The sequence below is a fragment of the Chenopodium album genome, chromosome 12 (assembly GCF_948465745.1).
Source record: "Chenopodium album chromosome 12, dcCheAlbu1.1, whole genome shotgun sequence".
Taxonomy (NCBI): Eukaryota; Viridiplantae; Streptophyta; class Magnoliopsida; order Caryophyllales; family Amaranthaceae; genus Chenopodium; species Chenopodium album.
Genome location: NC_137845.1, coordinates 669,491 through 793,896, shown reverse-complemented (window position 1 = coordinate 793,896; position 124,406 = coordinate 669,491). Strand labels below are relative to the sequence as shown.

Below are 124,406 nucleotides of genomic sequence, written 5' to 3'. Positions count from 1 at the left end.
CCAATGATGTAGCTTCGTCCGTATATATATATATACTTTATTTGTTCTTTAAATATTAAATTTTCTGATTTATTCTTTAAAGATCATTCCATCTGCATAAAATACAATCTTTAATGTATTACTTTGATCATTAATATATATTTATTGATATGCATTAATAAAAAATATAAAAAATTGATAAGTATTATAAAAACACAAATTGAAATTTAAAATAAAAAATAAAATGGGAAAGCTACATGTGACATAGGGATGTCAGTGGGACGGGTCAAGTAAGAGACTTGTCCCATCCCCACCCCATTGGGACGGGGGTAGATTTTAAGTTGTACCCGCCCTATCCCCGTCCCGCCCCATCCCCACCTCATACCCATATCTATATATCTTTAAAAACATAATTATATACATTTATACTATTTTATAAAATAATTTATAATTACGTGAAATAAAATATTAATTATAATACTTTATATTACACTTATATTATAAACAAAAACGTGTGTAATATTAAGAATGTTATTTTTTTTAAATAATTGTAATCCGTATTAATTATGTTGGATTGTGTATTTGAGAGGCGAATATTAGGTGGGTCTTGGGTGGGGATTAGGCGAGTCTTTGATGGGGATTAGGTGGGGGGGGGGGATATCCAAACGGGGGTGGGCGCGGGATGGTTTTAGAGTTGTACCCGCAGGGGCGGGGATGAAGATGAATTTTGAACCCGTCGCGAGGGATAAAAATGTTAGGTGGGGATGGGAAGGCCAACATTCACCTTGTCCTGCCGATTGATATCCCTAATGTGACATGATAGGCAATTGCTTGTGCACAACCTTATTTCAAATCAAAAAAAAATAAAAAAATGCAAGAATTTTAAAAAAGGTACGGTGAGAGTATTTGCTAACAGAATATAAAATAAGAATTTTCCCAGGTAGGTAAATATTTGGATCATAATATAGTTTAATTTAAGTGATGGAATTAGCATATATACTAAAGAAAACAAGCAAAAATTCATAAGCAAATTAATTGAATCAGAATCATACGTGTGGCAACTAAGCTATATCAATGTAAGATTAATTAAAAACCTCAAATTGTTAGATTTGTGACATTAGTAGAGGTAGGCAGAATGCTTCGATCTTCTATATATAGTAATCCACTCTTCTTAATGTTCTCATTTACTAGTCTAAGCAGGAAAAAAAGCGATAAATTGAATTTATTTTATATGAATGAAGACTCACCACTAAGTGATTAATTCCATTTAGTTACATATTCTTCTTTTAAATAATTATAGGTATTTAATTGATTAATGGTGGAATTACTTTATACTCCAAACTAAATTAGTGCCCATGCAATGTACGGATTTACCAGTAATATATCTTGGGATTTTTGTAATTTTTTTGTGAGTTTACAATATTCATAAGTTCAATTTAATTGACCTTTAATTATGCTAACAACTACTATAAAGACTCTAACAACCTAATATGAACATAAATTACCGAAATAATATGTATTTATTTTAAATTAATTACCTAAATAATAGCTACTATATATCTGTTTAAAATTAAATAGCATTTTTTTTCAAAAAAAATTAAATAGTATTTGAGCGGGAAATCTTTTAATAAAATAGCGTCACGTGTACAACTTTGAAAAAAGATGACATCAGCGGTTGCTACTTTAGTATTAATTATAGATTATAGATTATAGATTTATATTTATCAAGGTGGTATGCGTATGCTTATCTAATGATTGCTTAGCTTGATTGTATTGGTTGAATAATTAAGCAGATTCTATTGATAAACACTTCATAATTATTGCTATTTTTGTTTCAAGTTTAGCCTCTTCTGCTAAAGATCTTAGGGCCTTTAGTAGCTTCCGAATGTGAAGCAACTTCTAATCAAATTCTTCCTGTCTAGAGACATATTCTACTTTCATTCTTAAATATTCGCAACATCTTTTATCACAAATTTTTGTATACGGCTAGTCATTTCGTATGACCGTGTGGCCAACCACAATTTTTTTCTTTTTTTTTTTTTTTTTTTTTCCTCATTCCAACCCTAACCTCCACCACCTCCGCCGTCGTCTTCATCTTCACCTTCATTGTCGTAGAAATCGCCGGCCAAATCAACCCATATGTCGTAGAAATCGCTGGCCAAACCAACCTGAAATCGGTGACCTCCGATGTTGTCTTCGTCTTCACCTTCTTCGTCGCAGAATTGCGAGCCAAACCAACCCAGATCGCTGACGACCTCCGCTGTCATCTTTATCTTCGTCTTATTTGTCGCATAATAATGGAGGTCGAAACTTTTTGAGGTCATTTTTGGGAAATGAAAACCTTTTGTTTTCAATAATACGAAGTACAAGTATTAGAGATTACAGGAAGGAGTTGAAGAATTATAATGGGTTTGACTTGTATGGGTGTATTGATTTTGGCCAGATTACTTGTACAGTGTTATTGGTTTGGTATAGAGTTTTGGTGTGGGGTTACTCATAATACAAGTAATACCTACAAGTAACACCTAAAAAAAAATGAAAAAATTGTCAAAAATAATATAAATTTTAAGCGGTTCGCCAAACACAATTCAAACTTTTGATTATTTCTAAATAATACAAACTTTAGAGGGAATTTACTTTAAACGGGACATTTTACCTACTACCTAATTGACCGGTAATTTATTTTTTTTTATTTTTTTATTTTTTTTATAAAATCATTTAACAATCAATTAACACTTAATTAAAAATTAATTAATATTTAAACCATAATTAATTGATAATTAGGGAAAAAAAACCACTCAACCTCCTACCACCAGCCACTCCACCTCCCCACTACTAGATACTCCGTATTTCCCTCCCCTACTTCCATTCCTGGTGGCGCCAGACTAGCCCTGCCATCGTCAACCCAGCCGGCCCGACCTATCGTCGCCCTTGCCCTTACCCTCCCCCAAACCACCATCACCGGAACCCTAGGCCCACGATACCCCTCCCTCACCATCACCTTCTCCCTCTGCACGAAACCCCCTCCCTACCTACGAAAACCATCAAAAACCCATGATTGCTCCTTCGCCCACCCTCGAAAACCCGTGGGTTTTTGTAGGGAGGGAGGGGGATTTCGTGGGTTTTTGTGGTGGGTGGGAGTTAGGGAAGGGAGTGGGAGGGGTGGGGATGCCGAAAGTGGGGTCGCCGGCGCGGAGGAGGGGATTGAGGCGCCGACAAGGTGTCACCGGAGGGTAGGCGGCCACCGGGGAAAGGATGGGCTGGGAGAGGAATGGGTGGTTGGTGGGGAGGAGATTTTTTTCTTTAAAATAATAATAATAAAATTTAAATCTTTTAAAAATTAAAAATATTAAATAAAAAAAATAAAAATTCAAATTAAATTGTCAACCCAATTAAATAATGACACGTGTTCTATATACCTATAAATCAAGTCACTAATCAGTCATAACTTGTTTAAAGCGAATACCTCCAAAAGTTTGTATTATTTAAAAATAATCAAAAGTTTAACTTGTTTTTTGCAGACCGCTTAAAGTATGTATTATTTTTTGACAATTTTTCCAAAAAAATAATACAAGTAACTACTTGGAAAAATACAAGTAATCCCTGAAAAAGTACAAGTAACACCTGAAAAATAAAATACAAGTAACCCCTGAATAAGTAATCCATACAAGTAACCCCTGAAAAAAAAAATACAACCCCTAAAAAATACAAGTAACCCTGACAAAACCAGTAACCCCAACAGTTTGTTATATATGTGCGTGAATAGTAATCCCGTTATATGCGCGTCTAGGTCCGTTTTTTTGGTTGACTTGGCAGCAGGCCACATCACCAAAAAGGCGCTGCCTTTTTACATAATATTGGCCATGTATGGTAATTAGCTCGAGAGAAGGGCTTCATGCTTACAGCATGATTTTGGTCTAGGAAAAAAAAAATTGTTACGATTACAGGAATATATTACGAAGTATTGATGCATTAGGAGTCATCATGTTTTGTATTAGAAAGATTTATTTTATAGAAGTTGCAAGTGTTCAGGAATATGTTTCCAATATATCTTGATGTTATTCTCATGTACTTGTATAATTATTCTACACCATGATCAATAATATTTGTATGATTGTACTATATCAGTAATGTCACCAGATACTGTTCTTGTACTATATCAGTAATGTCCTCACTCTTTAAAGGTTTATTCCAGATTTTTGGCACCCTTGCCAAACAAGGATTATCATATTTTGCTTTTAATGTAGAAACAATTAAGAGGATATTAGAGATTCATTGCTAGTTAACAGGGGGGAGAAACGGCCTTAAGAAGTGGTTTATTTCTAAGTAGCTCTTCAAAGTGTTAATTAAAATAATTAGATCTCAAAGAAAATAGTCATATTGTTATCAGTTTAAATCTGAAAGCATTCAAATCCAATCCCAATTAGAAGCTAAATGCACCATTCAATTGGAAGCTTAATTGCATCAATCGGGAGATGCTGGTCTGGTACTCTACCACTTCTCAATCCGTCTTATTTAAAGAGAAAATGATATAGTAGCTAGTAAAAAGTGGGTTTTATATAGTTAGTCCCATGTCACATATGAAGTACAAAAGACACTAGCTAGCTCGGTCTAAGCGTGAAATCTATATTCACTTAAACTTATTAGATATGAATTGACATGATATACCCTAATTTCACCTTTTGACACTTGAATGGACTTGATCAATCGGAAATTTATTATTTAAGAAAAGGCAAAAACGCCTAAACTTACACTTGAAAATATTGTTGAAGTATTTACTTGAAATATTGTTGAAGTATTTACTTGAAATACTTATGTTTTTGTACATCATATCATCTTATGTCCATTTTTTTTTCAACAAAAAAAAAAAACACAAATGTAACCAAGCCAATTAACTAACCTACTCCCTAAATTTCACTATGAATATGAGTGGTTAACAAAATACTTACACAAATAATTACCCCTAAAGACCCTAGAGAAAGATGCTGGAACTATGGAAGATACCATAAGACACCAAGATTTTGAAACAATAATAATAAGGTACACTTTAAATTGCCAATTTTTCAAACCTATGTACACTAAAATCCCTGGCCCCACCACCTCCTCTTTTACAATTTTTTTTCCTACTTATTCTTTTTTTATTGTGTAAATTTGATTAATTTTAGCTTCCCCTTACCAGTATATATATAATGAGATCATTTCCCCCACCAATACCATCAAGACACCCATTCAAGAGACCTTACATATAATTGTCTCTTCCAAAATTAAACCCCATAATAATATTTCTTCTCTCTCTCTCTCTTTTTTTTTTCTCTAGAAAATGGCAAAGATGGATCCCCTCATCATTGGAAGAGTAGTTGGGGATGTCATAGACAATTTCAACCCAAGTGTGAGAATGTGTGTCACTTACAATAATAAGCAAGTTTACAATGGTCATGAATTCTTCCCTTCTTCTGTTACCCTTAAGCCTAGGGTTCAAGTTCTTGATGGTGACTTGAAATCATTTTTTACCTTGGTACATTTATAATTTCTATCTATACTTTTTACTTTAATTCGATCTCCCCCATCCCTTCAGTTTATAAAAGAAGATAACCTTAAGAAAAACGAAAAAAAAAAAACTCTTAAAAGCTACTTCATATAACTTAATGATGATACAAGAGTTATGTACCGAATACATAAAAGTCTAATATCAAAAAATATATATAAATATGAAGTATATTATACTTCATAAGAATTAGTTTAAGTGATAGTACTATTTTAAAAGTTTTTTCTTTGTTTCTAATATTTACTATAGTAAAGTTTTTACATTTGATCTTATATTATTGCATGATATCATCTACACACACATATTTCCACTCCAACTGGGGCTTATGTTCTCTTTTCTCTGATAGATTATGACAGATCCAGATGTTCCAGGACCTAGTGATCCTTACCTTAAAGAGCACCTTCACTGGTATACTCTTAATTTAAAATCCAAACCAAAGTTTAATATATTTATATGTTTATATTCATGTAAATGTAATTTTTAGAGTTATCTTTTATCAAGTAGAAACTTAATGGCTTACTCAAATTTATATGCCTGTGTTACAGGATAGTCACAGATATTCCAGGCACAACAGATGCTACTTTTGGTAAGCAAGCCCTCAACTTATATCATAATTAAGGGGACTTTGACCACTACTTTAAGATTAATTAAACAAACAAGTAAACTAATAATTTCATGGTATATACTTACTCCATTATATCATATGTGATAGGGAAAGAGATGGTGACCTATGAGTTGCCGAGGCCGAACATAGGCATCCACAGATTTGCGTTCATCTTGTTCAGGCAGAACCGTAGGGGTATTGTCGTCCCACCATGCAGTCGAGATCGATTCTGCACCAAAAAATTTGCTGAAGACAACCAACTTGGCCTTCCCGTTGCTGCTGTCTACTTCAATTGCCAAAGGGAAACCGCTGCTCGAAGGCGCTAGCTGAATAGTCATCTTTGGACATGAAGCCAGTGATATGATCTCGTATTCTAATGTACCAATTATGCAATAATTTGGTTAAAAATAAGATTGCTCTTTACTTGGTTAGGGGGAGGAGTGTAATGTTTATGATATGATATATGAGTGACCTAACTAGCTAGAAGAAGGAAGTGGTTTATGTTAGTTATTACCTTCTGGTTGCATGTTAGTTGATGTAGCTTTAATTTGTTTTATGCATGTGCTTGATATCTATGTGTACTAATTTCATATCGTATGATCTTTCCATATTAATACGAAGTATATACTCAGCAGTACTTGTGCTGTTTTGGAGCAAAATTATAAAATTAGATCTATTCATCATTAGACCTATCCATCAAATGCATCCAATTGGTCTCTTGATTATAAAATTGCCATGTTTTTTCACTTCTTATGACAATAAAAAAAAGAATTTTAGACCATGACAACAAAATGCTAAGACAACTGAAATCTTTGAAACCCTTAAACTATTCTTAGAAAAATAAAAGACAAACATTTCTTAGCAAATAGCGAAGCTTATATAACCTACTTTAATTCTAACAAGTATAGAAAAAACACCATTTAAATTCAAGTTTCCTGATAAAGCTCTTTCAAAACTTTACCATCAAATTAGTTGATTCCATGTACATTTATTCTTGATATATCCTACACCGTATATTACATAATAAACCTCCCTACAAATCACATATCTAGGACAAAAGATCAAAACGCACATTTTATGCTTAAGCACAATGTGACTAATAAACTAAACCAAAAAAATAACTTTAAGAGAGCTCATCAGCACAATTTGATTTTTCAGAGAAGGGAAAAAATTCGGGCAACACAAAAGTCTTTACCCAAAAAATATCACTTTACACCAATGACTAATATCCAAGATATGAGACCATATTTGACCTTCTATTTTTGCTATTTTTGGTTTTTAAAAGGAAATCTTTTTACCCATAACAGTTACTGTTACAATGTTACAATCATTTTCTATTCTCTTACAATCTTAATTCCCCCAAAGCTAATGTATAATTGGACCCACACTCTTACCTCAGTAAGACTACGTCAGGTAGACAATACACTAGCTTAGACCCCTCATTTGATTACTTCCTTAATCCTTGACTTTTCTCCATATTTTGCTGCCCTATTATTTATTTATTTTTTTTCTATTAATATCGGATTACGCTAAGCTACCATTAACTAAAGAGGGTCTCAGGGTTTAGGTAGGTCTAAAAGCATGCAATGGTACCTTCATTCCAACTATTAGAGATATCTTTTTTAATTATTCCAATCTACCAGCAACATAGTAAAAGTAAGCAAAAGTAAGAATGTATTCTTTCAACTTATATGATTTCTCTCTAACAAAATATGTTTAAATGAGACAAATTCAAGCAATATCAGTTATAATAAGTTCAAAAATGCTATGTTGAAATGTTAATCCGGATATGTGTTCTATTCCATGAATATTGCACATACACTTGTTCAGAAATGAAAGCCAAATAGTAAGCACTGCATAACACAATTATGCATAAGAAAAATTGAAATAACTCAAATATCCTTACACTAAAAGCAAAAGAAAACGCTCAATAAGCTAATAACATGACCCCTATCATGTAAACTTCGCAACAATAGTTAATATTTATTATGCATGACGTGTTGACATGGAAAAAAGAAATGATAAAGTAATTCAGAAGTAAATTCTAATACGAGAAAGCATATATTTAACAAAATAGATTTACTTAAAACTTCATTCTCTCCTCAGATTGTAGAATGTGACATATATTAAATCCAAGACAGCATATTTATTGCCCCCCAAAAAATTTCCTAGCTGTATTAATGACATGAGTGATAAATCTCATGTAACAGCACTGAATCATTCAAAAAAAAAAAATCTACTCATAGATGCATGGTTCCTGAATTTTCAAGATCCTTCATTCTTAACCAAGCCTATTTGAAATAAAAGCAACAAATTGACAGAACCCACATACATACCTGATAGGACAAATGATGAGCCAAGTACATACAGGAGAAGTAGTACAACTAAAACAGATTATTGACACAAATGGGGATCATCTTATAGTGGAAAAGATGAATGTGCTCCAGAACTATTGCACCACACTGAGGCTGCACGGCTGCAGTCGAGCATGAACCAATGATGTTCTCAAGAAATTACAAAAGCAACATATTTGTACATAGTTCAGATTTAAATGAAATCTTTTTTACATTTGTCTATTATACAAGTACTATTTATTATTATCTTTTTTGTTTTACTCCCTTTTCATTTTAAGTTCTACTCATTTTTACTTTATCCTAATTTTTCTCTTTTTTCTTGCACATATAACTTTTTACTGGAGTAGCAAATATTCCCTTCGTTCTTATTTTATCTATTCACTTTTCATTTTAGGCTCTATTCTTTTTTGATCTACTCACTTTTGCTTTTTCTCTTTTTTCTATTTTGATAAATTGTTTTTACACTCTTACCCTTTCGACCTCACATTTATTTCACCCTTACATGCTTATATTCACATTTTCCATAAAAAGGTAAGAATATAAAGGGATTACTAAGTTCGTATTAATCCTCTTTTCGTATTGTAAAGTTTTTCATTTAGGTTCAATCCTTACCTCTCTAACCCTTCCCCCCCCCCCCCCCCCCCCAAAAAAAAAAAAAAAAAAATAAAGGTTTATTTGCATCTCTACATGAACAAATGAGCTAAAGATAGCTTTGGATGGTTGGGTGTTCCTAGACTAGGGTTAAATAATGTTTTTTCTTCTTTTAATTCATTTTTTTTGAAATTCATGTACAAGGTATGTGAATTACATAATATTGGTGTAAATAGATAGGGGTAAATTTGGAATAATAACTTTTGAAATTGGGTCAGATCTCAAGGCTTGTTCTCTTCAGCTTAATTTCAGTTCAGTTTAGTACCTAATTTCCTTCTTTTTTAAACAATTCAGTTCTACTCAATTCAGTTTAGCTTCAATCAGTGAAGTAAATCAGAACATGCCCTCAAATAATCACTCCCTTAGCTCTATAATATTGCCCTAATTTCTTATATAGTTTGTCTCTTTAAGTATCCCTTATATCATCAATGGTCATGTGTGGCCTCAATTTACTCACATGCGCTACGTATATATTCTCTTCACCAAGGGACATAGTCTTAAAAGAAGATGTGTCTAACTGTCTACATGTAATTTGCTTTAAGAAAATACAGTAAACAATTCAGGTGTTTGGGTCTTGAATTTTTTTTGGTCTAGCTTAGGTTATTATCTTTATAATTTTATCTAGTTAGAAACCTTAGTTCATTAATTTTCTCACTTATCTAAAACACCCAACAAAATCTTACAAAAAATAATCATAATTAAAAAAAAAATAAGACAATCTTAGAGGGACGGATAAAGACTCTAATATAACACTACTTCCTCAGTAGTCCCCCCTTATTCATTGGAGGAGAGCAATCAACACCAAAGATCATAGTATGACCTTTCAAAACTTCAAGGGCTAAGTTTTTATGTGAAGTTCACATGTCCATTCATAATCCAAAAATTAAAAATTAGCATAAAGGTAACATAATAAACGAAAGAAGATTATGACAAAGGCAAAAAGGGACAATACAGAGTGAAGGAAACCTGGAGGAAAAAAAAAAGTAATAGAAGGTACAATTACAAGTTGAAAGCAGCTCAAGTATCCCCCAAAGATTTAGTGGGGAATAGTACCTGGAAATCACTACCATACATTCAAAAAATTTACTCCCAAATAATTGGCATTTCTAAACAGGCATCCCCATAATTTGATAAGGACAATATTGAATTTGTTATCCAAAACAAGCCAGTTAGAGTTCCCTAAATCCTGATTGTTGCACAATTCCAAGGCAACATTTAAATAATCATACCCCAAAACAACATTAACAACAACATTCGTCCAAAAGTGCTTGTTTTTTTTTTTCGAACTAAATTGCTTAAACCACTCTAAATGATTTACGTAGGACTTGTTTAACATTATTTTTAGTTTTCAATTTTCATTTTTTTGATTTTTTATTTTCAGTAAATTATTACGTATTTATTAACTACGGGCTTGTTTGGTACCTAATCTTTTCAAAACTTTCCCTATTCCCAAGGTTACAATTATTTTGACAAAATCATTCGTTTATCTTTACTAATCACCTCCTAAAAATACATGTTTAGAGGTTGTGTTGCAAATAGAAGAAAATAGAGGAAATATATTAATAAACACGTTTTACTAGTATTTTACATAACCTGTAATAAATATTACATTTTCACGGACGGACTCCAATCCCCAACCCTCAAATTTCTTGATATAGGGCCAAATCCTTGAAAAGTTGACAATCCCACCTACAAGTACCCTCATTTATTAAGATTTAAAGCTTACGCTTCTACGATCTAAAGTAACACTCTTATAAACTGAGCCAAACCTTAGTAATTTCACCAATAGATTAGTTAAAATTGTCTTGGTATTACCGATAATACATATACATCCCAAAGACAATCATGAATGATGTCAAGCCTGATTGGTTGTCAATCAACAAGACCAAGGGGCACATAAAATGCTGAGAATTAGACCTAATCGCTTAAAATTAAATAAGAATGACATAATGTTAAGTAATATAACTTACACATGCTATGAACTTATGTAGGAGATGACATGAGAATCTTTCACATTCGTATTAAATTTTTATGGTTGTACAGCCAAAACTACGTACTTGTTTAGTACGATATGTATAAACTTCAAAATCACTTATATAAAGGTGTACTAAAATCAATATTTGATGTGCATAAATCAATTTTCAACAAGTAACAAAATGTATAATCTGTCATCATACACGTTTTACATTCCACATATTTGCTGACTTATGCTTTCACATTCATCCATCCAAATAAATTTGAAAATTCTACAAAAAAAAAATAAAAATAAAAAACTAAAAATAAAAAAAAGAATTCTAACACGTGGAGGTAATGGACCACCAACCCCTCTTATCTGAGAGAGAGAAGACTTGAGAATGAGATTTTTCAAGAAACTGACCGATGGCCAACTGAGTTTAAACACAGGATATTTGACCGAAAGTTTATACCCGATGGTTTATAATCACCTTTTTAACGCACATTTTTCCAGGGACAAAACAGTACATCTAACAGGGGGAAGAATTTCTGACTACTGTACTGTACCATAGTACGAGCACATTTTTGACTCTGTTGGTTATAAAAGACAGACAAATAGGAAAGAAAAACAAAGTAGAATGACAGTAAATTAAGAGCATCATGTTCTCAAATAGGAGGAGGATTACCCCCAGTCCCCCACATATGGAAAAGTCGACATTTTAGAAGCCTTTGCAACTGTACAACTTGTAAACAAAAATGCACACTACGGAGTATTTGCTAAATGACTCCGTATTCAGTACTACTCCGTAACAAATATGCCTACTATTTGCTGAATGACTCCTATTTTTATCATGTTTAGGTGTTATTGTTTGATGTTACCTAATTCTGCTTTATTCTATTTTTAGCAAATAAATTTATCATCTTAACCTCTTGTCTTACTATATTCATCTCTTCTTTTTTTTGGTATATATCATTTCTTTTACTTTATCCTTTTTATCTTTTTTTTTTTTTCTCACATATATCCCTTTTTCACACTCTCTTCCTTAATAAACAACTTTGATCACCTCTCCTATAAACAATAGTCCGTAGTTTACAATAATTGAGTACATCAAATAACGGAAGGAATAGTTGAAGCAGCTAAAACACCCTTTTTCCGAGACTTTCAAATACAAACACAATTTACTAGTCAAAGGTGATACTGTAATCTTCCATGAGCTAAAACTAGAAACAAAGTCACAGACTTGAAAAAAACAGACAAAAATAGATCAATTTGCAACAATTGAATTTTCCAAACCTGACAAGAAAATCTCCAAAGCACAAAAGTTGCATGTCTTCTTTCAACCTTTTTACAAGGGAAGCATCATACTAATTGGCCGACCTCTACCTAGTTCAACACTTTACAGCAAGTGGTAACTACATAAACGAACTCTTTGGGCAAGCTTTAACAGCCCTTATTAGTTCAAATGACGAACTTTCTTCCACTTTGGTGTGTTTTATATGTCAAAATTAACTTTTATTAGACTAACTTATGTTGTCAAATAAAGAGGGTCTAGAATAAATAGTTAACAAAATGAACGAGGAGAAAATAGTACTCAAAGAAATTTCGATGTAGCATGATAATAATCACTAAATTGAAAACAAAATTCGGCGCAATCAAGGTGCACAATTATATTCTCCATTACATTTTCTAAGATAATACACACCACTCCCACACAAAGACATTTTTGGGTGGAAGGTTGGAGACTAGTAAATTTATGTCCGAAGAGAGAATTGTGTTTAGCTCAATGTGTTTGATGATTGTATATTCTGATTTTTCCAATTATGAAAATATATAATGAAAGATGGGATAACTAAGAGCTGAAGAATCCAAAGGGACAAAACTCTTAATCAGAAATAAAAGTAAACAATCCCTTAAAACATCCCATTAATTATGGATGTTAAGGGAGAGTTACAAAAGAAGAGGAAGTGAAAGAGTCGTTAGTAATTTGACTCATTTCCGCATCCGGTAGGCGAAACTGATATGTAATCTCAACTTTGCTTTCGCGTCTGGTCGGACGTGCCACCATGACAAATGATGAAAATCGACTTTACTCTCACACCCGGTCGGGCGGTCACTGCCGGTTGGGCGCCCGTACGTATAAAAAAATACTTGTTCTTGCGCCCGGTTGGGCGAGAGGTCAGCTACCTTTCCTCTCTTTACTCCAACAACTTACATTTCTAATTTTCGATCATACATATTACTACCTCCGTTACATATTATTTGCAACGATTTGATATAAAGTAGAGTTACATATTATTTGCAACGATTTGATATAAAGTAGAGAGGAAAAATATCTAATCGTTGCAAATAATATAAAACGGAGGTAGTATATAAATTGAACTTGAATAGATCTTGTTTGAACTTATTTAAACTAATTTGATTTCCAAAAAGGAGGGTCTAAAATGTAAAGGAATAACGCTTCAAGGTTGTGTTAGATTTAATGGAAAATACATTTCATAATAAATATTTTTAATAGAAAACAATTTTTAATAGAAAACATGATAGTAAAAAAATAAATAAATAAAAAATTCTCTTGTTTGTTTGATTATTGAAAAATACATGGAGAAAAGAAAACATGGAAGTATAGGGAAGGGGAAGGATAGAGAAGAGAATAGAGAAGCAAAAAGTATAGGAAAATGTGGCATATCTTGTTCAAAAGGAAAACGGAATTCCTCGTCTAAAAAGTAATATCCACCTATGACAAAATTACTTTCCACACCAAACAATACAAACACAGAAAAACAGAGAAATGGAGGAAAATCATTTTCATGGAAATTATTTTCAACCAAAACAGAGTCTAAAATAAAAAAAACACTTATCCCTAAGAGGTTGCATAAGATTAATAAATAATATGGAGTATAAATTAAACTATGTTCTAATTAGGGAAGACCACTAGAGTGCCCTTGGCATGACCCACCCTGACAAAGCCTAACCGCGGGTTACAGAGCTAACCTGACCAGTAACACAACCCAAACAACCACCATTTTTTTATGGGTTGATCGAAGGTCCCCATTTCGACCCATCCCTTCCGACACTCGACACAGCAGACCATGGCACACCAGACCCAACTAGCAACCTACCCAATATACCATAGCCCAGCCTAACACGGTGACCTAGCCTAGCCCAGACCAGCCCATCAAGCTATTTTGAACGTTCAAAATGCTAATAAATTACACACAGAAGAGTCAATTGTTAAGCATATACTCCGTATGTTTGATCCAATTCAATTATTCAACCACATTGCAACTACTAACATAAAGAGAAATTCAGAAGTTGACAATTATACATTGTTGTGAATGCTATCCCAGTAAACCCAGCATCCCCTCCCATTCCCCTTCCCCTTCCCCTTGGCAAGACACAGGGAGTAGGGACCACATAGCACACAGCACATGAATATCAAGTGATAGGAACATAATTTTTTTAAAGTTAGATAAGACAAGTAGCTTGAGATTCTTGACAGATTCTTCTATAGTACACTTCTAGCGTCATTCACAATTTGCAAATTGCAAATTGCAAATTGCAAATGCAAGTTGATATGAGTACCTCTCATAACATATTAACAGTCACCAACAAAGTACTTGAACTCATTTAATCCTGTCCATGCATAATCTTTCAGTTAGACCTTTACAATCTTTCGGCAAAAGCATGTGTTATATACTTCAAGATACCACCTAAAAAGAAGAGAATAAATACATGTACTATGGTAAGAATATCTATAATAATTTCCTTTAAAATAGGTGGAAAAGTGGAAAACCCCTATCAAGTTCTACTCTATCATCTATGAAGTACGGACTAATAAACTTAACCATAATGTTTATCACGAATTTTTCATAAATAATAGTGAATCTATCACAACTTTTGTATAAAGATACGCAATAGTTTTACTGACAATCCGTTAAATGAAAGAAGTATATTAATATTAACATCTAATTGAAAATTAGTTCTCTCATAGTTGAAACTCTGAATATTATTATACCTTTGGTGGTCCTTGAGAAGGCACTTTGATTAGTGTTTCCCAAACTTACAAAAAGTTATAAACAAAATTAAAGCTATAAGATATATTGGTATAGGAAATACAAGTCACTATATTACTTATATGTTAACTTCAAAAGTGTGTTTTAGTAGTATAAAAAAAATGCTTTTTATCAAAATAATATATGTGATTAGTAGTATAGAAGATCAGTTCCCACTTCTCACCTAGTAATTTAAAGGTCATAACTTCAAAAAGTGTGTTTTAGCAGAAACTATTGCTTGTTTCGAAGCAATTAAGTGGTGCTGGGAAGCGGGTTTCCAAGCATAATTATCAAAACGGATGCTAGTAAGTTGGTGGATATCCTACAAGGTAAGGGGTCACAAGAAAAAATAATACTTTGGACTATTAATGAAATAGGTAGGATTGGACAGAACTTCGAGTGGTGTATAATACGCAAAGAGAAGAGATCAATAAGCTGGCGAAAATGGCTGCTACAAGTTCTATAAGGTAAGGATTTCTTTAGTAATTTAGCTTAATTTATTTCTTTATCTGCTTTAGCGTGTGAAAAAAAAAAAAAAAAATCCTTCAAACTCACCGCTACAAAAATAAGGTTGTCCTAACTTCAACCTCCCTCTTCCCATTCTAAAGACTAGGATAGTACGTTGGGTCAAACCGTGCTAGTTCATAACTTGTTACTCCCTCCGTCCCATAATACTTGACACAGTTCTTACTTTCGCCTGTTCCAAAATACTTGACACGTTATCAAATATGGAATGGGACCACAAATTAAAAAAAAATATTTTTCTATACTCTATTTGGGACAACAAACCCCAAAACCCAATTAAATACGATATTTTCTCTCTCCTCACTACCCCCACCTTTTGTTTTCTTACAATATAAAATTACAAAAGAGAATCTTTATATAATAAAGAAATGTTTTAAATGAACCCACTTGTAATTTTCTTAAACTACATGTCGACCTCCACGTCACAAGTATTATGGGACGGAGGGAGTATATCATTAATATTACTCAGTATATGAATAAGAATAACTGAATAAGTGTAAAAATTGGACTTTAAATTTTTAATTATCTATTAGCAAAGTTACTACAAAGTTAATATTATGAAACATACATTGTGAGTTTGTGACTAATCTAACAAAACTTTATAAAATAATATTAATTAGCCCTTTACATAACAGCATAAAATCAAGTCAAAGTCAGGTATGTAAATTGAGCAAAAGTATACAATTATTCAGATACGAAAAGAGTATTTTAGCAAAATAAGCAACACATGTGAGTGATGTGACTATTATTTAAAATCTAAGTGGTAAAACATAAGAAGAGTTTGTTTACAAAAATAACTCTTTTCATAAACTAAATGAATTTAATACAGATCCTCTCATCTCCCACTCAAATGATAGGGGTTTGATTCCAAGGGGGAGGGTGTTTGAGGAAGGACTTAAAATGGGTGGAGCTACTACACTAAGATAAGCGTCATAATTGTTCAAAAGAAAAAATAAATAAAAAATTGACAATGATTGTTATACAAAGGATTAAACAATAGCTTATATGATCTCTTATTATAAGACTTCATCAATCATCATTAAACATAGGGTCCTTTATATTGCCTAATAATGATCATGCAATAATATTCCCTATGGTCTATGTCTATTATTGTACTAGACTAAGAGGTGATCAATACATGAGACTACTAGAGGGACTTCACATCCATAGAATTCTTATTCTTATTCTTATTCAAAGATAGGTTAATGAATTAAATCAAACTAGGAAATAAAATTTTACAATAGGAGTAGAAGCTATCGTTAGGGAGGAAATAAAGGAGCCCAAAAAACATCCAAAAAAGCCAAATCTTACTATTAAGAAATTCCTTATTTCAGCCATAAAATTCGCAATTTAGTATAGTTCTAACTTCATTTGGAGTTATTGGAAAGATTCATTGTACTACCAATATACTTTAAGCTGAAATTCAGGACAAAGCAAGGAAAGTGGCATGACTGCAAATATGTCCACTAAACCAATGTATACAGCACTACGGCAACAACACCGAAGGTTTCTAAATTCCCTGACCAACTAAACTCGAATTTATGCTATCAAAAAGTAAGCATTTCTTCCTCAACATGAAGCTACACTCAGTCCAACACTTTCACTTACATAATCATGATATTTTAAGTGATAATACACAATAAACAACACATAATTAGCGGCCAACTAAGACCATAGTCGCCATACTATATTGTTGTTCAAGTGGACAACAAAACCTACTCTTGTTTGGAATCAAAAGTTGTTTATCTCTTACAGTCTTACGCTATTCTAGGAAATTAAAAAAAAGTGTCACATTTTCTAGTAAGAATGATTTATTATTAGGTTTACTAGTATGTCACTACTATACCAACTGCCCGCTGTTCGAGTGATTTAGCACTGAATTGTGCGGTGAACTCTTGCCTATCTGGCAAAAGCGTCACCCTAAAGCAAAAAAGGTTCTTGGGAGCACGTTGCAACAATGGCAATTACAAGTGAACACTCTAATCTATTGGTAACAAATTGGGCACGAGGGTGTTTGGGACTTGTGACCACCCAGTTAGCCAAATCAAGCACAATGAGTTTATTGGGGTGTCTATGAAGTTGAGATGCCTAAATGCATGATCACTAAAGCAAAAGGCAATGGGTAGAAAAAACCTAATTAAAACAAAGTCGTTATGTGGTCACCGCCATTGGAATGTGAGAAAAGGTTAAGTAAAAATGTTGTGTCTCGAGTTGTAATCTGCAACATGAGAAATCTGCAACTTATGTTTCATAGGCTTATAATTCCAAAATCATCTACTTGAGGAAAAATAATAGCATAAAGACATTCTAAAAGCATAGCGGTTCAACATATAAGGATCCGTCCTACCAAAGTCATGTTGATCATGCGAATGTTTAAAATAAACTACACATCAAAGCCACAAATTCCAGGAAAGAAAAGCAAGCATAGTGAGATTCCTAGGAGATAAATAAATGATCTTCGTAGAGTATCGTCCACTCCTTTCCTTCTAAATACAAGATATCATAGAGTGCTAAAAAAAACATAATCTACCCATATCTGCCATAGTTTAAACACCTACTTGGAATGCCACTTTCAATTCTAAAAGTACTGGCTTAAAAATTTACTAAATAGGAACATATCAGCCAGAACCTTGACCAGCTTATTCCATGTTCCATCATATCAAACTGTTGTTTCTTTTACAACTTAGGAAGCAAAACTAACCACAGAGATCAGTTATTATAAACAAGATTTTTATACTTCAGTATTTTTGCAAAAGAAGAATGTTATACACTAACTTCCTTCATCTTCTTTAATCAATGAGGTTAAGGATAAGATAGTTCCTAATTATCCAATATCATTATCCTATGTATATATAATACTTAATTTGTTTTTTTTATTAGTTACAACCTCCGATGACTTTTATATGAAACTTTGGAATATTTTATATCTCATAAATAATACTTCAAAGTTGCATATAAAAGTAATCGGAGGTAGTACATCATTTTGACTAGACATGTTTTTGCTAACACATATTTTGACCATTAGTATCTTTAATTATGTTTTCATAAAAGGTTATTTTAAAAGAAAGTATATTCTGATAACATATATGGAGATAAACTCAGCAACACTTAACATAATGAAGTACTATCTGCCTATGATAGATGGGTAACCTTCATGACAACCAGTGCATGCAACATTGCTACACCGCGAACTTCTTTTTTTAAAATAAAAAATAAAACATAAAATAAAAATCGACCCTGGATCTCCTTCCCGGCCAACTTCAAATACAATATTTCTACATAGCAGTAAAGTAATCCTGAAAAGATTGGCAAGCACAAAAGCAGTACTATGTTTTACAAGCCCCTAAATCTAGCGCAAAGATAGCATTCTAGGCTACATTAGCCCTAATATTCTAATAAATCTAGACTACATTAATAAATCATGTTCTCCCTTCTTTCAAACACAAGAGGGTATTAATTTCGCACTGAATCAATCTAACCATGTTCTCTTATTATCTGTTCACATAACTAACCACATAGTGGGCCATGGCATCTCCAACTAATTATTGCCTAGAATACTCGTCTACTCGAAGCTTAAGAGGCCAAGTCATCGTCTAAACTATATCAGTGTTTATAAAATTCTTAATACGTTTATAAAAAATAAAATTAAAATCTCTACTCTGTTTTAAGCCTAAGAGTTCCAAGGCTAACTAAAAACCAGGTTTCATTCGCCAAAGTGTGTCACCTAACACAAAAAAATCTGGAAAAGATGCATTCCAAACTTTATTGATATGAACTCAAGATGTTAAGCACACAAAACTGATTTTAAATGAATGAAATGGCCTTAATTATCATTAAAGCCCACGTGTAAAACAAATCTAACAATCAGTTAAGCCCAAACTTCACTGACTTGACTCAGAGACCAAAACATATTCAGACTCACACTCTTAAAATTTATAATCTGTAATCAGAAGAGTATACACTAGAGTAGTAAAAGCTCAGCCTTCAAGTGTTCAACATCAATCCTAGTGTGTGGTAGCCATCAAGACCCACCCTAAAGTTTGAACATAGCCATCAATGATTCAATGTCTACAACATGGTGCTATGCTATGTCCTAGAGTGTCTCATTTATTCAACGCCATGCTAAATTCATACTCTTCGACTTTAATATTCTTATGATTTTGCACAATCCTGATAAGTGGTCACTCACATTGGTAATAGTCACTGAACTAACTACTTTTTTCATCTGAATTTGGTTGACAAATTACACTATAAACATGACTTTTAATTTCAGGTGAGGGAGTTCAACTATAAAAGAAATGGGTTCTTAAGAGTTAAGAATGAACTCTGATATCACACTACCTATCCTTAATAAGTGACTTGACTTCCTCAGTCCAGATTTCAAATTTCAGTCCTTTGAGACATCCAGTCAAAGTCTGAGATCAAAGAGTCTAGTTTACAAGCTCACACTAACATTCAACTAAAGCCAAAATATACCCTTGGTGAGCTTGACTAATTGATAATGCCAACTGAGGGTAAGAGGCTTAACTAAACTCATTAAAGGGTCCTTGTAACTAATAGAAGGAATAATTCTGCATATAATTATGAAAAGAATTAACAATATATGAATTTGAAGATTTTAAAAAAATTTCTTGTATACATTTATTTACTTTTTCAAAAAATGAGATGGAAGGGAACTTAGCAATCAATATACTCTGTCAAGCAAGCTTCACGTATTCTTCTCAATGTCACATGGCTCATCCTTTCGAAGCCAGAAGTTAACTAGAAGTGAATCAATTATGATCTACACACATGGTACAAAAATGACTATAAAATTACTCCTTCAAAAATTATTCAGCTCGCAAACAAGAAATAGGAAGCATCAATTACTACATTAAATAAAGGTATCAGTTTGGGCAAAGTACCTGGTTCACATCAGCAGCTACACAAGGCAGAAGCAGCAAGCCAGTTTCACCTAACACGCCTCCAAGCTGCTCCACCACAGCTGTTGCAATAAGCAAGGATCTCTATAACAAAACATATCACTTAAGAAATCAGCATACACCTAAGAAAAATGGATTATGGAAATAATCATCCACTTGCCTATCTTTACAATCAACAGAGTCTATACCCCTCCGCCAACTTTTTACATATACAATTAATAATTAATGTTAGAAAAAAAATTGATGTATGAGGAGCAAATAGTTAGAGAAATTCTTATAAAAATTTCTCCTAATCCAAGTACACCATAGAGATGGAAACCAATAAACAGTTAACAGCAAAGATATCAACCAACCTGACTGCAAACGAGCGTTAAAGCCCTTCTATTTGCTTGCTTCTCAAATACTGGTTTCCAGGAAGTTGATCCAACAGATAAACTTCTCACCAAGGAGGCATTAAACACTATAAAGCTCAGATGTATAAGTCTGCAGCAAGAAAATTAATTAACCTAATATTCAACAATTTAGCCTCGGGACAACAGAATAAGTATACACACATGAATGAGCCCTCAGTCAGAAAAGTGTCATGGAACAAATATAATGAAAGTTTAAGAGAACCAAATGCTAAGAGCATATGTACAAGGTTGAAACTTCGCAAAATTAATTAATATCCGTTGTTTGTAATTAAAGTAATTGCTAAAAAATTTACTAGTTCCATGCCCTCTAAATTGTTCAATTCCTGTTCAGATTGATTAAAATTCTTTGATAATATGTTAGATGGGTCATGGCCTACACAGAAACAATGTAGGATCATTGATAGGGGCCTGGATTCAGTGATAGACTATTAGATGGCTGAACAAATCCAAAAAAATGTAGAGAAACAAACTTGATACCAACTGATAGAGATTGAAGCTGTGGCTGTTTCATAACCTTTTGTTATTTAACTGTAATTTCCTCCAAAATTACCCAGCTTGCGAAAAAGCAGAGATGATGACAAAGCAATATAATAAGGTAGATTGGAGAAGGCAATGAAAAAAGGTCCCCCTATTCAATGATCTTGAGGAGTAACAAAGAGATTTATGTCTTGAAGGAAAAAGAGAAGAAAACAGTTGTTATGTCTTTACTTACCTGTCCAGGAAAAATTGTTTTTGAATGAAAAAGAATAAATATGTTCAAGAAAATTTGCAATTTTTTTCCCAAAACCTTCAGAATGGAAAAGCTACTGCCAAGTGCCAACTGCATCGGGAAATGTAGGCAATGGAAGACAGTCAAATAGTCAATGATACTTGATAGCAATCATATGGTTTTCTGTCCAACACCTCAAATAACTATTGATTCTATTCTAAATGGATGAGCTTATGTATTTCATTAGTTTCAAATCAATATCAAGATAGAGGATTGACACTTGATGTTGAGGGTGTACAGAGCATTTTCTCCATAATTGCACCTTATTGAATAAATATGATCATATTAAGGACATCAGACCTCTTTAAAAAAAAAAAAAAAAAAAAAAAAAAAAAAAAAAAAAGTGTTTGTGCCAGTGTAGATAAGAGAAAAACCATAACACAAGGATAGTGGTGCCCAGAAGATACTTCAATCCAGTAATGCTAAATTACAGTCAAATACTATCTTACATATTACGGAATATGAAATATAAGAGCAAGTGCATTTAAAAAAAATGTACTCACATTCCAAGCACAATAGCACAAACAAAGGTTGCAGGCTTAACCATCAGAAGCAATTGTCTTGACTTGCCGACTTGCATCCATGGAAACTGAATCATGGTAAAAAGAGAGCTCAATATATGAACTACAAACACAAATAATAACCAGACACAAACTTGCCCACAATTTTTTCATATAAAAGGTAACCTAAGTTCAAGAATTAAAACTTTACACTTTGAAACCATGATGTTAAAACATTTCCATATGAAGCTCAAGACACCCCCGTAAAACACATAGATCCCCAACTTTTGTACATTAATGTCTCAGACTCTAATGGAAAAGACTTCATATGCTATTTGACTCATTTTATGTTCCTAGAAAAGTATCACGTGCATTCCCACGTCAAATAAACTATTTAGCACCACAAAAAGGACAATTCAGGACTTACAAAAGCAAGGAGAATCGAAGTGGTGAACGATAAAATCCTGTCATTCTGTTCAACATATCTTGCCATACCTGTTAAAACAACAAAGTATTGAAAGAAACAGAATGGAAAAGAACCATCCACAGATAATTATGTAAACACCTTTGACCTCTCTCTATCTACCATTTAGCACTTTAACGAGGCCTAGTTCCCTAATTTCCTCCTAAACCAAAGCTAAATGTTGCAGAACCAAACCTCGCCCTCAAAACTTGCATAGGTCAAAATCTTTCATGAATTCAAATTTAGAGTCAGAGGAACATAACCTTTCACACTTGCATAAGAATTTTCAATCAAAAATCAGTATCTCATCAGCAATATTCCATGATCCCATCCCGGAATCCCAAACCCAAAGGAAGAAAAAACAAAAGATAGCCTTTTCTTATTAAATTCAACCCAAAAAGTCATGCTGAACCCAGCCTAAGGTGAGAGAAAATCTTACCAGGGAATGAATTCCGCAAAACCTGAAAAGAAAAAAGTCAACTTCAGATGCATAAAGCACCATTAAACAAAATATCTATACTACTACCGAGAAAGAAACCTTGAAGTTTCTTAGATAAATTAAACAAGATGATAACTACATCAAGCATGAAAAAAAAGGCATTTTAAAGAAAATTTGAAGCAAGCAAGTAGGTATTATAGGATAGCTAATCATCAAAATAGAAATTAATGGTAGTCTTTATCATCAAATAATCTTTCTCACTATCAAGTGTACAGAATTTTCATAATTTTAACCGAAAACCATAATCTGAAGCACAAATAACCTTTCCCAGAATGAGAGGGACTATAAGGGTAACAAGAAGACTTTGGAACAGCTGCCAAGTCGGAATTGTTACACTAAATCCATCAGCAAATAATTTTGTGATCCAGAGAGGCACCTACAATATAAAAGCTGGTTTCAAAAAAAATTTGAATACAATGTATTTATCAACCTAATGCATTAAAATGTCAATCAATGTGAAATAACTATCACTTGCTGGTTTCAGATCATGAGTCAACCAGAAACATCCTCCTTGTCACAGCAAAAGTAAGGTAGCACACATTTGAGTATTTGACACCAGCTTACCCCGCCATGCAGAACCATTTTGTAAAGGCATTGGATTAACATTTATGTTAATGTCAAAAAGCTGAAGCCCTTTGACTACCTAACATAAGTTATAGGTATCGATGAGAGCATATGAAATTATGAATCCTTTGAGTCAAACTTAAGAAAAAGGATCTGTGTAGTTTGTAACTAAATTAAGACAATTGTTTGGTTGCATCAGCCTGCTTTACTATGGTAGCATTATAGATCATAACCAGGTTTTTCGTAAAATGCAAGAGGCAAGAGCTACTTACACATAGAACTCAAATCAAGTTTCTTCAATCCAAATCTAAAGTTAATTTTTAAAGTGATACTTTGTGTTTTGAGTGCAAAAATGGAACATAGAAATTACCTTATAAAATTATTTCACTTACCAATATAACTCAATTTAGTCATTTAACAAGGTTACTGTTACTATCACATAGTTGATATTCTTATAGCATAAGCACGTACTGACAGGTCTCTCTCCTATCCATTGGCAGGTAATCAGCTAGGACAGCAAGGTCAGCAACTCCAAACCCTTGCTCAATGTCACAAGGCTGCTCCTATTCCCACCCCCTTCTCCCCCCCCCCCTCCCCCCCCCCAAAAAAAAAAAAAACGAAAAAAGAGAGAAGGAGACAGAGGGAAGGAAGAAAACAATAAAAAATAATTAAAAATTAAAAATAAAAATAAAAAAACTCAAAAAGACATAGATGATGTGTGTTGATGCATGAGACTACTAGTCTACTACTACACAGACTTTCTCAAGAGTCAGGTAATTCAGGTTCAGACAGGGGATGAATGAATATACAGATACAAATTGATAGAATGACATCCAGAATGACAGCAGAGAGTTTAAATTATTTTGAAGGGGAGACTAAGGGAGAATGTATCTTACAGTCAAAATGCCTAAAAGAACAGATACTACCGTCAGAGCAAGAGCCAAAGCAGAATTCCCACGTACAAGCTGGTGTTACAAAAAAGATAGAGAGTTAAAATAACTAGCAGATACTTGATTATAGCTCATACAATCAAACTCAATGTCTCAATCAGATACTTGTGTAAGTGCTACTCCTCCATTCAATGTCGTAGGCATACAGCTAAAAATCACCAAGCCTGTCCCATGAGTCATAAAAAAAAAAAGTTAGATGCATCGCACAATTGCATTGACTAAAATAAGCACTTATACACTGCATCTGCACTTTATGTTTCTGCCAATACATGCCTGTAATAAACTCCTGAGGTACCATTGGAACTTTAAGAATCAGCTTTGAAAAGATAGGACAGATCAGCAGGATGGAAGCCTAGAAGATAACAAAGAAAACAGTTATAAACATCATTTCCCCAAGCCTTGATTCTCAACATTTTTAACAAGTTAGAGAACATATGAAGGAAAATTGAAGCCAAAATGTGAAAGAAAAGAACCGTATACAATTACTTTGAGATGATCCTTAAACAAGCCTCTTAGCAACAAGACCACATTATAACGCCAAGCAATTTTGGCACCAGCATCACATAAAACTATAAAATATATTTTTATTTTTATTTAAAAAAAAAAAGGTCAAAAGGTTTTTGTATACACAATTGTTACAGATTTTCTGTAATCTTTATGATTTTGAAATACTTCCTCTCAATCCCTACTTCTAATCATCAGACACAAGTGGAACAATGCAATTGAAGCATAAATTTAGAGCACATCCAATAAACCATGGTTTTGAAAGGGTATGTCATCTGTAACAGTTCACTTGACTCCAAACATTTAAGACATTCTACTTGAAACACAATCAAATTTACTTTCAGGTTTAAGCGTTGTTCTCAACACGTGGAAATTGAGATGCACAAGGAGCCAAATTTTGGCCAAACAAAGCAGCTATGGGGAAGACAAAAATAGAATATACACGCAGCTATGCAAAGAAAATATCTAAATGAGACGCCCTAAAAAATAAAAACAACTTTTAATAATTTGTCTTTGTGTTGTAATTTCATTAATTCACTTAGTGCAATTTCATGCCTATTTGTCAAACATGTAAGCGTAATATAATTAGCTCATAATGCTATTTCACTCAATTGGTAAGAGGGATCCTATTTGCATCTTTTGTTTACTTTCTTATAATCATATGTTCTCCTCGTTTTTTGTTAAAAATAAGCTCAATAAACCACAACCAGAACTTCAGAGAGAGTGCTACTAAATCAGAAAATTTTCATGACCAAGAATATATTCTACCAATTCAAAATTATTAAGAAAACACATACTTTGTATATTGATATATTTCAATTTTCAAACCATAAAAGAAATTCCAAGTGTGCACAAGCCAATGACATATCATATCTGGACTGAACAATAAATCTAAAGAGTTAGAACTTTCAACATACAGTATAAATTCAGAAAATTGAGATCATACAAGCCCATACAAAAAAGCAGGCCAAGCCTCAACAACTTCTTTAAGATCACCATCTTGTGATTTCAGTCCTGAAACAAGAAGCATTTCAGAGTTAGACAGCTTTGCCCAAAACCATAAAGTGATGATACAGAACTTACAAAAGCTTACCAGACAAAAAGAAAAGCCAGCAGGTGATGAATTTCGAAAAGGAATATTTGTGTGCTAGACAACCCAATGCAGGACTGTAGAACCCAAGTGCTACTCCACCAACAAGAGCTGCAAATGTTTGGTTTGCAGGGTAATTACTAACAACAAACTATTAGAGGAAGATACTACTAGGTATTCAAACACTGAGGAGCTAGAAGTAGCGGAAAACATGCAGCAAGATTATTATCTGCTTTCTAGGTTGAGACAAACTGAGTGGAAGCCCATGCATGTTGCAACTTGCAAGCATAAAACAAGTTATGTGCCAGAATAAGGCCAGTAATATTTCAAACTTGTGAATTTGTAATTTATATCTTGCCAAGATTCCAAAATATCTCAGGGGCAGCAATAACAGTTAAGGATGTTTCCAGCTTTGTCTTTTGATGATGAAAACCAGCTGAATAGTAAGCATAAGACTAGCACAAAGACTAGAAAATGCCATCATGGGCGACCAATCCCTTAAGGTTGTCGTCTCAAAACTTGTTAATAAGCAGACAGGTTTGTTAGCACTTTGTAATTAGTGTTTCATGTATCAGGAATTATTCAACAAACACAACAGTACAGAAGATCTACAATCAACCATCATAAATCAAATTTTACTCATTCAAACGATCCAAATTCCTAAATGTGAGCTATAAGTTGTTTTCCAAAAAAAATAAAATATTCAGAGTGATTCATACAAGTTTAGATAAACTGCACAATTTTAATTCATAACATTGAGTTTTAGATGATTTCAGATACAAGTTCAAACATGTCAAATGCAATTGAAGAGAACACTCCCAAATTCTCAATAACTTTATACTTCACGCATAGAAATTAACTTACCTAGCGGCAGAAAGTTAGAAAGCACAAATTTCAACAATCCTTTCATGAAAGTTAGAACAGGCATAGGAGTCAAAATTATGTTTTTGCTGTTGCCATAAACATCACCCTGAAACAAAACCAATACATTATTACCATACGCCACAAATTTCAAAAAAAAAAAACACTTAATATCTGGACAATTCCAAGCAATAAACAATGTTATCATAACAATATCAGCACTGTACTCCTAACTTCCTCGGAAACCTTCAAAACAAGAATGACAATCATGCTGCATAATATAGCATCTCGCCATACACCAATCTAACAGCAACAAACATCGAAAATATTCACTAACTCTAAATTAAAATCTACCTAGTTAAATTTTAGGTCCTCATTCGGCACCAGTTTTACACTCAGCACCAATCTCACACACTCATTTCAAATTAACAATATGTTCCGTTAGCTCATAATAATCATAGATGAAAATATGATTTCTAAGGATCCTAATGAACTCAATTTTAATAATGAAGCCTATAAATACGGCATCGAAACCTATTGTAAAACGTTTAATGGAAGTTGTTTAGGTAGTATAACTAACATCACTTTCACAAAGTTAGCTGATCTTAAATTCTTAAGCTAATATTACACACTGCTACAATACTAAATCCTTCAAATAGCAATATCAAACAGAGTTTTCACAATGTTCACTCAAATTATCACATAGAACTACAGAATTATGTAATTATCATAAGATTTTGAAATTTTGTGCTTACAAAATCAACCGCAAACAATTATTAACACATTATAACCCACATTCTTCAATTATAAATGAAAATACGAAATCGAAACCCTAAAATCATAAAATTACCTCAAAATTCACAGAATTAAGCAACAACGATAAACAACGAAATTCAAAAATCGAAAAAAAAATCACAAAATACCTGACTACACCTTCGAGAGAAGTTAGCATTGCGAAAAATCGAAGAACGAGTAGAGAGAGAAACGCCGGAAAATAGCGACGATTTTCCGAGATAAATCGGAAATCGACGACGGAAAATGGCGGCGACGGGAGGAGGAGGAGAGAGAGTGAGGATAACGGCAGTTCCCGCCTCCATTGATACCGCCATTGTCAGATTGAGGAGAGAGAGGGTAAAATAACGGAGAGGTCACTACTCAAATGTTATGCCAAATAGTGAGATGGAGGGTATTTTAGTCTTTTCGTCATTTGGTTGTTGTTGTTTGGAAATTGTGTGAAAATAAAGGCATTAATTAAAAATAGATGATTGTATTTGGACTTCAAGCTCTAAAGTTGGGGGACAGGCCTGGTGGTCCATATTTGTAGTGGAAAAATGGACAAGTTGTTTTTGGATTTAGCGGCCCATGAGATTTTGGTAAGTTAGGGTAAGGGAGATATGAGGATGAGGAACCTTCAATGAGAGGATTTTAATCCAAACTATTTTTGTGAAGAGAATTTTTTTTTTTTTTTTTTTTTTTTTTTTTTGGAAAGAAAAGAGAATTATCTATGAAAGTGAATTCTTCGTTTCACCTGATTTTTAATTATTTATATTAATCTAAACTTATTTACGTGGAAATTGAAATACAATATACCTTATGTTGATGTCGATGATGATATATTTGGAGATTCTTCAAGCTCTGGTAAAACAAAACATTAACTCATAGTGTGTCTCCTATAGCCTAGCAGTTAGGATGTAAGATAAAAATACTATTGAGCCGCACACCTACACGTACTAATACAAACAAGTATTTCTTTTAAACTTCTTTTACAAAAAAAATCTGTGGGTTCAATGAATTCACTTGAACTCCCCTTGTATCCACCACTAGTCTCTGCCCAAAGGCCCAAATCATGATGGTTTATTTCTTAGACTCTTAGTTTTTCAAATTATGGCCAACATGAGACAATGCTCACTTTTGAAACCCTCTTGTTTTCCATAAATGAGTTATCTTGAATTGGAGAAATAACACATATTTTATAAAGCTACTCCCATCACCAATTAGTTTTTAGTATGGTAGAACTCTCATTTTGTTCATGGGTTGCTTAAGCCCTTTTCATATTATTTTATATGAACGTTACACTCTTTAAATATAGATTTCTTTATTTTATTTTTTTCATCACATCATCTACCATTGTAGCAACAAATTCAAATATTTCAATTTTTATTTCTAATAAACTTACATCGTTTTTACTGATTTGCTATCATACTTTAATTTGTTCTTTAAAACTAAAACTAACTAAAACTTATCTTTACTAAATTTAACTTCTTGTTTCTAGATATTACTTGTTCTTACCAAATTAAAAGTATTTAAATTGTATATTAATATGTAAAAGCGAGAATAACAAGACCTTTTAATGGAAACTTACTTAGGACTTAGGAGACATTTGGTCGCAAACTGGTATGAAGTTGAAATAAAAAAATGAAGCCGTAGTGGTATGAGTTTGGAACTTAATTAATTCTTAATCTCATATATTTGGTATGATTATGGAATGATTTTTTTTTTCAATTATTTAATGTCTAAAGTATGGGAATGAGTTAAACCCACCTTCCGCCTATCAAACATAAAGAATGGGCTTAATAAACTATTCTAAACTCATACCTTATGCCTAAATTATCTATGATTTACATAAAGTGAGTTTCATTATGACGTTATTCACACATATATTCAATACTATTACCACCGTTTATTGACATTAACACTTATCGTACGACTCATAATTATTACATATTTTTCTTTTTAGCTTCAATGATATATATAGTGCCCAACAAATGTATCAATCTCATTGGATAATCAACTAATCTCAGCTCAATATCTTCGTATCATCTTTGATTTATTCAACCTACCAAATCCAAGAAGTGAGAAAGTAAATCATTTATAGTTCAACCGTAAATGAGCAGTTAGGAAACAATTAAGGGGTTTAATCATGAAAGCATAGACTTATATTAATAACATGACTTCCACTAGCACTAGTTATATTATCCCTTTCATTACTCTTTGGAAAGGTAGATACTAACATACTACCAATTCAAACATTTAATAGCTTAGTTTGTCAAAAAGATCATACTATTATATAAACTACCATACAAACTAGTCCTTTATTCTTTCATTCCCCTTGATAATTTCTACTTATATATTATTATTATTAAATATGGTCTTTCTACCATGCGTAGACTCGTCATTTCGTCAAGAGAGTCATCCTTAAACATTTGGGTGGGTATATTACCACTTAAGTCATAAAAAGGACTCGGAATGAGAAATTTTAAACCCCTCATTCTAGAGTCTTAGTAAGGTCGTTTGTGAGGCATGTCAATGCTGACATTATAAACGTGTGACTTCGTACCAAGACGGCTATTCCAATTAGGTGCAAACTCGTAAAATTTCGAGGTGGGTATGTATAGCTTGGTATTTAATGTATAACATGCATGTATAAGCGTACCAAGTAGTAAAAGGTTCAATTAATACGTACACCTGCATTTATATCTTTGAGATCAGAAAATGCGTTATGTCACTTATGTGTAAAAGAAAAATAAAAATACGGACTATTAGTTTTGGATACAATACAACCTGACTCATAAAAGAAATTTCCACTTACAAGGGTCTCTGAGCCGTCTGAGGGAGGAATTTTTTTTACTATGCTTAGCAATTTCATCATGAATTGAAGCTAGGATGTAGCATAACTAAAAAAAAATTAATTTACGTAAATTTAGCCTAAGAATATGACGACTGTAAAATGAATAATTGAAAGTAGAAAAAAAGATACTGTATTAGTTTAAAAGTGGCATAAAAAGAGTGCATTTATATTAAACTTTATACAATAATTGGGCGCAACTTTAAGGTAGGTTGCCTTGTTTACTTTAGGATTTTAGGGTTCTCCTATGATATCTAGCATGTATGATGGAAGTATAGCTTTAACGTTGGAGTTAGGTAACTTGTCAATCATACATAAAAGGTGAAAAAAAAAAAGGATACTTATTACTAGGCCATATGTGAATATGTGATGCACTACGCACTCATTAATCACACAAAACTAGCCTGGTATTTACTGATCTGAGTAATTAACAAGTACTTAGATCATTCGGTATAAGCGTATAACTGCTTAACTTGGGGTTTAGGAATTTTAAGCAGTAAGTGCACGGTGCACCCTAAAAACGTAGGTATCAACATTCATTGAGAGTGTTTTTCTTTTAATTAAAGTAGGAAAATTCTAATAAATCTATCTGTCTCATATTCAAATTAGTCAAAGTTTAGTTAACTCTAATTAACAGACAAAAGTATTCGATAAAACATAGATTTGACCCTTTAGTTTCTTATATAAAACATGAATTATACTCCCAAATTGATTGGAAATAACCGAGTAATTTCTTGTTTTTAGACAAGAGGATTTCAGGTAATGCTACTTTTGTTACAAGAATCACTACTGATTACTAAATAAATAAGTAAATAAGGACAGTTTTGCAATAACTACAATAAAATTGCGGCCACTATAATTGAGTGAATCTCAACTCTTCAATTAACAAGACCTATCATATCCATTCATTTAGTTGACTTTTAAGATATGAAAAAAAAAAAAAAAAAAACCCATATAAAATCACTAATTTCTCCACTCTAATTTGGAAATATCTGTTTAAGAAGGAGTTCTGCCGAATTTTTTTATGAATTAGCTCATCTATATTTGATGTTTTTTTAATTTATTTATCTTAAGATGGTTGCTTAATTCAAAAAAAAAAAAAGTAAAAAATCTTTCATGCCCTGCTTTCAGTATCTTTCATTCAATTCTCTGGTTTTGGTTTTGATTTTATTTGCCAGGATGATCTAATATACTCCACGCTAATCCCATGTCAGACATTAAATATCATATACAAACAAATTTGTGATGGTCTGATGAACATTTCGTATTTTTTATCAATTGATCTTAGGAATTGCAGGTAACATCCTTATTTTTATAAAAATCAACAGGAAAAAATAGAAAACCGTTTTGTGATCTATAAGTAGAAAACAATATTTTTTTTTTTTTTTTTTTTTTAAGTTGGATTGATGGACAAAATTGATCCATAAAAATAAAAGGTCAAAATTAAAACTAATACAATGGCTACAATTTTATTATACCCATTGAAAAGTCTTCCAATAAACTTATAAAATAAAATACAATATGAAAATTTGAAAAAATAAGATTAGTAAAAGAGAGTAATAACAAAGTGGGGTGAACGGGTGGTGCGATGGTGGGGGCTTTTGGTTGGAGGAGAATCAAAAATAGTTATCATAAAAATGCAATTTTACAAAAGGAAATTCCAAAATGTTAAAGGGAAAAAGGAGGCAAATAAAAAAAAAAAAAAAAAAAGTTGAAAATTTATTTTATACCCTGAAAATCCGCCAAATTGATATCCTGTCGGTAATTTCTTCATTGCTCCTTTTCTGATAAACACCGTAAAGATTCACAAGGCTTGATATAGTCGATTCGTTTTGTAAGCCTTTAGGTATTTTACATTTTGTACATGATTTAATAATGGAGTTTCACTTTTATTTTATTCTTGTTCTCATGAATATTTTCGCAATCTTGCTCGTGATAAAGACTACTTAAAGGATAAGGATTGAAGTATTTTTATGGTCTCAAAGACGACTAAGTTCAAAGTTTCAGAGCGTTATATAAAATTCTTGATCAAGTATGTCGAAGTTATTTCCTTAAGGCTCTCTACACGCACGTTAAACTATATACAACATACTTGATCGAGTAGACATTAATTATTCCCAACTTTTTTTTTATTTAATCGTAATGTTACAAGTAACAAGTACTTGATCAAGTATATTGTATATATATAGTTTGACAAGTAACATTGCCAACCTGTCTCAAAAAAAAAAAAAAAAAAAAAAAAAAAAAAAAAAGTAACATTGCCAAACTTTTATTTATAACAAAGGAAAATTAAAAGGAAATTTTACATTAAACCACCTTTTATAACACTTTTATTGCAAGAAACCACCTTATAAAATTTTTTTCGCAAATACACACCTTAATTGTAAAATTTTTTGCAATTACACACCTTTCCCCGGAAAAAGGCCTTTGACTTGGTTTTCAAGGGTTGACCCGACCACGTGCGTGTCACGTGTCCCCCTAAAACCACTATTCCTCACTTTCCCTTTCTCTCTCCTCTAATTTTACCCAAAATTTCCCTCCAAGACAATTTACCCCCTTTTTTCCCTCTCTTTCTCTCTCCTTCTGTACTGTGCTTCCCCCCCCCCTCAAATTAAAGTCGATTTCTTCCTCCTTTCCTCATTAATTTTTTGCTGCTCTGCCATGGCTGCCATGAATTGAATGTTGGTTCGAGTTAAATTGCTGGGCAGGTGAAAGTAAGTTCTCATTTTCTCTCTCCTTCCTTTTTTTTCAATTGGTTTTTGTACTCTCTGCTAATTGGATGTCATCGCTTTCTGCCATGGGTAAAAAAAGGATCTCTGCTGCGTCGTCATCATCAAGAAGGAACACTTCTGGCCTTTGAAATCCATGCTGCAAAGAAATCGAAAAAAAACCCCCAATTATTAACCCTAATTTTCGGATTCGATCGAAGTAAACCCTAATTTCAGCAAATGCAAGCAACTAGAAGCAATTTAGACATACTTACCTGGGACAATTGAAGTTCCTTGGAGAATTCGCTGAGAAATTTGAGCAACAATGTCTTCAATTTTGAGCAATGTCGAAGAACAGGGTCGGGGTAATAAGAGGAGAGAGAAACAGTTAGAAAGAGAGAGAGATTAGATTGAAATAAGGAGGGCAAGTGAGGATTAGTGGTTTTAGGGGGACACGTGACACGCACGTGGTCGGGTCAATCCCTGAAAACCAAGTCAAAGGCCTTTTTCCGGGGAAAGGTGTGTAATTGCAAAAAATTTTACAATTAAGGTGTGTATTTGCGAAGAATTTTTTATGAGGTGGTTTCTTGCAATAAAAGTGTTATAAAAGGTGGTTTAATGTAAAATTTCAAAATTAAAAACTAATAATTCCACCTTTGCCTTTTCTGTTCAAAATAATCCCACTTTTTTCAAATTCCCAAAATAATCCCACCTTTAACCCTTATCTTCTTGAAACAGGCCTTTTACCAGTTTGTGAAATTGATAACTTATTTTAAAAGGTGACTTGTCACGTGTCACCTTCTGATTAGTACAATTTTAATTTTTTCAATAAAAAAAAATAATAATAATCTTCCCTTCCCAACTCCTCACCACCGCATCAAACACCACCTCACCACCCCTTCCCTTTCCCCACCTTCCTTTCCCAGTTTCCTCGCGATTGGAACCTTAATCCCGACCTCCCTACCCACCGCAACCCTCTTCAGCTCCTTCCTCGTCGTCGACTCCTCCACCATCAAGGTTTCTGGATTTGAATTTCATTCTGGTGTTGGGTTTAATTTAGGGGTTGGTCCTGCTCGATGGGGTGGGGTTTCGTGGGTGGTCGGGTTTGGGTTTAAAATAAGCCAATTTCGGGTTGAATGGAGATCGGGTTTCATGGGTAAGATCGGGTTTCAGGGCGGCGGTATTTCGGGGTGGCCGGTGTTAAGGGGTTTTAGGGCGATAGTATTTCATAGGTGAGATCGGGTTTCAGGGCGGCGACGGTATTTCGAGGTGGCTGGGGTGGTTAGTGTTAGGGGGTTTTGTGGGTGGATGGGGGTGGTCTGGCCGTCGGGTTTAGGGGTGCTGGCCGCTGGGATCGTGGTTAGTTGTGGTGGGGTGGTTGAGGCTAGGAGAGAGAAAGAAGGTGGTGGGGTTAGGTGGTGATGTGGTGGTGCTTATGGAAGAGTGGTGGTGGTTATGGTGGGTAGCTAAGGTGTGAGATGAGAGATTGGAAAAAAAAGGTAAAAATAAAAATAATAATAAAAATAATAACGCTAAGACTTATCGCTGTGTGTTGTCCTATCGGTTGGGTGTTCTTTTATTCTCTGTCTCGACGTCGTGCTCTGCTTGTTCGAGGGTTTTTGCTGGGGATATTTTCGGTGATCACGCGGTGTCTTGTGCTGGTATTGTGGGTATTAAACATCGGCATAATGTCGTTCGGGATACCCTTGTTGATGTTTGCTATCGTTCTGGAATTTCGGCGAGAAAGGAGGTTGACATTGGGTTGGCTGGAGGGAACGACGAGGCCCTCAGACCTGCGGATGTGTTACTTTATTCATGGGATCGTGGTCGCGATGTCTGTGTTGATTTGACAGGGTCTTCTCCTTTGACACAGTCGGGGCTATCTGACTTTATTCCTGGGCGCGTTGTGGCTGATGCTGCTCATCGGAAGCGGGTTAAGTATGAAGCTCGATGTCAGGTGATTAGATATGGTTTCATTCCCTTTTCCTTTTCTTCGCTTGGGGAATTAGAGAAGGAGGTTGTTGCGTTACTGAAGCGGATTCAGAGGTTCTCGTCGACGCAAGACATTGGGGCTCGTGCTGCAGCTCATATCTTCACTAGGGTAGGATTTGCTATAGCTAGAGGAGTGGGGGCCCAGATTGTATCTCGGCTTCCCACTAATTTATTGTAGGTTGTATGATTTTGTTTTTGAGATAATAATAATAATAATAATAATAATAATAATAATAATAATAATAATAATAATAATAATAATAATAATCTGTTAAACAATTTGTAGGTTAAAAGGCTCATTTTGAGTAGATGAGGGTCAAAGGTGGAATTATTCTGGGAACTCGAAAATGTGAGATTGTTTTGAGCAGAAAAGGCAAAGGTGGGATTATTAGTTTCCAATTTTTCTATAATAAAAGCTTTGTGATGTCGATTGTTGAGTAGTCATTAGTTATTCCCAATTTTTTATTTAATCGTAATGTTACAAGTCATTTGACATAGACAAAAACTTGTATTGAGAACGAAATTAACAAGGAATGGAAATGGTGTATACAATTACATTAATACAAAACATGCATCTATCTTGAGTATTGAGTGATAGCTAACATCAATGCAATACTAAGATATTTTGTATTTTGCTCCTTTCTATTTCTGTCATCCAATTTCCAACCTTTGTCGATTTATTTTTGTTGTTGTCATCAGATAGTATACTGTATACCCTTGTACTCATATCAAACCTTAATCATCATAAACAATCATTCATGTTTAGGTATGCTGAGACAAACCTTAATGGCCACTTTTAGTACAAGGTTATGAGTCTAAATATAATAATGATCAGTTTTTTTTTGCATGTAATATTTTTACGGCGGAATCCTACTATAAACAATAATGGCCTAGATTTAAGAAATCAATTGTTTTAATTTGAAACACAATCTGAATTTGATGGTATTAAATTACTTTATAAAATTTGAATGTTGGTTTGAGGTAAATTAAAATTATAGTATTACCCCTATATTAAATCTTTACATGAACCATGCAACAGTGTAATACAAATTATATTAGAACGTATGTCCTACATATTTATTAATGTGACAATTAAATTTATTGTTAGGTAAGGTCTCAAGGAGTACGTATATTATTTATACCGACCTACTGTTTCAATAGATAAGAGTCATGATACATCTATTAGAAGATCATTAAAGATAACTTACTAATCCTGGGGAAAAAAAAAAAAGTACCTTACGAAACAGAGCAAGTCCTACGTAGTGTTCAGTTGAGAACTATGGAGTATATGCAATTATGCATGAAATAAAATGATACAGTAATGTACTTACGGTTGTACTGTTACTGAATATATATATAATGCATAACCTATAAATGTGTTCATATTATATGAATAATTTGTATATAATATGCTTTTATATTTAATCATACATGGAATGTGGTTCATGTGAAAATGTACCAGAATTTCCAAAACAAATTAAAATTTTCCCCAACAAACATTTGCATAACGACATTTAAGTTAAATTATTCTGGTCATATAATTAAGGTCTTTAAGGATAAGTTAATTAGAAGACTAATTTGTCATTTAATGCTTCTTAATCAAGCTGCTATTATTGAATGTATGGATTAGAATCCATAACTTCTAGGTGCACCTCTTCCTTTCTCTGATATGGAGAATCCAGATCTTCATCATGCAATTTTATAATACAAACTAGTGAAATTTAATATTGTTCGCACGCTGATATATTTGCCTTTTTTAATTATTTAAATTTTGGAATAATAAATTAAGTATTTTGAGGTTGCTACTACATCCTTTCAGGTATTGACTAGACCACCTTTGTTTCCTATTTTGTCTACAATAATTTCAAAATACGTAGTATTAATTTTATAAGTTTGTCCACTAACTGCCAAATACCATTATAATTTTAGATACTACACATGCACCCCTTTTTTTTAAGGCTAAAATCCAATAAACCATCTCTATAGAAATCAAGTCATCAACTACTCCGTTCAATTTAATTGTCAAGTCCAAATCAAATTACTCTATCAACCTGATTATTGTATAAGTATTATTTTTGGATCATCAATCTAACTCATGAGATAAAGCATAAAGACATTCTTAATGTGTATACATATTGTATATGTATGGATATTGGCCAACAACAAAAAAATAAAATAAAAAAGATCTTGCGTAGCAAAAGGTCAGCTTGTTCTAGGATTCTCTTTATCAAGCCAAAGCTTTGATTTTGCATGTCATTATCCTTAACCCCACCACTAATATCCCTCTCTTCAAGGTAGAAAAAAAGAGAGGAAAACTCCAAAGAATAAAAGAGATTAACAAAAATAAACATAAAATTAGAAAAGAAAAAAACTTCCCATTGACATTAATAATTAGTGACATCTATCAATTAAAAAAAAAAAGCCCTTTTCCCACATAAAAAGTTGAATTTATACCTCCCCATATATACCTAACTAAGTGTGGAGATCTAAGATACAAACTAATAATTAAGGAGCTTATGCTTCTACCATGTAAAACACATGGATTTGTGCTTTCAATCTCCTCCAAACTTCATTGAATGGCTTAAGCCTTCACCAACAACTATCTCATCTTTCTCTTCTTCTTCCACAATTCAACAACAAAAATCTCATAATAATAACAAGCTCATGACTAACCCCATGATGTTGATGATGAAATTGCCTTTGTTCTACAAACAACACCAAGTTGAAGAAGATGAAGGCGATATCGATCTCGATCGAGACATCACTTTGCCCCTCTTGAGTAGGCTTAGTGAGGCAAAGGCCATGAAGGAAGAAGAGGGTGGTCATTATTATGATGAGGAGGAGAAGGTTACAGTTGCCTTGCACATTGGGTTGCCTAATAGTAGTAATAATAATTATAATAATAGTAGTAGTATTTTTACTACAAATAATAATCATAATGATCATGAAGAATTGTCTAATGATGATGATTATGAAGTGGTTGAGGGTAAGAGTTTGAAATTAGAGGAAGAACAAAAAGAAGATGATCAAAGTATGATGATGATGATTAATGATGATCATAAAGAGAAAATTAGCATGAATAATGATCATGATTATTCATCATCATTTAACACTGAGAGTAGGTTTTGGATCCCTACCCCAGCTCAAATCTTGATCGGACCCATGCAATTTTCTTGCTCCATTTGTAACAAGACTTTCAACCGCTACAATAACATGCAGGTTTGTTTATCAAGATTTTCATTCATATGATTGATTATATATGTCCTTTTATTTATTTATTTATTATTATTTTTTTTAATGATATACTAAGTTCGCCAGTTTTTAGGGTTACATATAACTAATCAAAGGAGCTATATTTGAATATAAAATGTTAAGTATATATAATATAAATCATACCCATCATGTATACTTTTTTGTGCAATCCTAAATTAATATCAGTTTCAAAATAGTATTTGATGTCTATATGAGTATATACATCTCAACTTTAAGGGTTGATTCAATGTGTCGTGACTTTTGTTGACTTTTGTTGGAAAAAAAAATAAAAAAAATATGTATATATTTTTTTTTATCAACAATTAGATTCTTTATTTTTCGCATAACAATTTATACACTTACTCTGTATAATTATTATGAAGGTTGTGAATATGTTAATTGATAATTAACAAGTTGGAATATAAACATAGTTTTCATAATAGTACTGGTTTGGAATACATCAAAGCCTAAAACAATAAAAGTGAAATTCATAATAACTATGAACCATTTTCTTTTTTGGTGATCTGAGAACAATACATTTTTTCTAATTGTACGTGGTGCAACTTAATTTGTGTCATATTTGAATTTAAATATGGCTTAAAAGAGATGAGACAAAAAATTGAAGAAAACTAAGTAGCTTTCCACACATTAGTTAGGTTTTGTGTTCTCATCATGCGTTGAAATTATGTTAATCAAATTGCTTTTCTTTAGATGATATTGGCATTAGGTATAATTATAAGATTAAAGTCTTCTTATTTGGTGCATAATTTGATTATTTTTTTATATATATTTATTTTTTTTTTTAAAAAAATAGCATATCTGATAGATAATCATCCACATAAAAAGAACAGTGAGCCACAAAATAAAGTGATGTATAATAATTACAAAACACTGCACATATCTTCGAAATATGAAAATGATGTAAGCTGAAATTATTAACATCAAGTGACTTAACAAGATAGTAGAGTAAGAATAAATCTCTAGGTACTACTTATATATGTCAACAAGTTCACACTCAACTCTCTAGTATGTATATATAGTTACTTTCAAATTTGCTTCTTTTTATTTGTGAGACATAAAAAATTCATGAACTTGCATTATACTTGTTTACTTAAATATTTTGATAAACATTATTACATTGCTGAAATGTTACTCTATAAGACTAGCTAATTCTTTCTTCATTATTATGTATATTAGTACTTGGTCTAATGATAAAATCAATATCCATGGGTTGTATTGACCTGTAACTCTATAAGAGGTTCAATTCAGGTTCGATAGGATCCATGTTCCTTAGCTAGGAATAAAAAGCAATAAAATATATTACTTCATATCATTAAATCCATTGCTTAAATTTACATTATTAACCGATGAATAATTATCCATCCTCGTGATTAATACATACGACTATATATACGAGTATATTTATCATTATATGTCTATAATTTTTAAGTACCTTTAAACAATTAAATTTAAAAATTTTGATTTTATAAATAAGATTTTATCTAAGAAATAATGTTTGTCCATCTCTTTTTGTGGTTGCTATAGATGCATATGTGGGGACATGGTTCCGAGTATAGAAAGGGACCAGAATCACTAAGAGGAACACAACCAGCAGCAATGCTAAGGCTACCATGCTACTGTTGTTCGCAAGGGTGCAAGAACAACATCAACCACCCAAGAGCAAAACCCTTGAAGGATTTTAGGACTCTCCAAACTCACTTCAAGAGAAAACATGGCATCAAAGGTTTCATGTGTAGGAAATGTAGCAAAGCATTCGCGGTTAAAGGTGATTGGAGAACTCATGAGAAGAATTGTGGCAAACTTTGGTATTGTACTTGTGGCTCCGATTTCAAGCACAAGAGATCCCTCAAAGACCATATAAGGTCTTTTGGTAAGGGACATTCCCCTCATCTATCCCTTGAAGGTTTCGAGGAAGAGAAAGAATGCATCACTACTGGCTCCTCTGAAGACGAGGAGCTAGCTAGTTACTAGTGCGCGCATATATACTAACCAAAAATTAATGTTTCATCGAGAAGGCTTCATTTTTTTAGGCTTATGATGTCGGGTTTTTAAGCTTATCAAAGCTTGTGCTCTACAACAAAAAATTTCTCTTGAATGAGGAGAGGTTTGTTTTGGAGCACATGCTAGATGGATAAGCAAGATAGTATTACATTTACTTGCATTATTGTTAGAAGTTTATTAATGGTTTTCAAAGCTTGTTGCGTTTAAAATAAAGTTAGGGATCAATACAAAGTGATGAAGCTGAAGAATTTTCTCCTAACTTAGGATAAAAGATGAGTGAAATTAGGTCATGATGCCTAATTTTGCTATAATTTTCCTCCAATGGAGAAAATTTATCAGCTTCATCATTACTTTGTATTAATCCTAGATAGCGCGAACAAAAATTGATGTAACATTATAGTTTGTATCTTGTATCTTTCAATGAACAATTTTAGTTTCTTGAAAATTTTCATGAAATTTTTAATTGCAATTTCTACATACTCCCATATAGTAGTTTATTCAAAACATTGAATGCTCACTACTGTATTAACTGAAACCCTAGCTTTTGTATCTTACATTAAAATCCGTGATTGGTTAGATTTATCCGTATACTAGCTTAGTGTCCGATGCACGGTTTATAAATCAACTTATTATTTTTTTGAAAAAAACATTATTAATCCCGTAGGAAAAAAAAAACATAATTTTCAATTTAGTAATAAAGGGCTCTGTTTTACTAACAAATTAATTATGTCTTTGGTATTTGATTTATTTTATTCCCTTTTATTTTTTTATAATGTTAAAATTTTCATTGAAAAATAAATGAATTATACACCACATAATTATATAAGAGAAGTAAATCATTTCCTATCTCCCGTAGATAAAAACTAAAATTTTATTACCATACCATTCACTTCATTAGCTATATAATCGAATATTTGCTTTACCCATCGTATTCGCCAAATCTTTATACACAATAATAACCTTATATATATGACTCACAACTATATACATTTTTTTAAGCAAAATATTGTGCCAAAAACAATTACATAATATCCATACAACCAAGCAACAATTGATAGAATATACAACACAAATATATAGATATATACGGATATTGGTTAATTTTTATACGAATAAAAGATATTTATTAAGATTTTTAAGAATAAAAGACGAATTTCATCAACTACCCAATCATGTATGTAATATATTTTTTTACAGACATATATTCTTATACGATAATTATTTAAATTTTGAATATTAGCATTGCATTAGTACGAAAATATGAAAATTTATGGTTATAGAAATGAGAATATTCAATCTTCATATAAATTTCATTAGAAATCTATGTTAATCAATCAATCAATCAAAGCCTTAATCCCAAAAGTGGGGTCGGCTAATAAAAAAAAAATATTTTAAAATTATACGGAATCTTTAATTATTATATATGCATAAATTTTTGGCATAAGTATTGTTAGGAAAATATTGTTTAATTTAGGAAAAAAGTTACATTAGATATAATTTTTTTTAATCTAAGTTAATTTAATTTATTTCACTTTAATTTGTATATATCTTTATTCGGATTGTATATATCTAAGTTAATTTAATTTATTCACCATGATTCTTTAAGAGGGGCAGGTCAAATATCATAGTGAATGTTATATTGAAGAACAATATATTAACCTTTAGGTAATATAGATATATAATATGACCTTGAAATAAAAAATGTAAAGACTTATATGACTATGAGTCTATGACCATGGCTATAATTTATATAGATGATAATACAAAAAATTTTGTATCTTATTTTATTATTTGAATATTATAATTTGATTTTAATATTTAGAATATTTTATTTTTACCGTATCATGCTACCATTATATTTCTAGACTTTTTTTTTTTTTTTTTTTTTTGAGAAATAATATTTCTAGACTTTCCTATATAATAGATCAGATGGTTTCAAAAAAAAAAATAATAGATAAGATGCTTTGACCATTATGCTCGTATCAATAAGTATCATGTAATCCGAAATACTTGTATAATTCTTTCCTTTGCTCATTATATATGTCGCAATAATATTGCTAGACTTTTTTTTATTATTTATTTATTTTTTATTTGAGAAATAATATTTCTAGACTTTACTATATAATAGATCAAATGGTTTCAAAAAAAAAAAAAAAAAGAAAGATCAGATGCTCTGACTATTATGCTCGTATCAAAAGTATCATGTAACCCGAAATACTTGTATAATTCTTTCCTTTGCTCATTGTGTCGCAATAATATTGCTAGACTTTACTATAATACGAAGTAGATGATATGACCATTATCACAATCTATTATAGTAACTGATTACATTATGAGCAAAGAAATATCACTCAATGTTTTTTTTAAAATAATTTTAATGGGAAGAAATATCACTCTATGCTAGTATGCTATTGTAAAAGGCAATTTCCCAAAATGTAATCCTAACACTTCTGTTTATTTGAGATTTAATATTTCTAGACTTTACTAAAATAGTTTAGGTAGTTATTTTGTAACACCCCGTATTTAAGAATGGGTGTTACACACACACACACACACACACACACACACACACACACACACACACACACACACACACACACACACACATATATATTTATATGGAAACATATATAAATGTTTAATAAAAGACAAAAAAAATTAAAAAAAGACAGCGAATCATAAAGAGACATTTGTCAGTCTCACATTGAGGCGCTTGTCTTTTAGTATAATACTAGCTTACTATATTTTTTAAGAAAATTAAGTATATCCAACAAATAAAATTTGATTAAACATATATACACATCAAATATATAGAAATTATAATGTCATAATCTATATTAATTGGCCAAGCCAAAAATTAAACGAAAAAGGATTTTTTTGGCTACCCATACCCGAGATTTTTTTGAGGCGGGATTTGCTTTGATAAACATCAAAAATTAATCAAACAACAGACTAAAATCTCCACTAAAACTATTAGCAAAAGTGCACAACACACACACACACACAAAAGGAAATGTCAATTGTCACTACGTCTGGTACGGTGTGTGTTTCAGTATGCAGATCATTTATGAATGTTGAATGTAATAATTTTATCATCTCAATTAAGTATCTCGGCAAAAGATAATATTTTTTTTGCTTTTACTAAGATATTGATTTTTTAATAATTACTTAATTTATATAAAAAAAAAATTGATTGGTATTTTATATTTTCCTAGATTTAAACATATGATATAATCGTCAAACACAACATTTATTTTATAATTATACTATACTCTATAAATCCTTAATTTGTGATAATATATACGTAGTAGGAAAATTTCAGAAACAAAATTGTAATTAATTTGAATATATAGTTATATTGTAATTGAAATAAAATATTAGGTAGAGGTATTTGAAAAAATAAATTAAGTGATGTTTGAAGTAACTTCTTTAACATTTATAATATGATCGAATCGATGTATTATTATGTTTTTGGCAAAATTTAATAATACTCCATTTAAAAAATATTTAAAAAGTAGTTGGAATAATTATTTAGGTAAATGTGTATGAAAAATAATGAACACCAAGTAAAAAGAATATACCCCTTAAAAAAATATATATCTGTCATAAAAATAATATAAAAGATATTATTATAGAATCAAAAAAAAAAAAAAAAAAAAGGTTAAAAAGGGAAGGGGAGTTTTGGAGGGAAAAAATAGCATCAGGATGTGACACGTGTCACTCCCGGTGTCTATTTTAGTATTAAGTTATTGATGATTATTGATATATATATAAAAGATAGATAGATTCTTGATTAGCGTGCATTAGTTTAATCAATTCACCCTAATCATTAGTGATTAGTGCATCCTAATCTTCATATACGGAGTATTAAAATAAACTTTTGGATGACAAAATTGAAGACCAATTCTATGTTTGACCTCATCATCAAACCTGTTTTCCATCAAGTCTTTCTCAAGTTATGGCAAATTTTACTTACGAAGTACTGTATTTAATTAATTTGAGAAAATTATCTAATCTAGAGTTTCTTGAACTTGTAAATGTATGTATATCAACAATTTGATTTTTAAAACTAAGATACATTCATTCATAAAAACTTGTACGAAATTACAAAGTTATATTTTTAGGGTAATGATATATGTAGCCTTTATAGCTATATATAAGTATTAAATATACTTCCTAAAATAGAATTAAGTTAAAAATTAATGAAATTAAGTTACAAAATCACACGCAAATACCCTTAAGGCCAGGACTATGTTTATCATTTTTCTTTTATTAAATATAAAATTAAACAAGTCAAAACCAAATACACAGATTGACCTTATAAAGGAGACTTAATTACAAAACCAAACTCAACGATGCTCAGAGTTATTGAAACATATATGGACAAAATTTGGGGGAAATCATAAGGAATTTTTTATTTTTATACTAGTACAGAGTATTGTTCAATTACATACTACGAGCCTGTTCACATTTACTGAATTGAGCTGAACTGAATTGATTGGAGCTGAATTGAACTGAACTGAGCTGAAATGAATATTTTATGAAAGAGGGAAATTAGGAGCTGAACTAAACTGAACTGATTGGAGCTGAACTGAACTGAATTGGACTGAACTGAGTTGAAATGAATATTTTATGAGAGAGGAAAATTAGGAGTTGAACTGAAATGAACTGAAATTAAGTAAATGTGAACAGGCCCTACCTCCGTTTGTTATTATTTTCCATAAAGGAATTTTTTATGTTTATACAATCATTGTTTAATTGCTTTCTTTAGAAAGGAAATTGATAATAGAATTTGTAAAACGTTATTATGGACTATGTATGTCGATTCTTAATTCTATTATTACTATATTTAGAAAGGATGATTTTTAATTACTCGTATAATCAATTTCTCATGATTTAGCTTCAAAAAAGTGTATCTACCACAAAATATTCCCATTTGGCCTTTGAAATAAAATTTCTAACTTCAAAAAAATTAGCCATCAAAAATTAAAATTTATAATTAAAAAAATCCAAATAATACTCCAAAAAAATTATGAACATCTTGAGTCTTGGAGGATGAGTGTTTAAATTTCAACTGTCCAACTAATAAAACTTCCAAGTTCCAACTAATAACATTTCAATATTTGGAATTTGACGATTTAAATATCAACTGTCCAAGATTGAGGAAATAAAATCATGTAATGATGTAATCATTACTAAATACTGTACTAATGCTCCCAAAGTCCCAATTCAAAACCCTTTTCCAGAAGATTTATAAAAAGATCTAAACCCTTAAACGCGTTTTAATTTATTTTTTTCCTCCCACAAAGCTTATTTTCAAGAAAAAATTATCACATTGTTGATGTCTCACCCATTGCATTTAAATACACGGCAAGAAAAAAAAAACTGAAATTTTGCACTGAACCACTAAAATTTTAAATCAAGTACGTCAATTTAGTTTCATTTGGTTGACTTGAAAATTAAGTCAATTGTTTAAAGTAAGAGAATATGTGACGAACATGTTGATTTTCATCATGATCTTAGTTAGTGCTTTGGATGCATAGGTATGTAATAAGGATTTAATTTTATAAGCAAAGTTGAGGGTCAATCTCATGATATTGTTGAAAATCTAGTGTGAACGAATGAGCTAAGACCGATACATGGCCATAATCGATTGACTAACATTTTGGATTTGAGATGGACCAATAGGATAGTTTATATGAGTGTTTGGTGTCTAATGTATTACGGCATGTGATTACTCAAATTAAACCGCGATAACACAATTGTATGTATTTCTAACTCAAACCAAATTAAATGCTAGTTAGACTAAAGCATACAAATCAAATCTATGAGAATTAAGGTTGGCCTAGTGGTTGGAGGCCCTACTTCAACCCCTATTATATTCATTTAATTTGTCATTACTCATTAGTATTTTAATTAGTCTACACTTCATTTACATGTAATAATGATGTCATTAACATTTTCTTATAATTAAAATTTCTACCTCTAATCATCCTTTAATTACCCCTCTTCTCTCACACTCACAAACACACACACACACACACACAAAGTCCATCCGACGCACAATCCCACTTTTAGGTGATAAAGAAAGAAAGAAATAGTGTTTCACTAATTAAAGGCAATCTAATTAACAACATACTTTGGTACAAAAGAAAGGTACCCGAGGAGTTGTTGAAAAAAGTCCAAAAAGGAGGCTCCAACAACTCTTAATTCAGAGTAATCGGACCTAAATATAGCAATGGCTTGAGAGAATGATTGTCTAATACATACATACGGACCTTTTTTACTTTATTCTTTACATGCTTTTCCCCATTTCTACACACTCGTCACATTGGGGTGTTTGTTTTGTATTGTGAGAAAATAGAGGATTGATGATTGAAATTTCTAATTCCAATTTTTAATTTGGAAAATTAATAGACCGCTATCCGGAAGTAGAAGATATTTCCACTACCACGGGTTAAGTTGTCGTCGTTTACATTTAGGTTCCGTTTAGTTGGGTGTAAAATGTGTTAGATAGAAGATGTACGGTGTTTGGGTAATTACTGCATCTCTTCTAATAATGGACTTGGCAACATTTTCATGAATTTACAATCCTCAGTCCCAAGCCTTCCTATCCCTATCCTATGCTTAACTTAAGCTCCCTAACTTCCATTTTTAATATATGTACTAGCACCTTAGTAAAGAACAACTTTGGTACTATATACACTTCAGTTTTTATCATCGAATTTGAACCAATTGTAAGAGATTAAGTGATATCGTGTAGTGTATTTTCTATACCTTAAAGTCCTAGCTGCACAAAAACACGCAATTACAGAGTATTTATTAAAGTTCTAGCTTCAACTAGATTTTTACAAGGGTTAGCAAATCGACCAGTTGAATTACAATATATACACATGTTACTTTTGCATTGTTTTTTTTTTTCAATAAACTACGGGGAGGGCCCCACCCTATCAAAGGAATGGGGGCTATAAAGAATCGAACGCTCATCAATTGGGGAAATCATCCCTCCATCTCCTCCTTTTTTTTACATTGATGTGTATTCATCAATCTATCTCGAGTTTCTCTACTTATTAATTTCCTACAAACCGAATAGATAATAAATTACACTCTGTATTATATCAAATTGGAGATTACTAGCGTTACATTGCAGCCTATTGTCATTGCTATTTGCTACTATAACTCTATAAGCAATAAGGAAAGGGTCAGAAAATGTATTATGAAAACAAGACTTCAAAGTTCAAATTAACGTGTATTTGGTGTATGAGTTAGGGCTCACCATCAAACGAGCTAAGGGAGAAAAATAGAGGAAAGTAAGGTTAAAAAAAACTAGTGAGAATTTGAAAGAAAGAGTCAAATAGGCGGGATCCGCCACTAAATATTGTCGGAATTGATAAAGGAAAAAAAAAACCTTAAAATTAAAGGTTGGACCGTTGGAGTGAGAAATACTACTATTACTGTATTGGACATTAGTTTAAGTTAATATAAAGGAAAAAAAAAAAAAAAAAAAAAAAAAAAAAGTAAAACATAGCAACCTTTTTTTTGTTTTTTCAATAACATACTTTTTTCATTCTTTTGTTGGAAATTAGCCAACTACCTTGATTACAGGCTAAAAGGTCTAATCTTAACCAACAATTTAGGAAATTAATGCGGCAAATCTAATATTCTTATGACACAATAATCTTGCTCCAAGTCCAAGATAAGTCTAGTTTTTAAACTTGTTATTCTTGCTAATATCATGCGTCATAAAAGTCGTACAAATTTGTAGTTAGTGTTGGAATATTAGGTCTCTCAGTGACAACTAATTAAGATTTTTGAACACCCAATGTTTTAGTTAGAATTGTTCAAATATGCAGGCTGGAATAACAAGTGTTCCAGTGAAAACTATTAGGGTCTAATTACGTTAACGAAGACAACTTACAACGAAGTATTAATTAACAACACTACAGTTCTCACGACATACTACCTCCGACTTAAATCAATATTCACATATACTATTTAGAAAATTTAAAGTAGTTCGCATTTTTTTTAAAGGAATAAAGCTGATATAACATCTATCATGAATATCAACCAAGGAAAACGAAAATGGCAGAATTACTAGCAAGAAACTTTTGATTGCCAGCATAATCATTTATTATACACTTATCCGTATAAATCTGTAGATATTTGACCTAGCTCATCCTGCCTACTCTTACATAAAACACTGTTGCACAAGAAGTCAGTTAAGTAACTATACATGAATTGCGGAGAGGACAAAGTGTGATTTACATTGTACAGAAATCCTACTTAAGTTAGTAATACCTGAACTTTTCTGAAGGCTAAATATTGGTCAGAACTACAAAACGAAAATGGAAGCCAAATCAGGATGCTTTACATCCTTCAGCTCATGTCAGAAATCAGTGTTGTTTTCCATTCAATAGCTAATGTTAAAGGTGTTTTTCTTGCCATGGTGCATGATGAAACTGCCCTGGTGCTGGTCCTTGATACATATTCGGCATTCCATTAGTAAAGGGTACGGGAAACATATTGTGTAAATGTGCAGACCTTGTATTTGGAGTTTCCTGTCACGCACAAGTATACCGATGTGATGAGGGTTTAGAACGACAACTATTCACATTGGCAATAAGACTTCAAAAAATTAGATACGCATGCCTATTTCAACGCATCAGGATTGAAGAGAGAAATTTTAAGAAGATACATTTTGAGCAGAAATATGACATACCATTTGAGTAAAGCCATGTTCAGGTCCAACTGCTGCAATATTTTGGTCCAGTGGATCCTGGAAAATGCATGAATCACCCTATCAGAAATCGAGATAAGTTGTCTATTAAAAACTGTATCAAACATTGATACTAAGAATGTTGGCATGTATCAGTGTGTGTTAAAAAGTAGTATCCATAAAACTAACCCTTCCTCTGGTGTTGTTCACATTGATGTTGCCACTTCCAATCTCAGGAACTGCAATTGTCTCAATCAATCTTATATCTGGCTCAGCGTCACATAATCTTGAATGGATACCTTGATTACCATCCTCATGGCAATTAGTTGAATAATCTAAACAAGAATTGGGTCTCAAATCCTTTTCAAGAGATCCATTCACATGGCCACACTGCTGAAATCCATCTCTTATAGAAGATACTGCAACATTATAGCTCTCAATAGACAGAGAACCTTCTTCAGCCAAGATTAAGGCTCTCCGACAAAGATCATTGTACCTACGAACTTTAGCCTGCACCTCATCCAGCTTTCCACTGATGGAATGCCTACTTAATGCAGCACTTGTCCAGCGTTGCAATACATATTTAGAAGGGATGCTAAAGACACCAGACATCTGCAGAACAACGATAGCATGTCGGCAAAGGTAACCATGATGCTCAAACATACGGCACAAACAACAGATCTCAGACCTTGATTCATTCCATTCTACAATGAAGTCCTGGTTATTCTCAAAGTCTTTAACAGTATATGTTATGCCAGTTTCATCTTCTTTTTCCTTCTTTAAATGGCATGCAGCAGCTCCCAGAACCTCTACCTGAAACCTCTTAAAAATTTCATGCGTATAAACCCAGGACATCTGCTTCTCAAAAGGAGAAGGAGACTTCAAGTCAGGAGCTTCATGCCATGCATCAAACTCTGCCTTGGCCTCCTCTTCAAACCTATCACATAATAGAAGTTTATATTGTTCTAAAAAATCTCTGAAAGAAGATTCTGCATTAATATACTTATCAAAGAAAGAGTTCAAACATTCAGATCGTGATCTGGTGGACAACCCAGCAAACGACACACCTCTCATAAATAGTGGCACCCAGCGGATACGATTATCATACATTGATCTTAACCATTCGTCATCTTGAAGTTCAAACTTTTCAAGCAACTCCAACCATCTCTTATCAAACTGCTCTGCTGTCCATGATCTATAGATGCATTGATTGAACTTTTCGACAAAATCATCGAGCCAAATATTGATATATTCTAACTGCTTAGGGATTTTTTCAAATATATGCCACAAGGAAAAATAATGGCGAGTATCAGGGAGAAGTTCTGCGATAGCTGTTTGCAGATCATTATTCTCACCAGTAAGTACAACTAGAGGAGGTTGTCCATCCACTGCCATGAGCCATGTCTGTATCAACCAAAGAAAAGTATGCACCGATTCATCAGCAATCAGTGCACAACCCAGTAACAATGGTTGGATATGATGATTGACTCCAACAAACAAAACCAATGGAATCTTGTAGTTGTTTTTAACATATGTAGTGTCAAAAGATACTACATCACTAAAGTAACTATAATCAGTTAAGCCTTTTGTATCAACCCAAAAAACATTTCTCAATCGATTCTCTTCATTCAAATCCACAGCATAGAAGAATTTTGGATCCTCTTCTTGCATTTGCATGAATAGATCAAGCAGCATTTGTGAATCTCCAGCTTCTAAAGACAGACTCCGCCCCTTGGCATGTTGGCTTCTTTTAAGATTGTCCAAACACCCAACATTCTGATACGCACTGAATCTTTTGGACACAGAAGCTAAAATTTTGCGTCTGCGCAATCGAACATCATTCTTCAGCGGGTCCAAATCCCTATGGCTTCGGAAGAAATGCGCTTGTGCAGGTAGAAGTTCATGGTTATGCTCCTTTATGAAATTATACACATACCACTTTCCATCCGGCTTTCTTTTCACATGCAAGCTAGCCTTGCAACCTATCTTGGGAGAAGGCCGAGGATTAATAGCATCATCAGACTGCTGCTTGTTCCCATACCTTATGCATGAAAATTTCGCGTCAATAAATTCCTTTGAAGCCCTTGAACGGCGACTGCTCAGCTTAGCAGTTCCAAATCCCAAAGACTTGGCATATTCTTTATAAAATTCATATGCTGCCTCATGCGACTCAAACTCCATGTCCTCATGAGGCTCCACATCTGAGGTAGCCATGGTAGCGTTAGGTTCCATTTAGCAATCAAACTCCCAATACTCCCACATCTACCATGGAGCTCAATATGAGAATCAGATAACAGTCACCCATTTACAGCCATTATCTTGCCAAATGGAGTTTCCATAAAGTACATTATTCCCTGACGAGCCTGCAATGGATAAAGAGTAAGAACATGTTTCATATCAAGAGTTCTAAAGAAAAAAGGGTGTAAACCTTTCAAAACAACTACCAATATCAGGGACAAATTTCACAGAAATTTAAAACAGGAGAAATATAGTTCTGAGAATCTGTTTAACACGTGAAATGTTAGCTAAATACTAACATTTTCCGCACTCTAACAGACCTAGCAAACAAAACAGAATCTCTAAATAGCTAATTTATCTGAAAACCATCCCTTTTTATAAATCCGGCCATCTGCAACAAAGAATAATTGTACTCCCTCTAAATTATTGTTAGGATTGAAGGAAATGGAGGGAAAGGAAGGGAAGGGAAATGGAGGGATGAATTATCTTTTATTTGGATAACAAATGAGGGAAGAAGAGAATTGGAGGGATTTAATTGAAGAAATTGATCTCTCCAACAATGGAGAGATTTGGAAGAAAAATTCATCATTCTTCTCTCCCCTCCCCTTCTCCTCCCTCCCCTTCTTTCCTTCCCCTTTCTCTATCCAAACACACCATAAGGCTCACTTTAATGAAACACGGTAGAACTACTATAGTTATTCATCAGTCAAGTTCCTCTAAGTACGGAGTATTTACCACTGAGTAGGTTAAAGGCTCTAATGGGATGGTAATAGGGAAAGTTCAAAGTTTAGCTTGCACATTTAGGCACCGTTCTTTTCACCTGAATTCTATACTACATATAAAATTCCTTGTTAGAACCTACCGTCGGGCAGTTCCAAATAAATTTTCACCAGCTTACATTACATATTCATACATTAACACAAGAAAATTCAATTAGAACAAAGTCTCCTAAATTCTGATAATACTTCTTCTAAATGCACAATTTTGAAAAGAGGAAAAAAAAAAAAAAAAACCCACAAAATTAATGTTGCAGCTTTGAAATCTAGGGTTCATAAAATGGGGGAAGAACCTCCTGGATTAAAAATTTGGGAATTCGTCAACTACCACCTTATTGAAAATAGAAGAAATCAAATTCAAGAGACTTAGAGGAGCATACAGTATTAAAATTTTCAGAAAACAGCACTTCGACTTATAATAAGATCAATCATACAAAAAGCAAAAACTAATTAAAGCAATCCCAAAACATGATAATACAGTTCAAATCTGGCAATGAAGAAATTACTACATTTTTATCTAAAATCATGATGTTAAGCATAAAGATGAAAACTTTGGAATGGGAATTAGACGTATACCTGGGACACTGGGAGGAAGAATTGCCGGAGAAATCAAAGAAAGAGAGAGAGATGGAGGTGAGATTAAATCTGTGTTAATTCCAAATTAGGAAAGGAGATGAAATGTTGGGCTTTTGCTTGGTTATTTTAGTCCAATTGGGTTTTGGCCTTTGGGTACATAATACACATATACGCCCAAAATCCCAATTTAGTCGTCCCACTCTCCCATGCTTTGCTGTATCACACTTACATTCTCTTAAAACTCGCCGTACTTGTTTCGTTTAAATAATTGATACGTTTAAACTTGATTTCTTTGTCAATAAGGGTCTGTTCACTTCAGCTTAATTTCAGTTCAGCTTCAATCATTTAAGTTCAGTTCAGTTTAGTTTAGCTTCAATTAGTTCAATTTAGTTTAGTTCAGTTCAGCTCCCAATTTCCTTCTCTTATAAAATATTCATTTCACCTCTATTTATTTCACTTCACTTCGGTTCAGCTCCAATCAGTTCAATTCAGCTCAGTTTAGTAAATATGAACAAGCCTAAAATAGTTTGATTATCAATATATGATTCCTTTTTTTTAATGAGCAACATTTGAGTTTTTCACTTTTTACGTACTTCATTTTAAGATGATTTCTTAATTTGTAGCTAAATGAAATAATTAATAACGTGAAATTTTGTCAATATTGGTAATTAAAGATATAAGTTATCTATACTCATACATTGCATTGGCAAACATGATTAGCGTTGTAATAATGTTTATTTAGACTGGTTGTGGATTACCGGATGTCTAATTGAAGATCATTATCTAGAGCTAAAAATTGCACTCGTACTCTGTAAGCTCAAAATTGCACTCATACTCTATAAGTTTGTAACAACTAACTTCAACAAATTTAAAAAACGAGTATGTGATAATACGACATACCTTACATGGTGGTGTATGTAATGCGGGGTGAATATAAAGCTTATACTAGTGTAAATTAAAATCTTCTATCAAATATCTATAATTAGATTATGGAACAAATTAAAATTGATCAAATCAATAAGGTGAGTGTGACCACTTTAATTCTAAACCCTTAAACTTGAAACTTTGAGTTAAAAAAAAAAAAAAAAAAAACCTTGTCCGTGTGAGGATCGGGATATTGAACCCGACGTGAATCGAACACGCAACCTTCTGATCTGGAGTCAGACGCGCTACCATTGCGCCACGGATCCTCGTTGTAAAAATCTCTAATAAAATTATACAATACCATTATTAATATACTAATTGTAAAAATCTTATCGTAGACATTAAAACCAGATGTCTAAAAAGGGAGGGTCTAAATATCAGCGAGGATGACACTTGGCAAAGTCACAGCTACTCCGAAACACATGTTGTCAAATTGATAAGACACAAGAGCAACAACATTGGAAGTACTTACGTACGTGTCTCTTCTATTCTTGTACCTTTTCATGTTTACAAATACTATCTCCTTCATTTTTCCGCTTCTCTTTAGCATACCATTCTTATTGTGCTAACTATTTAGCTGTAGAAAACCAGAAACATCTTAATTTGCTAATTTCTCTAACTTTTTCTACAAGATTTGGGAGAAAGATGAAGGTAATTTAATGTTTTTGTCAAACTTGATTTTATTTTGTTATACATGCATGAATATAATGTGCGTATGTATGGAGCTGAGTTTTTATTTATTTTAATTTACCTCTTTAATTTTATGCATGTGATTATGTGAAGGTGTTAGTATTATTAGGGCGTTTTGGATTTAAGTTTATTCGTTTGAGCGCATTTTTATATTTATTAGGGTCTAGTTGTGACTTGTGAGGACATCGACGATGTGGTTTCATAATGTCTTTTCTTTTCCTCATCTTTCTTACTATCTCTCTTTTTTTTTTTTTTTTTTTTTTTTTTGAGGAATCTTTCTTACTATCTCTTTGTAAATAAAAGTTGCATTTTTTGGGATATGTTGGGGATTTTATGCATCATATGTGCTTAATGCTTTTTGGGGTACAAAGTTTAGTTAAGGTTTATAAAAAAAATTAAAATTTGTGTTGCTTATAAATGATAATTATCGATTGGAAGAAATATATAAGCTGTGTGAAAATGAAGCCAGTATTTAAAGACAGCCGGAAATAAAAAGTGGAACTAGTTTAAAAATGGAGGGAGTAATACTAGCACGGCTGCAAGAGGACTACGTACACGTACATATATGGTACACGCCATAAAAATACTCCTTCCGACTCTGTTTGTTCTTCGTATTTGACAATGCATAACGAAACAAAGAATAACAAGAGTTGCATGCATAGTAGTATTTGTTTAGATTTTATATTAGTTCAGATATATAAGACGTATACTAAATTTAGGATTAGTATTAATTTAATGCTCTAATACTGTGGAAAATGAAATTGAATATGAATAGGTTGAAACGAGATCTCACGTAGCGCACGATCACGGGACAAGGAAACATAAGACGCATGAGCATACGGATCATCGGACAGCGAAGAAGACGAAGCAAGAGCATGAGAATGAAACCAATGGAAAGACAAATGGAAAAGCAGCAACATCAGCGAGTTCTAAGGAGTATGAAGACTTTTGTAACGCCACAAGGGAGAATCTATCACCTGATCATATGAAGGCCATTCTTCAGTTGAACGGCCAGGATCCTTCTGGTTTCGATGACTCCGTCGTTTCTAGATGGTATGTTTTGTTACCTTGATGTTATTTTAACTTGAGCTCTATTTATCGTGTTGTCTTTTAATTTAGTTGTACTTTTCTTCGTTTTCAAGCGTATTTAGGGTCTGTTTTGATAGACTAAACTGAATAGAGCTGAAATGAATTGTTTATGAGTGGAGGAAATTAGGAACTAAACTAATTAAAGCTAAACTGAATTGAACTCAACTGTAATTAAGCTGAAAGAGAACAACAGATCCTTAGTGTGATTTTAAGTAGCAATGTGACAATCTAATTGGGATGAACTTTGTACCGACAATGGTTTAGTCACAAAATTCGAACTTTTTAATGTAACACAAACATACTATATAGGTAGTACGTGGCTATTAACCTCCCACAAATTGTACTATACGGCTAGACCTGTGTTTTACTATAACTAGGTAGTTCTATAGCGCTCATATATTAGTGGGAAGTCATAAGCTAGTGTGTTTTTTTGCACCATTTCATCTAGAAGTAACTTAATCATCTTTTTATCTGTCATTTGTTGTTTGGGTATAAGGCTTTGCACAGAACTCGAAAATTTGACATGGAAAATGTTGCTAAATTTAATTCAGCCAAGACCTGTTATATTATGGAGCATTGTTGGAATGTAAAGTATGTGGAGGCAATTTGGAGTTCATTGGAAATAGTTACTCTTGCACTGGGGAATTAAGTGAATGGGCCACTTGTACCTACAAGACCAAAAATCCTCCTAGGAAACAGGATCCTATCAAGCTGCCGGATTCGGTCCTTGAATCCCCGGTTTCTGATGTAAGAAATATACTCCATAATCTTCTTTTACAATTTATACTGTACTTATTAGTGGGACATAAAATAAGTTTTTGAAATGGAGGGATTAAGCAACCCTTGAAAGTATTCTTTTTCAATGATCTCTTATATTTGGGTTTTTGGGCGGATTATAGTTGTTGAAGAAATATCAAGACCCGAGTCAGCGTCATCAGAAGGAAATACCTCATCATGCTGATAAGCCTTTCACAGGCATGGTCATATGTTTGTCTGGCCGGCTTTCTCGAACTCATGTATGTACATAATTTCTTTTCATAAGGTGGGTTCATAGATGGAACTTAGTGAATAAATTGATAAAATTTTGCTGGTTGGTGGTGATGTTGCAGCAATACTGGAAGCAAGTAATTGAAAAACATGGAGGCAAAGTAGCCAACACAGCTATTGGTAAATTTTCACAGCAATACTTCATCATGTTGTTTTGTACATTGTACTGATGTATACATTATTGTATTGCAGGTGTGACTTGTCTAGTTGTTCCTCCCATGGAAAGGGAACGCGGTGGCTCATCGAAAGTATCTGAAGCAGTGTAAGTATTAGCTATAACACCCTTTATGATGCAATTATTAGAAATTGAAATTTATGTAATTGATATACTTATCTTCTTTGGGCAGAGAGAGGGGAATACCGGTGGTACGAGAAGCATGGTTAACAGACTGCATCGAGAAAGAAGAGCTGCTGCCTTTAGAAGCTTATGAATGTGTTTCTGATCGATCTGCTTATGGCAAGGGTATTGCATGGGACAAACAGGATTCAAGTGAGGAAGCCATTGAGTCCCTTGTTGCTGAGGTAATTTCCTCCTGTTTGCAGTCTTCTGATTCACAACTGTAAATCTGTTGTCGAAATTTTGAGGTCAGTTTTTATAATTTGCTTTTGATTTTGCATTTCCAGCTTAAAATGTATGGAAAAAGAGGTGTCTACAAGGACACCATGCTGCAGCAACAAGGAGGGAAGATCTTGGAGAAAGATGGTTTACTTTACAATTGTGGTTTCTCTCTTTGTGACCAAGGCCGCAACATAAATGAGTAATAGGCCTTCCAAACTAAGTACATTGATTATGTTAGACTCGATTTATCAATATTCCCTTGATTGTAAATCTTTTCTGTTCTGTTAGGATCGCTATAACCCAACTGGTCACCGTACCTGAGAAAAAGCTACACCTCTATTACAAGAAGGGTAAGGTAGGGGATGATCCCAAGGCAGAGGAGAGGATGGAAGAATGGGATAGTGTGGATGATGCAATAAAGGAATTTGCACGGCTTTTCGAGGAATTGACAGGAAATGAGTTTTTTCCATGGGAAACTGAAAAGAAGTTTCAAAAGAAACCACAAAAGTTCCATGTGATAGATATGGTACAAGTTATATTACATTTCTTTATGGATATATATAGAGGATTTCAGGTTTTTTTTGACATCTTTACAACTGTACTCCTGCAGGACGATGGAGTTGAGGTGAGATATGGTGGGTTGGCTCTTCGGCAACTAGGAACAGCAGCTGCACATTGTAAACTTGATCCTGTGGCTGCAAATTTCATGAAGGTTTTATGCAGTCAAGAGATCTATAGGTACTTCTATTTCCATTTTCTAGTTTCTACTAAACTTTTGAAGATTAACATTTTCATGTCCATATTCTGAGCCTATATATATTTTTAAACAGATATGCTTTGATGGAGTTGGGTTTGGATTCGCCTGACATGCCAGTAGGAATGGTCACTGATTTGCACTTGAAAAGATGTAATTAGAATCTTCTAGTCTTAATTAATAGATTTATTTAACTTATATGCAGTCTTGTTATAGATTTACATCAAGCTTATATTTCCTCAGGCGAGGATGCTCTCCTGCAATTTATAGAGAATGTAAAGTCACAGGAGCAAGGAGGACCAAAAGCTGAAGCACTCTGGTCTGAATTTAGTTCTAAATGGTTTACGCTGATGCATTCTACTAGGCCTTTCATCTTCAAGGATTTTGAGGAACTCGCGGATCATGTAATTAACTTAATGCTTATATGAATTACATTACAAATACTCCCAAGATTTCTTTGGTAAATATGTTGGGGCAAAGCTGTGCAGGCTGCATCTCCTCTTGAGACTGTAAGGGACATAAACGCAGCTTCACGACTAATTGGCGACATGAGTGGCTCAACATTGGATGACCCAATGTATGAACGTTACAAGAAGCTCGGATGCAAGATAACTGCTCTGGACAAAGAATCTGATGATTATAAGATGATCCTTAACTACTTGGAGAAAACCTATGAGCCAATCAAAGTTGGTGAAGTTGTAAGTAGCCAAACCCTCTTTAGTTTAGCACTGTTAGATTGATATTATAAGTCCTCATTGCTGATTGTAATCCAATTTATTCAGAGTTATGACGTTTCTGTTGAGAACATTCTTGCTGTTGACTTGAGTGCTGGACCATCTTATAATGATATAAAGAAGTTACCAAACAAAGTTCTGCTATGGTGTGGTATGGAAGTTTTGCACCTTCTTATTCACAGAAATTACATTGATGCCTTTGTTTAAGGTTCAAAATCGATTAATTTGTGTAGGAACTCGAAGTTCGAATCTGTTGAGACATCTGCAGAAGGGGTTTCTCCCTGCAATCTGTTCTCTTCCTGTTGCAGGCTACATGGTATAAAAACATTATGAACGAACAGAATATATATTTGCATCTTTCTATCATTTGCAGTAATCTTATTTCTGTCTCTTTCTGTCTACTTGTAACAGTTCGGGAGGGCTATTGTATGTTCAGATGCCGCTGCTGAAGCTGCAAGGTATGGATTCACAGCAATCGACAGGCCAGAAGGATTCCTAGTACTAGCAGTAGCATCTCTAGGGGACAAAGTAATTGAAGTTAAGAGCCCTCCAGAGGATACAAAGTCCTTGGAGGAGAGGAAGGTAGGAGTGAAAGGGTTAGGGAGGAAGAAAACCGATGAGTCGGAGCATTTTGTTTGGAAGGATGATATCAAGGTACCCTGTGGGAAATTAGTCACAGCATCACCTGAACCAAAAGAAAGTATTTTGGATTTCAATGAGTATGCTGTTTATGATCCTAACCAGGTAACAAGATAGTGCCTTAAATCAACCTAAATTTTGATTTTTCGGCTGTAATATGTGCAAGTGTTTTGTGACAAGTGAAGTATTCGGCGTCTAATGAGAATATGTTGTTACAGGTTAAGATAAGCTTTTTGGTGGCTGTGAAGTACATAGAGAAGGCAGAGTGAGAAGGGAATAATGGCTTGAATTCAAAACCAGTTTTTTGGAGGGAAAACAAGTGGGTGCAGAAGCAACGAGCCAACAATATAAGGGCACGCCCATGCTGCATCCCCCCTTTTTGCAGTTCCCTCCGGTTGTTCCACTACCGAGGATGGTTTATATGGATGGATAATATTTTGGTATTTTGTAGATAGTTAACTAGTTATATGCTATGTTTAATTCTCCTAAGGGTTCAAAAGACACTACACTAGTAAAGTAGTCTTTATCTTTTGTTGTAACAGAATCAGTAGTATGGAACTGTATGAATGTTTCTTTTGTAGTTCTGGTATATAATGGAAACAGACCCATTTTGCTGATCTTTTGCTGGAAATTCAGCTCGGTTTTTTTCATCCACTAATTAACTTGCTTGAAGTTTTATTAAATTTTTGCCTGATATGTTCTGAGATGTTACAAAAGTAGTATAGAATTTTCAGTTATCGACCCTTACATTTGGTCAGTTTTCATGATAAAATAGCCATTTCGCGAGCCAGTATCAACCCTTATGATTAGTCAGTTCTATTTCTTGATAAAAGACGGTATGCTAGAAGGAACATGCTGTGCTTGTATGGACAAATTTTTTGCCAAGAATTACACTATTACAAAACATATACTGGTACATAGTAATTTTTGAATAAAGAAGGAAATATATTATCAAGTCAAAACTCAAAAGCAAGTACCTTTGCTTACACAACTGAAATGATGTTTAAAACAATCAATACCTGTAAATTACAGATATAGATGGTAAAATATGAAATTTGTGGGTGTAAATCTAAGCTGGGACCTTCATTACTCGTATAAAGGAAAGTTGGAAAATTGACGACTAAGGGTTTATTGGTCATTGCCAAGGGTCCGCAACGGCGTGCTGCTGAGTGTATCTACCTGGAATCCAATTCTTAAAACTTTTTTTTTTTTCAATCTACTTTGTTTTTCCTCTGCTGTGAGGATCACATGTCATTTGTTCAACTTGGCAATAAATTGAACGTATTATATTCTCTTCATCTCAATATGAGTTGTGAAAGAAGTACTAATGTAGTGTTGTTATGCATTTGCAAACGTAAAATAATAAAAGTTACATGGAAAAGAGAGAAAGGAAGAAAGAGAAAGATGTGTGGAACTGTGTGGAACCACTTCTAATTATACCATTAAAAGTTTATATAATACCATTAGTTATTTAGTGATACTATATATGCACGTAGTTAGTACCACTGAATGCATATACAGTACCACTGAATGACATAGTACCACTGAAATATTCAATGCTACAATTTGATCATCCAATGATACTATTGATCATTCAATGGTATTACTCTAAAATCAAATACTAAATTACGTGTAATTACACTCTTACCCCTCGTTATGCAATTGATCTTGCATAACGGGACACCTTTAAATAAGCTCATGAGTTGTGTAAAGATGTCATATAAAATACTTGATTAAGGGTCGAATATATAAACTACCTCCATTTCACATTATGTGCAACAAATTGCTAGAGTTGGGTAAACACATAGTAGTGAATGAATCAAAAAACAACACAATGGCACATATTCGAGATTTAAAGACTCGGTTATTTTTTTTTTTCAACTGTTTAAATCATGAGCTAAATACACTTGGACACTCTCATGGAAGTGTGGACTCAAAACTAGATCAAAATTACACAAAGTATCACCACAAGAAACTTCTCTTGGGGTTCTGAATTTGTTTCTGTTCCTAATTGATTTGGGTATATGAAGAAAAAACTAAAACTACAATTAATAAAATCCACAAAAAAGACGGAAGCTTTCAAAAGACTTAACGATGAATTTCCACATGAGGGAACTTGAACTTGTTGGAGATGAATGGTACAGCACGAGACTTCTCCACTAAATCGTTGTAAAAATCATACTCGGCCAAGTAATCGTGTAAGGTGAGCTCCGCCTTTTGATTAGTATGGTAATGATGCTTTGCAGCAGTCGATTTCCCAAATCCAAAAAGACTAACTCTATCACAAACTCCCAATGACAGCATCACAGCCTGCATACCTGAAGAGTAATGGAACATAGACCCATCATGGGCGGAGTTCCATTGCTCTAGAGTCTTGTTCGGATGATCTGCAAACCGTTTTAGTGAGTAATACTTCACAATCCGAGCACACAACATATCAAACCTAGGATCGGTGACAATCAAGGGCGATTTATGAGACGAGTTGCACACTACATAGTCTAGAAATTGGGCAGGTTGGCACATATACATAACAATGGGGGTATTAACCCCATATGGATGGCAAAAACAATCATCCCTCCTCGCACAAAGATGCAAAATGTTACTATTTACGAATGATAAACTCGTCTTAGAACCCACATTCTTTCGATATGCTTCAATCCTAGCATTATTCAACCGAATCACGGCTTCATGACTATCAATCAACTTCCCATACTCTTTACTCAACAAAATCCCACTATTTCCCACAACAGCACAAGATGAATACTTCTTCTTTACACCCTCAAACACTCCATTATGCTTATCAATAGGAACTTTCACAAGCTCAATCAATTCCTCCAGAATATCAGGACTAAACCTCTTCTTCCTAAACCAATCACCCAAAGACCTCCTAAATGTTGTCCAAACCTTAGAAAACTCCGGTGACCGGATATTAACCGGTACCCCCCTCGACGTCCTAGCACGAATATCCCCACTCCTAAAGAACCTCCGCCACGAGGCGAAAGTCCGAAGCCGAGCAACATTCCCAAAATTACCATCCATCAACTCATCAACCTCCTTCCTCAATTTAACCTCACCAACCTCAACTTGAGCCAATCTAAGCAATGTAGAGTTAAAAACATGCAAATCCAATGGTGAATCTACACTACCATTACCAACTGAATAATCCCCTTCACCATAAATGGATCCAAACCCATTTCTAATTGCAATCCTGCAACCAAAAGTTGCAGCAACAACAATGAACAACAACAAACTAAAAACGGGTCTAACCGACCTTTTCATGGGTTGTGATGAAAAGGCGGTGGACCTAATAAGATTATGTGCTAGAGTTTTTGGTGAATCATTAGAATAGATCTCCCAAATTTTGGATTTTGGCTTTGAAATATACTCTTCATCTTCTACACTTTCTAACATTCAGCTAATCCTCAAAATAATTAACTTATTCTATACTATAAATTATAGATAAATTGAAATCAAGCAGCAAGATTCAAACTTTATATTCACTAATATTAAAGCAGGAATTTCGTACTGCTAAAACTAAAAAAATGTAGCAAAAAATTAAGAAATTATAGAAATAAAGATTGAAACTTGCAGGAAAAAAGGGGTTGCTACATACAGATTTACAGCAATGGTGTTGAGCAAGAATGGATTTTGGAGGCTGCTGAGAGGAGAGAGAAAGTGTGGGAGATGGGATTTTGAGAGGAGATAATGGGTGGGTTTGTATTTTGAAAGCAGGAATATGATTTTGAGGGAATTTATTTATATAATATAGTCCTAAATCCTAATTACACGGTAGTTCATATGGGGTAGTATAAATGCATTAGAACGGAAGATTCTACGAGTAAAAGGATAAAAGAGAAGACTGGCTTAGAGCAAGTTTAGCCCCATCAAGTCTTGGGAGGGTGATATTATCATTTTGAGTCTTATGTTTTATATTTAAAAGTTCTTCCATTTTTCTTCTTAAATCTCAAGCAAATCTCAAGTTGAGTGTTGGAATTTCAAGACTCAACTTAAAACTTAAGATTGGGATTCACCTCAATTTTATTTGTATTATGTTTTTTTTTTTTTTTACACTTTTCTACATATAAAGAGATTTTATATATATATATAAGTTTTAGGGCTAAAATGATAAATTTGAACAAGTTTTAGTGAATCTTAACAAAAATTTGATGACATCATTTTCAATGGAGATCACCAAAAATAATGTCACATTCAAGTCTTAAGACTTGAGGCTAGATTTGCTCTTAAGAGCAAGTTTAGCCCTTGGGGTGACATCATCATCTTAAGTCTTAAGACTTATATTTAAGACTTTTCCCATTTTTCTTCTTAAATCTCAAGCAAGTTTCAAGCTGAATCTTGAAATTGCAAGAGTCAACTTAAGACTTGAGATTGGGACCCACTTCACCCACCTATTTTTATTATCCTCTTTTTTTTTTCTTTTTTTCTTTTTTTTTTTTTTTTACACTTTTCTACATATAATATGTCATATATTTGAGTCTTAGGACTAAAGTGATAAATTTGTGTAAGTCTTTACTGAATCTTAATAAGAGTTTGATGACATAATTTTCAATGGGGACCACCAAAAATGATGTCACATCCAAGTTTTAAGACTTGGGGCTAAACTTGCTCTAAGACTTAAGAGAAAGAGGATAAGTAAAAGAGAGCAAAGAAAAAATCACCTAGATTAATAAGGAATTTTTTTTTTTTTTTGGACATAATGACAAGATAAAGAAAAATAATTAGTCAAGATAACTAAAGAAGCATGAACCTAAGCATCCTTGCTTGATAAGGTACAGGAACCTTTTGCTGAAAAATAAACTTAGAAAAATTACGAGTTGACATTTTTTGTAATTTTTTTATTTGATAAAATGAAGAATTATAGGTTTATAATAGGCATCTAAGAAGTGTTCAATTTAAAAATAAAATCATAACTCCATGATTTCTCCATAAATATTTGAGTCTTTGACAATTTGCTTGATTTAATTAGCTAAATTTATGTCAAGGAATATTACTTGTACTTTCACATATAAGAACATTTATTTCACTCCTTGAGAATGGATTCTTGAGAAGACTTACATTTAGATTTTTGAAAAGTCATCCTATAAAAGTCTACAAAGTACATATCTTAATAATTGATATACTCACAATTGCTTAGAAATTCACTTACTCGTATAATTTATGAAACCATAGTCCTTATGACGCATTCATTTAATGTGTTTTTGTAATTCTAACAAAGTTTTAGCTTTACTAAGAGTTTTACCAAAATTTATGTCACGTAGAATTGATGACTTAGTAAAAGTTTTTCATTCCCATTAAACATGGCACAAATAAGGTGAAAGAGGAAAAGAATGCTCATATCAAAAGTATAGTTTCATTCTATATATGGGTGAATAAATTAGGTTTAGTGATTTTTTAGGATAATGAAGGAAATAAGTTAGCCCATAAATAGCAATTCCTCTTTGCTTCATTTGGTTAAACAGATTTAAAGTGCAGCCAATAGCAGTCTGCAAGAGCAAACTTAATTTTCTAAAGGATCCAAGATTAGTAAGTTTCAACAAATTTGTGATCTAGTCGTTGTCCATGACCAACTAACCATATATCAACAATTATTGTTGTTTAGGAAAAAGAAAATGGTGAACATTCACTATGTCTTTCTTTTTTATTTTATTTTTTTTTACAAAACATCAACATCATTCATTACTTCTGAATTAATTTAGTGGTCCCTGAAAAAATGTGGAATAAAAATTATAAAACAAATATTGGAAGATGAAAGATTGTCTACAATATTTAGTTGAACTCTAACTAGATAGGTTAAGGATTCAAATGGTGCAACATCAACAAAGTTGAGAAGCAAAGAATACATTGGTTTTATCTACTTTTAAAGGAAAATGTGACTACTCTAATTTCATCTTCTCATTATACATGATTTCCATAAACCTAATAGTGAATTGGAGAGCCAAACCGTCCCAATGAGAAAAAATATCGAGAAAAAAAATATATGGCATGGATCATACTTAATAATACAATTTCATTTATTTAAAAGAGTGACCACTTGTTCTTCTTTTAAGATTAATAAAAAGAGGCCAAATTATACAATTATACTTAACATGACATAACAAAGAAAGAGAGTCAGAAATAGACAAACATTTTTTTTGGCATATTTGCTACTTTGCTAGTACCCATAATAACTCTTTAATTTCTAATTATACGGAGTAAAAGACTAAGGGTCTGTTCCGATTTACTGAAAACAACTGAATTGAACTGAATAGAGCTGAAATGAATTGTTTATGAGAGAAGGAAATTAGAAACTGAACAACTAAACTGATTAGAGCTGAACTAAACTGAACAAAAATTAAGCCGAACAAAACAGGCCCTAATAGTTTATAATTAAATATCTTTATATGTGAGGAAGGTGAAACATAAAATACGTGCTCCTCCAACGTCCCACTGATTATTGACATGACCTAAATCAATAAATAAATGATCAAGTTGAGAAAGATGAGCATCATTAATGAAGATTTAGTTAAGTGGCGTAATTATTAATTAATATTCCCAGTCAATTTTTCAGGGCAAAATCAGCTAAGCGTGGAACATGCTTGCTTTCACTCTATTATAACGGACATTGCTTGCAAATAATGAGGGGCCCTTGCTTTCTCGAAGCCGGCCTTCAAATTTGGTATTTTGGATTACTTTCAGCCCATTATCATTCTTTTTAAGGGTCCCTCATTTCATTTATATTCTCACCTGTTATAGGTGGGAAGATGACCAGGATCATCTGATCATGGATAATATGGAAATAAAAAAGAAACTAATATGTGGTTGAGTTGGTTTACTAACACTATACTAAAAGTAATGGGTATTATCTCCTATATGAAATTTGATAACTTATCAACAACGGATAGAAAAAATTAGCTTAATTGGAATTATGAAGAGATTTGAAATAGATCATTTACATCAATTATGAAAAGTTAGGACAATACGACTACTATTTTGAAATTGCGCATAGAGGAGAAGTATACATGAGCACTTAGTAGCTTGCTTGACTGAAAAAGGTCCAAAATTTGTGGAAAAGTTTCCCAAAACAGGGAGGCGGCTTATAAAGGATAAAGGTTTAGAGCATAATTGTGTGTCCCAAGAGTAAAGGAAATATAGGCATGTGGACATGTGGTCATGTGGGGAAGGGGAGCACAATCAACACATGGTGAAACTTGCATGGAATGTAATTGACTGATTAAAAGGTGATCATCACAATACTAACCTCCCTCAACTTGCTTGTTAAATTTGAATTTTGCTGCCTTTTTCTACTTTTCTCTCTTTCAACTTACTTTTCAATTTCTACTACTCAATATTTATGCTTCTAGAAAAAATAAAATAAAATAATTATCCATCTTTTGAACAGTCTACGTCTTGTGGCAATAGCAAGGAGAATGGAGGTAGCATTGTGGCAAAGGCAGCAGCCTATGTTGCTAAAACTTGGGTACTCTTGTTCAATACGGGTACATGTCCAAGGCTATTTTGTGAAATCTATCCATGATTTCGGCCCAAAATGAAAGGTTGAAGTGTCCTACCCGATAGGCCAATACCCATACCTAAGCAGCTAAGCATCAAGGATCTGGCACTGGCCCTGGCCCCTGGCACAGACACTTGGGATAAGATAAAAATTCTGAGTAACTAGTACTGAACTTATTTGGAAGAACTAAGAATAACAATCTACTTAAAATGGCCATGGACTCACAGCACTCCCCTGCTGTCTAAATTCCAAGTGTGGTTGAAGGAGCATTACCTCTGCAGCTCTACTAACTAAATTGGCTTGCGCCTTGGGCAATAATCGCTAAATGGAGTAATAAGTTTACACTCAGTATAAAAGCATTGATTAGTTACCTTGAAACTGTAATGTTTAGCAAATTAGCAATAAGGTTAAAACACAATACACATCGAATACTGTAATGGAGATCGCTTGTTCTCATGGAACGTGAAATGATAGTTCAAATATAAATAAATGTTCAACCCTAGCTAAACTCTTAAAGAAAACCAATTTTTTTCATTTGATCTACATATGAGTAAATGAGTATTAGGGTACAGAGTAAGTGAGTAACAGTTCAAATATAAATTGTCCAATGCAAGCCCCTACGCTGGTTTGCTTATAACCTGCCTACTGAAATTTATAAAAAAAATTAAGAATACTAGGGTCCAAGTGTCCAAAGCATGTTTACGACTTTTTGAGTGAGACAATGAGCTTCTAGACATACAAATCTATTTTCGGTCACAAGAAGAAACACATCAAATATCCACTAAACTGAAAGTCCAAGACTCCTAAATCTAGGTTAGAATCAGAGACAAAAACATAATGCTTTTTCAACAAGTTTTGCAGGGAAGATAGCATACCACTATTTCTCATGACATTAACTTTCCTCATTGTAGCCTTTACCAATGTGTTGTAGGGATTTGAAGATATACTTAAGCAACTGCTACGACATAGGCATTCCAAGCATCTTGCTGCTGGAAACTTGAGACCTCTTCGTATTTATCATCTCTTGAGGAACCAAATCCCCGACTACTTCTGTTTCTCTCAGTGTCAGGCATCTCTCTTATCCAAAAATGAATAGATCGAAAACCAGCCTCTTCCAAACAGTCTCTTATCTCAGGCAATGACCACCTGGATTTAATTAGAAGTGTAAGCCATAAGCAACTTTTTCACTGTTATACCATTATATGAAGAGCAAATTCAGGAGGGAGGAAATTACTTACAGCCTCCAGCTATAAGAAAAGGCATTGCGAATTTTTTTCTGTGGCTTGTGGAGCTGATAGTGAAGACTAATTCTGGTCTTACGCTGAATAACATCAAATTCTGCTTGCTCCCATGTATACTACAGAAAAGTAGCCAAATTATATTACAACACCTCACTTTGCATACAAAAGATACTCAGATGGTTAGCTTTAGAAGAACATATATGGGCTATTACAGATAAGTACAAATAAGAGAGGATTTTCATCGTCAGAAACACATTTACAACCTGTTTGGTAGGCAATAAAGCCAATAATAATTGGGATTTATGGTCATGAATTAAAATGTAATTTTTTTTAGAAAAGTCTCATGTTAATATTCATGATTATGCAACTTTATCCGCAGACATGTGCTTTTCAATATAGACTTTAATTGTCACTCAATAACATCTCTAAAGTGGTCACAAATGATGGGAAAAACAGATGTTTTGGGAGTGGACAGGCAATGTCATGTGTTATGAGCCATAAGAGCCATCAAAAATTGATTTTGATGGAAGCACCCTTCTTATAAGCACCAGTGCAAAAAAATGTCGTAGATTTTGTTCTGCATATTCAAGCACATCACGGAGATTACACTCCCCTGAATAGCAGAGCCAAGCAGCCAGAATAACTGAGAAGCAATCTCCACCAATGTGAATACTAATCACAGCCAAAAGATAATTATGGACTAGTTTTATATTACATGACCTGCTATGGTAACTATCATCATATTCAATTACACATCTTCGTGAATTGACATACAGGCTTTGGTTTGTAGAAACCAAAAGGCTCAATATTATCTTTTCCCTGTATGATCCTAATAACATATATAGCATGCTACTAGTCCATGAACAGCTGATATGTAGATAACCAACCTCAACAGTCCACATTGAAAGGTAGTAAGGTACTGGTCTAAATTCCAACAAAAATGATAAGTGAAACAAAAGTTTACTATGTTTAACAAGTAGCACAAAATAATCCTCAATTCACTAGTTATCACTTATCAGTCATGTCTCATAACTCACTATTTCAATATCTAGGAAGATTCAGCATACCTGAAAGTAGCTAGAATTATATGGAAATATGTTAATCATATAGCTTTACAAAAAAAAAAGACCATGTCATAAAAGGATAATAACACTTAGTACCACTCTGCCACTCATCAGGAAAAGGCAACTACAAAGTAAATCACAAATTCTCCCTTTCATTTTAACTGCATCCCAACTCCCAAGGCTATAAACCAAATCACATAGTTATATTGATCCACCAAAATCTAGATCTAGCAAGTGTTATATGCATACCGTAAAATTGGGAAATTTCCTCTGCAGCTTTAATTCGTGCTCAGATGAAGTACCACCATATAAATCCATGACAAATATACCACCCTTCTTAGACAAAGCATCAAGGGAATACTTGAAATATGCAACAAGCTCTTTCCGCTTATGCAGGCAGCAGCAACTGTAATTGAAAGCACACACAATATCCCTTGCAGGCAATGAGAAATCCTTTTTCAAATTTCCACCACTAACTGAATCTGCCGATCCCAGAGAGTTTTCTGATGGATTTTTAAGCGTGGCATCTTGACTCTCTTGGATAGTTACTTTCTGAATCAGATCCTCAGAATTCAATTTGACAATTCTAGCCTCAAGAGGCTGCAAAACATTTCCATGAAAAAGGGAGATTCCGGAACGGATGTCACTGCCAACTTTGTCAACATTGTTCTCCATGCACCACATGAGTGAATCAAGGTCAAAATCTACACCTATAGCAGTCCTCCGAGGATCAGTTCGAAGCCACTCTGTACTGTCAACACATTGCAGAATACTTAGACAGTTAGACTGGATGATAATATGAAACATTTGACAGCACTTGAGCAAACTCGGTCACATATCACTGTACTTAGACTACTGAGATTTTTTTTTTCCACATCAGCACATCACAATACAATGCAATTAAACATTTTTTAGCAAGAAAATAAGTGATGTAACTGGTTTGGTATGATTTAAAAAAACTAAGGGGAATAGGGGATGGATTTTCATTCATAAAAGTCACTTTTTGTTTAGCCCGCCATATAAAGGGAAACCATATAAACACAATTAACGAGAGATAACAAGAAAAACAGCAGCCATGATGATCATATATCACATCCATTCATATCTGATTACATTTAGCATTATAAGCAATTTTGGTGACATGATATCACATTATCACAGCTGCTTGTGTGAGAAAAAGTATTATCAGTATAATTGAGGAGCTACAACATTATAGTTTCCCAGTCCTAGAATGAATGCAACCTAAGTAGTGCACTACTATACACTCTAATCTAGACCAATGAAGATTCAAGAATCAAATTACATGAGTTATCAAGACCATATTCTTACATTCTAGTTAATGATTAGATGAGCACTAAGAACTTCATAGCTTTCCATGTCAACTAATTAATTTAGATACAATCCTAAAAGAAGCTAAAATCATTCCAGTTAGAAGAGTAAAAGAAAGCAGAACATGTGACCTACTTCAAAGAATTGAATAAATAGGTACCCTATAAGGAAGAAGAAACACGAATTTAAAAGGAAAAAAGAAAACACCTTAACCATATGTCTCACTTCTCAATTCCCACATGATCTTTAACACTCTAACCTTGTTCAAAGCAACATAGCCCTAAAATGCTCAGACATAAAGGAAAAAAGAAAGCAAGATACCAAAATGATACACTTCGCACTATATACTCCCAGTACTCTTTTACGCTCTTACAATGCCCTTTAAAAATTCACATTCCAAACTATTGTAAGGGTTTATAATCAACTTGTGTCAAATGTTTAATCATGAAGTGTTCGGACAATGTTTGTTATTTCCGATAACATGTGTATATTAGTGTATCTCAATGTACTCAACCAACTTCCCAAAATCTATACATCATAGTTGTTCAAACTGGTTCCCATTTGTTATTCTGAATTTCAGACAACTTTTAAGTTCTTCCTTTCAAGATAATCATACTTATATAAAGCAAAAACAAATTTTACCTAAGAAGAGCAGTGCCACAAAAATCCTCCTGTAGATGAAGAGGAGCTCTCCCACCAACATACATCAGGAAAAACTTCTGCAAATAGCTTATATCCCCTTTTGGTGACTACATTAACAAACAAACAAATAAATACCCAATTAAAATTCTAACAAAATACCCAATTCAATTAACACAAATTTCTTTAAATTAAGAATGACACCTGAACAGATTGTTGATAAAGAGAGAACTTTGAAGGAATTGACTCATCAGAAAAAGGGTTTTGCTGAATTTCTGGTTCAGATTCTTCTTCGTCCTCTTCTGAGGTCTCTTCATCGCTGTTGGAAAGAGAAAGAGGAGGGTAATGTTCGTCTTCTGGAGGAAAATAAGAGTGTCTTTGACGAGATGAAGGTTTCTGTTGATGCTTCTGCTTCTTGCCGTTCTTCCCCATTTTTGGCGCTAGGTTGAAATTACAGAGGTTTTTCTGGGTTTTTTAAAGGGTTTTGTGAATTGTGAAATGCAAGTAAATGGATTGTTGGATTTAGGATCCGTTCACATTTACTTAATTTCATTTCAATTCAGTTCAGCTCAGCTTCAATCAGTTTAGTTCAGTTCAGTTCTTAATTTCCCTTTCTCATAAAATATTCATTTTAGCTCAGTTCAGTTCAGCTCCAATCAATTTAGTTCAGTTCAGCTCCAATCAGTTCAGTTCAGCTCAGTTTTGTAAATGTGAACATGCCCTTAGATTCAATTTTTACTGTTCTTTTCTATCATTTTTTTCTACCGTGTCTAAAATACTTTTGATCTTTAAGGTCTATTCTAATTTAATGAATTGAACTGAATTATTTATGAGAGAAGAGAACAGGTCCTTGGTCCTTACAAAGTTATGTCCGAGTAGGACAAAAGGAATGAGACCGTAAGTACTCCCTCTGTCCCCAACTGTTTGCTCCAATTGCCTTTTTAAGGTGTCCCCAAAAGATTGCCCCATACTACTTTTGGCATGTTTTCCAACTTGCACTCTCCCTATCTCTCTCCTCATTGATATTTGTGTCAACGCATGTGCATCATTTTTTGCCCAAAGCCTTAGTAAAGTGAATTTATGGTTTGGGGCAAACAATTGGGGACAGAGAGAGTAACTCATAAGCCACAAGCAACTCAACTCAAGCGATTGTTGCTCAAGATTCAATTTAACATGGATTAGGGTCTGTTCTCATTGACTGAACTGAACTTAACTTAACTTAACTTATTAGAGCTGAACTGAAATGAACTGAATATTTTATAAGAGAAGGAAATTAGGAGCTGAACTGAACTGAACTTATTAGAGCTGAACTGAACTGAAAATAATCATATGAGAACAGGCCCTTAGTTGAGCAAACTTTCACTCGACTTGATAAGGTAAGCTTATGAATAAGGGTCTGTTTTCATTGACTGAACTGAACTGAACTTATTAGAGCTGAATTGAACTGAACTTATTAGAGCCGAGCTGAACTGAAAATAATCTCATTTCAGATTATTTTCAGTTCAGTTCAGCTCCTAATTTCCTTCTCTCATAAAATATTTAGTTCAATTCAATTCAATTCAGCTCTAATAAGTTCAGTTCAGTTAAGTCAATGAGAACAGGTCCTAAGTTAATAATTTTATTGTGAGCACAAGTCAAGCAAAGATTTTGAGCAAAGCCTAACAACTCTCAGTTTGCGATCATCTCGCTTACTCAAAATCCTAAATGATAACGGTGTAGGAGTTTGAATATTAAAGGAATAAATAATGTTACTCCGTATTTCTTATTACTCTTTTTCCTAGCTTTGATTAAAGAGATTGTGTGAAAATCAAGAGTAGATATACGTATAAAATAATCTCAATCTTGCAGAAAATAAGAATTTTATTTCATAGCCACAATCTTGCAAGAACAAAAGGAGAAGATGAAGAGGATTGGAACAACAGTCGCCTAGTTAATACTTGTGTAAATAAAATGATACGCAACAAGGTCGGAAATATCACTTCCGTAATTTCTCACATTATTGAAATTAATCTATGAACAACTGGCCACAGGCAAACAAGATCCATAAATCTAACAGCAACTTTATCAAAAAAGACTACAATATTGAACTCGTTTGAGCCTTTTCAGCAAAACTCCTGCTCCTTTCATTCAGGGTAGAAGAATTGCACATGTTTACATGATGGTTTTATGAATTGAACAAATTATACACCTACAAGGCTACAAGATTTGATATAATCAAATGCTAACATATGGTCAAGAACCAAAACTTTCTGCTTATATGACTCATGTAACATTAATTCAGAAAACATGACATGAAAATCCTGTATCAGTTTGCAAGAGTTGAGCCTCAAACCATCAGCTTATAAGACCAGTTGTCACGTTGACTATGTGAGACTCCAATTATGCAGCCATTGCTACTTTTTCTACTTTCTTAGCAGAAATTTTTGGTGTTTTCCCTACTGGTGGTGCTTCTGGTTTCTCAATTCCTTCTACATCAGTTATTCTCAACCTAGTGAGCTCCTGCAAGTCCATTTATACGTTAGCAACTGTCAGTTTACAGGGCCATGCATGAGGGAGGTTGAGTAGTGTCATGATTTCATGAATCTCAGTTTTGCATTACCTGTCGGTGACCTTTGGTCCTCCTGTAGTTCTTTCTCCGCTTCTTTTTAAAGATGATAACCTTGGCATCTAAAGCCTGAAAATGAGAAAGTTAACTTATAATAACTCCAAATTCACAATTAAATCAGATATTCCTGCAACTCATCCAAATCCAACTTTCATGTCAAATATTAATTGCCTTACAAATACATTTCTTTCACAAACAGTAAAATAGTAAATTCAACAAATCCAAGTAACCAACAACCTGATGATATATTTTACTGCATAATGCAGTTTCTTTTGAATTAGAGGTTCTCTTATATAGACCTTAGACCCTACGTCCAGAGGTCATAAGTTCACTTATTTCTACAGGTGTTCAAATCTCGCTTTCAACTATTATACTACAGAAACATGAGATCATATGCAGACAGCATTGTGGTTTATCATGCCAAAATTCACTAATAACCATGCCAAAATTAACTGATAACGATGAGAAGCAGAAACTACCATTTGTTCAGATGAATAAGATAGAGATGATCAAACGTTAAGTGGCAATATAAGCCCAGAAACAATTGATTAACATATAAAAAAATTAAGTTCCAAAGATTTCTTACATGTTCCTCTACAACAGCGTGAACTGCCATCTCTGGCAATATAGGCCTCCCAATCATGGTTTGGGTTGGTGTACCGGCCATCAAGACCTTATGTAAGATCAACTGCAAAACACCGAAATGATGAGCACAACCAATGTGAATTCTTGTTACTATATGAGGAAAGTAGCTGTGAGGAACAATTTGATAAAGTAGGGAAATAAAAGTTATTTTGCACAGACACTAAGGCATGGAGGTAAGGAAAGAGAAACCTACAATCATTTTCAAGCATAAGTTGTGTAAGTTTAAAGTCCGAGGACATATATGACACTTGTAAAACTCAATATCACTTCAATGTTAGAAGAAGCTTGCTGACAAGTATACACTTGCTCAGTCTCCTCTTCAGTATATGTTCAATTGATTTGAAAAGTAAGGATCACCATTTTGTAGAGCACTATCGAGACGTAACAGAAAGCATGAAACTAGGATTTTCGAGACACAGTAGGAATAGGTAGTCAGGAAGACACTGGTTGCTTATGGTACCAACAAGTCAAGTTCACCACCAATGTAACAAACCAACCATAAGTAGGCAGTCTGCTTAGCTTGCACAATTTTAAGTTCTCTCTTTTAAGTGCAGCAAATAAGAACTTTATCATAATTGATAAAGGCTATACCTTTAAGATCCTCCACAAAAACAACAAATGCAGGGTAGATAAGTTGTAGCACCCTCCCTAAGTCCCTATGCCTTCATACTTTTAATCAAGTAATAATTCTCTTCGGAGCAAAAGGATCAAGATCAACTCATTAACCAAATATTAACTATCAATCATTATTTTAACGCCTGGAGTTTCTCTATTAGTAATACAATCATCAATCAATGAACATAAAATCAAGTAGGAAAACGAATTACCTTATCATTGACCTCACAGTACTTGAGCTTCTCCACATAGATGCAATCCCCATTACTCACCTTAAATTGATGTGATCCCACCTACACCCCAAAACAAATCAAAAACCCCAATTAAACCCTAAAATCAATCCACACAAAATTTCAAACAAAACTTACAAAATAAAGATCAAACCTGAACAACTGCGAAAGCGGGTTCGTAGGGCTTAAAAACCCGATCAGTGGGTAGAAGCGGCCCGACAACCTTATACCCAATATGAGCAGCTTCTTCAAGTTTCTCCTCTACAAAATACGATCTATCAGCAAGATTGGATGGTTCATTTGATCTTTCTACCTCTTCTTCGCTCGAATAATCCTCCTCTTCCTCATCTTCTTCATCGTCTTCGTCGTCTTCATCGTCGTCATTTTCAATGATTTTAGGGTTTTTAGGGTTTTGGGTGCGGGAAGAAAAGCTGCGAGGGAGGAATGAATGAGAACTGAATTGAGGAGAGAGAGTGTGAGGGAGGCGTTGAAGAGAAGGAAGGTGAGAAGTTAGGGATTTGAGGGAGTGAAGAGAGGGAGATTTGGAGAAGAAAAGAAGGTTGAAAGAATGGCGAGTGAGAGTGGAGAAACATCGTCTAGACGCCATTGTTGATGGGTTGAAGCTAAGTTGCAGTGATTGTTGTTGCTGGAAATGTTGGGGGTTTTGCTCGACAGGAAGAGAGGGAAGATGGTACTCTAGGGTTTAGGCTGTTTGAGCCATTGGGCCAAAATTGAACGATTGGAGCTCAGGCCAAATACCAAGTGCGAAAGGTTCACGGTTCAAGGTTCGTGATAAAAAATTCAGGTGACTTCGGACGTTAACATCAAATTTTATGTCTAAATCTGAAAAAAGTGGCGGATTTGTCGAGTTAAAATTAAAATTAGAGGTGTAAAATCACACCCAATCCAATCTTAAAAATACTCCATTCAGATTTCGACTCGCGTAGACACAATAATTTGGTATGACTCAACTTTGAAAATTAACCCGACCCGACCTCATCTGACCCAATCCGAAAATTTGAATTGACACCTCTAGTTAAAACGAATTTTTCGGGCTTTTCTAGATCGGATTGGGTGTTTAACTAAAAGAATGGTTATAGGCCTGCCCAAAGGCCCCAAAACCACCTTTTTTTTCGAGCCTGAGTCATAGTTGATCACCTGCATGGCTGTATGGCACAATTATCACAAGATTAACGACACATATTAGTTCTCTTCTTAGATTGATTGACAACGAACAAATGCATCACTTTTATCAAAAGTCAATACCAAGCAAGTTTGGTGGACTTGATGGGGATTTTACCTTGCGAACTATGACTTTGAGGCCACGAGTTTGAAGCCTACCTACTACATTTGCTTGAGAATGGGGATTCACTTACCTCTCCCTTTACTCTTAGGTGTTGACTTGCATTATTATATTGACTTAACCTGTGAGAGATGCTTGTAGTTGATTTGATTTTAAATGACAATGGATTTGACTCAACCTAACAATGATATGAATCTAAATTGGCACCTGATTTAATTAAAATACAAAAATAATAAAAAATAAATTAAAAATAAAAAATAAAAAAATTTCCAACACAAGTTATTACTATAGTTTGTTACTAACTTGTGGTGACTTGTTGCTCATTTTATCCCACTCGATGTTGTAACACCTTAGAAATTCCTTTCTTTTAAAATACCTGTTTTGCGCTGTTTAAAACTTTAAATAGGAACATCTAAGGTATTACCGCCACCGTGAAAACGGTTAAGGCAACTATCAACGACACACAGCGGAAGACTCTCCTTTAAAATATTTTAAAACGACTCAACTTAAAAAGTCAACTCGCGAAAGTAAAGTCAAACCAAAGTAAAACAAAATCAAACCTACAACTTGGAACCATTGTAGGCCCTTAACAAACCAATTCAATTTAAAACCTTTACGTTAGTCTCACAATAGAAATATCATAAAATAAATAAAAGCAATAAAACATCAATTACTTATGGAAACTAGCATGATTCACTCTTCACTTATGCCCATCATGAATATGTTCATCACCTGAAAAGCTTCTCTCTACTTGTTTCCACTACTCTCCATTAAAAATGGGTCATCATAGGGCTAGGGTAAAGATAAGGCCAACAAACATACAAACACACAATCAACAAAGCTGAGTACATAAGCGTAATTAAACACACTAACATGCATTTACCTATCAACACACAACTTACCTTGTTGCACCTATTTTTCAAGCATACATCATTCAACAAAACTTCTCAACTAAGTAACTAAATAATTTATTTAGTTTTGATTACGCATCGAACGGGTTTCCCCCTTAACTTGCCCCAATAAAGGGATACTAACACGAGAGTTAACCGTACCAGTATAAAAGAAGCACTCGTAAATGGCGGAATTCCTACGCATAATAATAAAAGGAAAATGCAGCGTCCTGTACTCCCAGTAGAAGTTATGGTCAAATATAAAGTCACATAACTCCACCAATATGTTCATACTCAAGGTATATACATTCCAAGAATTTTGGTGCGTAATCTCTTTTACTTTACTTTACGTTACTTACATATTATTAGACTTGGTGATGACTCTCAAACCATAATCATTCAATCATAATAATTATTTAAACAACTAAACACACCAATTTAATTCTTGAATAATTAGTGACCACATAATATTCAATGTTGAACCCTTTTTAAATCTACCTCGGTGTCAAAGACACCTTGAACGCATAATGCGCCACATATCCTATCCCTCGGTATTAAAAACACCTTAAGTGCACTAAGGCATCAACATATAATTTATTCCTCGTGTACATAGACACTTACATAGCTCCTTTCTCATGCTTAAAGCATCAATAAAAATTTTATGAACCGTAATAAAATTCTCTTTTAATATTCCAAACCAAATTAAACATTTAGTTTAATTAAATATGCTTTCTATCATTCCATAAATAAAAGTGTGGTTCATATTTAACATGCCAAACGATTATTTTCAAATCAATAATCCCTCTCAAATAAATCATGCTTTATAATTCAATCACCAATATCAACCAAATCACAATTTTCAATTATAATCTAGCATGGTACTACTTGGGATTAATTAATCACATCTAGCATGCTACTACATCATCAAAAATATGCAAAGTACGCAAAAGTACCTTGAATACGATCTTAATATCGCCACGACTAATAGAAATCACTCACTTCGAAGTCTCCTACAATTTAAAATCATAAAAGAGTATTAAAATCCTCTCTACATAAATTTCCAGCAATATATACCATTATTAAACCCCTCATAATTTAATTAAAAATAAGCTGAAATCATATTTAAAACATCATACTTTAATCCCAATTAATGGGTAATTAAAATTCCTTAAAGAAACTTGATTTTTAATGCACTACCAAAAATTCCAGCATTATATTTTACTGAAAACTTGCTGTAATTAGGCTTTAAAACACTTAAATCAAAGGTTTAAACCATCCTATATCATAATCCTTCAATAATTAATAATTTATGAATCTAGGGTTTCAAAATTGGGGCTTTTTAATTAGAATTAAAATCTGAAAATTAAATTACATACTACTTATAATCAAACATCATAATATTAATCACAAAACCCATATTTAATAATTAGATCTAAGGTTTAACAAAAATTAAAAAGAAAAATTAAGTTTTTTTTTTTTTTTTCGGAAAGAAGAAGGGCAGCCGGACAGTTGGCCGACCACCACTGCCGGCTGCCGCCAGTTGCTGGTGGCTGCCGTTGCTACCAGCTGGTGCTGCTGGTGGATGGCGGCCCACCGGTGGTGATGGTGGCCGGCGGTGGTGAAGGCCGAAAAAGGGGAAGGGGAAAAAGATAGAAAAAGAAAAGAAAAATGAAGGAAAAGAGAGAGAAAGTTTACCTTGGGTTTTCTCCACTCTGGGCAAAGTTTGATTTGCCCCAAGTGTTGAATATTTATACCCCTTTCTCTAGAAACCCTTCTTCCTAAACTTTCCCTTTTTAATCTTTCCTAATTCCTTTCCTAATAAAACTTTACTAAAATAAAACTTTCTTAAATTAAACCCCAACTTAAATAAAATAATTAATTAAATAAACTTTCCTTTATAAAATATTTCCAAACTTATTAAAATAAATAATTAAAATACTATAAATAAAACATTTTCAATTTATTTAAATACTTTACAAAATACTTATTTTAAATAAAATACGTATAAAAATACGGGGTATTATAGATGTTAACTTAACTCAAAACATATATGAAATCACAAAGTAGACGCAACCCATATGTACTCAACCTAAACCATATGAAACAAGTTTAATGACTAAAATTAGGGCTTGTTCACATTTACTGAACTGAAGTGAACTGAATGGAGCTGAACTGGACTGATTGGAGCTGAATTGAATTGAAATGAACTGAGCTGAAATGAATATTTTATGAGATAAGGAAATTAAGAGCTGAACTAAACTGAACTGAACTGATTGGAGCTGAACTGAACTGAAATTAAGCTGAAGTGAACATGCCCTTAATCTCGAGTTTAATTTAATTACAATGGTAAAATTAAATATTAAAAAAAATATTTTATTATTAATATAAGTTCCGTTTTTTGGTTTAATAACCTATTAAAACATGTTGTTCCAATCATATAATTGTTGTTTGCAATTATATAAGCTTAATAGTTAATAACATGTTATCAAAGTTCGATCTTAAAATGAAAAGTGTATTTATATTGATTGGACTTGACCCGACTTAATATATACATGTTAATACAGCCCAAACTTAATTGACCCAAAAAGTGACTTGACTTGAATATTAACTAACCTTATAATTATTCGACCCAATATGCCTCAAACTCGAATCATCCACCGTATAGTTGCTATAAACCTGAAATGACACAACCCCTAATCAAAATTAAACCAAATTTGAATTTATCGTGAACAAACTTGACACAATTGAGAAAATAATCACCCAACAAAGCACACGAACTTAACCTAACTTGAACCAAACCCAACTTGAGGGCAAAATTAACTCAATATGACCCAAAACTTGTTATAACCTAAACTGAACCCGAAGGAATACCCTTGTAAGAAATCCAAAAATTAGGTTAATGCCTTGATCATGATTGAGCTAACTTAACTTTAATCATGATACCTTCGTATTCTGTTCCAAGGTGTACAAAATCCAAAAATTAGATAAAAACCCAATGAAAGCATCAAAGGAAAGAACCTTCCTAAATCTGTCATTCAACTCACAGGCTATGAGGCTATCTAATCTACCACCACAAGGGTGCGCGTTGCACCCTTTTCCTTCCATCAATTTCCAAATTCCTAGTATTTATCACGCGTCACCTTCTTTTGAATCTTCTTCTTCATCATCAACCTCCGATTTCTCTCTCCTAGGTTTTCTTTTGCACAATTCGATCAATCACAAATCAAATTCAATTCAATTCAATCGAATCGGACCATCGCCTTTATGCATCCCTAACCCTAATTTACCCAATCCAATTGAATCAAATTCGACAATTATGTACAGCAATTTCAAAGAACAAGCGATCGAGTACGTTAAGCAAGCAGTGCAAGAAGATAATGCTGGAAATTACGCCAAAGCTTTCCCTCTTTACATGAATGCATTGGAGTATTTTAAGACTCACTTGAAGTACGAGAAAAACCCTAAAATTCGCGAAGCAATTACTCAGAAATTCACTGAGTATCTCCGTCGAGCTGAGGAGATTCGGACTGTTCTCGACGAAGGAGGAGGTGCTGGGCCTGCTTCTAATGGCGTCGATGCGGCTGTTGCGGCCCGGCCGAAGGCGAAATCGAAGGACGGGGAGAATAAGGACGGGGAGGATGCTGAGCAGGCTAAGTTGCGGTCTGGGCTTAATTCGGCGATCATCAGAGAAAAGCCTAATGTAAAGTGGAGTGATGTTGCTGGATTGGAGAGTGCTAAGCAAGCTTTGCAAGAGGCTGTTATATTGCCTGTTAAATTCCCTCAGTTTTTCACTGGTTAGTTTGGCACTTATTATTTTATTTCACAATTTGATTTTGCAATTTGTTTGAGAATTGTTGGTTTTGGTATTGAATTTTTGGTGTCTGATGATTCAGAAAGTATGCTAATTTGGGGTTGATTCTCTATTATTTTAATGATTGATGAATTTCGACAAATTATGACACTGTAGAAGTTAGAATTTGATGGCTGGAATTTTCTTGTCTTGTAAGTTTTGTATAAGATTTGAGGAATGCAAGATTGATTTTAATTGTATCTGTTTGTGTTAATTGGTTTTACTAATGATCACTGGTCACATTGTGGGGCATTTTTCTCCTTGATTTGAGGAATGCAAGATTGATTTTAATTGTATCTGTTGATAGTTGCTTGAGAATAAATTCAAATTATGGTATATTTGGCTATTGGTAGTTCCTTTTGTTGTTTTGGTTTGGGTATTATAAGGCCTTTGTCCTATTTTACATTAAAACTCCTCATTCGAACTAATTAGACCTTATCTAAATCAGACCAAACTTTTAGGCTTTAATTGAACTTATTTTAATTTTGAGTCAAACTTGGAAACCCTTATATGGGGCTCACTTCTTGTGTTTGACTTTTTGATGGGTATGGTTTATTATATCATCGTTAGAGAAGAATGGGACAAGGAATTTGTTCACGAGAAGTAGTTTATTGGTCAAAGAAAACCTTTTTTCACTTGAGGTGGCTGTTCACTGGACGCAGGTTTTCATCCTTTCAAGTTTAGGGATTTTGGCCATGTTGAACAGCTTTTCAACTAGCTTCTTTAGTTTTGTGTCTTTTGACCCTACTTAAGGTGAAAATTTGTGTTTATTGAAGTAGTGTCTTAAGTTAGCTGTTAGTTGTTGAGGTTGTTTTTTTAGAGCTGCTGAAACATGTTGGAGGTAGAAGTAGCTATAGTTGGTAATATAGAATTTTTTTTACTAACCCAATAGCTAATTCATTGGAGGTAGACCAAAGATGACTTGGTTGGAAGGAGTGAGGAAGGATATGAAGTGCATGGATTTACGTGAGGATGAAGTTTTGGATCGTAAGGGATGGAGGAGAAAGATTTATGTTGATGACTACACGGAATAATCAAATTTGGTTCATGTTAGCCGACCCCACTTTTGGGATTAAGGCTTTGATTGATTGATTGATTGATTGAATAGCTAATTCATTGAACTCATTGTTTAATTTAACTAATAAGGATTACTTTTGCCAAATAGTCCTTTAGTTATACTTGATTCTTCAGTTTATACAAATTCAAAGTTGTTAACTCTTCATGGAGATCGGAAGCCCGTTAGAATTGCCATGTGTGTAATAAGTTTGCCTTGGTTCTATGGTGTTAGCTTGTGCCTTGTCAATGGTTGTTGATTGATTTTTACTTGCTAAATTAACTATTATGTGTGAATATTCGTCTTATTAGCATTTATATAGGGTGTTTGCTTTTTTTTTTTTTAAGAATATGAGACCATAACTTAAAGAGTGCTTGCCTTTTTAGCTGTGCTCCTTATAAAGAGTGCCGAGGTGTATATTTTATGTTGATTTTTGGTGTTTCCCAGCTGATCTTATGAGATTATCATTCGCGCTGTGTGGCATGTTGGCATAAACTATTCACAAATTAATTTTTGATAGCTCGTGGTATTAACCTTTATAGGTAAAAGACGGCCATGGAGAGCTTTTCTTCTATATGGACCACCTGGAACAGGAAAATCATACTTGGCCAAGGCTGTTGCAACTGAAGCTGACTCAACATTTTATAGGTATATAGTGTGCTCTGATTTATCTCATTAAGATGTATTTATAAGTTGTTTTATGTTCTTTGGAGAACTTGACTACTTTTTGGTGGAGTCAGGCATGTTTAGCGTTTTGTTTACTTGGTATGACTTTCACATTTGTCAATGTGCAACTATAGACCATTAATATCTTTGTATCAATAAGTAAAATTATATAAGTTGATATTTTCCTTATGTTCAAATCACAAACGATGGCCAATGGGGGTGTGTATTGTTAATATGGCCAAAATGAAGAGGTTATACTAAATTTAGTTATAGTTTGTCAAGCGTTGACTTGATCACTGTACTAGCTCCTCTATGGTAAATAGGCACATAAGAAATAACCCTCTTTAGTAGTCTATAACTACTAGGATAAGTTGTTTCCTCAACCTTGCTATTTGGGATTGATACTGGGTGCTTTTTATCATCGTTGTTCAGTGTACTTCTTCTCAAGATCTAGTTCCTCCTATTGAAAATAAGTATAGTTTTTTTTAACAAGTAATGGTTCTCCCTCTACAATTAAAATGGCATGTATATAGTCTCTCCAGGTGCAATTTGAGAGCTGATGCAGTACCTTGCATCTTGTAGCTTTGGTTCACTAGATAACAAAGTAAAACATGGGGAGGATCTCAGTTTTATCTGCTCATTTATTGCATATGATCTATTTCCTATTTTCTTGTTCTCATCGTTAATGTTTCCCTCTGGCTTAATGCTTGTCTCTTTGTGCCACTATTTTATTTTAATTGCTGTCTGTTAGCTTTTTGGCTACAGCTGCATCACCCAATCTGTATTTTGTTATGCGGTGTCAACTAGAATCTAGTGACACATTGGTTCTACTCAAATGAAAATTTTGAATTAAGTTTCAACTTCCTTTTTTTTTTTTTTTTTTTTTTTTTTTTTTTTTTTTTTCCCTTTTTCTTTTGTATAGTGTATCATCTTCAGATCTTGTATCCAAATGGATGGGTGAAAGTGAAAAATTAGTTTCCAATCTTTTCCAAATGGCCCGTGAGAGTGCGCCGTCGATTATCTTTGTTGATGAAATAGACTCGTTATGTGGTCAACGAGGAGAAGGAAATGAAAGCGAAGCTTCCAGACGTATCAAGACAGAACTCCTTGTGCAAATGCAGGTTATTTTGCTTTATGATCACTTGGTTGACATTTAAATAGTTCTTTCATGTTGTAAGCTGTGCTGATTTGCTATATTCGTGATAACTCTGTTTTGCTATGCTAGCATGTGCTCCTTTTCCCATTCCCCAACCATTTTTCCCTCAGGACATGAAAAGTAGCTTATTAAATATCCTGTTCTGACTCTTCTGAGCTTAAATGACTCACTTGTCTTTGTGTTGGTTGATTTTCATCTGCTAACTTGTCATTCCGGGCAATGTCGTTTTGTGCTTTGAAAAATTCATGTGATGAGAAATTATTTGCAGAGGATGTATTTCGATGTGAACCATATTTACCAAATTTTCATACCTTTATTACTTCCTCCATTTTTTTAGTTGCATCACTTTTGTTTTCACGAACTCCTTTGCAATTTTTGGAGTAGAGAGAGGTAGAGAAAAAATAAATGGGGCCCATGTGGTAGGAGAGAGATAGAGAGAATTTAATAGTTAAAAATGAAAGTGATGCAACTAATTTAAAACCCCTCTTTAGGAAAGTGATGCAACTCAGAAAAACGGATGACACATAATTTTTTTAGATTGTCTGTACCAACTTGCGGCCTATCAATTTCTGACATACTTCCTCCTTACCAATTAATTGACACGTTTTACTTATGACACTAGTCATAAACTTTGCTTTGACATCCATTTGTGATTTGTAGATATGAAAAAACATGGTGGTGTAGGATCTTGTTAGATTTGTTTCAATGTGTTCTTAATTAAAATTCAATTTTTAGTATTATTTTACAAAAAGTATAATTAAAGATATTTTTGATTGAATTTTGCTTTGGCAAACGTGATTTTAATGAAGAATAGAGAGAGAATTGTAAGAGATCATTGAATAAGGGGAATCCTTATTAGGAAGTTATGTTGAGTGCTTGTTTGGTTTAACATGGGAAGTAATATGTCTAGGAATTAGGAAGGTGTTTCTCCCATATTTTTACAATTTCTACTAGCATTGAGTTCGAAAATATAGTTCTGTTTGTTGAATATAGGATAATCAAAGATGCTTTTGCTGTTAATTAAACAAGCATTTAGGCTTTCACTTGGTAGGGTGTAGTGAAATTACTGTGATGAAAAACTATCTGATAATTAATCCTTCTATCATCCTTCAGTTCTTTTGATTCTCACCCTCCCTGCCTTTAAATTTGGATGAGCTGGATGTATTGGCTTTGACTTGTATTGTTAATTTGTAACACACCATTGATTGTTTTTGCTTGTTGATTTGAAAGTCTTATTGATTTCTGCTCTTAACTTTGAGATGTTAAACCTAAAGTTTCTGATACAACATTCCCTAGGGTGTTGGACACAACGATGAAAAAGTTCTTGTTCTTGCTGCAACAAACACACCGTATGCTCTAGATCAGGTACCTCTACATCCGCATCCCTTTCTACTTTGCACTGAGGGATTTCTGTACCTATATTTCTAAATGGATGATATCTGCAGGCTATTAGGCGACGTTTTGACAAGCGTATTTATATCCCCCTACCAGATCAAAAGGCTCGGCAGCATATGTTTAAGGTTCTTAAATGCTTTTATTCTTCTACCTGCCTTGTAGTTTCTTAGCCATTTCTATATTTGGAGACATGCTCTGCTTTACATGCTAAAATAAAATTCTGCTCATTAAATGTATTTTGTTTCTTTTGTGAACTTAGGTTCATCTTGGGGATACCCCTCACAACCTGACTGAGAGTGATTTTGAATTTTTAGCTCGTAAAACAGAGGGCTTCTCTGGTTCAGATATAGCTGTTTGTGTAAGTCGCTACAAAGACTGGTTTCTGTATCTTAACTTTTGTGCATTTAGTGTCTTTTTTGGGCAATACTAAAATTAGTGTCCCTTTTTAAATTTATATGTATTTATTAATTTATATTTGTTTGTATCATATTTTCTTTCCTATTTTTCCTATTTTCTTGAAAGATAATCTTATTGTCTATTATATTTATGCCTGTTCACAGGTCAAGGATGTACTTTTTGAACCTGTTCGTAAAACCCAAGATGCGATGTTCTTCTTTAAGACAAAAGATGATGTGTGGGTTCCCTGTGGACCTAGGCAGCCAGGTGCTGTTCAAACTACCATGCAGGATCTTGCAGCAGAAGGACTTGCTGCTAAGGTATGCGCTGAATTCAAACATCGAGAAAGCTGTCATCATTTCTTGCTTATACTCTGTAGGAGAAGCTGATTATTGAGGCTTACTGTATATTGGTTATAAATATACTCAAGCAATTAGACTTCTAAATTGGTGTTTAATCCTTTATAACATTATCAATTTTGCTATTGATAAAGGTTTTCCGACTGAATGTTTAAAAAGATAGTTTATCCCTCCTCAAATCTATTGGGTACTGAAAGTTTAAAGAAATCATGTGATGCTCTAGAGCATGAAATAACAAATTTGAGTGCAATTGCTTGTAAAAAAACAGTTTCTCAAGCTGATTTTAACTTTATTCAAAGTTTTGAATTGTAGGCTGTAGTTCTGTGGATATGCTTCCATTTTTCCCTCCTTTTTCTTAACTTAAAAGATATCTTCACTCAATTTGCAAGTCATGACATGGTTTTATGCTGTTATAGTTGCTTTTGCTAATCACAAGACAATGGTCTAATGATATATGGTGTGAATTTTAATGCATTTTATTCCTCGTTACAGATTGTTCCGCCCCCGATTACAAGAACAGATTTTGAAAAAGTACTCGCCCGGCAGAGGCCAACTGTGAGCAAATCAGACCTTGAGGTTCATGAGAGATTTACACAAGAGTTTGGAGAGGAAGGTTAGTTTTTCTGAAGGAAGGTTGCCATGTCACCACGAGGAGGTTGCATAACTTCGTAATTTAATTCTTGGTATTGTTTTCAAAGAATTACTCTCCCCGCCTCTTGTAAAAGAGCTATGATGTAATTCGCTCTCCTCTTGTATTTCGATACTCTGATATTTGATATCTGAAGAAATTGTTTTGTATGTGGTTGAAACAAGGCCCTATAATTGTGCATTAAGTTGTTGCTCATTAATTTGTGTATCAAAAGAAGTAGCCTGCTTGGCACTCGATGTTTGACAATCTTTTGTAAGTAATACAGTACATGATACATCCAATCTTTAATTACAGACGTTGTAAGTTTTGATCCTTTTTCCACTTTCATTTATACGTATTTGCAAAACAGTGCATCAGTCTGCGTCTCTTATTCATCAATATACCTCGTAGTTTCTTTGCTAATGCATGACTTTGCACTGTTCATATAATAACTTCGACTATTGTCAAATAACATATATATATATTTTTTTTCTATTAAATACTTCGTATATGTTTATAATTTAAACTTTTTGTAATATACTTATATGTTTGTGACCCTATTTTAACTAGGTCCATAAATTTTGAGACGGAAGGAATACAATAGTTGAGTAATTTCATTGAACTTGGTTAAACCTGTTTGCATCTATTGCTTATAATCACCATTGTAGTGGACTCAAGAGTCCAATCAGTAGCGCATATGGTGGACATACGTATGCCTGATCATCTATGTGACCCTTGCATGCCTCCCGACAGTCTCGAGAAAGACAAACGCTTTCATAGAAAAGGGTTGAGAGATCTCACTGTCATCTACTCCCTCTAAAACTTAAAGACTTACATGGTACAATGCTGTCACCCCCGACCTCTCATGCGTTATGTGAATGGCTTGCCAATTGATATATACCATTTTGGTAAATATTTGATCACATCCCTATTTAATGATAGCTAAAGGTAAAAGCTAAAAAAACTACAAATGAATTTGTATTAAAGAAAGTTTAGCACATCATCAGAAAAAAATTTCTTCTAAGAAAACATTAATCTCCATTTGACGTATGTAATCAATCAATTGAAGCGTTAATTCCATAAGTGATTATTTGACGTATGTTATCTTTAAATATTACAGAGTAGATAATTGTGAGAAGTTAAAAAATACTACAAATTCAAATTGCTTACAATTACTTGAGCAACAACCGGGCCAATCATTCAATCAATGACACATATGACTTAAAGTTATTTCTGGTCTCTAATACAATTCTTGAATCCTCCATTGAGCTAACAGGGTTGCTATGAATAAATTACACCACTGAAATACATCCCATGATCCATATGACCATATGGCACGATATGCTATACATAGCTAAATATAATACTCGTATTACATTTTATGTAGCGGCATGGTAGGAGATATAATTGTGACATGAAGTATCAGCCATTTACTTGAAAGAGAGTTCATTGTTTTATGTATATATCACTCGTAAAAATGTAATGTACGCAAACCTTGAACTCTCATACCTCCATGGGATGATATAGAGCTTTGATGTCAGTTGCTCCTATCCATATCCATGAGTGTCTTTGTTGGACAAGCTCCTGAGGTTGCTAAAAACATCTCCTAATCTCATACGCACTCTGAAAACAGGTTTGTTAGCTATGCTGTCATGCTCTGAAAGCGGCATTTAACCATCTCTAGCTCATTCTTGCATGGAATCTTTCTGTTTCAGGAATCGGTGAGTAAAAGAATTCCCGATTAGTCAAAACATTGATTCTTACAGTTTAGCAGGCATTCTGCAAGTAATTGCCTTGCTGGAACTTCTAAAGAAGAAACTCTTCTACACTCTGATGTAAAGTTCTCCTTGCTCCACCTATGGATAGACAATAATCAATAAAAATATATCTGAGGGTTTACGGAATAGAGAGTTTAAACAGAAGAAACATATGACAAACCTTGATTGATAGGTTGAGCTGCAGCCTGCAAATACCCCAATCATCCAGGATTACAAGCATAGTAAAATCTGACTGCCTTTTTAGTATGGAAATAGAGAAGCATAACAAGCAAGCCAAAGCATTTTTGCAAACATCTATTTAGAAGACATCATATAGATTGAGTTGTGTTTGCATAGGCTGAAGGTTAAGCACCGACAACATGAAACAACTATCACCTTCCAGAAAATATGCCATTTGATACATAGTTCAGGGAGGTCTAGCGGTAGCTATATTTACCCCTTAAATAAATGACTTTTCTGCAAAAATTTCACATTTGTAAGAGAAGGTGATGGATATGCAATTTCATACTAGTCAAGTCTTGATTTGTTGGACGTTCGTTCTTCAATTGGAAAACGCATAAAGCCTCCATCCTACATGCTTTGGCCTAACTTGAATGTCACCAAAAGTCACCACATGAACACAATCCTCCTTTGAAGTGATGAAAACGATTTGAATCCCGAACAGTTATTTCCCGTCCCTCAATTTTGGATATTAATTTAATAGCAGCATGGCAATCCCCACAGACTCGCAGATTCTTCACAATTTGGATAGGAGTGCCAGGTGGAGTTGCAATAAGTCCAAAAGCTATGGCCAGTCTTTCACTGTGTTGAGACAAGATAGTTTCCTTGTGCTCATCTTCCACATCATGAAGCACATATGTGGTATCTGGACTATATCCTGCATCCTTCAATCTAGTAGACAGCTCTTCAAGCTTTGCGTATATATGGTCTGACAATGGATGAGAAAGATCACCAGCTAAGAAAGAGTAAGTCTTGTTCTTGACTTCAATCCAGCTGTAACCTGCTTCCTTTTTCACATTTCTCAGATCCATCAACTTCCTGACTTCAGCTCTCTCTTTCCAGTTTCCAGTAGCTGCATATATGTTTGATAACAGAACATAGGCTGAAGAATCTTTTGGTTCAATTGATATGAGGTTTTCTGCAGCAACCTTTCCCACGTCTGCATTTCTCCGAACATGGCAAGCACCCAAAAGACTTCGCCACACTGTTGCCCCAGCCGGAAATGGCATCTTATTTATGAAGTTCATGGCTTTTTCAAGCATCCCAGCTCGACTATAAAGATCCACCATACAGGCATAGTGTTCCATGGTTGGATAAACATGATGCTCATTGACCATTTGGTCAAAGTACTTTTGACCTTCTTCCAATAGTCCAGCATGAGTACAGGCAGAAATCACACCAATAAATGTAATCTCATCCATTTCTATATTTTTTCTTCGCATTTCCTCAAATACCTCAAGGGCTTTGTGTGCATAACCATGTTGTGCATATCCAGAAATCATCGAGTTCCATGAAACTAAGTCTCTTTCTTCTTGCCTTTTAAATAACTTATTTGCACTACCAATGTTACCCTTCTTTGAGTACATTGTAACAAGAGCACTACTAACACACAAAAAGTTATTGTATGCAAATTTAATAGAGGAAGCATGAACCTGTTTGCCCTGTTCTACTGCTGCTTCAGGGGCTGCACATGAATTGATGACACTACTAAAAGTGTACTCATTTGGACAAATTCCTTCCTTTGATAACTGGCGATAGACATTAATAGCCCCCTCTGCGTTCCCTTCTTGAGCATACCCAGCTAACATCGCAGACCATGCCACAATATCCTTCTGACTAATGTTTTCAAACACCTTGGCGCCTTCAATTACATTTCCAGCCTTGATATAAGCATCCAGGAGAGCAGTCCCAACATTTGGAGACCCCAAATAATTTGTTTTGACTATTTGTGTATGTAACTGATAGGGAGATACACAAGGATGAGCAGTAAGGATAGCAGAATAAGTGAAATCGTTTGGCCTTATTCCCATCCTGTTCATATCTAGAAAGATATAAGCTGCCTTTTCCTTTCTACCATTTTGCAAGTACCCACTAATCATGGCTGTCCAGGAGATCACATTTTGACTTTTTCGCATTGTCTCAAACATCTTGAAAGAACCATCCATGTCACCACACTTACTGTAAGCTACCATAAGAGAAGTCCTTATATTTAGATCAAAGTCAAATCCACTCTTTAATACTTGACACTGGAGCTGTCTCGCAAGAGAGAATTCCTTTATGCTAGCACAAGCTTTAATGATGGTAGCATAGATAAGCCGTGTAAGCACTATGCCTTCAAATCTCATATTCTGGAACAGTTCAAGAGCTTCCCTATCAAGCCCATTTGCCACAAGACCTGCAATCATACCATTCCAAGAAACAACATCCTTGCTTTCCATGGCAGTAAAAATATCTCTAGCTTCTTGCACCATTCCAGACTTCGCGTACATGTTAATTAAGGAATTGGACACTGGATTATAAAATTTAGAACCATTTTTTATTACTTCTGCATGAACTTGGCTTCCTTTGGCAATCTTGTCATAATCTGACAACGCCCCAAATACAGCTGCATAAGTAAAAGGATTAGGCTTAATCCCTTCCGTTCCCATACGGGTGAATACCTCTAATGCTTCTTCTACTAATCCCTGTTGCACATATCCGGACAGCAACGAAGTCCATGTAACCACATTCTTTACCTCCATTTCATCAAAAGCGCGCTTTGCATCCTTCACATTATCAAATTTCATATTCATATCAACAAGAGAAGTACCCACACTAACATCCACTGCAAAGCCTGATTTGATACAATGGCAATGCAATTGTTTTCCAACAATCTTATTGTTCGAAACACCGGATACCTTCAGTGCACAAGAGAGGCTCGATCCATTGTCGACCAAACCTAACCTATGCATGTCCAAGAATAAATTCAAAGCTTCCGCGTTCTTGTTACCACGAGAATATTCAAAGAGCAATTGATGGTACATATCAACATTTCGCTCAGGCCTTTCATCGAACAGTTGGTGTGCATTGTATCCCACTTTAGATTTCGCATCACCAACTGGAATTTGGGGATCATAAGCAAGTCCATGGAAGTGATATAAATTCTGGGTTTCAAACAGAATTTGTGGGTGTCTTAAAAAAATTGAAGCTTGCCTAAATTTGACTTCTGCAAGTCTGTTGTAATGAGGTCTAAAGAGAAGCATTGGTATTACAGTTACAATGTCAAATTCTACAGCAGATTAGCACTTTGTTAGATAGAATTTTTTTGGTACATGAAATGATATGGACTATGGAAAGTTGGAATTCGAAAACGAGAAAGAATACACACCTTACAAGCAAGAAGCAACAAGCTCCAATGAGCTCATTGAAGCATACTCGCATATTCCCAGCTTCCTCTGTTTCTAACCAAATATGTTACAAATATTTTCGGGCATTGGTTGACAACATAAAATGTGGGAAGTAGATTTTCATTGGGAATTGGAAGGTTAGATAGGTTGATTGACATACAAAATGATGAAGTGAGAATCGAATGATTGACTCGAAAGGTTAATGATTCGAGTTGAGTAGTTCAATACTCGACTTGAAAACTCGGGAGAAACTCGAATTCTTTTATATTATTATATTTAATAAAAATAAAGATATTTTGATTCAAAAATTTTATTTTGCAATAATCTAATATATATATATAAAGGGGAGTTTTTTCCCGAGTTTTTAGAGAGCCACGTAGGATCCAATTTTCTTGGCGCGCCATGTAGGATTATAAATCTTAGGAGTAGCCAATTAAATAAGAGATTGTTAATTTCTTTTAGAATTAAATAATTCAAATTCCACGTAAGCAAAATTGACGAATGAGATTTTTAAGATTAAATATTAAATATTATCTTTTAATATTAGGAATTTTATCTAAATATATAACAAATATTAGCTCATTAAAAAAAAATCAAACAAACCGTGCATCGCACGGGCTTTATCTAGTAATTAATAAATGGGTAATGTTATATGCAGCCCTAAGGGCTATATATAAACATTAAATACACATTTGAAAATTGTATAAAATTAGTAATTCACGACAAAATCACGCGTAAATCAATGTAATTAGTGTTTATATTCTTATGATTTCTTAATTTTTTTACGATTTTCAAGTGTAAATTTAATGCTTATATGTAGCCCTAAGAGCTATGTATAATATTTTCCTTAATAAATATGTAACACTTACGTACTCATATCATCACATGTATATTTCTTATAATACAAAATTAAAGAGAAGGAACAAACGTTACACTATATAGGGGTTCTGCTAAGACCAAATCAATTAACAAGCTGCTCAAGATCGACTCGGTCAAAGCTCTGTCAAAACTCGACTCGATATGTTAATGAGTCGAGTCGAGATACCCTAAACCCGAACTCGACTCGCATCATAAGCACCCCTAATTCTCATATTATTAATCAAACAAATTAAGAAACTTCTTAAGAATTTTATTAGTGAAATAAATTCCTATACAATGCTAGTATTTTTTAAGAGATTCAATTCGCAGGTTAATCAAACAACATCTCAATACTATACAGTACTCCGTAAAAAAACTATGTATTCCAATTTTGGGCTTATGGCATATGTATACGAGTACCTATTATCTACCAACACGTTTGTATCAAAATACAGTAAAAGATATTCAAAGACGGGAGACCGAATTGGAATATCTCAATCCTATCCATTTTGGCTCAATTTAAATTTGAATTCAGGCCAAACTAAATTTGGGATTCCATACTCCTAATGCTAACAATAATATACCAATATCACACTAATGCATCTCTACAAAAACACATAAAAATCACTCCACATAGGTCTTTTTGCATTAATAATTAAAGGCAAAAGACAATTAGACAAACCCTCAACTAACATCAAATCATGTTTTACTAATGTGACATTGTGAATTCACTGAATTGTGATTTATTTATTTATTTTTTTGACAGTGAGAACTAGAAAATAAGAACAAAAAACTAAAAAGACCAACGAAGAAAATCCCGACTCCTAGCCTTGTTAGCTAACCAATGCGCTGGGGCGACCTAACTCCTAGGGACCTTCACAATTTTGCACGCTTCCAACGAATCCACTATCGAAAGAAGATCCGCACAGATCTAGACTAGAGAAACATCTGGGCGCCTTTTCCTAGCTAAAAGCAGACCCAAAATAGCACAGTCCGTGTACAGGAGAATTCGCCGAAAACCTCTCCCGGTCGCAGATCTTAGTCCCCAGTAACAGGCAAGAAGTTCCGAATGTAAAGCTGAGGAGGCGCAAGAGGCACGAGCACCCCCGCCTATGACCAGAGGAGAATCAATAGCTCGAAGACACCAACCGAACCCAGCAGCATTGTCCCCTTCCGACCAAGAACCATCCAGAACCAAGCACACCTCCAACGAAAGGGAAGGGTTCCCCCTAAGCCAGTAGGAATTCAAAGTAGCAGCTGGACAGGACTGAGTAGGACTTCGAACTGAAACGGCAGCTAGGAAATCAAAAGCCAAAGTACACCGAGAGCGCCAAACCGAGGCAAGAGCAAAAATCTCCACAAGGGATACAGTCTGTTGGCGAAAACGACAGGTATTCCGAGCTAGCCAAATTGCCCACAAGTGAGCAAAGAAATCCGCCAAACCACTCCAGTTCTTACTAGAGTGGTACCCTGACACTGTATCCACCAACCAGCGAACAAACGAGTGGGTCGACAAAGACGCTGACTGGAAAGCCAAAGTGGGACCAAGAAGGACTTGACGAGTCCAAGTACAGTCCCTAAACAGGTGTCCTACAGTTTCCTCCTCCAAGTGACAGAACGGACATAAAGGATCAACCAGAAATCCCCGTTGATGAAGAATAAAAGCAACGGGAAGGGCATCATGAATCAGTTTCCACCCAAAGATCTTCCATTTAGGTAGAAGGGGAAGTCCCCAGAACCGACTCCACCACTGAGGAAGAATGAAACTGATATGATTCCGGCGTACACTAGACAACAAAATCGAAATATAAGCCGACTTAGTAGTAAATACCCCATCCTTCGTGAATTTCCAGTACATGAAGTCATCCATCGACTCACGAGGTCTATCAAGAGCAAGAATCTTCCTTGCCGTAGGAGCGTCAAATAGACGGTGGACTTTAAAAGGATCCCACGTATAAGAACGGGGATTAATGATAGCAGAAACATGAGTCGGAAGATCCGACTCGGAAATATCTTCCCGAAAAGATATAGGACCATCTGGGACCCAGGAATCTTCCCGAATCCTGACTGCAGAACCATCTCCTACCTTCCACATAGAGCCCGAAGCTAGTGTCAGAAGACCTTCCTGAATCCCTCGACAGCTCCACGAAGGGCGGGCAATAGTGGCACTCGGCACAGAGCGAAGAGAAGGATACTTAGCAAAGATCAAGCGAGAAACTAACAACTGCGGATGGTGGATCATCCTCGAACTCTGCCTGGCCAATAGGGCTGAATTAAAACACTCCATTTTACGGACCCCTAAACCACCCATGCCCTTTGGCATATGCAGTAATGCTGCCGACCGCACAGCAATACCCTTCGAAGCATCTGACGATTTCCACCAAAACCGGGCTAGAAGATTATCAATGTGTGAACAAATCGTGGACGGTATTTTAAAAACCGAAAGGACATGATTAAAAGAAGCAACTAATACAGAGTTGATAATAACCAACTTTGCTGCCGCTGAAAGTCGAAGTGCTGAAAAAGAAGCCAAACGCGCCACCACCTTATCAATTAAGAAACTGAAATCCGATACCTTGCTTCTCCCCAAATCTACTGGAAGTCCTAGATAAGTACCTAAATTCGAGGCCACCTTTAGACGCAAACTCCTAGCCAGAAAATCTCGATAGTCCTGGGGAGTGTTAGGACTGAACTTTACAAAGGATTTCTGCAAATTAATTACTTACCCCGAATTCTCACAGAAAGAATGTAGGAGATTCATAACATTATCACAGGCCTGAGGAGACACCTTGAAGAACAGCAAGGAATCATCAGCAAAAAACAGGTGAGAAAAAGGAGGGCTATGACGAGCAATCTGTATACCCGAAATCAACTTCTGTTGTTCAGCGTGTCGGAGCATAGCGGAGAGCACCTCAATACAAAGCACAAACAGATACGGAGATAGTGGATCTCCTTGACGAAGACCACACTTTGGAGATAAGGTGGGAGTCAGGGAGCCATTCACCAAAACTTGATAAGTGACCGTAGTCACACATTGTTCAATAATATGAACCCAATACTCAGGAAACCCAAAAGCTCTCAGAACCCGAGAAAGGAAGTTCCAACGTAGTCGATCATAGGCCTTATTCATGTCAAGCTTTAAAGCCGCATAGAAAGTCTTTCTGGCCCGTGAATGATTCATGAAATTAAGCAATTCATGAGCTACCAAAGCATTATCCGAAAGTATCCGACCTGGAACAAAGGCATTTTGGAAACCCGAAATCAAGGAAGGAAGAACCAACCGAAGGTGACCAGTAATGCATTTAGCAATGCATTTGTACATTACGTTACAGAGCCCAATCGGCCGGAACTGAGACACCGATTCTGGTTGAGAGACCTTGGGAAGAAGAACCAAAAACGTACGGTTCCAATCCTTCAACATGTAACCATGAGCAAAAAAGAATTGAACCGCCGAAACCACATGCTGACCAATTTGAGGCCAGTAAGTCTTAAAAAACGCCGAAGAAAAACCATCCGGACCTGGAGATTTATCATCTGCAATGTCAAACATCGCAGCCCGAATGTCGTGGTTGGAAAAAGGACGCAGTAAATCAGCTTGCTGCTCTGAAGAAAGGACAGGAATGTCCAAGGCAGTCCAATCAAGGTCTGGAAAACCATCCGGAGCAGCTCTTGGAGTGTAAAGGTCTGCATAAAATTGTAGTATCATAGCACGAATTTGTTCCATATCCGAGATCCACACTCCTGAGGAATCTTTCAAACTGTGGATCATATTACGGCGCTTTCTAGCTTGAACCATCGAAAAAAGTAACCCCTTTAGTTAGGATGGGGTTTATGACATTTCAGCAAAACTTGCATTAGTTAGGGAAGAAGAGGTCGGTGATGAGGTCAATGAGAAGATATATGTTGTAATGAGCAAAAATTATAAAGCTTGTATGTCGAGTCCAGAATGGGTGACTCGCAACTCGAAAGGGAAGAGACTATGCTTAGCTCATGTTCACCAGCCAGAACAATTTATTTCCTTATGTACTCGATGGGGAAGGAGGCCATGAACGCCGCAAACAAATATTACCATCTTATAAAGCACACAAGCTCAAATATTTGAGGCATATATATACATCAAAGGGATTTGAACAGCTTCCAATTGGAAGGTCACTAAAACCTGTTATTAAATTTCTGAAGGAGTGTAATGTACCGGTCTTGAAACTTGAAGGTCAGGAAGCAGATGATGTTATTGATACCTTTGCTAACCAAGTCATAGATAGAGGAAAGAGGGTGGTCATTGCTTCACCTGATAAAGATTTCAAACAATTAATCTCAGAAGATGTGCAACTTGTTCAACCATTGCCTGAGCTTGAAGCCTTGAAGGGTGGTCCTTTGATACACTGAAGCAGTATATCACTCAATATAACTGTGACCCACTGTCTGATCTAAGTCTACGTGAGTTTTCTGATCTTCCTCCCTTTATCTTCAGTCAACATGTGTTATTTTTGCTGTCTTTGCAATTTATGACTTTCCTGCTTTATCATTAAAGTGCAAAGAACTAAAGGGTCTTGCATGCGAAAAAAACTGATAGAGCCTTGCCCATGTGTAGGGTGTGTGTGATCCTCAAAAAATGGGATCCTATTAACATAGGTGAAGCCCAAAAATGAAATTCCAAGGAAGTCCCCTAAACTCAATAAAATCGCCAATTCTATAACAACAGCAACAAGCTTATAAACAATTACAAACTACTTGAAGCAAATCACCAAAATGATGTAAAAACTTATCACAAGTAATCGCCATGATCTCATGGTAGCGTCTATTGTAGGAATCTTCATTAACCAGATATGACTTTCCTGCATAGTTTCCCTGATTAATTTGCTATCTGTTTTATATTCCTTTTGCATTTTTTAAAGCATATATGAAGCTTGGGAGGATGGGTTAGAAGGCTTTTATGCCTTTTCTTTGTCATCCGGTAGATTCTAAGGAGAAATGCTGTGAATATTATGGTAATGTAAACAAATTTTTTTCTCCTTGAGTTCAATATTTGCTTGCATTTAGGACATTAATATTGCAGAATAATCTACTGCTGTACAGGGGCAACAGGGCAATGAGGACCAGCACACTTGTTTCTAGAATGTTGTAGATGTATTTGGTATTGAAATTTTAAAAAATTTACACTTACTGAAAGAGAGCCACTATTAAATATCATAAAGGAACATTGCTAGTAAATTTTCCTGGGTCTTTTTTTGTTTATTTATTCATTATTATTTTTTTTTAATTTTAAACTGAATTGTGAGTTGTGACGGCAAAAGTTTGTACTCTTTGGTAACCCTTGTTTGCTTCTTTCAATCTTTTTACTCCTCTTGTCTTTCATCATCCTTCGATCTTTCTCTTCATTGTCAAATTTTGGCAATTACAAATCAATCAACCCAGATCATTATTTCAGGTTTTTTAGGTCTTTATTCTTTTCTTTTCTTTCTTTCTTTCTTTCAAAGTTCTTTCTTTTTCACCCCAAAAAAACCTCAACTCAACCTTCGACCGTTGCAAAAAAAAAAAAAAAAAAAAAAAAAAAAAAAAAAAACAGCACCATCCAAAAAAACAAAACGAAAGGGGAAGAACACTTCAGCCTCAAGCTTCTTCCTTTACCAGACCCACCTAGGGTTTTGCATTCCTAGGTCTAGGGTTTTTTTTTGGGTCAATTTAGTTTGTAATATCCCATTTCATTAAAACCCAGTTAATGGGTTTTTGAGGTTTGTAGCAAATTTGGTAGATTTTGGGTATTAATCAAGGAGTTATTTGAAAAATAAGATGATTGCTGAAAAACCCAGTTGGATTAGGCATGAGGGTATGCAGATTTTCTCCATTGATATTCAACCTGGTGGTCTTAGGTTTGCTACTGGTGGTGGAGATCACAAGGTTAGAGCTCTATTTTTGTCTTCTAATTTCCTAAATTATACAATTTAATTAATTTAGGGTTTCTTAATGCTCATTGTTACTTTTTGGTAATGTATAGTAATGTTGTCAGAAATTGGTAGAAATGCTGTATTATTGAGCTGGAAAAATGTAAAAACTTAGTAAATTTACTGGCTTTTGCTAGGTTGCCTACTGAGAATTTGGAAACTTGTGAATTATTTTATTGTCTTGTTAAATTCTATCCTGTAATTCAATGCTGTTAACTTTTAGGCAACTGTTTGATTTAATGTATACGATAGTTTGCCTTTCGAGTTTTTGTTGAACTGTGCCACACTATGGTCTTTGTGATATGTGAAAAGTTACTTCTTTGAACTGCATTAAACGTTTCAATTGTAAATATTAAGAAGCTTATTGCCGAGTATTGTTTAAGAAGTCAGTTGTGGTAATATGGAGCAGCTCTTTCCTTTGGCTTTCTGGCTTTATTTTAGTGTCTCAAAAAGATGATTTGGCAATTGATGTTATTGTCTGGTTGTTTGGTATGAATTATATGATGGATAATCTTTGTTGATGTCGAAATTTGGTTCCAGGTAAGAATATGGAATATGAAATCTGTTGCTAGAGATTCTGACAAGGACGATCAGACACACAGAAATCTTGCAACTCTTCGTGATCACTTTGGTTCAGTTAACTGTGTCAGATGGGCTAAACATGGCCGGCACATTGCATCAGGGTCTGATGATCAAGTGATTTTGATTCATGAAAGGAGACCTGGTTCAGGAACCACTGAATTTGGTAGTGGTGAGCCTCCAGATATCGAAAATTGGAAAGTTGTCATGACTCTGAGGGGACACACTGCAGATGTGGTAATTATATGTACTTTTGCTCCAGAACATGGTTTTTACTGTAACTACTTGTGCATGACATGAACCTAATTCAATCATACTTGCATTCCCATCTTTAGAGTCAGTTCAAGATTGTGTACTTTTGTTTGAGTTGGATTTTCTTTTCATTCTTGAGTTTTCCTTGATTTTTTTGCATGGCACATAATTATGTTCTTATCGTCTGCACAGCTATATCCTTCAAAACTTCATATATGGTGTGAAATCAGCAACATCAATCACATGGCTGCCATGTGCTTTTCTGCTACACTAATATAATGCTTGATATTAACCAATGTTATTTCAGCTTACTGGACTGCCAATGGTTTAATTCTATGTTTGTTTTCTGAAGCATAATTGGCTTTAACACGAGACTGTTTGACCTGAGTATTTTTTCATGCATGAAGTAGGTGGATCTTAATTGGTCTCCAGATGACTCAATGTTGGCTAGTGGAAGTCTCGATAACACAATCCACATCTGGAATATGAGCAGTGGAATTTGCACGGCAGTTCTCCGAGGTCATGCTAGTTTGGTTAAAGGTGTCACTTGGGATCCCATTGGCTCCTTTATAGCTAGCCAATCTGACGACAAGACTGTTATTGTATGGAGAACAACTGATTGGAGTCTTGCCCACAAGACAGAAGGCCATTGGGCCAAATCCGTATGATATCTGACCATTCTTGAAGTTCTCTTTCAAGTCTTTTCTAGAACTGTTTTCATTGATTATCCAATATAAATTTGCAGTTCCTTTATGCGGTTATTTATGAAGAATCATATCTTTTTACAGCTTGGGTCAACATTTTTTAGGCGGCTTGGGTGGTCTCCTTGTGGCCATTTCATAACAACTCATGGTTTCCAAAAGCCCAGACATTCAGCACCTGTGTTAGAAAGAGGCGAATGGGCTGCTACTTTTGACTTCTTGGGACATAATGCCCCAATTATAGTTGTGAAATTCAATCATTCAATGTTCAAAAGAAATTTCTCCAATCCTCAGGATGTTAAATCTTCATCTTCTGGATGGGCTAATGGGACTTCAAAGACTGGAGGAAAAGACTTACAGCCATATAATGTTATTGCCATTGGTAGTCAGGATCGTACTATAACTGTCTGGACTACTGCAAGTCCACGTCCTCTCTTTGTGGCAAAGCATTTTTTCACTCAAAGTGTTGTTGATTTATCTTGGTAATATCTTGTGTCTATTTTAGCTCTCCCAAATGTAATCATTAGATTTAATTGTCATTACCCCATCTCTATCTCACATACCATTTTCTTTTGGAAACAGGAGCCCTGACGGATACTCGCTTTTTGCCTGTTCCTTAGATGGCTCGGTGGCAACATTTCATTTTGAAGTTAAAGAAATTGGTCAGAGGCTAACTGACGAGGAATTAGATGAATTAAAGAAAAGCCGCTATGGCGATGTTAGGGGCCGGCAAGCTAACTTAGCTGAAAGCCCTGCGCAGCTGTTACTTGAAGCAGCTGCAGCGAAGCAAACCCCAAGCAAAAAAGTTACCATTGATGTGCAGCTGGAGCAGGTAGCTTCAAAGCCTTCGTCTGATTTGGGGATTGTGACAAAGGTCTCTGAATCACATCTTGACAATGGAAAGAAAAATGGAGGAATAAACTCTGAGGGTTTAAATAAAGTGGCTACTTCTGCTCGTGTTTCTAGTCTTGTGAAGCAGAAAGAATATAGGCGGCCTGATGGTAGAAAAAGGATTATACCTGAACCAGTGGGTATGCCTCCGCAGCAAGAAAACATAACTGCTGCACCCCAGTCGCAAGCACTTGATCTATCTCTAGCATCTTCTGATGGAAGAATAGACTTGAGTGCTGCTAAAGTTAGGAGAACCCTTGGAGCAGGTTCTGATGTTAAGGAACGTAGTGGGGTCACGGCCAAGGCTTGCTTTAGTGATAGTTTGGTCATTGAAAGAGTTCCAGTTGCTTCAAGTAGAGATGATGGTATTCTTGTTGAATCTTCAAGCATTGCAAAGGCCTCAAGTTCTTTAGCTGCTTGTAATGCTAATCTTGCAATAAAGGTTGTAGATAAGAAGGAGGGTACAGATGCAATGCCACTTACATTGGAAGCTCGCCCTAGAGAGCATGCGGTTAGTGACATCGTTGGCTTGAGTAACATGTCATTGGTGAAGGAAACAGAAATTGTTTGTTGTAGAGGATCCCAAACTTTGTGGTCTGACTGTATTACAGGGAAGGTCTCAGTTTTAGCTGGAAATGCTAACTTCTGGGCTGTTGGGTTCGAAGACGGTTGTCTACAGGTAATCAAACCTTTCAAGATATGCAGTCTATCCTGCCTATCTTCTGATGAATGTGTACTATGTTGTGAACTATGTTGATTTAATTTGCAAAAGTTTACTTGCCTCCAAATATCCACCTTCTTCTGCTGCAGACTTTAAAATTAACCATTTCTTTGCTGCAAGTTTTATCTATCCTCCTTTCTGCTGCTGCAAACTCTAGATATCCACCTTAGCATGATTGATTGTAAACTAAAAATCCATGTTTTTATAATCTCTGGTCCTTAATTGGTGTTGTTCGCCTTGCTGCCATTGGTTCCTTCCCTGAACTTTCTTACCTTTGCTTTTGGCCTGTGTCTCCTGACGAGATCTGTTCACATTGATGGGCTCTGTATCTGGCTAAAACTTTTGTCATTTATCCTAACTGAATGTTTGTTAAACATTTTCTTTGAAGTTAAAGCAACATTCTAATGCAATCTTTGGTTGTGGGGTTTTCTGCTTTTCTTGCTGCAAAAGGTGTACACAAAATGTGGAAGGCGTGCCATGCCAACCATGATGATGGGTTCTGCTGCAGTGTTTCTTGATTGCGATGAATGTTGGAAATTGTTGCTTGTCACAAAGAAGGGGTCTTTGTATTTGTGGGACTTATTTAACCGAAGTTGTCTTCTTCAAGACTCATTGGCATCTTTGATTATTGCTGATCCAAATGCTTCTTCTAAAGATGCAGGCAAGTACAAAATTGTTGTTTGCACAATTGTTTTCTATAACGAAGGGAAAATGAATAAAGTTATGAAGTATACTCCGTAGTATTTTGTCCTATCCTACTTGAAAATTTATGTGACAAACTTTTGTTTTTTTGAGTTTGGTTGAATTAACCTTGGCAGATAGCGTGGCAGATTCTGACCTTTTGCTTGATCTTTTCAGCTGCTATAAAAATAATTTCCGCAAAGCTGTCAAAGTCTGGTTCACCTCTTGTTGTATTAGCCACTCGTCATGCTTTTCTCTTCGATATGAGTCTGAAGTGCTGGCTTAGAGTAGCTGATGATTGCTTCCCTGCATCAAACTTTGCAAGCTCCTGGAATTTGTGCTCCTCTCAGAGTGGCGAGCTTGCGACATTACAGGTGGATGTGAGAAAATTCTTGGCAAGAAAGCCAGGTTGGAGTCGGTAAGTCATTGACTAAATTTAATTTTAAAAGTTCACTTTTCATTAAAAAAAATTCAGGCTTTTTATCACGTGAAATATCATCCTGTTTAACTGTATATAGGCCATTGAGAGGTTATTCTTGGTACTGCATGAGTAACCATATGACATAACATGGTCCCTAAAATCTCATTGGGTTGTCTTAAAGTTTGTTGCATTGGCATATGCTTTTCTGTATTACATGAAATATCATTATCCTGTTTAACTGTATATTGGCCATAACGTAACACAATAGCTATTACATGGAAGCGAGATTATTCTTGGTACAGCATGAGTAACCATATTACATAACATGGTCTTTAAAATCTCATTGGGCTGTCTTACAGTTTGTGCATTGGCAGATGCTTTTCTGTTTCAATTGTATGATTTTTTGCTTGAACTTATTATGTAGATTTTCTTTGTGATTTGGAATCCTAGAATTTCTGTTGGTTGTTAACATATCAATGCATGCATTAGCATCCTGCGACTGATGTATGTATTGACGTTGAAAATATAGGGGTGTGATCAAATTTGGAGTTGTAATTAAAATTGCTTCTTTAAGTAATTTGATTCATATTTCCCTCGAAAGTAAAAATATGTATATTTTCTGCCTTTGTAGGGTGGCTGATGATGGTATGCAAACCCGTTCGCACTTGGAGGCTCAATTAGCATCAGCTTTGGCATTGAAATCTCCAAATGAATATCGCCAATGTCTTATGTCATATGTTCGATACCTTGCCAGGTTTGTAGGCTTGTTGCCTTGTTTTTTTAAAACAAAAAAAATTTATTTTGTTCTAGGTAAATGTTTAAGTTTCATTATTTCTCTCTCTCTTTTTTTTTTTTATTTGCTCTTTCTTCACCACATAAGTGGAGCTAAGTAAAGGTAAAAGTGGATTTAAATTTTTTTACAGTTACATGATTTTCTTACGTTGACATTCTTTTATCAGCTTATTAAAAAAAAAAAAATGGTTATGCTGTATTTATTGTAGGGAGATGACTTGTTTAATGTAAAGTGTCCACTGGGCTCTTTGCTGACTTTTATTTTACCTTTTTATTATGATTTTTAACAGTGAAGTGGCCGTTGCAAATTTAGTCTTACACACATCTGTTTTCTGTTGTAAATGTATCTACTTCATTTAGTTACTGCCTGGCTCTGTTGCTATCATTCACAGTTATGTTTTTTGTGGCTTTACAGAGAAGCTGACGAGTCTCGACTACGTGAAGTATGTGAGAGTTTCCTTGGACCTCCTACTGGGATGGGTGGTGCTGCAATATCAGACCCTAACATCGCGTGGGATCCTAGTGTTCTTGTAAGGCTTTCACTTTTTAATTGCCTACATAATTATAATTCAGGTGTATTTTGTATTAAAATTTTCTCTAGATCTTACCACCAAAAAGGGTTAAACAAAACCTTGTAAATTCTGTTACTCCTAACTTGGGTTCTATGTGTCGAGTCTGACATGGTTTGGACATTTAAAAGACACTGTATATCGGACACCTATCCGCGTCCGGTACATGTAACCTGGGCAAAAGTATTATTTATTTGCAAAATGGAGGGAATATCTACTTTATACTTTATAGGTGGTACTCTACTCTATGTGCATTGATGGGCTGGTTGCTTGCAGGGATTGAAGAAACATAAACTCTTGAGAGAAGACATCCTTCCAGCTCTGGCATCAAATAGGAAAGTACAGAGGCTTCTAAATGAATTCATGGATCTTCTTTCTGAATATGGAAGTTCTGAAACGCACATGGAACAAAACAACTCAAATCTTCCAATGACAGCCACCCAGGCTACTGCCCGGGCAGATGTGATTCCGTCGTTAAATGATATGCAACAAGCTGATCCACCTGTATTAAACCAAATAATAGACTTGGTCCCTCGAAAACCTGAACAAGTGGACATTACACCGTCCACTGAAGATCACCAAATGGATCACTCCACTGATCCAACAGATCATACAAATCAGAATACAGAAGCAGAAGATCTGACCTTAATCCCAGGAAGGGATGATGTCAATTTAGTGATGGTGAAGGATCAGGTAAACCAGTTAACGTCTTCTGTGGAACCAGTAAATGCAGACGTGCCCAGGGCAGAGAAGGTAGTAGTAGCTCTGCCTGCCAAAGGTACAACTCTTAGCATGATTTAATCACAGTAGTTTTGGTCTTCAAGAGGTATGTAATTTCGAGGATTATACACATTTGGATATAACTCATACAAGAATGTCTCTGGGCATGTTATATTAGCAGGGAAGCAGGGGACTTGGCCTTGAAAGTGTATATAGAGATGGAATTGAATGATTGCTAGCATTCTATACTATGTGTAATGTTGGTGCCGAGGTTGATTACCTTACATGGGCAATTGTCCCTGCACTTTTTAGGCTTTTGTAGAATCTAGATAATAGCTGTGTAAATATATTAAAATCTGAAGCTGGATTATTGTTCAGCTATAAATTCTTGTTTTGAATTTTTACTAGCCATTATCTTACCATCTTTCATACATTCGTTGGCTTGTGCAACATTATCTTGCAGCATTTTCCATTCTGTATGTAATATGTATGTTACAAAGACTGTTAAACGTATAATGAGATAATGGTCGAACAGTTATAAGAAATGACATTTAGCTTAAATAGAACACCATCTTATAAAGTGTTGAATAGACTAAATTAGTGTTGTGTTTGTACTTTGTATAGAACCATGTGTTTTCAAGAGATCTCACAATAAGCTTCTTCCAGATGCCACGCAGATGTTTTTTTTTTTTTTTTGGTAGCTATTAGCAGGGCTTCAAGTTCCACAACAGCATGAATCTACGCACTTGATTACGTTTTCCAGAGTATGGTGATATTACAAAATGTAAAACTTAACTTGTTAACCTACTAAATCGTATATTTTGTAACTTTAACCTTCTGGATTCAATTATGAAACTTGTTAGTTGCTAATAGTTACAATGTTACCCCAGTCCTAGATGCATGAAAGTTGTTTATGTTGTGCATTTTCATCGATATGACTTGATTTTTAAGTGTGCACACGATTATAGTTTTGATGCGATGCTTGGAAAATCAGTATTACTGAGTAGATTAACAAAAGCAGAGTTGTTTTTAATTTTTTCCGACTAGAGATTTATTGGTCCTAAATGCGCAACCCTTATAAAGCGGAAAAAAGACAAGGTAATCCCAAACCCAACCCTCCCTCCCCACCCCCCCTCCCCCCCCCCCCCCCCCCGGTTGAAAATCACTCGGAAACCGAAAAGAAAAAAAAAAGAAAAAAGAAATATACAATAATTATTTTGAAAGAGAAGAATTAACACATATATAACCATTATTCTTCATATTGACAGATTATAATATTGCTGTCTAGTGTGGGTTATAATACTATATGTCTGCTCGACTGAATTACACAATCATAAACTACACTTGTAGGTATATAACTGAAACTAACCATGCCTTGGTATTTTCTTAATTGGATTCACGGCAATATACAGTTGAAAAAACCATGCCATGGTATTTTCTTAATTGGTTTTATGGCAACAACGCCGGATTTCACCATTACTTCCAGTAAGTGGCTTGATGTTCCCCATTCTAATCATGCCAGCAACAAAATCCTTGAAGAACTCGCCTTGTTTCATTGCATACATTTTAACATAAGAATCAGCCTTATTTCCATTGTAAAGTTGCTGGTCTGAGTGAAGCAACCCCTTCTTTACCAGTAAATTCTGGTAATACTTGTCATCAAATTGAAACCTTGTTTGATAGTCCAGGGGCTGCAAAACGTTGTCGCTTCCACTTCGAGGACACTTTTTCTGTAGTGATTTAGCGAAAGTGGCATCAATATTGGTGTCATTGTAGATATGTGACCGGAAACTTGTGCACCTAGCAAATCCAACTGTGTGCGCACCTGTATGCACAAAATTAACAAAGCAGCAACCAAATGAGTTCAATTTGAAGGATAAAACACCACGTCCATCCACATGTAACATCATGTCACCGGCATTATACATGTCAAAACTTTCATTTTCAATTCATATTCAAAAAGATAATGAAATGTTAAAATGTTAACGTCCATTCAATATAAATTCTCTGACCATCCTGATAATTCTCACATCACAAACACTGACAACCAAAATCTTCATACGAAGTATAAAATTATAAAGTTTTTGTACATATGAAGTATTAGATAATCGAGGTAAAATCCTAGAAGTCCCATTTGCCTAATAAATTTTTGTGACGGAAATGAGTGGTGTGGGATAGTAATGGTAAATGGATTATGGATGCATTATATTTTATCATTATTATAACAACCATTTACTACTGCCTATCAAACGAGCTGATAATGCTTGAGAAAAGATGTTTACTCGAGGGCAAAGAAAACAGTATAGACATTAGGCGTACCAGAGAGGACCACCATGTCCTTGAATGATAAACCCACAGCGGCAAAACTGGAAGTGAGATTACTGAGATTGAAAGAAGGTTGAGGTATAAAGGCATTGGCTGCACTTCTGTTTGCTGTGAGAGAATCTCTTCTTCCCAATCCTACTTTCCATGTAGGACCGCCGTACTGCAATTGCCATTTTCATGTTAGCCATGTGCACATTAATGTTCTGTGGATGTCAACTAGTTTAAAGTCTTGGGATAGGGTGGTACCTAGAGATCAAATCCCGTCTACATTATTGCCCTTGCGGGTCTCTCTACGCTAAAATCAAATATCATAGTTCTATAAATTTCTATTTGAGTTAGTTTAACCCTATTTATGTCGAACTATCAAATATTCCTCAGTTTCATTTTAATTCCATAATTAATTGCCTCCATAATGTACACAAACAATTAATTAAACAAGATAATCAACTAAGCATTTTAAGTGGAAAAGGATTTGGCAGAGAGCAAAGAGTAACATTCAAAAACAACTTACATAAACAACGGCATCACGAGCTATAAGAGCAAGAATATCAGCACAGGAGACTACTCCAGGGCATGCCTTCTCTAAATTGGCCTTAATCTGGTCCACAACCTCAAATCCACGAACCGAGTTATTATTAGGTATAGCAGTTTTCTCACCTGTGAATGTTGAAGTGTCATCTAGTAGAATTGATCCATCGCAACCCTGATAAACAAGCATGACATGAATAATCAACACTTAAACAATCACCAGAACATATTAGAATCAAAATATTGCCTTATAGTGTGGCCGCCTTACACACTTACATTGACAAAGCAATCATGAAAGTGCAACCTAAGTAACGATGCTCCAACTCGAGCCTCGTTTTTTATAGCTTTTGCAACTCCTTGCTTAACAATACTAAGAGCATTTGGGCAAGAAGAGGAATAGAAATTTGGTGAAAGCTGGCCATGTCCACTATGAACAACACCAAAAACAATGAGAAGTAAGAAGTAAAAGTTGCCACAAGCCATTTTGGTTTATTTCAAAATCACACCGACAAATAATATAGGAGCTTGCTACTTTATAAGCAATCTAAACTTGACTGTGTCAACAAATTAACTGTGCATTATTTGTGTCTCATGAACAAGCTAATAAAGTTGAATACAGGGTTCAAGAACCATTCATGTCACAATCAATAGTCAGTTTTGAAAACACGTTCTATTGTCACTTTCCTATAACTAGACAAGGAACTACGTTGCATGATTTGGAGGTATAGAAATGTTAAATAATCTATTCCTTTGAATTTTGATACATCACTTCATTATATATAATTTGCTAGATTTACTAAAAAAATTATTACAGGAATTGCAAGAAGAGTATAAACCAAATTATTAGAATCTCCTCTGTAAAATAACTCAATTGTTTACAGTAACTTTGCGACTTTGATACTTAATAAATCTTAATTTTAGCAGATTTGTGACTTTGATAATTTATAAGGCTTACTTTGTTAATTGCTACCCCTTATAACGAGTTAGAATTCTAAAAATAGGTTTCGATAGAAACAACTATTGATGATTCAGTACTTATCAAGTCAAGTTGAAACGTGTTAAGTTGGCCACCGGCCAGTTTGACCGGTTTGTTCAAGTCGGAAATGTCATGTTGAGTTTAGAATTTAGATTAATCCAATTCAAGTTGTAGACGAGTTAGAGTTGATTGCATGTAATTTGGGCAATTTAAGGTATCATGTTATTTTCGTTATCAAGCCCCTAATAGCTTATGGTTATGTTCAAATGAGATTGTCTCTAAAATCAAGTCTCTTATACTTGAAGAAAACATTATACACAAACCAGCTTATTTTTTATACTAGGTATTAAACTTTCTAAAATCAAGTCTCTTATACTTGAAAAAAACATAATACACAAACCAGCTTATTTTTTTTACTAGGTATTAAACTTTAAAACACACTTTGTAATACACAATCAGTTTATTTTTTACTAAATACAAGTACATTATTTGATAGGGTATACAAAAAATAAAATAAAATAAAATAAAATAAATAAATTATATACTACTTATAATATGACTGCTAATAAATTCTTTTGAGAGGGTATAAACTGATATCTGTTACAAAATTAAAGAGAAAGAGGAGAAATTAGAGAGAAAATAGATCGATATTCTTATTCCATAATATGTGGGAGTATACATATATTTATACATGAGGTACAACTAGGGTTTTGGGGAATGATAGTATCTAGAATATTCCTGAATAATCCTAAGGATATAATGGGCATCCACTAATAAATATATTATATAACACTCCCCCTTGGATGACCATTATCGAATAGTGTGCCTCGTTAAAACCTTACTAGGAAAAACCCGATGGGATAAAAATCTAGTGAAGGAAAAAGAGTACAACACTTTCGTAATACGCCTTGACATGCTGCCTCGTTAAAAACCTTACCAGGAAAACCCAATGTGCGACAAAACCATGGTTAAGGGAAAAAGAGTGCAGCGCGTATTTTTCTCCCCCTGATAAATGCATAACTTGAGATCTTCCAATGTAATGAATCCAATGCCTTAGTGACTTCACACTTGTAGCTGAATAACATTCCCTGATCCAACTTGAATCTTCAAATCTTCACTGTTAGGCATCTTCATTTATCCATGCATACTTGTGAGATCAATACCTATGTTGTGTTTACCACTATCTCTTATATGACAATTTTGTTTCAAGTTGCCTTACCATCAAAATTATGCCTACTTCTGGAGGTCGTAAAATAGCTATTGATAATCAAATATTTTATGGCAACTTGTGATATCTTGATACTATTATCTAACCTCATATGAGTTAGTAATAATATAACATAAGTAATTATTATATACTTTACTCATGGTTCTTCTGGACCATAAGATGATTATTCTTACTGTAATATATCTCATTACTATTCTTCTTTAGACATTTTTCATTTTAGGCGAGAGTTTTCCAATGAATACAAAAATCGATTAACTTTCACTTGGTTAAATTTCAGGTTGAAATCTCAATAATTTAGTCACCAATACTCTCCATGAGTTTGATAACAATAGTCATTTTTCAGAATATAGAATTTGAAGGGCTAGATATATTAATACATTGTATGTAAGTTCTTCGGGAACTTTTTATGCATGATTCATAACATGCTATTTGATCGTCATCATATAAAAGTTCATCACAATTATAAGCCCATCGGAGTATATATAAATTTTCTTCTTGTAAGCCTTCATCATAATTATAAACTCGTCATACCACAAACATTCACATATAACACAATTATTGTACAGAACTAATGCATGCAATATGAGATGTAGAATATATGATAAAATCTTAAACAAAATACATATGTGATGAGTAATGCATCAAAATACATCCTATACATACAATGAGTAATGCATAAATCTAAAACTCAAACATACATATAAATAAAAGACTCAAAATGTAAACACTGTACAGTGTGGATTTCAGAAATCCATTTTCAAATTGGACTACTAGTCCATGATAAACTTTTGATTTATTATCTTAGTTTCATGTCGACATCAAAATGGACATATATTTCTGATCCCTTATTCACAAGTCCATTCATTTTGCATATGCATATTATATATCGGTTCCATCATATACCGGTATCATATAATTCCTCAAGATACAATTTAATTTGCATGTTATTTTGCAATGATATCTGAATACATTTCTTATTGGTACCATCATAACTTTCTTACATCATAGGCCATCTATTGTAATAATTCAGATATCTATACCACTTTTAGGGTATTTCATACACTATGGTATTTATATACTATTACACTATTAGTGTTAACTGCACTATCTTGCCATATATCATATATATATTAGACATATCTTTATTTTGGAACCGATCATATATACAACCTACACTTCAGGTGTAGTGATTCAAGTATAATTGGCAAGATTTTATCTCAATGTATACACATAATTAATATGACCAAAATGTATCTTCAACGCTATGCAACATGAGTCATAACTAAATACAAATCAAATCATAAATGTGCAACATATCTTGATAATATGTAGACAATAGTTGGCATATAACTTTTCAAACTTACATTACAGGGATCATCAAGTTTTTAATTTTTGCCAACTTATGCTAACCCTTCTCCCTCTAAGTTGGTAAAATAACTCATATATAGGGGCATTAAAATTCTTGACCAACTTAGTATATAAATTTGCAAAATAATTCATTTCATTGGGAAGATCACATTCAATAAAATTTATCTCTTCTGGAGAATATTATCCATGGAGGGAGAGTATATGGTGCAGTTGTTCATCATTTCTTATATTTATTCTTGTGCTGACTGATAATAGCCCCAATAATCAAGAGATTGTTATATAAATATAGTCACTTGTATGTAATTCACTAGACAATGATCTTCTGGATCATCAAAAGACTTTAATAATGAGATATTAGTTACTCAAAATTTTAACATACAAGTAGCCTTAGTGAGCTTCAGTCACCTGATACGGTGAGCTTCTACTTACCTAAAATTGTACAAAATATAAACTATTCTGGTGAACTTCTGGCCACCCATTATATATGCCCATACAAAGTTGCTAAAACTTATAAATATATATGTACAATCTCTTGAAGTGTTTCGTCAAAATAAACTAAAAATTCACAATTCAAATATATCTCAATCTCAATGTTATGTCTTGCCATTCAATTCATTTCATATACTACGTATCTAACATTGAGAGAGTGTCAGCACATTATTTCTTTTATATGAAACTTCAGGTTTTCATAACGGAAATTTATTAAACCCAGATGACCTAATTATTTATTATCACATCCAATCACTTTTCCTTTAGTACTTTAATTATGGTGAGTTTTATAATATTGGCATGGTGATCACCTTATTAGAGATACTTTATGCATGGCCATGAATATGATGTGATATAAGTACACAATTGGCAAGACAATTAACTAATACTCATACTCCACTAGAGCATTGATTGTAATCTTGATACATGCTAACCTTGTTGGACAACATTTTATACTCTTCTGGAGTACTTTATATAATTATCATATTACATTTATTGTATTAAAAGTGATCTCTTCAGGAGATACATAAAATGTGTCACTTTTTCAAATTTGCATTTTCAATTAGTGCTTCTTTCCTCTTCTAAAGATTCTTATCATTGTAACCTTTTACATTACCACACTTCAGGTGTGCTAGTTCAATAGCAACTGATCTTTAATATGTACATTTATAGCTAGTATATAGGTAATGATATTTATTCATATCCATCTTCATGATGATATCTTTCTAAATATTTGATTATCATGTGGCCACATCTATTAAATAAATTATTGATATTTAGGCTAGTGTATGTACCAAACTGACCATTAATATATTTAATTATTCATGTGCAAGGATTACATAAAAACAATGGAATAAACACTATCTTCCCCTAATCCTTGCATATGGGGGTATAAACTAGTCCAACAATCTTTAAATCCATTCTCTTCTCAAGCCATAAATTCTTTTAGCAATGCATGTATCAAACATAATAAAATTATTCTTATAAACTCTTACTCGTAACTCTTGCCCAATTTTATTAATCTTTATATTGAAAATTCTTAAAACTATGGGCATAATAAATACATTTTTCAAGTAAGTTTTCCACAATATCATCCATCTCATGCTTAATATATATTGTGCAATCATGTTTAATACGTAGATCGTACAACTTTTGCATGAATTATATCCATCACCAAAAACATGCATATATCATCTCAATCATACAATTATTTCTCATTCATTTTCGGGTATAAGAATCTAGTTATCTATGAATTATTAATACTCACCCAAAGTGTGGTATCTACAATAACTACCAAATTAAAAGACATTATGTCAACTATTCTAAGCTTTTGTATAAACATTCTCATGACTTCTTGTTTATAAAATCACATTAGTATTGTGAATTGTAGATTATATATATAAGCAACATATTCTAGAAACTAATAGAAGTTTCTAAGTCATATATGTATCTTCATATTATTTTGAGGATTTTTGAGCTTTCATAAATTTAGGGAACTTCAGGTCCATCTGTATGAGTATATTATGTTCAATCGATTCATTATTCCTATAATCCAACTTAATGTAGGCATATAATATCATCATTTATTTGATTGAAATCACACAATATATATAATATAGAAATCAAGACAGTATGCTTCATAATAAATCAATAATATAAGCTAAACTAATATTATGACCATTGTATTAATTATAAGTTCACGTTAATTGTACAGCATAAGTGTATGCAATTATAGGGTATTAGCTTGGAAATTACTATTAAAGTATTATTAATACACTATGTGTCTTCCATATTTTATTGGAAACCATAGTTATCTCATGAAATAGTCATTGTTATTAACTTATTACAAACTATAATTCATAAATAAACGCCTTTCACATCTATTGAACAAATTAAATTCTCAAAATTCCCTTGAGACAAGTACTAACATGATTTGGGGTCATCAAGGATAATCATTCATGTTGACATCATCCATGTACAATTAATCTCACTAACTATTACACGAGCAATACAATAATCTTCAAAGAATTAATTTGAGAAATTACAAATTAACAACAAACTCACTGTATAAAATATTTCAACGCCTAACAATGATAACAATGATAGCTGGTAGTCACATAATATATAATTCACAAAATTAATATGAAGTATGTCTAGTATTAAAATAATTTACAAACGATAAGAAATAATTCTCCCTCCACAATTAGTTGTTTCGTTTTATTTATCAAACTAGATTAAATGCTAAAATACTTTTTAAGATCATAGACAAGTAATTATCCATAATAAAAGTCACCAAGTCAGACCTTAGGCCACAAGACAAGGGAATACCGCGATGATAAAAATGATAAAATTAAACTACAATTATAGCTTCTAAAGATATACTTGAATATATATATATATATATATATATATATATATATATATATATATATATATATATATATATATATATATATATATCACTCTCCTTAATTATCTCACCTAAATATACGACATATCTTTCACAATATGGTAAAATTTATCTTAAATCCTAATTGGTAACTTTAATTATATCAATAAAAACGATATTGCATTGATGAACATAATGATTCAATTAAACTGCCAAAATTTAAACTAATTAAGTCTTGTAACATTTTCAAATAAAATCATCATGCTCCAAGCCAAAGTATGCCGAATTCATCATGCACGGATGTACCTCATCGAAGTATGCCAAATATAACCCAAACGAACCATCATTAACCCATCATAGTAAGATGCAAAACTGATAGCCATTATTTGTACATATGTAGTGTGCTTGTTCAAACAATAAAAAAAAATCAATTTGCGTATGACTCGTCAAGAATTGGTTTACCAAGGAAAATGAACACATGGGAAAAGTGATTAGATTTCAAAAGTTCCAAACTAAACAATTATCCTAGTGTAGATTGTGATTGCATTAATTTCATAAACAACAAGATAAGAGGCATGTGGAGGGATGAGGAAAGTCAGAACGATAACATAACCAGATTAAAAACATATCCTTGAGTAAATCCACTAGATACATCAATATAAACATACGAAATCACACAAAAATTATGTGGTTTTAACAATACATTTGAAGTTCTAATGTAACATGAAATATAGATAGATAAGAATACAACATGTCAGACTATTAATTGTATATTTACATCAACCTATAATATAGAAGTATGCGTACCTTGTCGTCGTTGAGATCTTAGTTAATCGTTCGCACAAAATTATGGTGCTTTAATTGCTATTAGAATCAATTTAATTAGAGTTATGGTGCTGATAACGTGTTACAAAATTAAAGAGAAAGAGGAGAAATTAGAGAGAAAATAGATCGATATTCTTATTCCATAATATGTGGGAGTATACATATATTTATACATGAGGTACAACTAGGGTTTTGGGGAATGATAGTATCTAGAATATTCCTGAATAATCCTAAGGATATAATGGACATCCACTAATAAATATATTATATAACAATATCTTTACTTAATATTTTTTTTTTTTAAAAAAAAACTTTATCCATAAGATGAGGAAAAAGGCTATATCACAAGTATTTTCTTGTTATCATTTCATTAATGTCAAATTGGATCAAGAAATATTTCTCGTGGCAAGGGGTAGCAGACTAGCAATTTACTTTAACTAACTCGGTTTACAATAACTACTTTGCTACTTTATAAAGCATACTTTCAGCAATTTTGTGACTTTGATACTTTATAGTGCTCTACTTTTATAAACTGTAGGGAACAACTTTTTACCCTCACCATGAGTTAAGAGTCCTCAAATCAGTTTTGGGTTAAACTATGGCAAGGCAATTCTTATTGAATCAAATTGAAACGTGTTAATTTGGCCGGCAGTGCATTCGTGAACGTGTTCAAGCCAGAGGCAGAGTGACCTTCCTAGCTTGAACACCTTCGGCAGGTAGAGACATAGGGTTGTGTCAACAGGTCTATTGAGTTTAAGTTAATCTAGTCCAAGTTGTGAATGAAGTAAAGTTGATAATTTGGATTTTTGGTAATTTTGGCATCAAGTAATCTTATCATGGAAGTACTTTTTAAAGTCCAACAATTAGCTTCTAATAGTATATACTTTTTTTTTTGACGAATTCTATTAGTATACCTTAATCATTGTTAAATCCTAAAAGACTAATCAATTTTTATAGCAACTATGACACAGATTGCAATCAGCTCATCATCAAATGCTACAACACAACGACCATGGTCACAAGTTAATGTCATACTTTTCTTATTGGTTTTGTCAAGTTCAATGAATTTTAGATAGTATTTTTTATTTTTTTTTTTTTTTTTTTTTTTTGACAGTGAGAACTTGAAAATAAGAACAAAAAACTAAAAAGACCAACGAAGAAAATCCCGACTCCTAGCCTTGTTAGCTAACCAATGCGCTGGGGCGACCCAACTCCTAGGGACCTTCACAATTTTGCACGCTTCCAACGAATCCACTATCGAAAGAAGATCCGCACAGATCCAGACTAGAGAAACATCTGGGCGCCTTTTCCTAGCTAAAAGCAGACCCAAAATAGCACAGTCCGTGTACAGGAGAATTCGCCGAAAACCTCTCCCGGTCGCAGATCTTAGTCCCCAGTAACAGGCAAGAAGTTCCGAATGTAAAGCTGAGGAGGCGCAAGAGGCACGAGCACCCCCGCCTATGACCAGAGGAGAATCAATAGCTCGAAGACACCAACCGAACCCAGCAGCATTGTCCCCTTCCGACCAAGAACCATCCAGAACCAAGCACACCTCCAACGAAAGGGAAGGGTTCCCCCTAAGCCAGTAGGAATTCAAAGTAGCAGCTGGACAGGACTGAGTAGGACTTCGAACTGAAACGACAGCTAGGAAATCAAAAGCCAAAGTACACCGAGAGCGCCAAACCGAGGCAAGAGCAAAAATCTCCACAAGGGATACAGTCTGTTGGCGAAAACGACAGGTATTCCGAGCTAGCCAAATTGCCCACAAGTGAGCAAAGAAATCCACCAAACCACTCCAGTTCTTACTAGAGTGGTACCCTGACACTGTATCCACCAACCAGCGAACAAACGAGTGGGTCGACAAAGACGCTGACTGGAAAGCCAAAGTGGGACCAAGAAGGACTTGACGAGTCCAAGTACAGTCCCTAAACAGGTGTCCTACAGTTTCCTCCTCCAAGTGACAGAACGGACATAAAGGATCAACCAGAAATCCCCGTTGATGAAGAATAAAAGCAACAGGAAGGGCATCATGAATCAGTTTCCACCCAAAGATCTTCCATTTAGGTAGAAGGGGAAGTCCCCAGAACCGACTCCACCACTGAGGAAGAATGAAACTGATATGATTCCGGCGTACACTAGACAACAAAATCGAAATATAAGCCGACTTAGTAGTAAATACCCCATCCTTCGTGAATTTCCAGTACATGAAGTCATCCATCGACTCACGAGGTCTATCAAGAGCAAGAATCTTCCTTGCCGTAGGAGCGTCAAATAGACGGTGGACTTTAAAAGGATCCCACGTATAAGAACGGGGATTAATGATAGCAGAAACATGAGTCGGAAGATCCGACTCGGAAATATCTTCCCGAAAAGATATAGGACCATCTGGGACCCAGGCATCTTCCCGAATCCTGACTGCAGAACCATCTCCTACCTTCCACATAGAGCCCGAAGCTAGTGTCAGAAGACCTTCCTGAATCCCTCGACAGCTCCACGAAGGGCGGGCAATAGTGGCACCCGACACAGAGCGAAGAGAAGGATACTTAGCAAAGATCAAGCGGGAAACTAACAACTGCGGATGGTGGATCATCCTCGAACTCTGCCTGGCCAATAGGGCTGAATTAAAACACTCCATTTTACGGACCCCTAAACCACCCATGCCCTTTGGCATATGCAGTAATGCTGCCGACCGCACAACAATACCCTTCGAAGCATCTGACGATTTCCACCAAAACCGGGCTAGAAGATTATCAATGTGTGAACAAATCGTGGACGGTATTTTAAAAACCGAAAGGACATGATTAAAAGAAGCAACTAATACAGAGTTGATAATAACCAACTTTGTTGCCGCTGAAAGTCGAAGTGCTGAAAAAGAAGCCAAACGCGCCACCACCTTATCAATTAAGAAACTGAAATCCGATACCTTGCTTCTCCCCAAATCTACTGGAAGTCCTAGATAAGTACCTAAATTCGAGGCCACCTTTAGACGCAAACTCCTAGCCAGAAAATCTCGATAGTCCTGGGGAGTGTTAGGACTGTACTTTACAAAGGATTTCTGCAAATTAATTACTTACCCCGAATTCTCACAGAAAGAATGTAGGAGATTCATAACATTATCACAGGCTTGAGGAGACACCTTGAAGAACAGCAAGGAATCATCAGCAAAAAACAGGTGAGAAAAAGGAGGGCTATGACGAGCAATCTGTATACCCGAAATCAACTTCTGTTGTTCAGCGTGTCGGAGCATAGCGGAGAGCACCTCAATACAAAGCACAAACAGATACGGAGATAGTGGATCTCCTTGACGAAGACCACACTTTGGAGATAAGGTGGGAGTCAGGGAGCCATTCACCAAAACTTGATAAGTGACCGTAGTCACACATTGTTCAATAATATGAACCCAATACTCAGGAAACCCAAAAGCTCTCAGAACCCGAGAAAGGAAGTTCCAACGTAGTCGATCATAGGCCTTATTCATGTCAAGCTTTAAAGCCGCATAGAAAGTCTTTCTGGCCCGTGAATGATTCATGAAATTAAGCAATTCATGAGCTACCAAAGCATTATCCGAAAGTATCCGACCTGGAACAAAGGCATTTTGGAAACCCGAAATCAAGGAAGGAAGAACCAACCGAAGGTGACCAGTAATGCATTTAGCAATGCATTTGTACATTACGTTACAGAGCCCAATCGGCCGGAACTGAGACACCGATTCTGGTTGAGAGACCTTGGGAAGAAGAACCAAAAACGTACGGTTCCAATCCTTCAACATGTAACCATGAGCAAAAAAGAATTGAACCGCCGAAACCACATGCTGACCAATTTGAGGCCAGTAAGTCTTAAAAAACGCCGAAGAAAAACCATCCGGACCTGGAGATTTATCATCTGCAATGTCAAACATCGCAGCCCGAATGTCGTGGTTGGAAAAAGGACGCAGTAAATCAGCTAGCTGCTCTGAAGAAAGGACAAGAATGTCCAAGGCAGTCCAATCAAGGTCTGGAAAACCATCCGGAGCAGCTCTTGGAGTGTAAAGGTCTGCATTAAATTGTAGTATCATAGCACGAATTTGTTCCATATCCGAGATCCACACTCCTGAGGAATCTTTCAAACTGTGGATCATATTACGGCGCTTTCTAGCTTGAACCATCGAAAAAAGTAACCTCGAATTCGATTCTCCCCAAGCATCCCATTTAATCTTGGCACGCTGTTTCCAGTATAAAAAAGCAGCGTGAGCTGCCTCCACCTTCTCATTACGAGTGTTAAGAAAGAGTCTGCGAGCCATAGGAGACTGTAACATTCGCGAACTTGCCGAAACCTCTTGACAGAACAATTTCCAATTAATACCCTATGATTTCCTATGTGACAAACACCAGTGCCGAAGTTGATCTCTGATAACGGCCAACCTTTTAGAGAGAGTGAACTGAGAAGAACCAGAAAAGTGTTCATGACAAATAGCTGTAACAAGGTTCGACACATCTTTTGCCGACAGACACCAATTTTCAATTCGATACGGCCTATGAGAGTGCGACCTATCAACAGTATCTGTGAAAATAATCGCTGCATGATCTGAGAATAAAATTGGCTGATGAGTGAGGGTTGAGTCCGGAAATTGAGCAAACCAGTCCGAAGTAGCATATACTCTGTCCAAACGTTCAAATGTAGGATCTGAATCAATACGGCCATTAGTCCAAGTATAAGGTGGACCAGTAAAAGGAACATCAATAAGACCCAAATCTAAACGCCACTGGATAAAATCTAGCCGCCCATGTATGGCTGTAGAACCCCCAAGTTTATCAGAGAGGTATTCAACCTGATTAAAGTCTCCAATCAACAAAATATTATGGTGAGTACGAACAAAGTTTGCAATAGAATGCCAAACGTCCAACCTATCTTCTAAATGAGGTGCTCCATACACAAACACTACATGTCGTATTTCATTTCCAACAGATATTTTACAAGCCACAAAGTTTGGAGATATATACAAAGGTTCCACCAACACCGGGGCTACCCAAAATACTACTAACCCACCACTTAAGCCTAAAGCATCTAAACCACAACTACCCAAAATAGGAATAGATGCTATTTTTTGTACAACATTATTTACAGGAAGCATTGTCTCCATTAAAAACACAACATCCAAATTACTAGAGCGGACTAACGAAAACAGGTAAGGAACTTTAGGGGAGTCCGTTTGTCCAATACCCCTAATGTTCCAAGCACCAATTTTCATCCCAACCTTGGTGGCTCTGGAGGGGGAGCCACCGAACCCACATTAGAAGAACCGCTGGAAGAAGTCGAGCCACCAACACCCTTGCGTTTCTTAAACGGCAGAACACAAGGCAAACACCCAGAATTTTAGATAGTTAATTAGAGGGTTTATAGCAGGAAATGTCCTCTTCAGGTTAGATCTATTACAGGTTGTTGGTCCTGCTACGATTAGGTGTAGATCAGATTCAATTCTTAGATTATCAGAAGCGCAGATTTCATGCGTACTAGCTCCTACGAGTATAGTTTTATTTATAAATAAGATTATATCTCATGCTTTTGAAATCACTTGCATGCTCAAATCAATATTACGCAGTACATCAATATATATGCATATCCATTTCAAAATTCAATGCAAATGAAATAGAATGTCACAAAAAACAACAATATTGACCTCATGATAGCCTAAATTCTAAAAGACTAGAACCTATAACTTTGCTTATGGACAAGCCTAAGGAAATATCCATCTGTTTTATTATCACTCGCTAACTTGCAACTACTGATTTACCTTGCATTAAATTTAAGGCCCTCCTAAAAAACAAGACATTCCAACTACACAGACATTATTAGGCAAGAGACAACATTAAAAATACAAAAGATAAGACACCAACTATAAGACAAGTCCCCCCACCCATAAGCAGTACACTGTAGGGTCCAAAATGAAATAATTTTTACAAAGACCTCTTTTAATAAATTATCATCATCTCAAATCACTCCCTATGATCTTGACACAAGGTCGACCCGATGTTATGTGTATGAACCTTCATAAGTCTCTCCAACTTAGTTAGGCAAAACGGCTAATAATTAACCATAATAAATGCTTAAATAACCAAGCCATCCTTGCCTTTAAAAATTGGACAGACATTAGATATAAAGTTATTTATTTTCAATATGATGTCTCAATATCAATTTCATTTTCAATGCATGAAATTGACATCCCTCCAATGAGAAAATTGAGGAGATAATTTTGTAAAAAGAAAGTTAAAAGGAGATAAGCTTTTAGTACAGGCAAATTAAAGCACATACAATTCATTATAAGAGAATATGCAATTAAGGAACATACAAGTATAAGAAAAAGATCATTAATTACAAACATAATACATATCATACTCCCAAGTGCACAAAATAGTTATTGGAGGGGGCTTAATCTAGAAAAATAACACAATCAACTTGACTCGAACAAATCCAAATACTTGTAGACCCTGAATGAACCTAAACCCTCAATAGCCCATAACCATTCAACATGCATCCAGTTTATATATGTCCAATTGCCAACTCTACGAGCAACTTAGCCATCCCCTTTATGTCAACTATTTTCCCAAGTACTCACACGACAGAAAAACCAATAGCAGGAAAAGATATCAATAACTCTATTCCCAATTATCAATGTGATTTACCTCTTCCATCTTTGAATACATTTCTACTGACAAAGTCATCATAATACCTTTGGTTGGAATATTTCAGTAGTCCTAAACATCCAAGGAACACAGTAGTCATAGAGGACACAATAAATACATCCTCACTTTGGATGTTACAGTATATAAACTACAAAGCAATGAAAAATTCCAAATCTTACCCTCCAAAACAAGAAAATTGTATCCTATTAAGCTATACAAGTAAAATATACAGATGAGAGTTTTCTTCTCTTAGAGGTTGATCATTCCCATGAAAAATAATAATATGTGGATGCTTTGGCAAGGTCTTCGAAACCAAAATTAAATCTCATCTTCATCACTATCCTTAGTGCTCCCTAGACATTAATTAAAAAAAAAAAAAAACCCATGAACCTACGCTAGCCACAAGATGACTCTTCCAAAAATCTTATTCTAATTCCCAAGTCCTAATATCTCTTTCAGAGTTACTCAACTTTTGTGCCAAAGTTCATGGTAATACCATTTTATCTCCAAGAATGTGCCTTTTTTCGTAATTCATTTCCACATCAAACCAATAGTGTATTAATGTGTGGAAATGGAAATTAAAGAAGAAAAACACATATTTATACTCATTACACTGCCTACCAAGATGGTCGGTAGAGTACTATTTGCATAATATTCATTGTTGTAAGATGGTTATTCACTTATTCTATATTTTATTTAATATCCATCAATTTTTTTTTTCTTTTTATGATGTTTGGAGAGCATCTCATAAGGATTCCTCAGGTATGTCAGTAGCTGTGTCTTCACCTCAGGTAATAAACTTTCATTCTTTGCCTCAAATCTCTCTTTCTTGAAAATTTCACCTTTTTTCTTTTATGAAGTTTGTCATTGATCTTTTTCTCATCTCTCTCAACTCAGGTTTCAGAAAGACATGCTCAAATCAGCTGCAAGGACGGAGCATATTATTACTTGACAGATTTGCGAAATAAAATTGCAGTGGCCAGAGAATTCTTCCGTCTACTGAGTGCATACTGATTCTACTGTGTTTGTTTCTCAGTAATGATGGCCAACGTTATAGAGTGCCTCCTAATTTCCCTACAAGATTTCATCTGTCAGATATCATTGAATTTGGGTAACTTTGGATGCCAGGATTTTTAACCCCCCCATTATTCACAAACTCTCATCCTCAAATCAACAGCTCTCATCAAATTAACCCACAAATCAAATATACATAAAGCCATCAAAATACACACTTACACAGGCAGCATCACTTATTCTCTCAAAACTCAGATACTTTAAAGCAATACATCTAATATAGTAATATCACTCATTCTATAAATTTAAAATCACAGTTTTGCTAGCAATACTCGAAGATAGCACAAATACTAGAAAGCGTATATCCATTTCTAGACCTTTCCTCATTTACTAAAGAGAGATAAACTAGCAGCTATATACCAATACAGCCTGCAACGGAAGCTACCCCAAAAAGAAAAAAAAAAAAAAAGAAAAAAACAGGGGAACTCAAATCTTTAACTTGTTTTCATGCAACCTTAGTTTTTGCTCCCATAACAAGGTCTAAAAAGAAGCAACATTGACTTCAAGCTCTAGAACGGTTGAAGAGGGAAAACCAAAATTAATATAGAAATATCTCCGATGCTCATTTAACAGCAATATGAACTTTCCTATTCCTTCCTCCCACCCTACCCTAAAAACACCTATGCTTTGCTTAACAAGGGTAGCGCTATGCCTTGGGTACTATAAAGTATAGGTGAAGGCTGAGGCACAACGCCTAAGTGTGGGACATTGAATGTTGCTACTAGTCTACTACTGCCCACAAGCATAATCAGGCCCAGCCCTCGGGGGCGTTGGTGGAGGTGCTGCTACACGAAAGCCCTAATTTTAAAATCCAACTCCCTTGGTATGTATTAGAAGCTTTTTAGGTCTTTTGTTTAACTTTCCTAGCACCTAGTTGAAATTATTGCGTTACTAAAATCTAGCGTTCACTAGGAAAATCTTGTAAATGCAAATTAATGCTTTTTTTGAGGGCGAGTGATATTCGGTTGCTTATTTCTTTAAAATTTGCATTTAGGCCTTTATAGATATTGTGCCATTCCTTGTTTTAAAATCGCCCCACTAAACAAGAGACCTTCCAAACAAATACAAATTGTCGGCGAATCAGCTTGTGCCCACCTTAACTGCTCGGCCGTCACAAGATCTACCTACTCATAACAATTTTT

At 34.4% G+C, this 124,406-nt stretch overlaps 14 protein-coding genes, 1 non-coding gene and 2 pseudogenes across 17 annotated transcripts; 6 read left to right on the top strand and 11 right to left on the bottom strand.

Moving 5' to 3' along the window:
• Positions 1 to 5,299: 5,299 nt before the first annotated feature.
• On the top strand, positions 5,300 to 6,454 carry LOC145572737 (CEN-like protein 2). Its single transcript, XM_081631708.1, has 4 exons — positions 5,300 to 5,494; positions 5,871 to 5,932; positions 6,070 to 6,110; positions 6,237 to 6,454. Exons 1-4 carry the CDS (start codon positions 5,300 to 5,302, stop codon positions 6,452 to 6,454), a joined length of 516 nt encoding a protein of 171 aa, XP_081487834.1.
• Positions 6,455 to 20,219: 13,765 nt separating this feature from the next.
• On the bottom strand, positions 20,220 to 28,365 carry LOC145571474 (putative sodium/metabolite cotransporter BASS4, chloroplastic). The gene is made up of 14 exons (XM_081630511.1): positions 28,123 to 28,365; positions 27,203 to 27,308; positions 26,342 to 26,449; positions 26,195 to 26,262; positions 25,018 to 25,096; positions 24,850 to 24,908; positions 24,691 to 24,759; positions 23,493 to 23,606; positions 23,171 to 23,192; positions 22,696 to 22,763; positions 22,272 to 22,357; positions 20,940 to 21,069; positions 20,569 to 20,670; positions 20,220 to 20,447 (listed from the first exon to the last, which is right to left on the bottom strand). The coding sequence occupies exons 1-14, from the start codon at positions 28,306 to 28,308 to the stop codon at positions 20,373 to 20,375; spliced, it is 1,272 nt and encodes a 423-aa protein (XP_081486637.1). The 5' UTR covers positions 28,309 to 28,365; the 3' UTR covers positions 20,220 to 20,372.
• Positions 28,366 to 38,014: 9,649 nt separating this feature from the next.
• Positions 38,015 to 41,281, top strand: LOC145571473 (uncharacterized). The gene is made up of 2 exons (XM_081630510.1): positions 38,015 to 38,743; positions 40,322 to 41,281. The coding sequence occupies exons 1-2, from the start codon at positions 38,063 to 38,065 to the stop codon at positions 40,766 to 40,768; spliced, it is 1,128 nt and encodes a 375-aa protein (XP_081486636.1). The 5' UTR covers positions 38,015 to 38,062; the 3' UTR covers positions 40,769 to 41,281.
• A 7,592-nt stretch (positions 41,282 to 48,873) lies between these two features.
• Positions 48,874 to 53,224, bottom strand: LOC145571472 (protein FAR1-RELATED SEQUENCE 4-like). Of its 2 annotated transcripts, none has more exons than XM_081630508.1 (4): positions 53,105 to 53,224; positions 49,704 to 51,877; positions 49,518 to 49,595; positions 48,874 to 49,356 (listed from the first exon to the last, which is right to left on the bottom strand). In XM_081630508.1, exons 2-4 carry the CDS (start codon positions 51,744 to 51,746, stop codon positions 49,222 to 49,224), a joined length of 2,256 nt encoding a protein of 751 aa, XP_081486634.1. In that variant the 5' UTR covers positions 51,747 to 51,877; positions 53,105 to 53,224; the 3' UTR covers positions 48,874 to 49,221. The 2 variants fall into 2 exon arrangements, with proteins under 2 accessions (XP_081486634.1, XP_081486635.1); XM_081630509.1 differs by having other exon boundaries at positions 49,518 to 49,574.
• On the top strand, positions 53,072 to 59,884 carry LOC145572736 (protein ADP-ribosyltransferase PARP3-like). The gene is made up of 17 exons (XM_081631707.1): positions 53,072 to 53,161; positions 55,494 to 55,771; positions 56,359 to 56,554; positions 56,707 to 56,823; positions 56,917 to 56,974; positions 57,047 to 57,116; positions 57,202 to 57,376; positions 57,479 to 57,612; positions 57,702 to 57,939; positions 58,024 to 58,151; positions 58,244 to 58,320; positions 58,411 to 58,571; positions 58,656 to 58,865; positions 58,950 to 59,052; positions 59,135 to 59,217; positions 59,313 to 59,645; positions 59,759 to 59,884. Exons 1-17 carry the CDS (start codon positions 53,072 to 53,074, stop codon positions 59,807 to 59,809), a joined length of 2,502 nt encoding a protein of 833 aa, XP_081487833.1. The 3' UTR covers positions 59,810 to 59,884.
• On the bottom strand, positions 54,223 to 54,294 carry TRNAW-CCA (transfer RNA tryptophan (anticodon CCA)). The gene has a single exon. It is a non-coding gene; the product is annotated as a tRNA-Trp (tRNA).
• Positions 59,885 to 61,355: 1,471 nt separating the features above from the next.
• Positions 61,356 to 63,272, bottom strand: LOC145569943 (beta-1,6-galactosyltransferase GALT29A pseudogene; annotated as a pseudogene).
• Positions 63,273 to 67,470: 4,198 nt separating this feature from the next.
• On the bottom strand, positions 67,471 to 71,839 carry LOC145571471 (uncharacterized). The gene is made up of 5 exons (XM_081630507.1): positions 71,525 to 71,839; positions 71,324 to 71,430; positions 69,602 to 70,103; positions 68,286 to 68,404; positions 67,471 to 68,193 (listed from the first exon to the last, which is right to left on the bottom strand). The coding sequence occupies exons 1-5, from the start codon at positions 71,750 to 71,752 to the stop codon at positions 67,995 to 67,997; spliced, it is 1,155 nt and encodes a 384-aa protein (XP_081486633.1). The 5' UTR covers positions 71,753 to 71,839; the 3' UTR covers positions 67,471 to 67,994.
• A 1,527-nt stretch (positions 71,840 to 73,366) lies between these two features.
• Positions 73,367 to 76,150, bottom strand: LOC145571470 (large ribosomal subunit protein bL21m-like). The gene is made up of 5 exons (XM_081630506.1): positions 75,570 to 76,150; positions 75,398 to 75,478; positions 74,512 to 74,613; positions 73,920 to 73,994; positions 73,367 to 73,819 (listed from the first exon to the last, which is right to left on the bottom strand). Exons 1-5 carry the CDS (start codon positions 76,020 to 76,022, stop codon positions 73,700 to 73,702), a joined length of 831 nt encoding a protein of 276 aa, XP_081486632.1. The 5' UTR covers positions 76,023 to 76,150; the 3' UTR covers positions 73,367 to 73,699.
• A 4,463-nt stretch (positions 76,151 to 80,613) lies between these two features.
• On the top strand, positions 80,614 to 87,460 carry LOC145569942 (protein SUPPRESSOR OF K(+) TRANSPORT GROWTH DEFECT 1-like). The gene is made up of 8 exons (XM_081628911.1): positions 80,614 to 81,402; positions 83,055 to 83,160; positions 84,101 to 84,299; positions 85,631 to 85,699; positions 85,780 to 85,854; positions 85,989 to 86,087; positions 86,290 to 86,445; positions 86,977 to 87,460. The coding sequence occupies exons 1-8, from the start codon at positions 80,658 to 80,660 to the stop codon at positions 87,100 to 87,102; spliced, it is 1,575 nt and encodes a 524-aa protein (XP_081485037.1). The 5' UTR covers positions 80,614 to 80,657; the 3' UTR covers positions 87,103 to 87,460.
• A 1,905-nt stretch (positions 87,461 to 89,365) lies between these two features.
• LOC145571469 (pentatricopeptide repeat-containing protein At2g27610 pseudogene) lies at positions 89,366 to 92,364 on the bottom strand (annotated as a pseudogene).
• Positions 92,365 to 94,065: 1,701 nt separating this feature from the next.
• LOC145572735 (uncharacterized) lies at positions 94,066 to 96,930 on the bottom strand. Its single transcript, XM_081631706.1, has 2 exons — positions 95,923 to 96,930; positions 94,066 to 95,841 (listed from the first exon to the last, which is right to left on the bottom strand). Exons 1-2 carry the CDS (start codon positions 96,928 to 96,930, stop codon positions 94,066 to 94,068), a joined length of 2,784 nt encoding a protein of 927 aa, XP_081487832.1.
• Positions 96,931 to 97,124: 194 nt separating this feature from the next.
• On the top strand, positions 97,125 to 97,520 carry LOC145572734 (uncharacterized). Its single transcript, XM_081631705.1, has one exon. It carries the CDS (start codon positions 97,125 to 97,127, stop codon positions 97,518 to 97,520), a length of 396 nt encoding a protein of 131 aa, XP_081487831.1.
• A 537-nt stretch (positions 97,521 to 98,057) lies between these two features.
• On the top strand, positions 98,058 to 105,831 carry LOC145569941 (protein HIRA-like). 2 transcript variants are annotated; one of them, XM_081628909.1, is made up of 10 exons: positions 98,058 to 99,032; positions 99,617 to 99,892; positions 100,318 to 100,569; positions 100,696 to 101,090; positions 101,191 to 102,178; positions 102,671 to 102,881; positions 103,079 to 103,319; positions 103,954 to 104,076; positions 104,530 to 104,644; positions 104,960 to 105,830. In XM_081628909.1, exons 1-10 carry the CDS (start codon positions 98,925 to 98,927, stop codon positions 105,482 to 105,484), a joined length of 3,234 nt encoding a protein of 1,077 aa, XP_081485035.1. In that variant the 5' UTR covers positions 98,058 to 98,924; the 3' UTR covers positions 105,485 to 105,830. The 2 variants fall into 2 exon arrangements, with proteins under 2 accessions (XP_081485035.1, XP_081485036.1); XM_081628910.1 differs by lacking the exon at positions 98,058 to 99,032 and having other exon boundaries at positions 99,759 to 99,892; positions 100,315 to 100,569; positions 104,960 to 105,831.
• Positions 105,832 to 106,634: 803 nt separating this feature from the next.
• Positions 106,635 to 108,809, bottom strand: LOC145571468 (peroxidase P7-like). Its single transcript, XM_081630505.1, has 4 exons — positions 108,533 to 108,809; positions 108,240 to 108,431; positions 107,723 to 107,888; positions 106,635 to 107,228 (listed from the first exon to the last, which is right to left on the bottom strand). Exons 1-4 carry the CDS (start codon positions 108,737 to 108,739, stop codon positions 106,843 to 106,845), a joined length of 951 nt encoding a protein of 316 aa, XP_081486631.1. The 5' UTR covers positions 108,740 to 108,809; the 3' UTR covers positions 106,635 to 106,842.
• Positions 108,810 to 116,672: 7,863 nt separating this feature from the next.
• Positions 116,673 to 119,825, bottom strand: LOC145572733 (uncharacterized). Its single transcript, XM_081631704.1, has 2 exons — positions 118,668 to 119,825; positions 116,673 to 118,586 (listed from the first exon to the last, which is right to left on the bottom strand). Exons 1-2 carry the CDS (start codon positions 119,823 to 119,825, stop codon positions 116,673 to 116,675), a joined length of 3,072 nt encoding a protein of 1,023 aa, XP_081487830.1.
• Positions 119,826 to 119,873: 48 nt separating this feature from the next.
• LOC145572732 (uncharacterized) lies at positions 119,874 to 120,758 on the bottom strand. The gene has a single exon (XM_081631703.1). It carries the CDS (start codon positions 120,756 to 120,758, stop codon positions 119,874 to 119,876), a length of 885 nt encoding a protein of 294 aa, XP_081487829.1.
• Positions 120,759 to 124,406: the final 3,648 nt, after the last annotated feature.

Excerpts from the sequence above, each read along its gene's own strand:
- LOC145571473 (XM_081630510.1), top strand. The coding sequence starts at position 38,063 with ATGGATTTGTGCTTTCAATCTCCTCCAAACTTCATTGAATGGCTTAAG. Across the intron at positions 38,744-40,321 it reads ACCGCTACAATAACATGCAG|ATGCATATGTGGGGACATGG; the intron begins GTTTGTTTATCA and ends TGGTTGCTATAG.
- LOC145572735 (XM_081631706.1), bottom strand. The coding sequence starts at position 96,930 with ATGGTTCAAGCTAGAAAGCGCCGTAATATGATCCACAGTTTGAAAGAT. Across the intron at positions 95,842-95,922 it reads ATTCCTTGCTGTTCTTCAAG|AAATCCTTTGTAAAGTTCAG; the intron begins GTGTCTCCTCAG and ends ATTAATTTGCAG.
- LOC145572732 (XM_081631703.1), bottom strand. The coding sequence starts at position 120,758 with ATGAAAATTGGTGCTTGGAACATTAGGGGTATTGGACAAACGGACTCC.
- LOC145569941 (XM_081628909.1), top strand. The coding sequence starts at position 98,925 with ATGATTGCTGAAAAACCCAGTTGGATTAGGCATGAGGGTATGCAGATT. Across the intron at positions 101,091-101,190 it reads AGTGTTGTTGATTTATCTTG|GAGCCCTGACGGATACTCGC; the intron begins GTAATATCTTGT and ends TTTTGGAAACAG. Across the intron at positions 102,882-103,078 it reads TGCTTCTTCTAAAGATGCAG|CTGCTATAAAAATAATTTCC; the intron begins GCAAGTACAAAA and ends TGATCTTTTCAG.
- LOC145571474 (XM_081630511.1), bottom strand. The coding sequence starts at position 28,308 with ATGGCGGTATCAATGGAGGCGGGAACTGCCGTTATCCTCACTCTCTCT. Across the intron at positions 26,263-26,341 it reads CTGGCTTTTCTTTTTGTCTG|GACTGAAATCACAAGATGGT; the intron begins GTAAGCTTTTGT and ends TTCTTGTTTCAG. Across the intron at positions 24,760-24,849 it reads GAGGAGTAGCACTTACACAA|CTTGTACGTGGGAATTCTGC; the intron begins GTATCTGATTGA and ends TTGTAACACCAG.
- LOC145569942 (XM_081628911.1), top strand. The coding sequence starts at position 80,658 with ATGAGGCTATCTAATCTACCACCACAAGGGTGCGCGTTGCACCCTTTT. Across the intron at positions 86,088-86,289 it reads GTTCAGATATAGCTGTTTGT|GTCAAGGATGTACTTTTTGA; the intron begins GTAAGTCGCTAC and ends GCCTGTTCACAG. Across the intron at positions 86,446-86,976 it reads CAGAAGGACTTGCTGCTAAG|ATTGTTCCGCCCCCGATTAC; the intron begins GTATGCGCTGAA and ends TCCTCGTTACAG.
- LOC145571472 (XM_081630508.1), bottom strand. The coding sequence starts at position 51,746 with ATGGAACCTAACGCTACCATGGCTACCTCAGATGTGGAGCCTCATGAG. Across the intron at positions 49,596-49,703 it reads TGAACAACACCAGAGGAAGG|GGTGATTCATGCATTTTCCA; the intron begins GTTAGTTTTATG and ends GATTTCTGATAG. Across the intron at positions 49,357-49,517 it reads AACATGGCTTTACTCAAATG|GAAACTCCAAATACAAGGTC; the intron begins GTATGTCATATT and ends TGTGCGTGACAG.
- LOC145572736 (XM_081631707.1), top strand. The coding sequence starts at position 53,072 with ATGAAAACTTTGGAATGGGAATTAGACGTATACCTGGGACACTGGGAG. Across the intron at positions 57,377-57,478 it reads TTGAGTCCCTTGTTGCTGAG|CTTAAAATGTATGGAAAAAG; the intron begins GTAATTTCCTCC and ends TTGCATTTCCAG. Across the intron at positions 57,613-57,701 it reads CAAGGCCGCAACATAAATGA|GATCGCTATAACCCAACTGG; the intron begins GTAATAGGCCTT and ends CTGTTCTGTTAG.
- LOC145572734 (XM_081631705.1), top strand. The coding sequence starts at position 97,125 with ATGTTCACCAGCCAGAACAATTTATTTCCTTATGTACTCGATGGGGAA.
- LOC145572733 (XM_081631704.1), bottom strand. The coding sequence starts at position 119,825 with ATGTTACAGTCTCCTATGGCTCGCAGACTCTTTCTTAACACTCGTAAT. Across the intron at positions 118,587-118,667 it reads ATTCCTTGCTGTTCTTCAAG|AAATCCTTTGTAAAGTACAG; the intron begins GTGTCTCCTCAA and ends ATTAATTTGCAG.
- LOC145571470 (XM_081630506.1), bottom strand. The coding sequence starts at position 76,022 with ATGGCGTCTAGACGATGTTTCTCCACTCTCACTCGCCATTCTTTCAAC. Across the intron at positions 75,479-75,569 it reads CCGCTTTCGCAGTTGTTCAG|GTGGGATCACATCAATTTAA; the intron begins GTTTGATCTTTA and ends TTTGGGGTGTAG. Across the intron at positions 74,614-75,397 it reads ACTGTGAGGTCAATGATAAG|TTGATCTTACATAAGGTCTT; the intron begins GTAATTCGTTTT and ends GGTGTTTTGCAG.
- LOC145571468 (XM_081630505.1), bottom strand. The coding sequence starts at position 108,739 with ATGGCTTGTGGCAACTTTTACTTCTTACTTCTCATTGTTTTTGGTGTT. Across the intron at positions 108,432-108,532 it reads TTCATGATTGCTTTGTCAAT|GGTTGCGATGGATCAATTCT; the intron begins GTAAGTGTGTAA and ends CTTGTTTATCAG. Across the intron at positions 107,229-107,722 it reads GGACATGGTGGTCCTCTCTG|GTGCGCACACAGTTGGATTT; the intron begins GTACGCCTAATG and ends TTGTGCATACAG.
- LOC145571471 (XM_081630507.1), bottom strand. The coding sequence starts at position 71,752 with ATGGGGAAGAACGGCAAGAAGCAGAAGCATCAACAGAAACCTTCATCT. Across the intron at positions 68,405-69,601 it reads GGAAATTTCCCAATTTTACG|TATACATGGGAGCAAGCAGA; the intron begins GTATGCATATAA and ends ACTTTTCTGTAG. Across the intron at positions 68,194-68,285 it reads TTTTCTTATAGCTGGAGGCT|GTGGTCATTGCCTGAGATAA; the intron begins GTAAGTAATTTC and ends AATTAAATCCAG.
- LOC145572737 (XM_081631708.1), top strand. The coding sequence starts at position 5,300 with ATGGCAAAGATGGATCCCCTCATCATTGGAAGAGTAGTTGGGGATGTC. Across the intron at positions 5,495-5,870 it reads TGAAATCATTTTTTACCTTG|ATTATGACAGATCCAGATGT; the intron begins GTACATTTATAA and ends TTTCTCTGATAG. Across the intron at positions 5,933-6,069 it reads CTTAAAGAGCACCTTCACTG|GATAGTCACAGATATTCCAG; the intron begins GTATACTCTTAA and ends CCTGTGTTACAG.